Source organism: Chrysemys picta, chromosome 25 (assembly GCF_011386835.1).
Source record: "Chrysemys picta bellii isolate R12L10 chromosome 25, ASM1138683v2, whole genome shotgun sequence".
NCBI classification, from domain to species: Eukaryota; Metazoa; Chordata; order Testudines; family Emydidae; genus Chrysemys; species Chrysemys picta.
The window spans coordinates 113,163-244,249 of record NC_088815.1 but is presented as its reverse complement, the minus strand read 5'-3'; the positions used below and the strand labels follow the sequence as shown (position 1 = coordinate 244,249).

At 49.7% G+C, this 131,087-nt stretch overlaps 1 protein-coding gene and 1 long non-coding RNA gene across 5 annotated transcripts; both read left to right on the top strand.

Annotated features, from left to right (window-relative positions):
* Positions 1 to 36,055: 36,055 nt before the first annotated feature.
* Positions 36,056 to 112,676, top strand: LOC135977410 (class I histocompatibility antigen, F10 alpha chain-like). Of its 4 annotated transcripts, XM_065578260.1 has the most exons (7): positions 36,056 to 36,201; positions 36,675 to 36,806; positions 69,375 to 69,643; positions 104,134 to 104,409; positions 106,135 to 106,410; positions 108,015 to 108,116; positions 108,533 to 112,676. In XM_065578260.1, the coding sequence occupies exons 2-7, from the start codon at positions 36,730 to 36,732 to the stop codon at positions 108,556 to 108,558; spliced, it is 1,026 nt and encodes a 341-aa protein (XP_065434332.1). In that variant the 5' UTR covers positions 36,056 to 36,201; positions 36,675 to 36,729; the 3' UTR covers positions 108,559 to 112,676. The 4 variants fall into 4 exon arrangements, with proteins under 4 accessions (XP_065434332.1, XP_065434330.1, XP_065434331.1 ...); XM_065578258.1 differs by lacking the exon at positions 36,675 to 36,806 and having other exon boundaries at positions 36,129 to 36,201; positions 69,380 to 69,643; XM_065578259.1 differs by lacking the exon at positions 36,675 to 36,806 and having other exon boundaries at positions 36,160 to 36,201.
* LOC135977411 (uncharacterized) lies at positions 36,967 to 49,526 on the top strand. The gene is made up of 2 exons (XR_010594893.1): positions 36,967 to 42,023; positions 42,695 to 49,526. It is a non-coding gene; the product is annotated as an uncharacterized LOC135977411 (long non-coding RNA).
* Positions 112,677 to 131,087: the final 18,411 nt, after the last annotated feature.

Here is a 131,087-nt window from a genome sequence, read left to right as displayed (position 1 = left end):
GCAGCCCATTTTCAGGGACAGCAGGGATCCAGCATGGGAGCTGTAGTTCCTTGGTTAGCTCCCTGCCTATAGACCCAGCCCTGGAGCAGGGAAAGAACTACATTTCCCAGCATTCCCTTGGCCACTACCAACAGGAAAGGGGGAGGGAGTGAGGAAGCTGAGACCTCATGCTGCAGCCTGCTGTGAATGGAGAGCTGCACTGGGAAGGGCAGGGATACCATATTTTAACATTCAAAAAATAGGACACTCCACAGGGAGGGAGGATAGCCCCACCCTGCCCCCATCCACTCCCTCCGACTGCCCCCCACAGAAACCCCAACCCATCCAGCCCCCCTGCTCCCTGTCCCCTGATCACCCCCTCCTGGGACCCCTGCCCCAACTGCCCCCCAGGACCCCACCCCCTATCTAAGCCCCACTGGTCCTTGTCCCCTGATTGTCCCCCCCGGGACCCCACCCCCATCTAAGCCTCCTTTCTCCTTGTCCCCAACTGTCCCCTCCTGAGACCCCCCCAACTTCCCCCCTAGGATCCCATCCCCTACCTGTCCCCTGACAAACCCCTGGGACTCCCATGCCTATCCAACTGTTGCCTGTCCCCCCTGAACCCCTGACCCATCCAAACCCCTTCTCCCTGCCCCTGACTGCCCCCCCGAACCTCCTACCCCTTCTCCAACCCACCAGCCCCCTTACCGTGCCAATCAGACCATCGCGCAGCACCAGACACGCTGCTGCATACATGCTGCTGTGCTCCCCTGCGGAGCGACAGCCCCCCCCGCCCCAGCACCTGCCTTCCAGATTTGAACACCTCAAAATTCAGGAGTGCTCAAGGTCAGCTTAGGCCGCTGTTACTTCATTTCTCCGAAATCAAATATACTGATCCACTGTAACTTGCTGTAGAAAAAGTAGGATAAAATTGAGCAAGAAATGCTTCCCAGTGGTTATTAGGACTGGAATTGCTATTTTCAACAGCCATTGCCTTTTTTGTTTGTTTGTTTGTTTGTTTGTTTAAAAGGAAGACAGTGATATTACATTGGCAAATTCCCCATAGAAAGAAAGAGTGGAACAAAAGAATAATAAAGGCACCTCAACTTTTCCTCATTTATGTAGGACAGTCTTATAATATGCATCCAGATATCCTCCAGTCACACAAGCTGAAAATTGTTCCACTTTACTGCAGTTCTGTAACCAAATGGGAACCAATCCTGTCTGCGTTCTGTGCACATCTAAAATTCCTGCTGAATGACTTGCCCTGGGAGTGAGTTACCAGTGATCCAGGGCTGCAGGGGAAGGAGGGTGCAGGTTCGTGGGGGAGAGCCCAGGGCTGGGGTGGCAGGTGTGTGTGTGGGGCAATGGTGGGAGGGCAGGGGGGAGCCCAGAGCTGGGGCAGCAGGGTGTGTGTGTGGGGGGGAGAGCCCAGGGCTGGGGAGGCAGGGGGGTGCAGGTGGTGGGGGAGAGCCCGGGGTTGGGGCGGCAGGGGGGTGCATCGAGGAGCCCAGGGCTGGGACGGGGGGCAGCCAAAATTTTTTTTGCTTGGGGTCCTGCCCTCTTCTGCCGCTACCTACAGTAGCTTGATTGCCCCGGAGAGTAAATTTCTGCCCCCCGCTCAGACCCTGACAGCCCCTCCCCTCGCTGCGATTTGCCCCCCTTGATCCTTTTAAACCCCTCCAAAGAGGAGGCAGAAAATCCTAAGAAAAAGTAAGGGCAGAGAGAGGGCAGTGGTGACAGCGAAGGTTACTGGGCATGCTCATTTCGGGTGCGCATGCTCAGTGCACCCAAAGTCACGCAAAGTAGGGAATTGGGAGAGGGGGTGAGAGCGGGTCCATGGGCTAGGTCCGGCCGGGGTGAGGTGGGCGGCGATGGCCCTGGCGCTGCGCCTGCTGCTGCTGGGGGCTGTAGCCCTGCAGGGGGGCCACTCCCGTGAGTACCAGGGTGGGACCCCGCCCGGGGAAGGCAGGACGGGAAGCCGGGCCAGGGGGTACAGGGACGGGGGAGCTGGGTGTCGGGGGGCAGCTGGGCTGGGGGGTGCAGGGAGGGGGGAGCTGGGTGTTGGGGGTACGGGGAGGGGGGAGATGGGTGTCGGCGGGCAGTCGGGCCAGGGGGGTGCAGGGAGGGGGAGCTGAGTGTCAGGGGGCAGCCGGGCAGGACACGGCGGACAGCACATCTCTTGGCCAGCGCTGCGTCCCACAGCCCCCATTGGCCTGGAGCGGCGAACCGCGGCCACTGGGAGCCGTGATCAGCCGAACCTGCAGACATGGCAGGTAAACAAACAGGCCAGCCCGCCGGGGCTTTCCTTGAAGAAGCGGTGGACCACAGTTGAGAACCACTGTTCTAGACTGAGCACTGAGTCCCATTGAATAAATCAAAAGATTAACCTAAATAATCTATATAGAAGCCCCTGGAACTCCATAAGATTGGGTCCCTAATCCATGAACTATTGGAATTTATTTACAAAACTTTTCTTAAACATTACATAAATATATTGTCTCATACTATAGAGTTAGAATTTATAATCCCTATTCCATGATGAGATATCTTTGAGCTATAATGTATCTTAATTAGAACGATCTTTAGATAGGCTTTTTTCCTCAAAAAGCATGTTATGAAAAAAAAATCTGATTTAAATTAAAAAAATCATTGATTTTTTTCATCCATCTTGCCCCAGAGCGATGCATGGACCGAGGGACGACAGGTGTCCTCTGCACTTGTCTGGGGCCCCGATGTGGTGGGTGTGCTCAGACCGCTTGCTGGCTCAGAAGCACACATGCGCTCAAACAAGAGTGTGGGAGGAGTCGAGTGGTTTGGGCATCGCCTGGGGTGAGGGAGACTCCTGGTTCCAGGCCCCCTCTGCCTGCGGGGGAGACTGGATTTGAGCAGGGCTCTGCCACCTCCCAGGGTGCCCTAGTCCCTGAGCTGTGGGGCACTCTGCTGTGGGGCCCCCTCCATCATTCCTGTGGGAGCTGTTCCTTTGGGGAGAACTAGAACTGGGCCAGAGAGCAGGGGCGTGAGAACGGTTCTGTAGCCGGGTGGATGGACCCTTCACCCGGGAGGTGGGAGACCCCAGGTCCAGTCCCTCTGCTCCACTGACTCTCTAATTTGTTAGCCAGGGAGGAGCAGCGTCAGCAGCCCTGCTTGCCAGATCAGGCCATCTGATTGTGACTGAAGGGAGTGAAATGGACAGTGGCTGGTGCTGGCAGGAAGGACACAGGGCGTTTGGCAGCCAGAAGAGCTGAGGGGAAGAAAAGGGGAGAGCTCTGTCCCCGTTAGATCCGTCTGTTCTTCAGCTCATACATAAGCCAGGGCAGGGCTGTGCCTCTTGTGTGTGTCCAGCGCCCAGCACGGGTGGCCTCTGGTCTGTAACTGGCCATCAGGAACTAGCAAACAAGGCCCCGATCCTGCAAACGCTGCGTGTCATGTTACTGAGGTGAGGGAAGGCTCCAGGGGGCTCTGTGAGTGAGTGAGGGTCCACACTGAGAGTCTGCAGGATCTGAGACTAAATAACTCCCGAGACGCTGAGGCACTAACGCGACCAAACAGGCCACCAGCCTGCGTCAGCCTGAGCCCCAGACCCCAATCCCCCAGACATGTGTGTAACTCCCCTGAGCAGTGTCTGATCTCAGGGGGATGCTCACCGGAGTGAAGGGATCAGGGGTTCAGTCTCTGCAGCACCAGGCCCTTTGTCTGGGAGCCGTCGCCCTTCCCCAACCCCACTTTGAATCATAGAATCATAGAATCATAGAATATCAGAGTTGGAAGGGACCTCAAGAGGTCATCTAGTCCAACCCCCTGCTCAAAGCAGGACCAATTCCCAGCTAAATCATCCCAGCCAGGGCTTTGTCAAGCCGGGCCTTAAAAACCTCCAAGGAAGGAGACTCCACCACCTCCCTAGGTAACGCATTCCAGTGTTTCACCACCCTCCTAGTGAAATAGTTTTTCCTGATATCCAACCTAGACCTCCCCCACTGCAACTTGAGACCATTGCTCCTTGTTCTGTCGTCTGCCACCACTGAGAACAGCCGAGCTCCATCCTCTTTGGAACCCCCCTTCAGGTAGTTGAAGGCTGCTATCAAATCCCCCTTCATTCTTCTCTTCTGGAGACTAAACAATCCCAGTTCCCTCAGCCTCTCCTCATAAGTCATGTGCTTCAGACCCCTAATCATTTTTGTTGCCCTCCGCTGGACTCTTTCCAATTTTTCCACATCCTTCTTGTAGTGTGGGGCCCAAAACTGGACACAGTATTCCAGATGAGGCCTCACCAATGTCGAATAAAGGGGAACGATCACGTCCCTCGATCTGCTGGCAATGCCCCTACTTATACAGCCCAAAATGCCGTTAGCCTTCTTGGCAACAAGAGCACACTGTTGACTCATATCCAGCTTCTCGTCCACTGTGACCCCTAGGTCCTTTTCTGCAGAACTGCTGTCTAGCCATTCGGTCCCTAGTCTGTAGCAGTGCATGGGATTCTTCCGTCCTAAGTGCAGGACTCTGCACTTGTCCCTGTTGAACCTCATCAGGTTTTTTTTGGCCCAATCTTCTAATTTGTCTAGGTCCCTCTGTATCCGATCCCTACCCTCTAGTGTATCTACCACGCCTCCTAGTTTAGTGTCATCTGCAAACTTGCTGAGAGTGCAGTCCACACCATCCTCCAGATCATTAATAAAGATATTAAACAAAACCGGCCCCAGGACCGACCCTTGGGGCACTCCGCTTGAAACCGGCTGCCAACTAGACATGGAGCCATTGATCACTACCCGTTGAGCCCGACGATCTAGCCAGCTTTCTATCCACCTTACAGTCCATTCATCCAGCCCATACGTCTTTAACTTGGCGGCAAGAATATTGTGGGAGACCATATCAAAAGCTTTGCTAAAGTCAAGGAATAACACATCCACTGCTTTCCCCTCATCCACAGAGCCAGTTATCTCATCATAGAAGGCAATTAGGTTAGTCAGGCACGACTTCCCCTTCGTGAATCCATGCTGACTGTTCCTGATCACTTTCCTCTCCTCTAAATGTTTCATAATTGATTCCTTGAGGACCTGCTCCATGATTTTTCCAGGGAGTGAGGTGAGGCTGACTGGCCTGTAGTTCCCCGGATCCTCCTTCTTCCCTTTTTTAAAGATGGGCACTACATTAGCCTTTTCCCAGTCATCTGGGACCTCCCCCGATCACCATGAGTTTTCAAAAATAATGGCTAATGGCTCTGCAATCTCACCCGCCAACTCCTTTAGCACCCTTGGATGCAGCGCATCCGGCCCCATGGACTTGTGCACGTCCAGTTTTTCTAAATAGTCCCGAACCACTTCTTTCTCCACAGAGGGTTGGTCACCTTCTCCCCATGCTGTACTGCCCAGTGCAGCAGTCTGGGAGCTGACCTTGTTCGTGAAGACAGAGGCAAAAAAATCATTGAGTACATTAGCTTTTTCCACATCCTCGGTCACTAGGTTGCCTCCCTCATTCAGTAAGGGGCCCACACTTTCCTTGATTTTCTTCTTGTTACTAACATACCTGAAGAAACCCTTCTTGTTACTCTTAACATCTCTTGCTAACTGCAACTCCAAGTGTGATTTGGCCTTCCTGATTTCACTCCTGCATGCCTGAGCAATATTTTTATACTCTTCCCTGGTCATTTGTCCAATCTTCCACTTCTTGTAAGCTTCTTTTTTGCGTTTAAGATCAGCAAGGATTTCACTGTTTAGCCAAGCTGGTCGCCTGCCATATTTACTGTTCTTTCTACACATCGGGATGGTTTGTTCCTGCAACCTCAATAAGGATTCTTTAAAATACAGCCAGCTCTCCTGGACCCCTTTGCCCTTCATGTTATTCTCCCAGGGGATCCTGCCCATCTGTTCCCTGAGGGAGTCAAAGTCTGCTTTTCTGAAGTCCAGGGTCTGTATTCTGCTGCTCTCCTTTCTTCCTTGTGTCAGGATCCTGAACTCGACCATCTCATGGTCACTGCCTCCCAGGTTCCCATCCACTTTTGCTTCCCCTACTAGTTCTTCTCTGTTTGTGAGTAGCAAGTCAAGAAAAGCTTTGCCCCTAGTTGGTTCCTCCAGCACTTGCACCAGGAAATTGTCCCCTACACTGTCCAAAAATTTCCTGGATTGCCTGTGCACCGCTGTATTGCTCTCCCAGCAGATATCAGAGTGATTAAAGTCTCCCATGAGAACCAGGGCCTGCGATCTAGCAACTTCTGCTAGTTGCCAGAAGAAAGCCTCGTCCACCTCATCCCCCTGGTCTGGTGGTCTATAGCAGACTCCAACCACGACATCACCCTTGTTGCTCACACTTCTCAACTTTATCCAGAGACTCTCAGGTTTTTCTGCAGTTTCATACCGGAGCTCTGAGCAGTCATACTCCTCTCTTACATACAACGCAACTCCCCCACCTTTTCTGCCCTGCCTGTCCTTCCTGAACAGTTTATATCCATCCATGACAGTACTCCAGTCATGTGAGTTATCCCACCAAGTCTCTGTTATTCCAATCACATCATAGTTCCCTGACTGTGCCAGGACTTCCAGTTCTCCCTGCTTGTTTCCCAGGCTTCTTGCATTTGTGTATAGGCACTTAAGATAACTCATCGATCGTCCCTCTTTCTCAGCATGAGACAGGAGTCCTCCCCTCTTGAGCTCTCCTGCTTGTGCTTCCTCCCAGGATCTCATTTCCCCACTTACCTCAGGGCTTTGGTCTCCTTCCCCCAGTGAACCTAGTTTAAAGCCCTCCTCACTAGGTTAGCCAGCCTGCTGGCGAAGATGCTCTTCCCTCTCTTCGTTAGGTGGAGCCCGTCTCTGCCTAGCACTCCTTCTTCTTGGAACACCATCCCATGGTCGAAGAATCCAAAGCCTTCTCTCCGACACCACCTGCGTAGCCATTCGTTGACTTCCACGATTCGACGGTCTCTACCCCGGCCTTTTCCTTGCACAGGGAGGATGGACGAGAACACCACTTGCGCCTCAAACTCCTTTATCCTTCTTCCCAGAGCCACGTAGTCTGCAGTGATCCGCTCAAGGTCATTCTTGGCAGTATCATTGGTGCCCACGTGGAGAAGCAGGAAGGGGTAGCGATCCGAGGGCTTGATGAGTCTCGGCAGTCTCTCCGTCACGTCGTGTATCCTAGCTCCTGGCAAGCAGCAGACCTCTCGGTTTTCCCGGTCAGGGCGGCAGATAGATGACTCAGTCCCCCTGAGGAGGGAGTCCCCGACCACCACCACCCTCCTCCTCCTCATGGGAGTGGTGGTCGTGGAACCCCCATCCCTAGGACAGTGCATCTTTTGCCTTCCAATCCGTGGAGTCTCCTTCTGCTCCCTTCCCTTAGATGGGTCATCTAGTCCACTCTCCGCATTAGTACCTGCAGAGAGAACATGGAAACGATTGCTCACCTGTATTTCCATTGCTGGTGCATGGATGCTCCTCTTTCTCCTTCTGGAAGTCACATGCTGCCAAACCTCCTCACAATCCTTCTGTCCCTGCTGCGCCTGCTCTGAATCTTCAGAACATTGCGGCCGTAGAAGCATCTCCTGACGTCTGTCCAGGAAATCTTCATTTTCCCTTATGCAACGCAGAGTCGATACTCGTTTCTCCAGGCCTCGAACCTTCTCTTCCAATATGGAGACCAGCTTGCACTTTGTACAGACAAAGTCGCTTCTGTCCTGTGGAAGAAAGACAAACATGGCACAACTTGTGCAGGTTACAACAGCTGATCGCTCACCTTCCATATCACCGTCCTCTTAAGAGCTTCCTCAACTGTTGCAGGAACTACTCAGAGAAACCTGCAGATGAAAGCCTCGGTGCGCTGTCCCCACGCGAACTCCCAGGCAAACTCCCGCTGTTAGCCTCTGCTGTTCGCCGCTTTGGCCCTGATCCTGCCTGTGGATCTGTGGGGTGAACCTGACGGTAGGGACGGGGGATCAGCCTGTGAGCTCCATGGGGCAGGGCCCGTGCAGTGACTGGCACAACAGGGGCCTGGTCCCTACAGGGGACCTGGGGTGCAGCCACAGCATGAATAAGTTAAGTCCGAAGCAGACTGTGAAGAGTTACAAAGGGATCTCACAAAACTGGGTGACTGAGCAACCAAATGGCAGGTGAAATTCAATGTGAATAAATGCGAAGTAATGCACATTGGAAAACATCATTCCAACTATACATATCGAATGACAGGGTCTAAATTAGTTGTTACTACTCGAGAGAGAACTTGGAGTCATTGTGGATAGTTCTCTGAAAACATCCACTCAACATGCAGTGGCAGTCAAAAAAGTGAACAGAATGTTGGGAATCATTAAGAAAGAGATAGAAAATATCATATTGCCTCTACATACATTTTTACTCCTGTTGGAATACTGAAATTTTACTATGGCTCCAAATGAAACAATTGCAGAATTCCAACAGGAGTAATAAATCCATGGTAAATCTTGTATACTGTGTGGAGATGCGGTCGCCCTATCAGAAAAAAGACATATCAGAATTGGAAAAGGTTCAGAAAAGGGCAACAAAAATGATTAGGGGTATGGAACAGCTTTCATATGAGGAGAGATTAATAAGACTGGAACTTTTTGGCTTGGAAAAGAGACAACTAAGGGAGATAAAATAGAGGTGTATAAAATCATGACTGTTGTAGAGAAAGTAGGTTAAAAAGTGCTATTTACTCCTTTTCATAACACAAGAACTACAGGTCACCAAATGAAATTAATAGGCTGCAGGTTTAAAACAAATAATAGGAAGTATTTCTTCACACAACGCATAGTCAACCTGTGGCACTCCTTGCCAGAGGATGTTGTGAAGGTCAATACCATAACAGGGTTTGAATAATAAGTTCATGGAGGATAGGTCCATCAATGACTATTAGCCAGGATGGACAGGGATGGTGTCCCTAGTCTCTGTTTGCTAGAAGCTGGGAATGGGTGACAGGGGATGGATCACTTGATGATTCCCTGTTCTGCTCATTCCCTCTAGGGCACCTGGCATTGGCCACTGTCGAAAGACAGGAGACTGGGTTAGATAGACATTTGCTCTGACCCAGTATAGCCGCTCTTACGTTCTGAATAAATTATAGTAAATTTGTGTGCACAGCTGGGACCCTAGCTCCCACCTGCACCTTGGGCATGTACCCTTACTCTTCTCCAGCTTCAGCTCCTACATCTCCTACCCCCGAAGCCCTCCTTCGTGTCCGACCCTCCCCCATAAAATTCCCCTCCTGCTCCTCACACCCCCCTCCAGCCCTGCCCTTCCTCCTGGGCCTCCTTTCCGTCTTCACACTCCCCTTCAGTCCCCGTGCCCCCAATACACTCTCCCCATCTGCTCCCCTACTCCTCACACACACTCCAGCCCCCCGTACCTTCCCACCCCCTTCCCCTCCTCAATCCCCCTCCATCCTTGCCCCCACTTCTCCTCCTACCCCACCCTCTCTTTCTCTCTGGTCAGACCGTTGTGTGAGCCCTTCCCCAGGTCTCCCTCCCACAGGAGCACTCCTGAGGGCCAACGCTGCCTCTCGTGTATTACCAGGGGCTCCCTGGCAGGGTGGGGTCAGTCTGACCTCCCCGCCCCAATCTTCCCACCAGGCCTGCACTCCAGGCACATATTCAGCAGAGTGGTGCCAGAGCCCGGCCCAAGGCTGCCCTGGTTCAGCTGTGTTGGGTACATGGACGATAAGGTCATCTTCGATTACACGAGCTGTCATAACTATAAAGGGAAGGGTAACAGCCCTCCTGTGGACAGTGCTATAAAATCCCTCCTGGCCAGAGACTCCAAAATCCTTTTACCTGTAAAGGGTTAAGAAGCTCAGGTAACCTGGCTGACACCTGACCCAAAGGACCAATAAGGGAACAAGATACTTTCAGATCTTGGGGGGGGAGACTTTTGTTTGTGCTCTTTGTTTTGGGGGGAGTTCGCTCTTGAGACTAAGAGGGACGAGACATCAATCCATGCTCTCTAAATCTTTTTGAACAAGTCTCTCATATTTCAAACTTGTAAGTAAACAGCCAAGCAAGGCATGTTAGTTTACCTTTCTTTTCTCAACTTGTAAATGTACCTTTTACTAGGGTGTTTACCTCTGTTTGCTGTAACTTTGAACCTAAGGCTAGAGGGGGGTCCTCTGGGCTCTTTAAGTTTGATTACCCTGTAAAGTTATTTTCCATCCTGATTTTACAGAGATGATTTTTACCTTTTTCTTTAATTAAAAGCCTTCTTTTTAAGAACCTGATTGATTTTCCTTGTTTTTAGATCCAAAGGGGTTGGATCTTAATCCACCAGGAGTTGGTGGAAGGGAGGAAGGGGGATGGTTAATTTCTCCTTGTTTTAAGATCCAAGGGGTTTGGATCTGTATTCACCAGGGAATTGGTGAAGAGTCTCTCAAGGCTACCCAGGGAAGGGAATTAGCATCGAGAGTGGTGGCAGTGGACCAGATCTAAGCTGGTATTTAAGCTTAGAAGTTTTCATGCAGGCCCCCACATTTGTACCCTAAAGTTCAAAGTGGGGAAACAGCCTTGACATGGTGGCAGAGCGGTGGGATCATTTTAAACCAAAAGCCAGTAAGATTTTTTTTCTCCTTTCTAGCTGCTTGGAAAGCAGAGCTGAAGGTAGATGCATATCTTATCTCTCCTTGCCTGAAGGCAGAGGTGCTAAGTTTTTTTTAACAAGGGTCTTTGTTAAGAGAAGGGTTAAATCAGTGAGCAAACAGCTGGTAAAAGGAATTTACAAGCTGAATTGTTTTTTTTCTTTCTACCTCTCAGGGATAGCTAGTTAGACAGTCTCTGTTACCTCAGCAGCAGCCTGACCTGAGTGCATCTCAGTTTCAGTCAACTGCAGAGGGTGTGGCCCAGCACAAGAAAACAGGAAAATGACTACCAAAGAAGTAGCTAACAAACTAGAACTGGCCAGACTAGAAGCAGAAGAAAATGAAAAAAAAAACCATCAGAGACTGCTTCAATTAAAAAAACTGAAGCAAGAAGCTGAAGAGAAAGCCAAAGAGGAGGCCCACAAGAGAGCTATGGAGCTGAAAGAAAAAGAGATGGAGGAGAGGGAAAAAGAGAGGAAGCATGAACTGGAATTAGCAAGGGCTAGGCCGGATATACCAGCCAATCCTAGCAACCCCTCTCCAGGTAACCTTTCCCATCCCAGAAAATTCCCCATCTACAAGGCAGGCGATGATACTGAGGCCTTCTTAGAAAATTTTGAAAGGGCTTGCCTTGGATACAGCATCACTACAGACCAGTACATGGTAGAGCTGAGGACGCAGCTCAGTGGACCCTTAGCAGAGGTGGCGGCTGAAATGCCTAAGGAACACATGAACAGTTATGAACTTTTTAAAAACAAGGCCAGACTCAGAATGGGGCTAACACCCGAGCATGCCCGTCGGCGGTTCAGAGCCCTAAGGTGGAAATCATACATGTCATTTACCCGACATGCCTACCACATTGACAAAAATTGTGATGCCTGGGTATCAGGAGCAAATGTTAAATCTCTGTAATATCTGGTTTCCCTAGTAAAAATGGAGCAGTTTTTAGAGGGTGTTCCTGAGGAAATAGAAAGGTACATCCTAGATGGGAAGCCCAAAACTGTAACCGAGGTGGGGGAGATTGGAGCCAAATGGGTGGAGGTGGCAGAAAAGAAAAAAACTAGTAGCAGTTGGAGCGAATATCAGAAGGGGCAAGCCAGAACAAAACCTTACCACCGGGGACAACCCAAGGCCCCACCCACATCCCAAGGGAAACCCCAGATGCCTTCTCACCCCACCACACCAGTCTCCACCAACCAACATCGCCCCGGTGATACCTTAGCAGGGCGATGTTTTAAATGTAATGAACTGGGACATATAAAGGCTTACTGCCCCAAGAACCCCAACTGATTACAGTTCATTACATCACAATCACACCAAAGATCCCCAGACCCAGATGCTTCTCTCATACCCTTGGAGCAAAGGGAAACCTTGAGAGTGGGCGGAAAGAAGGTTATCGCTTGGAGGGACACTGGGGCACAAGTGTCAACTATCCATCAATCCCTAGTGGACCCCAAAGTCATGAACCCGGAGGTTCCAGTGACAATTCAACCCTTCCTGTCACAGTCTGTAACCTTGCCTACAGCCAAGTTGCATGTTCAGTGCAAGGGCTGGTCAGGAATGTGGACTTTTGCAATCTATGACAATTATCCCATTCCCATGCTGCTGGGGGAAGACTTGGCCAACCATGTGAAGCTAGCCAAGAGGGTGGGAATAGTCACCCGCAGCCAGGCTAAGCAAGCTTTCACCCCCATCCCTGTTCCTGAGCCGTCCACCAGGGCCCTGTCTGTGTTACCAGAGACCCAAACAAAGGTGGTGGAACTGGATCCCCTGCCAACGACTGCAACAGCCGTAGTGGATCCAATCCCAGAGACCCAGCCAAAGCCAGTCCCACAACCAGAACTGGCAATGCAACCAGCACCAGAACCATTACCAGCACTGAGTCCAGCGCTTGCAAACCCATCTACCACTCCAATGACGGCGGGCACAAGCGAGCCTGAACTGGCAGAAGCAGCAGATAACCCTACCCAAGAGGCTCAGCCAGAGCCTGAGATACCACATAGTGCACCAGCGGACAGCAGTTCACAGTCAATGGAAACAGCCCCAGCACCTGCATCGCTTCCAGAGGGACCAAGCCCCAGTCCACAGTCCAAGGAGGAACTGATGTCTTCAGCATCAAGGGAACAGTTCCAGGCCAAGCAGGAAGCAGATGACAGCCTTCAGAAAGCTTGGGCGGCGGCATGGAGCACCCCACTGCCTCTCAGCTCTTCTAGTGGCTGGAGATCCCGGTTTGTTGTAGAACAAGGACTTTTATACAAGGAGACTCTTTCTGGAGGGCACCAGGAAGACTGGCATCCTCAAAGACAGTTGGTAGTTTCCACTAAGTATTGGGTAAAGCTCTTGAGCTTAGCCCATGATCATCCCAGTGGCCATTCTGGGGTGAACAGAACCAAAGACCGGTTGGGGAAGTCCTTCCACTGGGAGGGAATGGGCAAGGGCGTTGCTAATTATGTCCGGTCTTGTGAGGTGTGCCAACGAGTGGGAAAGCCCCGAGACCAGGTTAAAGCCGCTCTCCAGCCCCTACCCATAATTGAGGTCCCATTTCAGCGAGTAGCTGTGGATATTCTGGGTCCTTTCCCAAAGAAGACACCCAGAGGAAAGCAGTACATACTGACTTTCATGGATTTTGCTACCCGATGGCCGGAAGCAGTACCCTTAAGCAACACCAGGGCTAAAAGTGTGTGCCAGGCATTAGCAGACATTTTTGCCAGGGTAGGGTGGCCCTCCGACATCCTTACAGATTCGGGAACTAATTTCCTGGCAGGGACCATGAAAAACCTGTGGGAAGCCCATGGGGTGAATCACTTGGTTGCCACCCCTTACCACCATGAAACCAATGGCCTGGTGGAGAGGGTTAATGGAACTTTGGGGGCCATGATAGGTAAATTCGTAAATGAACACTCCAATGATTGGGACCTAGTATTGCAGCAGTTGCTTTTGCCTACAGGGCTGTACCACATCCCAGTTTAGGATTTTCACCATTTGAACTTGTCTATTGCCGCGAGGTTAAGGGGCCACTACAGTTGGTGAAGCAGCAATGGGAGGGGTTTACGCCTTCTCCAGGAACTAACATTCTAGACTTTGTAAGCAACCTACAAAGCACCCTCCGACACTCTTTAGCCCTTGCTAAAGAAAACCTAAAGGATGCTCAGGAAGAGCAAAAGGCCTGGTATGATAAACATTCCAGAGAACGGTCCTTCAAAGTAGGAGACCAAGTCATGGTCTTAAAGGTGCTCCAGGCCCATAAAATGGAAGCATCGTGGGAAGGACCATTCACAGTCCAGGAGCGCTTAGGAGCTGTTAACTATCTCATAGCCTCCCCCACCTCCAACACTGGGCCACGCATTCAGAGGAATTCCCACCCTGGGATCCAGCATTGCATAGGGCTGATTGGTGGGGTACTGGTACCAGTCCCTCGGCTGGGTGCAAGATTCAAACTCCAACTTGGATGATGAGTCATCTTGTGGGGACCACAGTGGTGTGGTATCCGTTGGCTCCATGGGATGGTGCTGAGGATCCAGGGATTGGTGTCGAGACGGGAAAGCCTGCTTCGACATAAGCAGAGACGGTTCCCTCTAGACAGTGCCAAGGGGCCTGGTACCAAATGGGAGCTTGGGGCAACAGGCTCCCTTCTGCTTGCCCGCACTGCTGGCACCGAGTGTTGTACTGCCAGCAACGGTGGTACTGGAAGTGCCGACAAGTCCCTGGCCACAACAAATGCCTCTGGGATGGATGGTACCACAACCCTGCTGGCGCCTCACTGCCCCTCTGGTGCTGGCGGCTGGTCGGGTACTGGACTCAACAAAGCCTGTGAACAGGGCGGAGTCGATGGTTTCACCTGCGGAGCAGGGGCAGAGGAGTGGTCAGACACAGGTCACACTCCCCTGCACTCCCCATGATTGTCCATTCTTAGAGATGGGAAACTCTCAGACAGCTGCTTCTTATGTTTCTTTCTTGGCCTTGGGCATGGGGAATGGTGCCAAGAGTCTTGTATGGACTCTTTCTGCAGCAGCTGTTCGTACCAACACTGAGGTACATGGTGCCAGGTCTGAGCGCTGCTTCCATCAGGGGGGACTTCAGCCTGGCCTCCCTGTCCTTTTTCATATGTGGACTGAACTGGTGGCAGAGCTGACAGAGATCCGCAATAGGAGTCTCACTCAAGCACTTTAGACAGCTAGAGTGCAGGTCGCTCAAAGGCATGGGCTTGCCGCAGGAGGCATCACATTTGAAGCCTGGAGACCGAGGAATGCCCAGTTCCAGGAGCAGAAGAAACTCTGCTGCGAGAGTCCAACTAACTATTTATACCAATCAACTAAAGTCAAAAAGTGAGAAAACAACCAAGGGGAAAAGGGATGGAGTAATGAGAGAACCACTGAGAATCTGGAGAGGTGCGGGGCGGCTGGTCACAGAACACACAGATTCCAAGTCAGGTGCCCGAGAGGAGTGGGGTGGGTCAGGCCTCCCCACCCACCCTTCTCCTCTGTGCTGCACTCCACAGGGATGAGCAGGGTGGGGGCACCGATGGGGTCTCAGAGGGACCAGACCCCAAATTCCCCCACATGTTGGGGGCAGACACAGCTAGAGAGGGGAACACTGTTGGTTGCCAAGATGCAGGGTTCAGGACACTCTCCGGCGAGCTCGCAGCCCCAGGACTGTGAGGAGGAGGGGGTAAATGGCGGGAGGGCAGGAGGGGACAGTCAGGACAGTGGTTGGGGACGGGGCAGGAGGGACAGAACAGCAGCTCCCCAGCGCAGGATTAGGGGCAGGCGAGCGGAGCCCCTCTCTCAGAACTGAGGAGGAGGGTGTCCGTGTGAGCTGGTCAGATTGGACAGGCTAAGCAGCAAGGGACCAATGGGTGAGACTAGTCAGGAGAGGGTTAAACTAGCTACAGAGGGGGCACGCTGGGGGGCCAGACACTTGGCAACCCTCCGCCCTGTCGCTTAGTCCTGGGGCAGGGCCACCAGGAACCCAGGTGTCCAGGGCAGGACAGGAATTAGTTCTCCTCGCTGCTGTCTCAGTGCTGGGAGCCAGGAGGGATTCGAGGGGTGGGGCGGGGGGGGAAGGTACCATGAGGGGCTGGGGATACAGCACAATCCGGGGGCCTGGCCAGGTGGACAAATCGGGGACTGAGCAAGAACGGCATTTTACACATATATCGATAGTGCGCAGGGGAACCTGCCTGACCCCAGGGGCTACAACCGGGGGACATGTGCTGGGGTTTGTGGTGCCAGGAGTAAGGAAGCCCAGGAGTCTCTGCACGTTGCAGGGGCTGATTCTCTCACTAACTCTCCAGCCCAAGTCGATATCAGACCCTCGCCCTGAGGAGTGAAGAGGAATCTGACCTGAGATAAATTCACCTGGGAAATAAGACAAAACAGAAAATGAAGGAGGCTCACCATTGAGCAGCTTCTCCCCAGGGCTGGGGTGAATGCAGCACTGTCTGCTCTTGTAACTTTACTGTGCGTCTCATGAGAGCGGGTGGTTTTATTAAATCCCCAGCTCCTGGACTCACGGGATTAGAGGAGAGTCTCAGCTCTCTTTTCTTACTGCAGTAACTTCTAGTCCTTCTAGGAGCAGGGAAAACCATGGAAATTTGTCCCCTAGAAGCTCAAACCAGGGGGCAAATAAAAATAACCTCCAATATTATCCCCAAAATACTCACAACATTTAAGCCAAACTCAGGATTTTGGGGGCCTGATTCATGATGTCTGAACACTTGGGGCTGTCGATATTGGGATTCCCCATCAGTTGGTGTCTCGGAATTGAGACAAGACATCTCAGAGCCCTGTTCTAGCTCTAGGGTCTGACAGTATCACTGTCGAAGCCGGGAGGAACAAACCCCTCCATGCGGGAATCGCTGGGTGCGATTCTCTAGCCTGGGTCACCAGGAGGTCAGACTAGCCGGGTCTGATAGTAACTTCTGACTTTCGCACCTCTGCCACTCTGCCCGGGAAATAACCACACAGGAGGGGCGGGGGGTCCCCAGAAGAGTGGCAGAGGCAGCTGCAAGTGGGACTGGTAGCAGAAATTATTTGGGGAGAAGACACCATGAGTGTCCCATTCCGGGGGGTGTCAAAAAATGTCTTTCGCATGAACCCTCCAACTTGCAGCCCCCCCACATGTCCCTCTGTCCCCCATGTTCACATTGACTCCTGTGAGAAAATGCTCCTCTGCACCCCTCCATCTTCTGCCTCTGCTCACACTGACACCGCCATCCCCAAAACCGATCCCTGTGTCCCTTCTAAGTGTTTACATCAACATGCCTCCACCCAGCCTCATGTCCCTGTGTCCCTAGGTCAGGCTGTGTCCTGCACTCACCCTCGGTCTGGTTGTAGAGCTCACGCAGGGTGTTCAGACTCGCGTTGAACCAGGCCTCCCAGCACCGTGCCCAAAAGATCTGAAGGTCCCAGAACACCGGACCCTCGTTCTGCGCCATCCACACTGTGCCAGGCTCCACCCTCTGCGTCTCGCTGGTGTCAAGGCTGCTTCCCCACTTTGAACTTTAGGGTACAAATGTGGGGGCCTGCATGAAATCTTCTAAGCTTAAATACCAGCTTAGATTTGGTCCGCTGCCACCACTCTCGATGCTAATTCCCTTCCCTGGGTAGCCTTGAGAGACTCTTCACCAATTCCCTGGTGAATACAGATCCAAACCCCTTGGGTCTTAAAACAAGGAGAAATTAACCATACCCCTCCTCCCTTCCACCAACTCCTGGTGGATCAAGATCCAACCCCCTTGAATCTAAAAATAAGAAAAATCAATCAGGTTCTTAAAAAGAAGGCTTTTAATTAAAGAAAAAGGTAAAAATCATCTCTGTAAAATCAGGATGGAAAATAACTTTACAGGGTAATCAAACTTAAAGAGCCCAGAGGACCCCCCTCTAGCCTTAGGTTCAAAGTCATAGCAAACAGAGGTAAACACCCTAGTAAAAGGTACATTTACAAGTTGAGAAAACAAAGGTAAACTAACACGCCTTGCCTGGCTGTTTACTTACAAGTTTGAAATATGAGAGACTTGTTCAGAAAGATGTGGAGAGCCTGGATTGATGTCTGGTCCCTCTTAGTCCCAAGAGCGAACAACCCCCCCAAAAAAGAGCACAAACAAAAGCCTTCCCCCCCGCCCCAAGATTTGAAAGTATCTTGTCCCCTTATTGGTCCTCTGGGTCAGGTGTCAGCCAGGTTAACTGAGCTTCTTAACCCTTTACAGGTAAAAGGATTTTGGAGTCTCTGGCCAGGAGGGATTTTATAGTATGTACACAGGACAGCTGTTACCCTTCCCTTTATAGTTATGACACACCCACCAAACCACAGATAGTGTTGGACAGCCGGTTCCATACTGGCTATGATTTCTTCCTGGAGCTCTAGGAGAAAACAGAGTTAATAAGACACATGCACCTTTAGACATACTACTGATTATATAAAAGATAACAATATTTTTCACTTTTCAAGAACAATGTTTAACCAGTTGATTCTGGGAAACTTTCCCGGGAGAGTGCATCAGCCACTTTGTTCGAAGCCCCTGAAATGTGTTGTATTTCAAAATCAAAATCTTGGAGAGCTAAACTCCACCGAAGAAGTTTTTTGTTATTCCCCTTGGCGGTATGAAGCCACTGTAGCACAGCATGGTCTGTTTGTAGTTAGAAACGCTGTCCCCAAACATATGGGTGTAGCTTTTCCAGCGCGTACACAATGGCGTAGCATTCCTTTTCACTGATTGACCAGTGGCTTTCCCTCTCAGACAGTTTCTTGCTGAGAAACACAACAGGATGGAATTCTTGATCTGGACCTTCCTGCATTAAAACTGCTCCCATGCCCCGCTTGGACGCATCTGTGGTTACTAGGAACGGTTTGTCAAAGTCTGGGGCCCTTAGCACAGGGTCAGACGAGTGTCGCCTTAAGTTGGTTAAAGGCCTTTTGACACTCATCAGTCCACTGAACTGCATTTGGCTGTTTCTTTCTGGTTAGGTCTGTCAGCGGGGTGGCGATTTGGCTGTAGTGGGGTACAAATCTCCTATAATATCCGGCCAAGCCTAAGAAGGATTGGACCTGTTTCTTTGACTTTGGAACCGGCCACTTTTGGATAGCATCCACTTTGGCCTGTAGGGGATTTATAGTTCCTCGACCCACCTGGTGCCCCAGGTAAGTCACTCTGTTTTGGCCTATTTGACACTTTTTAGCCTTAACAGTTAGTCCTGCCTGCCGGATGCGCTCGAAGACTTTTTCCAGGTGCTCCAGATATTCTGTCCATGAATCAGAAAAAATGGCCACATCATCGAGGTAGGCAACTGCAGATTCTCCCAATCCCGCTAGGAGACCATCTACAAGGCTTTGGAAGGTGGCGGGTGCATTTCGCAACCCGAAAGGGAGTACATTGAATTCATACACCCTTGCCTGGGTGACAAATGCTGACCTTTCCTTAGCGGGTTCATCTAGTGGTACTTGCCAGTACCCTTTCGTTAAGTCTAAAGTAGAGATGAATTGGGCATGTCCCAATTTCTCCAATAGCTCATCTGTGCGTGGCATTGGATAGTTGTCAGGACGAGTTACAGCATTTAGCTTACGGTAGTCCACGCAAAAGTGAATTTCCCCATCTGGTTTGGGAACTAGAACCACTGGAGATGCCCATGCACTGTTAGAGGGGCGGATAATACCCATCTGAAGCATGTCCTGGATCTCCCTTTGTATAGCAGTTTGGGTATGAGGTGACTCCCGGTAGGGTGGGGTTCTAATTGGGTAAGCATTACCTGTGTCAATGGAGTGGTATGCCCGTTCGGTCCGTCCTGGAGTGGCTGAGAAAATTGGTGCAAAGCTTGTGCACAGCTCCTTGATCTGCTGTCGCTGCAGACGTCCAAGGGTCGCGGAGAGGTTCACCTCTTCCACGCCACCATCCCTTTTTCCTTCATAGTAGACACCTTCAGGCCACTCCGCGTCATCTGTTTCCTGGGCTGTAAACTGGGAAACCTTTAATTCTCTGGAATAAAAGGGCTTAAGAGAATTAACATGGTATACCTTAGGCTTTATGTTGGAGGTGGGAGATGCTATGAGATAGTTAACAGCTCCTAGGCGCTCCTAGACCGTGAATGGTCCTTCCCATGATGCTTCCATTTTATGGGCCTGGAGCGCCTTTAAGACCATGACTTGGTCTCCTACTTTGAAGGACCGTTTTCTGGAATGTTTATCATACCAGGCCTTTTGCTCTTCCTGAGCATCCTTTAGGTTTTCTTTAGCAAGAGCTAAAGAGTGTCGGAGGGTGCTTTGTAGGTTGCTTACAAAGTCTAGAATGTTAGTTCCTGGAGAAGGCGTAAACCCCTCCCATTGCTGCTTCACCAACTGTAATGGCCCCTTAACCTTGCGGCCATACACAAGTTCAAATGGTGAAAACCCTAAACTGGGATGTGGTACAGCCCTGTAGGCAAAAAGCAACTGCTGCAACACTAGGTCCCAATCATTGGATTGTTCATTTACAAATTTACGTATCATGGCCCCCAAAGTTCCATTAAACCTCTCCACCAGGCCATTGGTTTCATGGTGGTAAGGGGTGGCAACCAAGTGATTCACCCCATGAGCTTCCCACAGGGTTTTCATGGTCCCTGCCAGGAAATTAGTTCCCGAATCTGTAAGGATGTCAGAGGGCCAACCTACCCTGGCGAAAATGTCTGCTAATGCCTGGCACACACTTTTAGCCCTGGTGTTGCTTAAGGTTACTGCTTCCGGCCATCGGGTAGCAAAATCCATGAAAGTCAGTATGTACTGCTTTCCTCTGGGTGTCTTCTTTGGGAAAGGACCCAGAATATCTACAGCTACTCGCTGAAATGGGACCTCAATTATGGGTAGTGGCTGGAGATGGGCTTTGACCTGGTCTTGGGGCTTTCCCACTCGTTGGCACACCTCACAAGACCGGACATAATTAGCAACGTCCTTGCCCATTCCCTCCCAGTGGAAGGACTTCCCCAACCGGTCTTTGGTTCTGTTCACCCCAGAATGGCCATTGGGATGATCATGGGCTAAGCTCAAGAGCTTTACCCGATACTTGGTAGTTCCCACTAACTGTCTTTGAGGATGCCAGTCTTCCTGGTGCCCACCAGAAAGAGTCTCCTTGTATAAAAGTCCTTGTTCTACCACAAACCGGGATTGGTTAGAAGAGCTGAGAGGCAGTGGGGTGCTCCATGCCGCCGCCCAAGCTTTCTGAAGGCTGCTTCCTGCTCGGCCTGGAACTGTTCCCTTGATGCTGGAGACATCAGTTCCTCCTTGTACAGTGGACTTGGGCTTGGTCCCTCTGGAAGCGATGCAGGTGCTGGGGCTGTTTCCGTTGACTGTGAACCGCTGTCCGCTGGTTCACTATGTTGTATTTCAGGCTCCGGCTGAGCCTCTTGGGTAGGGTTATCTGCTGCTTCTACCAGTTCAGGCTCGCTGGTGCCCCCTGGCGTTGAAGTTGTAGATGGATTTGCAAACGCTGTACTCAGTGCTGGCAATGGTTCTGGTGCTGGTTGTGTTGCCAGTTCCAGTTCTGGGACTGGATTTGGCTGGGTCTCTGGGATTGGATCCACTATGGCTGTTGCAGTCGTTGGCAGGGGATCCGGTTCCACCACCTTTGTCTGGGTCTCTGGTAACACCGACAGGGCCCTGGTGGACGGCTCAGGAACAGGGATGGGTGTGGAAGCCTGCTTAGCCTGGCTGCGGGTGACTATTCCCACCCTCTTGGCTAGCTTCACATGGTTAGCCAAGTCTTCCCCCAGCAGCATGGGGATGGGATAATTGTCATAGACTGCAAAAGTGCACATTCCTGACCAGCCCTTGTACTGGACATGCAACTTGGCTGTAGGCAAGGTTACAGACTGTGACATGAAGGGTTGAATTGTCACTGGGACCTCCGTGTTGATGAGTTTGGGGTCCACTAGGGATTGGTGGATAGTCGACACTTGTGCCTCAGTGTCCCTCCAAGAAATAACCTTCTTTCCGCCCACTCTCAAAGTTTCCCTTCGCTCCGAGGTATGAGAGAGGCATCTGGGTCTGGGGATCTTTGATGTGATCATGGTGTAATGAACTGTAATCGGTTGGGTTTCTTGGGGCAGTGAGCCTTTATATGTCCCAGTTCATTACATTTAAAACATCACCCTGCTGAGGTATCACCGGGGCGATGTTGGTTGGTGGAGACTGCTGTGGTGGGGTGAGAAGTCGTCTGGGGTTTCACTTGGGATGTAGGTGGGGCCTTGGGTTGTCCCCGGTGGTAAGGTTTTGTTTTGGGTTGCCCCTTCTGATATTCGCTCCAACTGCTACTAGTTTTTTTCTTTTCTGCCACCTCCACCCATTTGGCTCCAATCTCCCCCGCCTCGGTTACAGTTTTGGGCTTCCCATCTGTAGTGTGCAAGGTGTTAGAGAAAATTCTGAAAGAGAAACTAGTTGAGGACCTGGAGGTTATTGGCAATTGCGATAAATTACAACATGGTTTTACGAAGGGCAGATCGTGCCAAACGAATCTGATCTCCTTCTTTGAGAAAGTAACGGATTTATTAGATAAGGGAAATGCGGTGGACCTAATATACCTGGATTTCAGTAAAGCGTTTGATACTGTACCCCATGAGGAATTATTGGTTAAACTGAAAAACATGGGGATCGATATGAAAATCCAGAGGTGGATAAGGAATTGGTTAATGGGGAGAATGCAGCGGGTAGTATTAAAGGGTGAACTGTCAGGTTGGAGGGAGGTTACTAGTGGAGTGCCTCAAGGTTCAGTTTTGGGACCCATTTTATTTAATCTATTTATAACTGACCTCGGAACCGATTGCAGGAGTGGGCTGATAAAGTTTGCGGATGATACGAAGGTGGGAGGCGTTGTAAATTCGGAGGAGGATAGGGATATCCTGCAGGGAGACTTGAATGAGCTTGTGAATTGGAGTATCAGAAATAGGATGAAATTTAATAGTGAAAAGTGTAAGGTGATGCATTTGGGGATGACTAATAACAATTTTAGTTACAAGATGGGGACGCATTGGTTAGAAGTAACGGAAGAGGAGAAGGACCTAGGGGTCCTTATAGACCGCAGGATGACTATGAGTCGACAATGCGACGTGGCGGTGAAAAAAGCCAATGCTGTCTTGGGATGCATTAGGCGAGGTATATCTAGTAGGGATAAGGAGGTCCTGCTTCCGTTGTACAAGGCGCTGGTGAGACCTCATTTGGAGTACTGTGTGTAGTTCTGGTCTCCCATGTTTAAAAAAGATGAACTCAAACTGGAACGGGTGCAGAGAAGGGCCACTAGGATGATCAGAGGAATGGAAACCCTGTCGTATGAAAAGAGACTAGAGGAGCTTGGGTTGTTTAGTCTGACAAAGCGAAGGCTGAGGGGGGATATGATTGCTATCTTTAAATATATTAGAGGGATTAATACAAGGGAGGGAGAAGAATTATTCCAGCTTAGTACTAATGTGGATACGAGAACGAATGGATATAAACTGGCCGTGGGGAAGTTCAGGCTTGAAATTAGACGAAGGTTTCTGACCGTCAGAGGGGTGAAATATTGGAACGGCCTTCCGAGGGAAACGGTGGGGGCGACGGACCTGTCTGGTTTTAAGATTAAGTTAGATAAGTTTATGGAGGGAATGGTTTAATGGTAAAGCATAGTAGTCAAGGAAAACCAAGCAATGGTAGGTAAATAGTATAATGGCTGACAGGGGTCAGGCTGGAGACTCTTGCCTACATGCTCGGGGTCTTACTGATCGCCATATTTGGGGTCGGGAAGGAATTTTCCTCCAGGGCAGATTGGCTGAGCCTCTGGAGGTTTTTCGCCTTCCTCCGCAGCATGGGGCAGGGATCTCTAGCAGGAGGGTCTCTGCTGATTGAAGTCACTTAAAACAGGATTGGGGACTTCAACAGCAGAGTCCAGGGAAGGGGTAGGGACGGTTTTATGGCCTGCAGCATGCAGGGGGTCAGACCAGATGATCATAATGGTCCCTTCTGACCTTAAAGTCTATGAGTCTATGAGTCTATGAGGTGGGGCCTTGGGTTGTCCCCGGTGGTAAGGTTTTGTTTTGGGTTGCCCCTTCTGATATTCGCTCCAACTGCTACTAGTTTTTTTCTTTTCTGCCACCTCCACCCATTTGGCTCCAATCTCCCCCGCCTCGGTTACAGTTTTGGGCTTCCCATCTAGGATGTACCTTTCTATTTCCTCAGGAACACCCTCTAAAAACTGCTCCATTTGCATTCGGAAGAGCAACTCTTCCGTAGATTTAACATTTGCTCCTGATATCCTGGCATCCCAATTTTTCCCAATGTGGTAGGCATGTTGGGTAAATGACACATCTGGTTTCCACCTTAGGGCTCTGAACTGCGAACTGGCATGCTCAGGTGTTAGCCCCATTCTGATTCTGGCCTTGTTTGTAAAAAGTTCATAACTGTTCATGTGTTCCTTAGGCATTTCAGCCGCCACCTCTGCTAAGGGTCCACTGAGCTGCGGCCTCAGCTCTACCATGTACTGGTCTGTAGTGATGCTGTACCCAAGGCAGGCCCTTTCAAAATTTTCTAAGAAGGCCTCAGTATCATCGCCTGCCTTGTAGGTAGGGAATTTTCTGGGATGGGAAGTGGTACCTGGAGAGGGGTTGCTAGGATTGGCTGGTATATCCGGCCTAGCCCGTGCTAATTCCAGTTCATGCTTCATCTCTTTTTCTCTCAGCTCCATAGCTCTCTTGTGGGCCTCCTGTTTGGCTTTTTCTTCTCTTTCGTGGGCCTACTCTTTGGCTTTCTCTTCTCTTTCTCTCTGCTCCATAGCTCTCTCATCAGCTTCTTTCTCAAGTTTTTTTAATTGGAGCAGTCTCTGATGTTTCTTTTCATTTTCTTCTGCTTCTAGTCTGACCAGTTCTAGTTTGTTAACTACGTCACTGGTACTCATTTTCCTGTTTTCTTGTGCTGGGTCACACCCCCTCTGCAGTTCACTGAAACTGGGATGCACTCAGCTCAGGCTGCTCAGGTAACAGAAACTTTCTAACTAGCTATCCCCAAGAGGTAGAAAGAAAAAAAAAACAATTCAGCTTGTAAATTCCTTTTGCCAGCTGTTTGCTCACTGCTTGACTCCTTCTCTTAACAAAGACCCGTGTTAAAAAAACGTAACACCTCTGCCTTCAGGCAAGGAGAGATAAGATATGCATCTACCTTCAGCTCTGCTTTCCAAGCAGCTAGAAAGGAGAAAAAAAATCTTACTGGCTTTTGGTTTAAAATGATCCCACCGCTCTGCCACCATGTTAAGGCTGCTTCCCCACTCTGAACTTTAGGGTACAAATGTGGGGGCCTGCATGAAAACTTCTAAGCTTAACTACCAGCTTAGATCTGGTCCACTGCCACCACTCCCAAAGTGCTAATTCCCTTCCCTGGGTAGCCTTGAGAGACTCTTCACCAATTCCCTGGTGAATACAGATCCAAAGCCCTTGGATCTTAAAACAAGAAAAATCAATCAGGTTCTTAAAAAGAAGGCTTTTAATTAAAGGAAACGGTAAAAATCATCTCTGTAAAATCAGGAGGAAAAATAACTTTACAGGGTAATCAAACTTAAAGAGCTCAGAGGACCCCCCTCTAGCCTTAGGTTCAAAGTTACAGCAAACAGAGATAAACACTCTAGCAAAAAGGTACATTTACAAGTTGAGAAAACAAAGATAAAAACTAACATGCCTTGCCTGGCTGTTTACTTACAAGTTTGAAATATGAGATACTTTTTCAGAAAGATTTGGAGAGCCTGGATTGATGTCTGGTCCCTCTCAGTCGCAAAAGTGAACCACCCCCAAAACAAAGAGCACAAACAAAAGCCTTCCCCCGACCAAGATTTGAAAGTATCTTGTCCTCTTATTGGTCCTTTGGGTGAGGTGTCAGCCAGGTTACCTGAGCTTCTTAACCCTTTACAGGTAAAAGGATTTTGGAGTCTCTGGCCAGGAGGGATTTTATAGTACTGTACACAGGAGGGCTGTTACCCTTCCCTTTACAGTTATGACAACCCCAATTCCAGAAGGGTCACAGGGTTTGGGACACCTGAGTCAGGAGTGAGGAGACTTTCTTCAACATCCAGTCACTGGGAAGAACGCAGCATTTCCTTGGACAAATGGTGACCATAATAAGCCAGCATGGAGACTAACTGAACCGGAGCCAGCCTCACAGACACTGATACCAAAATCCATATGCACAGAAACCAGACACATTTTGTTACCTTTATGTCCCTGTAATTCTGTCTCCAGAGCAATTTCCCTTCTAGGAGAGGAGCTTTTCAATTCAGATTCATGTGGCTATGTCTGAGAAGCATGATCTCCAAACCTGAACACAATAATTACTCTTAACATTAACCCTGATCTTTATCCATTAACACAACTTACTGGAGAGAGGCAGGAGGAAGGGAAGAAAGACCTTTTAAATATTGTAAAAATTATTCACATTGGGACATAAGATGTAGCAGAGGTGGTCTGGCCAAATCTTTTAATGGAAAATTGTCATTCAGACTGAAAATATGTGTTCTTTTTTGTGTGGGCAGAAATAGAACTCAATGTCAGTTGCTTCTCACTGGGTTACTGTGACTTCCCCTATAATATTAGCTTTTCCATAGAGGAGCTTAACTTTAAAGGTGTTGCTACTTCGTCAGTTACTCTCTTCAGCCTCTTATGTTCCTCCTCTCGTTCACTAGGAGAAAGGTACTTCCAGACCTCCTTCACAAGCTGGTGCAATTTGTCATAAGAGGACTCAATTACCTCCAGCTGTTCTGCTATTTTTTCCTTCAGTAAGAAAAGTTACAAAAGAAAAAAAATACATTGGTATACTGGAAGGTGTTAATGGCTGTCATCAAGTGGAACTTGGATCTCTAAACATTCACAGTGTCATTAATTGGTGTGCTTCATTCAGGATGAAGAGAAGGAACAATAAAGCCCCTTTGCATAGTGTGATAACTGGACAGAAAGAATCCATTGCCCAAAGCAATGGACCTCATGGCAAGGCCTGAAAAGAACCTAAGCCATGTGGGCTGAGGTGTTCCCTGAATGCAAAGAAGGGGAAGGGGATTGTTTGACAAGCTCTTCCTGTGAGAGAGGCAGTGAGCCTCAGTTGTTTGGTTTTTTTTACTTTCTCTGCAGCATGGGCACGACTCGTGCTGGTTTGAACTAGAATAAATGGGGGATTCTCTGTAACCTGGAGTCTTTAAATCAAGGTCTGAGAACTCCAATAACTCAGCCAGAGGTTGGGGGTCTCTTACAGGAGTGGATGGGTGAGGTTCTGTGGCCTGTGATGCATGAGTATGCATGATGTGATGTGCAGGAGGTTAGACTAGATTATCATGATGGTGGTTTCTGTCCTTAAAGTCTATGATTCTCTGAGTCAGCCACCAAACAGGGGAGAAGCCATTGTGAGTGTGATCTTGAGAGGGAGCAGAAGGACAGAGATCACTGGGACACAGGATTGGCTCGAAAAGGGGGCTTGGAAACAGTGAGCAAAGGAATGGCAGGAGGTTGTTTATTCATACTGTGTTCAGGGAAACAGGACTTTGTGTCCCTTACTTGTAAATAAACAGGACTGCACCAAAGAAACACCTGATTCGTATAATCCGTTTTTCCTCTGGATGCAACAACCCAGTGAGCCCCAAATACTGACTAACTGCTTGAGCCTAAGAGGCAGCGATGTTATCAGATGGGGTCACACTTCGTATTTCCTATTTGCATTCTGAAGCAGGAAATATTACACTTGTTTCAGTCTGGGACCTTCCTCTAGGCCCTATAATAATATCCTACAAATTAGGGCTATCAATTAACTGCTGTTAACGCATGTGACTAATGCACAGCACAATTAACGTATTATTTTTTTTAACCTGTGTTAATCGCAGACCCTCTGGGTGGGAGGGCAGCATCAGAGGCTCTGGAGAACCTACATCTGGTCAGGTGCAATAATGTAACCCGCCACCGAAGGGTGGGTGGAAAGAGAAGAGGCCAGAAAAAGACATGGTTCTCATCCTGGCTCCAGCGGAGAAATAGAGACCTTGACACACCCTCCCCCCCCACACACCCTTTCTGCTGTACAACTCATGCCCCTCTCATCTCCAGAGTACTGACTTTCTTAGATAAAAAACAATCTCACCCCTTTAATAAGCCAGAGCTCCTCTAAAGGACACATACAGAGTAGTATACAAAAGCTAACCCCGCAGCAGCGGGGGGAAAAGTTTTTTGTTATCTTTACAATTCATTTCCTGATTTTCAGAGGTTTAAATTTAGCCACTCTCCATATTCTAGAGGAGGAGGCAACCTTAACTAAACTAAATACATATTTTGCTTTGTATTAACACTTTTTTTTCCCCTTAAGAGTGAGAAGTGGGGGGAAAGAGTTTCAAACTCTTATTGTTTTCAATTATCTCATTCTGAACATGTTCCAAACCAGGCCAGACAGTCAGACTGAAACAACAGCTCCAAAGGACAAATGCAGATCCCCAATCCCTCTGGGAGCATAAAAGGCCCTAAATGCAGTGGAGCTCCCAGAGTTTGCCCAGTAGATTCATGACTATGTGATTGGAAATCTCTGCATGGGGAGCACACAAGCATCCTATCTGCTTCTAGAGCCTGTGGCCTGTAGTTGTGTCACTGGAACAACTTTACAGCTGTTCTGTGTCTAGCAACTGGTCTGTGGGGCTGGAGGGTAAGGAGTCCTTTGTCCCACCCCCTGTTATGTGCAAACCTCATTGACTTGTTCCTCAGGAAGATGTGAACCTAAGTTCCATCTAAGCTGTGTGGCCATGTGGCTGCACAGCTGCCTATTAAGCCCCAGGCTCAAGGCTGAGGTGGGGAGAGATGGATCTCCACGAGCATGGACCTGCAATGGCCGGGGGAGAGGCGCCCCTACCCTGGCCCCAACCTAGCCCTGGCACAGTCCTGCCGCAGCCAGGGGATATGCCCCCTCCCCAGCCCCCACTCAGCCTAGCCCGGTTCTGCAACAGCCATGGAGTGGTGCCCCTCACCCAGCCCGGCCCTGGTGGAGCTGCTGCCGCTATGGAGAGATGCCTCTCATCTGGCCTCAGGCTGCTGCAGTGAGAGAGGGCTGGGGATATTCCTCTCTCCCTGGGGCAGCCTGCACCCCAAACTCCTCATCCCAGGCTCAACCCCACAGCCCACACCCCAACCCTCTGCCCCAGCCCTGAGCCCCCTCCTGCACCCCAAACCCCTCATCCCTCACCCCACCCCAGAGTCCGCACCCCCAGCCAGAGCCCTCACCACACCCACACACCACAACCCTCTGCCCCTGCCCTGAGCCGCCTCCCACACTCCAAACCTCTTGGCCCCACTCCTGCCACACATCACCTCCATATTGTTGCACATAACAAAATTCACTCAGCACTTAGAGGGAACAGTGGTGTGAACTTTCCCCATGCATTTGAACAGTTAAATCTGAAACAGAATGATGACGAAGTCACCAATAACTAGTTCAGGGTGGATCATTTCAGAAGACACATCCAGCTTCTTGTGTAGAGGAGCTGCCAGACTACTGCACTGGGCAGAACAGTATGGGGAGGAGGTGACCAGCCCTCTGTGGAGAAAGAAGTGGTTCGGGACCATTTAGAAAAACTGGATGAGCACTAATCCATGGGGCCAGATGCGCTGCATCCGAGGGTACTAAAGGAGTTGGCGGATGTGATTGCAGAGCCATTGGCCATTATCTTTGAAAACTCCTGGCAATTGGGGGAGGTCCCAGATGACTGGAAAAAGGCTAATGTAGTGCCCATCTTAAAAAAGGGAAGAAGGAGGATCCGGGGAACTACAGGCCAGTCAGCCTCACCTCAGTCCCTGGAAAAATCATGGAGCAGGTCCTCAAGGAATCAATTATGAAGCACTTAGAGGAGAGGAAAGTGATCAAGGACAGTCAGCATGGATTCACCAAGGGCAAGTCATGTCTGACTAACTTAATTGCCTTCTATGAGGAGATAACTGGCTCTGTGGATGAGTGGAAAGCAGTGGATGTGTTATTCCTTTACTTTAGCAAAGCTTTTGATATGGTCTACCACAGTATTCTTGCCAGCAAGTTAAAGAAGTATGGGCTGGATGAATAGATTATAAGGTGGATAGAAAGCTGGCTAGATCGTCGGGCTCGACGGGTCATGATCAATGGCTCCATGTCTAGTTGGCAGCCGGTATCAAGCGGAGTGCCCTAAGGGTCGGTCCTGGGGCAGGTTTTGTTCAATATCTTCATTAATGATCTGGAGAATGGCGTGGACTGCACTTTCAGCAAGTTTGCAGATGACACTAAACTGGGAGGCGTGGTAGATACGCTGGAGGGTAGGGATTGGATACAGAGGGACCTAGACAAATTAGAGGACTGGGCCAAAAGAAATCTGATGAGGTTCAACAAGAACAAGTGCAGAGTCCTGCACTTAGGACGGAAGAATCCCATGCACTGTTACAGACTAGGGACCGAATGGCTAGGCAGCAGTTCTGCAGAAAAGGACCTAGGGGTCACAGTGGACGAGAAGCTGGATATGAGTCAACAGTGTGCCCTTGTTGCCAAGAAGGCTAATGGCATTTTGGGCTGTATAAGTAGGAGCATTGCCAGCAGATCAAGGGACATGATTATTCCACTCTGTTCGGCATTGGTGAGGCCTCATCTGGAGTACTGTGTCCGTTTTGGGCCCCACACTACAAGAAGGATGTGGAAAAATTGGAAAGATTAGGGGGCTGGAACACATGACTTATGAGGAGAGGCTGAGGAAACTGGGATTGTTTAGTCTGCAGAAGAGAAGACAGGGGGGATTTGATAGTGGCCTTCAAGCTACCTGAACGGGGGTTCCAAAGAGGATGGATCTAGATTGTTCTCAGTGGTAGAAGATGACAGAACAAGGAGTAATGGTCTCAAGTTGCAGTGGGGGAGGTTTAGGTTGGATATTAGGAAAACTTTTTCACTAGGAGGATGGTGAAGTACTGGAATGGGTTACCTAGGGAGGTGGTGGAATCTCCTTCTTTAGAGGTTTTTAAGGTCAGGCTTGACAAAGCCCTGGCTGGGATGATTTAGTGGGGGATTGGTCCTGCTTTGAGCAGGGGGTTGGACTAGATGACCTCCTGAGGTCCCTTCCAACCCTGATATTCTATGATTCTATGATAACAACCACTCCCTCCTATCTGCTTCCTTCTACCCCTTCTTACCCCGATGCCTGAGTAGAGTAATAAGTGCTTTTAAAATTTTTTTTTAACAAAATGTAAGATAAGGAAATTTATGAACATCTAGAAATGGTTTGTGGTGCATGGATAGAAGGAGAGGATGTCACTGCTTTTAAGCAATGACTGACAGGAATGGTCTGAGCATACATGTGTGGATACTTAGCTGCACAGGGAAATTTTGAATTAACTGAACTGCTCTAAACACACACAAAGTCTTCAAGAATTAACTGTCTTTTCTCTTGCTTTCCCTCTACGGGCACATGGCCAAGGGAATGATCACCCAGCTGTGTGTCAGAAGAATCCTAAATTATAGCCCTGTCACTGACTGTGCTAACAACACTTTATACTGACAATGCACTTTACAGACATTTTAACCTCACAGCCCATGTGACATAGGTAAATCTCACCGCCTCCAACTTATGGACAAGAAAACAAAAGCTCAGTGCAAGTTCCCCAAGGTCAAAGAGCAGGTCAGTCGAAGAGCCAGCACAGAACACAGGAGTCCTGAATCACACTCACATGCTGAATTTACTAGGTCACATCACTTCTCTAGTAAATCACGTACCTTTTCTGGGCATGCACAACTTTATTTGATCATTTAAATGGCTCGGCAGCTAAATTACCATTAATGCATGTGAATATTTAGTGTGCCCATGTATTTATGGTAATTGCATGTAAAAATGAGGACATGCAGTCCTGCATGTGTTTGTGCACATGGACCGCCAGCCTCCCTTTCTGGAAACATAACCCTTTATATTAGTAGGGAAAACATGTTTTCCTCTGAAGTTTAATAAACAAAGAAAATGAATGTTCCCTACCTAGTAGTCCTCGACAGCCTCCTCCATGGGAACCACAATGTGATGGCGGTGAGCCACGGACTGTGTGCAGATCACACAGATGGGGGTTTGGTCATTTTTGCAGAAGACTTTCAGAGCCTCCTTGTGTTTCTTTCCCTTGCTTCGTCCTCCAGATTCTTCCTCTCTTTGTAATCCTAATACAGTTCATTGATTCCACAATATTCTTCAGCTCCGTTTGCCCTTAAGTTGCTCTTTCGGATCCTCTTTCTGCACTGAGGACAGACAATGTCGTACTCTTTTTCCTCGCAGAGCCGAGTGATACGTTGTTTGCAGAAGCTGTGTCCACACTCAGTAGTCACAGGGTCTTTAAATAAATCTGAACAGATGGAACAAGTAACTTCACCTTTAATGTTCTTTAAAAGCTCTTCAGCTGCCATGGTTCTTTCTATGGGAGGACAAACAAGTTCCTTGTCACCTTCACATACCCTGCAACGTGTTCATCTCATGGCAGAAAGGTGCCTCGCTCCTCAGAAAATGTCAGTCCAAATGTCTTTGCTGTATTTGCATGTATCCTGTTCCATAGCGCTATACCCTAGACACTAAACAAATACCTTTGCTCTCTTGGTAACATAGATAAGCTTATCCCCACATCACTGAGAGCAACTTCCCTCCGGCAAAATGGGAGGGACCCAGTGGCCCTGACCATTCTAGGAAAATTACCCATTTTTGACAATAGTTGTCATATCCATCTTATCCCTGAACTGGTGTTGAAAACGACCTGGCTGTCCATGTAAACAAGGTATGAACCATTTCCAGCAACACTCCAGACAATGTGATACGGTCCATCCACAGTAGACAAGGGAACTGCTTCAAGGTCACAGGGCTGCCAAGTTTGCCAAAAGTGCTTTTCTCTACCATGCTTTTCTATGTTTACACTAAGGAGGCTAGTTAGTATTAGGGTGACCAGATGTCCCATTTTTAGGGACTTTTTCTTATATAGGCGCCTATTACCCTCTACCCCCTGTGGCGATTTTTCACAGTAAGCTGAAGGGGAGAAGGTCTTTGAAGCTGGGCAGAGGCAAAAAACTAGAACACAAAAAAACCCTGACAAAAGCACATGGAAACACACAGAATATTCAGCTAAAAAAAAAAAAAATTGGTGAAGGTGAAGTTAAGGCAGCTTCTGCACAGCAGGGGTTTCTGCTTCCTACATCTCTGTGGCATGTGGGATTCAGCACCTCAGACACAACCCTTAGAAAGCAGGAAATGCTCAGTGAAAGGTTTCTCCACATTGACCCACAATTAATGTTCATGTGATGAGAAAAGCAAACCACAGACTCATGAACACCAGAAAATGCAGTTACAGGTGCTGCTTCACACCCAGCACAAACAGCAGTACTGAGCTCTGACCTTAGGTCAGCCCTTCTCTCCCCTCACCACCCTCAGTGAGCCCCACCAGAGTTTCTTTCTCATCTGGAATCTCCCAAGCCCACTGGTATCTCCTCAAACCACTTTGGTCTCCTTCCCCAGAGGGACCTTTTCTCTCTTTCTGAGGTCTTCCCAGGCCTTGGACTTCTCACTAGAGTTGGTCAGAAAATGTTTTTTTCGCCATTGACATTTTCAATTAAAACTAAGGAAAATGTTTTTGTCAACATTTTTAGTGGAAAACTGACTTTTCACTGAAAACAATGCATACCACCAAACCAAATTTTTGGTTAAAAAAACCCTAAAAATCCTGCTGAAAATTAAAAAAATCAATGACGAACTAAAGTCAGCGTATGTCCAAAATATTTAAGTTTTCAGCTTCTTGATATTCTGATAAGAAATTGGGTATTTTTGAGGAAAACAGACACTTTCCATGAAAAGTTTCATTTTATTGAAAACTCAATTTCCCATTGAAAAAATGTTCACTGGAAAGCTTTTGACCAGCCCTGCTTCTCACTTCATAGAATCATAGAATATAAGGGTTGGAAGGGACCTCAAGAGGTCATCTAGTCCAACCCCCTGCTCAAAGCAGGACCAACCCCAACTAAATCATCCCAGCCAGGGCTTTGTCAAGCCTGACCTCAAAAACCTCTAAGGAAGGAGATTCCACCACCTCCCTAGGTAACCCATTCCAGTGCTTCACCACCCTCCCAGTGAAAAAGTTTTTCCTAATATCCAACCTAAACCTCCCCCACTGCAACTTGAGACCATTACTCCTTGTTCTGTCATCTGCTACCACTGAGAACAGTCTAGCTCAGGCCTGCACAACTCGTAAAGCGGCAAGGGCCATATTACTCCAAAGAAAACAGCTGAGGGCCGAAACCCCCTGGCCCCGCTGAACCCCCACCCCAAGCACCGCCCAGCCCCCCCCCGAAACACAACACCACCACCCCAGCACTGCCTGCCCCATGGAACCCCCCCAGTGCCACCCAGCCCCCTCAAAACAACCCCCCCAACAACCCCTCCCCCAGCGCCACCTGCCTCGCGGAAACAAACCCTCCTTCCCCAGCGCTGCCCCACCGAAACAGCGGTATTGTACCTTGGTAATATGTTATAGCAGGCCCCTAAGGTAGTATAATTAAGGTAAAAGAAAAATGTCTTTTTGCTAGAAGTAGAATAAAATCTTCCCCCCACTTTATAATTAATTGCCCTGTTGAATGAATGAGGTGTGAATGAGGAAGGCATGGAAAGCAGGCACCTTCACACAGCTGCAACCTTTGGAGAGGGGATGGGAGCCAGAGCAGATCAGTAGAACAGGTCAGCCACCGACTCACCGCTCACCTCCTCAGCCCCCCTCCCACGGCTCGCCAACTCACCCTGCCCACCCGCTTGACTTCTCAGTCCCCCTCCCTTGCCGCTGGCTCACCTGCCCACCTGCCCGCCTCCTCAGCCCTCCACACCCCCGACTCGCCTACTCACTGCCCGCCCGCTCACCTCCTCAGCCCCCCTCCCTCACCCGTCACTTGCCTACTCATCCCCCACGGGCCACACAGTAAGCCCACGCGGGCCGCATGCGGCCCCCAGGCCGCATGTTGTGCAGGCCTGGTCTAGATCCATCCTCTTTGGAACCCCCTTTCAGGTAGTTGAAAGCAGCTATCAAATCCCCCCTTGTTCTTCTCTTCTGCAGACTAAACAATCCCAGTTCCCTCAGCCTCTCCTCATAACTCATGTGCTCCAGACCCCTAATCATTTTTGTTGCCCTCTGCTGGACTCTTTCCAATTTTTCCACATCCTTCTTGTAGTGTGGGGCCCAAAACTGGACACAGTACTCCAGATGAGGCCTCACCAATGTCAAATAGAGGGGAATGATCACGTCCCTCGATCTGCTGGCAATGCCCCTACTTATACAGCCCAAAATGCTGTTAGCCTTCTTGGCAACAAGGGCACACACACAACAAGGGTTCCCCAAGAGTTATCAGTGGTTCACAGTCTGGCTGAAAGGGCATAATGAATGGGGTTCCACAGGGATCAGTTCTGGGTCTGGTTCTGTTTAATATCTTCATCAATGATTTAGATAATGGCAGAGAGTACACTTATAAAGTTTGAGGATGATACCAAGCTGTGAGGGGTTCCAAGTTCTTTGGAGGATGGGATGAAAATTTAAAATGATCTAGCCAAACTGGAGAAATGGTCTGAGGTAAATAGGATGAAATTCAATAAGGACAAATGCAAAGTACACCACTTAGGAAGGAACAATCAGTTGCAACATACAGAATGGGAAATGACTGCCTAGGAAGGAGTACTGTGGAAAGGGATCTAGGGATCATAGTGGACCACAAGCTAAATATGAGTCAGCAGTGTAACGCTGTTGCAAAAAAAGCAAACATCATTCTGGGATGTATTAGCTGGAGTGTTGTAAGCAAGACACGAGAAGTAATTCTTCCACTCCACTCCACGCTGATTAGGCCTCAACTGGAGTCAGGGCCGGCTCTAGCGTATTTGCTGCCCCCCCAAGCAGCAATTAAAAAAAAAAAAAAAGCTGCGATCGGTGTTAGCTCTACCGCTGCTTCATTCTACGGTGGCAATTTGGCGGCAGGTCCTTTGCTCCCAGAGGGAGTGACAACCCCGCTACCGAATTGCCACCCTCCGAATTGCCGGATGTGCCGCCCCCCTCTTCATTGGCCGCCCCAGGCACCTGCTTGCTACGCTGGTGCCTGGAGCCGGCCCTGGCTCTGACTCCAGTGAAGCCACCAACAGCCTTTGAGGCTCCCTGCAGATCAAAGCCCCTGCAGGCTCTCAGCAGCTTCCTAACAGCAGCTGGCCTGACCAGACAGGAAGTGTGAAAAATTGGGACAGGGGGTGGGTGGTAATAGGTGTCTATATTAGACAAAGCCCCAAATATTGGGACTGTCCCTATAAAATCAGGATATCTGGCCAGCCTAGCAGCAGCTCCTGGTACAAACAGAGCTCCACACCAGCTCCTCTCCCCAAAACAGAGCCCACTGCCCCCTCTCCCATACTCCTCCCCCAGGGTATCATGGGAGTTGTAGTCTCTAGGGATAGATTGTAGCACAGGATATCCCCCACTTGGACACTCAGGGCTGGCTTTAGGCCGATTCAGCCGATTCGGCTGAATTGGGCCCCGCGCCAAGAGGGCCCTGCGCTGCATCTCTCCACCTCGCCTCCCCTGCACGCTCCGCCCCCTGCTCCTCCCCCGCCCCTGCTTCCCGCAAATCAGAGATTCACGGGAAGTCTGAAAAGAAGCAGGGGCGGGCAGGCAGTACAAGGTAAGCTGGGGTGGTGGGGGCGTGAGAAGGGCTCCGGGGAGGCGCCGCCCGTTCCCGCCGAGCACGCAGGCCCCAGCGGCTCTGGCCTGGGTCTGGTCCGGCCCGGCCCGGCCTCTGCGACGCAGCCCTGCTCCGGCTCGGCCCGGCTCGGGTCCAGCCCGGCCCCCGCGGCGCTGCTCGGGTCCAGCCCGGCTCCCGCGGCGCGGCTCCGGGTTGGACCCAAGCCCGGCAACCCCGGCCGGAGCGCGGCTCGATTCCTGGGGGTGGGGCTTGCTGCAAGCCCCGCCCCCAGGAATCGGGCTCCGCTCTTGCTAAAGCCGGCCCTGAGGACACTCTCCCAATTAAGCTCAGAGGCCACTCTAACAAGGGTGGGGCTACATTAGTTAATTGCTGCTCTGGTAATTAAAGCCCCAAGAGTCAAGTTCTCCTGGGCGCTAAATCCCCCCCCCCCCCCCATTTCCCCCGCTGCTCAGACTTTCGCTTCCCCTTCGCCCCGCCTGTCCAGCCGGTTCTGCCCAGCGACCGGGGATGGAGGCGGGTCCGTGCGTCGCTATTGGTGGGATGTTCCCCTCTCAGCCAATCACTGCAGCGCAGAGGTTCCCACGGTGAGTAGCGGGGACTCGGGATCTAGCGGTGACCGGCCGAGAGCGGGTCCATGGGCCGAGTCCTGCCCGCTGAGGGGGCGGCGATGGCCCTGGCGCTGCGCCTGCTGCTGCTGGGGGCTGTAGCCCTGCGGGGGGGCCACTCCCGTGAGTACCGGGGTGAGACCCCGGGGGGGGGGGGGAGCTGGGTGTCGGGGGGCAGCCGGGCCGGGGGGGATGCAGGGAGTGGGGAGCTGCGTGTCGGGGGCAGTTCTGGGCTCTGCATTCAGAGGTGTCAGGGAAACCATACTGTGCTGACCGCACTGAGCGGTCACTGACATCGAACAGTGACGTTGTTATAGTGACTGGGGGGGTCCTGGCCCCCTTGTGCCAGGTGCTGCCAGGGTCGCTGCTGGGACACTGTGTGTAGTGGGGGGAGGGGTGTTGAGAGCCACTGAACTGTAACCCCTTCATATAATGCCAACGACTCCCAGCCAGGGGGTGCGGCACATGCTGACAATCCTGTCACAGCCCCCTGAGGCTCTCAGGCTGCAGGGAAATTCCCAGTGCCAGGCGCTGCCCAGCTGTTTCATTCCCAGCCTATCAGGTCAGGGCGGGGCTTTCAGACACTTCCTGTTTGCGGAGCTCAGGCTGACGGTTAGTGAGAGGGAGTAAATTACCTCCCCAGATAGATCAGGGTTAAATGAAGGATCTCTCTGACCTTTAATGGCTCCCAGAAGGTGCTTCAGTTTTAACCCCCAGTGCCTGGAACTCCTGAGTGGCTTACCTTTGACTACGAAGGGCTGAGCTATGACAGCCCCAGTCTAGCTGCACCCACAGTAAGAAATGGGCCTGGGCGGCGGGTGGAGCCCCCTTCTTAGGGGAGGCTAGCCCCCAGGTCTGCCCCTTCTGCTTTTGCCCCTCCCCCAGCGGCCGTGGCCACGAGTCCCCCCTCAACTGGAGGAGTCCTGGGCCAGCCCAATCCCTGAGTCTCTGCCTTGTCCCCACACCCCACCTGCCCGGAGCTGCCCCGGGCCAGCCAAGTAGGAACTCCCCTCCCCAAACCCCAACCCCTTAGGCCTCTCACTCTCCTCTGGAAGAAGCTTTTGCTGTGCCCCATGCGGGCTCCTGGGCAGCTGAGGAGGTAGTGTTTGCTACTCAGCTTCCTGGAGTCCAGGGAGGTTACTGATGAACACAGGAAGCTGAAGAGCACATTCAGCCTCCTCAGCCACCCCGGAATTGCATGGGGCATAATAAAGCCAAAAACTTCCCTCCAAAATCCTGCAACTGGGGGTCTGGCGGCAGCGCTAGGGGATGGCAGAGCCTCCCCTGGCCTATTATGCCCGCCATGCCTGCCCATGGCAATGGGTTGTATCTGTAGTGGATGCAAGTCTTTAGAGGTGTCATCCTAGGGAGGAGATCTTAACCCCCTTGTGAAGGGTTGGATCACAGAAACCCCTTTGGGGTTGCCAACTGATGTGCCAAGACTACTTCTGCCCCTTCTTTCCCTGCCAGCTTGGGACTCCAGCACCCTGTCTTGCTGAGCCAGACACGCCCGTCTGCTCCAACACAGACCCAGGATCTGAACCACGTGCCCCAAAGCTGCAGACTTAACTGAAAGCAAATTAAGATGTGTTCCTGTCTTTAGCACTCAGATGCTCAACTCCCAATGGAGTCCAAACCCCAAATAAATCCGTTTTACCCTGTATAAGCTTTATACAGGGTAAACTCATAAATCGTTCACCCTCTATAACACTGATAGAGAGAGATGCACAGCTGTTTCCCGCCCCCCCCGTATTAATACATATTCTGGGTTAATTAATAAGTGAAAGTGATTTTATTAAATACAGAAAGTAGGATTTAAGTGGTTCCAAGTAGTAACAGACAGAACAAAGTGAATTACCAAGTAAAATAAAATAAAACACGCAAGTCTGAGTCTAATACAGTAAGAAAACTGAATACAGACAAAATCTTACCCTCAGTGGTGTTCCAGTAAGCTTCCTTTTACAGACTAGTCTCCTTCTAGTCTGGGTCCAGCAATCACTCACACCCTCTGTAGTTACTGTCCTTTGTTCCAGTGTTTTTCAGGTATCCTTGGGGGGTGGAGAGGCTATCTCTTGAGCCAGCTGAAGACAAAATGGAGGGGTCTCCCAGGGTTTAAATAGACTTTCTCTTGTGGGTGGAGACCCCCTCCTCACTCCTATGCAAAGTCCAGCTCCAAGATGGAGTTTTGGAGTCACATGGGCAAATTCCATGTCCATGCATGACTCAGTTTTTACAGGCAGCAGCCATTGTTTACATGCTACCCTGAACATCCTCAGGTAGACTTATGTTGTTTGGAGCCTTCCAAGATTCATTGTCCTTTAAGTGTTTCTTGATTGGGCACTTCATTTGCACTTTCCTTTCTCAAGAAGCTGACCAAATGCTTTACTAAGGCTACTTAGAAATCAAGCAAGTACACAGCCAATATTCATAACTTTGAATACAACAATGACACATGCATACAAATAGGATAAATATATTCAGTAGATCATAACCTTTACATAGATATGTTACATGGCATATGTAGCATAAAACATATTCCAGTTATATCATATATACGCATATTTCCATGAAGCCTTATGGGGTGCAACGTCACACAACTTCACACCCCTCTCTGTCTCTGGCGGTGTGTTGGTGCCCCAGAGCTGGGGGAGAGTTTGGAGCCCCTGGATATGTGCATTAATCAGGTCTCAGTTTGGGTGCGAGCTCATGTTGCAGAGCACAGAACAGCTGCAGCGTTTGTGCTGTTAGGATCTCCTGTAACTGCCGGATAAAGAACTTCCAGATCCCAATGAAGATGGGGGTGAGGAGAGAGGAAGGCACATCCTGCTTTTCCTAGAGTGGACTTGAGTCTTCCTTGTTCCCCATGAGGCTGCAGCTCAGACCCTGGGGAGCTCAGCAGCCTGTATTGAGCTGGGTGAGGCTGTGGGGTGGGTTTGGGGTTTGTCTGAAGTGGTTTAAGGCAGATTGGTGCCCTTGTGTCACCTCAGTAACAGGCTAGGTTTGACCTAAACAGGGTTAGGCCCCAGTGCAGCCTGGCCCTACGGGGTTGAGCAGAGAAGTGTGTGTGTATATGTGTGTGTGTGGGGGGGGTCGGCTTATCCCTGCAGCAATGAGACAGGAGGCCGTCCTGTCATGGGGTCATACTCAGTACTGGTGTAACTCCAGTGGTGCAGAGCTTTGGCCTGGGGCCTGCAGGGCTGGGCGTGTGTGCATGGACAGAGGAGGACATTGATGATGATCAGAGAGGGTCTTGGCCAAGCTCACATTCTCACTGGCTGGTTTGGCTTTTTTAATGCGTTACATCCAGCACCAGCTCCCATTGATGCCTGGCTGGGCCTTCGTTGAAAGAAAAATCCTCTGTGCCCATCACATAACAGGTGAACTGACAAGGGGGAAATAGGGTGTCCATTTCTGTTGCTTCCTAATGGATAGCAAAGGCCCGAAAGGGTTTTTTCCCCTCCTTGTTTTATTCTGTCTCATCTGCCCTGTTTTGTTGGAGGTCTCCTTGGAGCAGCAGAGACCTGGGGTGGGAATTCTCAGTCCTCATATGAAGGGCCACAGGGTGTAGAACCTTTACCAAGGACAGCTTTTCTTTCTACTGCTTCACAGGTGCTTTGGTTAAGTAGGGCCTTTTCTACACTTCAAACTTGCTCTGGTTTAATTAAACCGGTGTAGATAAATCAGTGCAAACCCCATTTGTGGACCCTCTTATTTTGGCATAACCATGGCCTTTTCTTAGTTTAGCTTAAACTGATTCCCAGCAACTTAACCTGAACTGAAAAAAGCTTCTTTTACATCAGAATACGAGTGTCTACATGGGGCTTTGTACCAGATTAGCAGAATCAGTTATGTTTAGTTATACTGGTGCAACTCTGCATGTGGATAAGGCCTAACTGACTTAAGGCACAAAAAAAGCCACTTTTAGGCTAAGTCTACACTAGATGGCTCAAAGTGCTGCCGTAGGAGCACTCCCACAGCCGCGCTTTGAACTGTCAGTGTGGTCACCCACGAGCGCTGGGGAGAGAGCTCTCCCAGCCCTCCTGGTAAACCTGCTCTATGAGGGGAATAGCTCCAAATGCTGGGAGCCTGTCTACATTGGCGCTTTACAGCGCTCAAACTTGCTGCGCTTGGGGGGCGGGGAGGGATGATTTTTCACATCCCCGAGCCAGCAAGTTAGAGCACTGTGAATTGCCAGTGTAGACAAGCCCTTAAACTGGAAAAGGAGTGTTCACAGAGCCTCTTGTCCAGGTTTAACTAAACCAGTTTAAATCACACTTAAGGGCATGGCTACACTTACGAGTTAGAGTGCATTAAAGCAGCCCAGTGCGCTCTAACTCACGACCCGTCCACACTGGCAAGGCACGTAGAGCGCTCTGACTCCACGGCTAGAGCGCTCCTGGTAATTCACCTCAGCGAGTGGAATAATGTTTGATGCGCCCCCGCTGGAGCGCCGCCATGCCAGTGTGGACGCCCTGGTCTGTTAATGTGCTCTGATTGGCCTCCAGAAGTGTCCCACAATGCCTGTTCTACCCACTCTGGTCATCACTTTGAACTCTACTGCCCTGTCCTCAGGTGACCAACTGTCAGACCTGCCCTTTAAATTCTCTGGGAATTTTGAAAATCTCCTTCCTGTTTGCTCAGCAAGACGTGGAGTGCTCGCAGCGCATCTTTCCAGGTGTCCATGCCTCCACGTGCCAGGCAATCCCCAGTATGGAGCAATGGCGAGGTGCTGAACCTCATCAGTGTTTGAGGGAAGGAAGCTGTTCAGTCCCAGCTGCGCTCCATCCGTAGGAATTATGATACCTTCAGGCAGATATCAAGGGACATGATGGAAAAGGGCCATGACCGGGATGCACAGCAGTGCAGGGTTAGAGTGAAGGAGCTGTGGAATGCCTACCGCAAAGCCTGTGAGGCAAACAGCCGCTGCCCCTGCAACCTGCCATTTTTACAAAGAGCTGGACGCGATACTTGGGGGTGACTCCACCTGCACTCTGAAGATCACCATGGACACTTCAGAGCCCAGTTCAACAAGGGAGGAGGAGGCGGAGCAAAGCAGGAGCGAGGGTGCTGAGGAGGAGGAAGACACCCCGGCATCCCTAGATGCATGCAGCCAGGAGCTGCTCTCAAGCCAGGAGGAAGGTAGCTAGTTGCGGCGGCCGGTGCTTGGGGAAGGACAAACACCAGAGGAGGTTCCCGGTAAGAGGCTTTTATTCTGGGAAGGAAGTTATTGGGTGCGGGCTCTTGGGGCGAGGAGGGTTAGGGCTGCATGCATGCCTAGATGCGGAATAGGGCGTTGATGTGCTCTCTCACATCATGGTAATCGGCCTCAGTGATCTCTTCAAAGGTCACAGCCACAACCTGGGCAATGTGCTTGCGCAGGCTTTGTGGGAGAGCCACTGTGGTCCTTGTCCCAGTCAGGCTAATATGTCCGCGCCACTGTGCCGTGAGGGGACGGGGGGACCATTGCTGCATACAGGCAAGCTGCATATGGGCCAGGGCGGAAGCCGCATTGCGGTAGAAGACCCTCACTTGCTTCCCAGGTCACCCTCAGCAGCGAGATATCATCCAGGATTAACTCCTGTGGAAAATGTGGGGACAGTGTTCAGTATAGGGGCCCTCTGCAGCTGTTGGCTCTCCTTAAGGCACAGAAACCCAGAGGACAGTACAGCCATGAAAGAATCAGTCCCCCTTGACCCTTTGCTTTCTCACCATTTTGGGGCTCCCGGGGGTTATGTGCGCTCGCTTTAGAACGGGCAAATTATGCTATTGTGTAGACTGTGCTTGCCCTCCTTAAGTACGGGGGAATCATTGCTCTGTCTGGTGTGAACAATGCTGCCTCTGTTAAGCGTTGCAATTTGCCTTTACAGATACAATCTTGAGATCTCAGCCGTCCGTGTTATCACCAGCCAAGAGGCTGCAAAGAATCAGGAAGAGGCCACGTAGAAGCAAAGAGGACATGCTCAAAAAGTGCAGGCATGGCATGAGAGTGAAAGGAGGGTCAGACAGCACAATGCGGATCGCCACCAGCTGTCTCCAACACCTGTAGCTTCACCATCCAGCCCTGAAAACTACTACCCTTACCCACTACACTCAGCCCCCATCACAATACAGTATAGCCACCCTGAAGTGCAGCACTCATTGCACAGCACTCCAAACAGGAAGACTGAGTATGATAACAGGACATATGCAAATCTGTGATTGTACCGTTACTCACCCCACCCCCTTGCCCTTTCTGTTTCCCAACCAGTTGTTTCTTTTCAATAAATGGATTTTTTTGCTTTGAAAACATTCTTTATTATTTCATAAAGTAAAAGATACCTTAGCCCAGGAGAGCAACAGGCACTGCAAGTCAGTGTATTATACGTAGCAAACCCATATTCCTACTAACCTTGGAACCTCTGCACTTCACTCCCGTGCAGGACACCAGACATTACTGGTGGCTTTCAGCCTCAAATTGCTCCCTCAAGGCATTCCTAATCCTTGCAGCCCTGTGCTGGGCCCCTCTAATACCCCTGTTCTCTGGCTGTTCAAATTCAGCCTCCAGGTGTTGAACCTCCGAGTTCCATGCCTGAGTTAATCTTTCACCCTTCCCTTCACAAATGTTATGGAGAGTACAGCATGCAGATATAACCGCGGGGATGCTGTTATCGGCCAGGTCCAGCTTCCCATACAGAGAGCGCCAGCAGCCCTTTAAACGGCCTAAAGCACACTCCAGAGTCATTCTGCACCGGCTCAGCCTGTTGTTGAACCGCTTCTTGCTGCTGTCAAGGCTCCCTGTGTAGGGTTTCATGAGCCACCGCATTAAAGCATAAGCGGGGTCTCCAAGGATCACAATGGGCATTTCAACTTCCCCTTCAACTTTCTTCTGGTCTGGGTGATCCACAAATGCCTGGAGAACCATAGAGAAATAGCCCTTCCGATTAACGTACTTGGAGACTAGGTGGGCTGGTGCCAGAATTAGAATATCCGTGCCATCTATCTCCCCTCCGCAGTTAGGGAAACCTATTTGTGCAAAGCCAGCCACAATGTCATGCACATTACCCAGAGTCATGGTTCTTCTGAGCAGGATGTGATTAATGGCCCTGCAAACTTGCATCAACATGATTCCAACGGTCAACTTTCCCACTCCTAACAGGTTAGCGACTGATCAGTAGCTGTCTGGAGTTGCCAGCTTCCAGATTGCAATAGCCACCCGCTTCTCCACTGTCAGGGCAGCTTTCAATCTCATGTCCTTGCACCGCAGGATGGTGCGAGCTCCTCACACAGTCCCATGAAAGTGGCTTTTCTCATCCGAAAGTTCTGCAACCACTGCTCATCATCCCAGACTTGCATGACGTGATCCCACCACTCAGTGCTTGTTTCCTGAGCCCAAAAGCAGCATTCCGTGGTGGTGAGCATGTCCGTGAATGCCACAAGCAAACTTGTGTCATATGCGTTACTTGAGTCGATATCATCAGCGGAGCTCTCACTGTCACTTTGGATCATAAGGAATAACTCGACTGCCAAACGTGACATGCTGGCGAGACTTGTCAGCATACTCCTCAGCAGTTCGGGCTCCATTCCCGCAGACCGAAAGGGAAGACAGAGCACGTAGTACAAAAAACGTTGAAAGATGGCACCAAATGTGGATGGAAGCAAAGGAAATGCTGGGATGTGAACTGATGCATCACCGGGTGTTGGGACAGGACCCAGAATGTCCCGCACTCCACACCCCCTTCCCACAAGCCACAGTGCCAGAATGGGAAGAGCTCTGTGGGATAGCTGCCCAAAATGCACCGCTGCAAGTGCCACAAATGTGGCCAGGCCAGTGCGCTTGCAGCTGTCAGTGTGGACAGACTGCAGCACTTTCCCTACTGTGCTCTCCGAAGGCGGGTTTAACTCTTAGCGCTCTACCTCTGCAAGTGTAGCCATGCCCTTAGACATAACCTGGATGTGAGGACCTAGAGAGAGGTCCGAGTCAAAGATGACACCCAGGTTACGATCCTGAGTGACAGGCAGGATGGTGGCGTTGTCCACAGTGACTGACAAAGGAGGAAGTAGGGAGGTCTTGGGAGGAAGATTAGGAACTCTGTTTTAACCACATTGAGCTTGAGTTGATGACTAGACAGCCACAAGGAGATGTCAGAGAGACAGGCCAAGATTGTAGTTTGGGCAGAAAGAGACAAGTCTGGAGTGGATAGGTAAATCTGTGAGTCATTAGCACAGAGATGGTGGTTGAATTTGTGTTTGCAGATGACTTTGCCCGGAGATAAAGTGTAGACAGAGAAGAGATAAGGTGTTGAGGGGACCAAGGACAGAGCCCTGGGGGGACAGAACCCCATAGAAAGCTGGAGTGGGGATGAGGAAGATCCTCTGACAGAGATGGTGAAGGAGTGATTAGAGAGGTCAGAGGAGACCCAGGAGGGGGACAGAGATGATGAAGTCAAGGGGGACAAGATATCAAGAACAGCATGGTGAATGGTGTCAGAGGCGGCTGGCAAGCCAAGGAGGGTGAGGATGGAGCACTGAGTCTGAGTGTTAGCTGGGAAGAGTCATTAGAGACTTTGGCAGGAGCGATTTCCCTGGAGTGCAAGGGGTGGAAGCCGTGGTGGGGAGGGTCTAGGAGGGAACTGGAGGACAGGAACTCCAGACAGCGATTGCAGAGGCACATTCAATGAGCTGAGAGATGAAAGGGAGAAGGGGCTGTAGCTGGAGAGGCAAACAGCGTCAAGGGTCTTTACAATGGAAGATGCTGAAGTGTGTTCATATTGTGAGGTGGAAAGAGCCAGAGGTGAGTGAGAGGTTAAAGAGAAGAGTATGGGAGGGAGTAGAGCTGGTGTGAGGGAGATCAGGAGATGGGATGGGGTCTGTGGGGTGAGTGGAGGGGTTAGGAGGAGAGCAGATGAAAAATGTTCACATCTGCGAGGGAGAGGGAGGTAAGAATTGGAGGAAGGAAAGGAGAGGGGAGGAGGACTGTCATGTTTCATTGTCACGGATCCACATGACGAGTGTTGTCATACATAAGAACGGCCATACTGAGTCAGACCAAAGGTCCATCTAGCCCAGTACACTGTCTTCCGACGGTAGCCAATGCCCGGTGCCCCAGAGAGGATGAACAGAGCATGTAATCATTAAGTGATCCATTCCCTGTCGCTCATAGGGACACCATTCCTGCTAATAGCCATCGATGGACCATGAATTTATCCAGTTCTCTTTTGAACCCTGTAAAACCTTGTTTAAATCATTGGTCTTCATGACATCCTCTGGCAAGGAGTTCCACAGGTTGACTGTGCATTGTGTGAAGAAATACTTCCTTTCGTTTGTTTTAAACCTGCTGCCTGTTAATTTCATTTGGTGACCACTAGTTCCTATGTTATGAGAAGGAGTAAATAACACTTATTTACTTTCTCCTTGCTAGTCATGATTTTATAGATCTTTATTATATCCCCCCTTAATTGTCTCTTTTCCAAGCTGAAAAGTTCTAGTCGTATTAATCTCTCCTCATACAGAAGCTGTTCCATACCCCTAATTATTTTTGTTGCCCTTTTCTGAAACTTTTCCAGTTCTGATATATCTTTTTTGAGATGGGGCGACCACATCTACATGCAGTATATAAAATTTACCATGGATTTATTACTCCTGTTGACTTCTGCAATTGTTGCATTTGGAGCAATAGTAAAATTGCAGAATTCCAACAGGAGTAAAAATTTATGTAGCGGCAATATGATAGTTTCTGTTTTATTATCTATTCCTTTCTTAATGATTCCCAACATTCTGTTTGCTTTTTTGATTGTCGCTGCACATCGAGTGCATGTTTTCAGAGAACTATCCACAATGACTCCCAAAATCTTCCTTGAGTGGTAACAGCTAATTTAGACCCTGTCATTCGATATGTATATTTGGGATTATGTTTTCCAATGTGCATTACTTTGCAGTTGTCAACACTGAACTTCATCTGCCATTTTGTTGCCCAGTCACCCAGTTTTGAGAGATCCTTTTGTAGCTCTTTGCAGTCTGCCTGGGACTTAACTTCCTTGAGTAGTTTTGTATCATCTGCAAATTTTGCCATCTCACTGTTTACTCCTTTTTCCAGATCATTTATTAATATGTTGAATAGGACTAGTCCCAGTACAGACCCCTGGGGGACACCACTGTTTACCTCTCTCCATTCTGAAAATGGACAATTTATTCCTGCCTTTTGTTTGCTATCTTTTAAGCAGTTACCAGTTGGTGAGAGGATCTTCCCTCTTATCCCATGACAGCTTACTTTGCTTAAGAACCTTTGGTGAGGGACCTTGTCAAAGACTTTCTGAAAATCCAAGTACACTATATTCACTGGATCCCCCTTATCCACATGCTTGTTGACTCCCTCAAAGAATTATAGTAGATTGGTGAGGCATGATTTCCCTTTACAGAAACCATGTTGACTCTTTCCCAACAAATTATGTTCATCTATGCGTTTTACAATTTTGTTCTTTACTATAGTTTCAACCAATTTGCCCGGTACTGAAGTCAGGCTTACTGGCCTGTAATTGCCAGGATCACCTCTGGAGCCCTTTTTGAAAATTGGTGTCACGTTAGTTATCCTCCAGTCATTTGGTACACAAGCTGATTTAAATGATAGGTTACAGACTATGGTTATTAGTTCTGCAATTTCACAGTTGAGTTCCTTCAGAACTCTTGGGTGAATATTAAGTCACCAGGACCACATGGTACTGTTTAGTTTATCAATTTGTTCCAAAACCTCCTCTAGTGACACCTCAATCTGGGACAGTTCCTCAGATTTGTCACCTAAAAAGAATGGCTCAAGTTTGGGAATCTCCCTCACATCCTCAGCCGTGAAGACCGATGGAAAGAATTCATTTAGTTTCTCCGCAATGGTCTTATCGTCTTTGAGTACTCCTTTAGCATCTCGATTGTCCAGTGGCCCCACTGATTGTTTAGCAGTGTCAAGGCTGGATCCCCACTTTGAACTTTAGGGTACAAATGTAGGAAAACTTGAAAACTTCTAAGCTTAACTACCAGCTTAGCTCTGGTTCCGCTGCCACCATCCCAAGGCTAATTTCCTTCCCTGGGTAGCCTTGAGAAACCTTTCACCAATTCCCTGATGAATACAGATCCAAACCCCTTGGATCTTAAAACAAGGAGAAATCAATCAGGTTCTTAAAAAGAAGGCTTTTAATTAAAGAAAAAGGTAAAAATCATCTCTGTAAAATCAGTATGGAAATTAACCTTACAGGGTAATCAAACTTAAAGAGCTCAGAGGACTCCCCTCTAATCTCAGGTTCAAAGTACAGCAAACAAAGATAAACACTCTAGTAAAAGGTACATTTACAAGTTGAGAAAACAAAGGAAAACTAACACGCCTTGCCTGGCTATTTACTTACAAGTTTGAAATAGGAGAGACTTGTTTAGAAAGATGTGGAGAACCTGGATTGATGTCTGGTCCCTCTCAGTCCCAAGAACGAACACACTCCCAAACAAAGAACACAAACAAAAACCTTCCCCCCCCCCCAAGATTTGAAAGTATTTTGTCCCCTTATTGGTCCTTTAGGTCAGATGCCAGCCAGGTTACCTGAGCTTCTTAACCCTTTACAGGGAAAAGGATTTTGGAGTCTCTGGCCAGGAGGGATTTTATAGTACTGTACACAGGACAGCTGTTACCCTTCCCTTTATAGTTATGACAAGCAGGCTTCCTGCTTCTGTGTAAATTCTGTTATTACCTTTTGAGTTTTTGGCAAGCTGTTTTTCAAATTCTTTTTTAGCCTTCCTAATTATATTTTTACACTTAATTTGCCAGAGTTTATGCTCCTTTCTATTTTCTTCACTAGGATTTAACTTCCACTTTTTAAAGGATGCCTTTTTGCCTCTCACTGCTTCTTTTACTCTGTTGTTTAGCCACGGTGGTACTATTTGGTTCTCTTACTATGTTTTTTAATTAATTTGGGGTATACATTTAAGTGGAGCTTCTATTATGGTGTCTTTAAAAAGATTCCATGCAGCTTGCAGGGATTTTACTTTTGGCGCTGTCTTTTAATTTCTGTTTAACTAACACCGCTCTGGAACAGTTCCTGGGGGGACCCATCAGGGTGGATTTGATTTAAATCAAATTGATTTAAATGATGATTTAAAACACTAGTCAGGAAGACTCGGTTTAATCACGGTTTTCTACATAAAAGTGCATTCTTGTTGGTTGTTATAACCTTGATACATATTCTACACAACTCAGAGATAGATGTAGGTTTCATTTTTAGAAAGTAAATTTTTAAACAGTGATTTATTTTGAAAACTTTTCAGATTAGTTTTACAGCTATATCAGAAAATGAATGATTGTTTGTTTATTTCATTTACCAAAGGTAATTGAAGCAGATATTTATGAAGTCATTGGGAGGTGAACTATCTCCAATTCAACAGGTTAATCATTAATATTTGGAGGATTTTCTTGCCATGCTATATTAGAAGGAGAACATCACCAGACAGACATTTAAATTGTTTCATTTAACTAAAACAACAATGTATTCTAGATTTTTTTCTTCAACAGCAAACATAATATTTTAACAAAACAAGCATATGAATTTTTGATTTAGTTAAACATTCAAGTTTTTTAAAACCAGGTTTGTTTTTGTTAAAATTGTTTTTAACTAAAATAGTTAATTGAAATATTAAAAAAAAAAAATTAAATTGACTGTCAGCCAAATCAACATGAGAAACTTCAGATATTGGCTTCTGCAGCTAACTCAATTGTCTTCACCTTCATGTTCCTGTTTGTTCATAATCTGGAAAAGAAAAACAAGCTTTCCTGCTTTTTCAGGTCCCAAACAATTTCTCAATTTGGAATGAATTAGTCCAAAGGAAGAAAATAAAATTTCTACACTGGCAGAAGAAGCTACTGCTGTTAAAAGTGAGATTATCACTTCACCAGTTTCTGAATCCAAGTGCTTAAGTGACTCACCAGTACACTGGTCTGACTTTCTTAAAGCATCATCAGCAAACATATTTCTTGAATGGTTCACCCTTAGCTCTGAAGTTTATTATAGTTGGCATTATGGATTGATGATTGCTGGATGCTAATGTCATAGCCAACTCCTCTTCTTCAGCAGTTAAGGTTTGACCCTGGTACAGAGTATTGAGAATATTTGCAAGAAAATGAGCTGGAGATAGAACAAGCACTATTTGTTTTTTTAATGCTTGTAATTTAACTCTGTCATTGCATATTTTTCTTTTTAAGATCTTACTAAGTTCCTTCCAAATTTCAACAGCAATCAGCAATAAAACAGCTATTTCCCTGCATTTTGTTCAAGACTACAGAAATAGGCCTCAGGGTACTCAGCATATGTTCAACATTTCTCTTAAGCCCAATGTTGAGAATTTTGGCTGTGACAGTGCCATCTATTTTTTCACGATTTTGTTCGCAAACTGTCATCAGATTAGGCCAGTTCTTGATATACAGTCCACTACTGAGTTCCATCGCACGTCCTGTGGGAGAGTTAGCTTGGTTCCTCACACATTTTTCAGAGCAGCTGCTGCAGAGTGGTTGTTGCGGAAGTATTTTGCAATTTCAACAACATTAGCCTTTATTTCTGGAACACTGAAGTGTGTGCCTAGAAGGTGCATCAAATGAGCACTGTGACTATATGTTATTAGCTTGGGACTCTCTTCACACTTTTCTAAATTTCTTCTTATCTTGGATACATTTGCAGCATTGTCTGCGACCAAGCTGCGTACTAGACATTAGAATTTTTTTCCAGTTTGTTATAGCTTTTACTGCTACATCTTGTAAGTATTCTGCTGTTTGTGCATTTCCTGATGTATCAATTGTTTCTGTAAGGAAGACATTCCCTTCTTCTGTTGTCACACAAGCACATACAACAGGATCATTGTGGACATTGCTCCACCCATCAAGATTCAGGTAAACAATTTTACCCTCTAGACCTTTTGCACACTGCTCAATTTTTCTTTCATACACTTTATCCAGCAATTTGCCTGCAACATCTGCTCTGTTGGGTGGACTGTATCCTGGTCTTAATGACTGAACCATGTTAATGAAGTGTGGGTTCTCAATCCTATGGAAAGGAGAGGTTGTTGCATAAACAAACCGGGCAATTTTTTCATCAATTACCTCTTTTTGTAATCTGCTGGTTCTTATCACAAACTTATCTATGGTTGTTTCTGGATGATGGAGATTTTTCTTTTTCTTTTTGCTACAGTACTGTGGCTATGTGACATATGATGTGACTGAAACACTATCATTGGAAGATAACGCTGAAACTATAGAAAATGATTGTGATCTTGAAGGTGGTTAGTCTTCAGAATCCTGTATGTTGAGGCTGGAGAAACCATCTAGGGGCCATGCTCCTCTTGACCTGCTGCTTACAAACAGGGAAGAATTGGTAGGGGAAGTAGAAGTGGGTGCCAACCTAGGGAACAGTGACCATGAAATGGTTGAGTTCAGGATCCTGACAAAAGGAAGAAAGGAGAGCAGCAGAATACGGACCCTGGACTTCAGAAAAACAGACTTAGACTCCCTCCGGGAACTGATGGACAGGATCCCCTGGGAGACTAATATAAGGGAGAAAGGAGTCCAGGAGAGCTGGCTGTATTTTAAAGAAGCCTTATTGAGGGTGCAGGAACAAACCACCCGATGTGCAGACAGAATAGCAAATATGGCAGACAACCAGCTTGGCTTAACAGTGAAATCTTCGGTGAGCTTAAACACAAAAAGGAAGCTTACAAGAAGTGGAAACTTGGACAGATGACTAGGGAGGAGTATAAAATATTGCTCAAGCATTCGGGGTGTAATCAGGAAGGCCAAGGCACAATTGGAGTTGCAGCTAGCAAGGGATGTGAAGAAAACAAGAAGGGTTTCTGCAGGTATGTTAGCAACAAGAAGGTGGTCAGGGAAAGTGTGGGACCCTTACTGAATGGGGGAGGCAACATAGTGACCGAGGATGTAGAAAAAACTGAAGTACTCAATGCTTCTTTTGCCTCGGTCTTCACAGACAAGGTCAGCTCCCAGACTGCTACACTGGGCAACACAGTATGGGGAGCAGCCCTCAGTGGTGAAAGAACAGGTTAAGGACTATTTAGAAAGGCTGGACATGCACAAGTCCATGGGTCCAGATCTAATGCATCCAAGAGTGCTGAGGGAGTTGGCGGATGGGATTGCAGAGCCATTGGCCATTATCTTTGAAAACTCATGGCAATCAGAGGAGGTTCTGGATGACTGGAAAAAGGCAAATATAGTGCCCATATTTTAAAAAGGGAAGAAGGAGAACCCGGGGAACTACAGACAGGTCAGCCTCACCTCAGTCTCCGGAAAAATCATGGAGCAGGTCCTCAAGGAATCCATTTTGAAGCACCTGGAGGAGAGGAAGGTGATCGGGAACAGTCAGCATGGATTCACGAAGGGCAAGTCATGCCTGACCAACCTGATTGCCTTCTGTGATGAGAAAACTGGCTCTGTGGATATGGGGAAAGCGGTGCACGTGATATATCTTGACTTTAGCAAAGCTTTTGATACGGTCTCCCACAATATTCTTGCCAGCAAGTTAAAGAGGAATGGATTGGATGAATGGACTAAAAGGTAGTGTGACAAAGTTCCTCCTCTGCCTTGGTGGGTCCTGTACTTATTGGCGGATTTGCTTGCCTCAGAGATTCACGGCAGCCCTCAGTTTGGACACTTTTGCTAGTGGCTCAAACCTGCCATTCACTCAGCTAACCTCATCACTGGCCAGCATGGGGAAAGGGAGGAGAACAATCCCCACAGTCTGCTGACCCATCTAGTGGGTCAGGGGACTGGCCAGGGACCTTCCCCTCTGGTGGGACCCACAGTCCAGGTCAACTCTTCTTGTATCAAATAGGGAGTTGGGAATCTGGGGAGAACCTTGGCCTGCCCTCTACTCTGGGTTCCAGCCCAGAGCCCTGTGGATCGCAGCTGTCTACAGTGTTTCCTGTAACAGCTGCGTGACAGCTACAACTCCCTGGGCTACTTGGCCTCCTCCCAACACTTTCTTTATCCTCACCACAGGACCTTCCTCCTGATGACGCTTGTACTCCTCAGTCCTCCAGCAGGACACCTTCTCACTCTCAGCTCCTTGCGCACCTCTTGCTCCCTGCTCCTCACATGCACCTCACTAACTGAAGTGAGGTCCTTTTTAAACCAGGTGCCCTGATTAGCCTGCCTGTCCTAATTGATTCCAGCATTTTCCTGATTGTTCTGGAACAGCCCATTATCTTACTCAGGGAAAAGGGACCTGCTTAATCTGGGGCTAATGTATCTACCTTCTATTACTCTCCTGTAGCAATCTGGCCTGACCCTGTCACATATTCCCCCCTCCCACCCCCGTTCAACACCACAGGGTTGGGCAACTTGGGACGTCAGGCAGTGTACCCGCGACAAGCCATCTGCGTTACCATGGTGGCTTCCGGCCCGGTGTTGTATGGTGAATTGGGAAGGTTGTAGGGACAGGAACCATCTGGTCACCCTTGCGTTCTTCTCTTTATTTCGCTGCATCCACCGGAGGGGTGCATGATCGGTCACAAGGGTAAACTGTCGTCCCAGTAGGTAATAACAAAGTGTTTCCGTGGCCCCTTTCACAGCAAGGCACTCTCTCTCAACTACTGCATACTTCTGCTCCCTTGGGAGGAGTTTCCTGCGGAGATAGAGGATCGGGCGTTCTTTGTCTCCGACCATCTGCGATAGGGCAGCTCCCAATCCTACTTCAGATGCATCTGTTTGTAAAATGAACTCTTTGAAGTCCAGGGCTATAAGCATGGGGTTACTGCAGAGGGCTGTCTGTAGATATGTGAATGCTTTCTCTGCAGCGTCTGTCCACTTCACCATGTCCGGACCCAGGGCTTTTATCAGGTCCATCAGGGGACATGCTCTGGTGGCGAAATGGGGAATAAATCGCTGGTAGTACCCCACCACACCCGGACTTGCTTTTTCTGATTCTGCCGGGGCCAATTTTGGATAGCCTCCAGTTCGTTCAGTTGGGGCTTGCCTATGCCCCTTCCTACAATGTAGCCAAGGTATTTAGCCTTAGCTAGCCCTATAGCACACTTGGCTGGGTTGGCTGCGAGGCCGGCCCGTCTTAGTGTGTCCAGAACCGCTTCCACCTTTTCCAAATGGGTCTCCCAGTCGGGGGTATGAATAGTCACTTCGTCCAGGAACGCAGCTGCATAATGAGTATGGGGCCACAAGAGCTTGTCCATAAGATGCTGGAAGGTGGTGGTGCCCCATGCAGTCCAAAAGGAAGACCAGTATATTGAAACAGAACCTCTGGCTTAGAGAATGCCGTCTTTTCTTTCACATCTTTGGCCAGGGGAATCTGCCAGTATCCCTTTGTTAAATCAAGGGTGGTCAAAAATCGGGCATTGCCCAGGCAGTCAACTAAATCATCAATACGGGGTACGCATCAAATTTGGATATATCGTTCAGCCAGCGAAAGTCATTACAAAACCTAGTGGTGCCATCAGGTTTGGGCACCAACTTAATCGGGCTTGACCATTGACTGTGAGACTCTTTGATGACTCCCAGCTCCAAAATCCTTTTTACCTCTGCCTTGATCTCCTCACTTTTTTGCTGCTGGGACCTGGTAGGGCCTTAAAGTTACCTTTGCCCCAGGGTCTGTGATAATGTGGTGATATGCTTCGGTGGTCCGGCCTGGTTTGGTTGAAAACATGTCCTGGTACTGGTTGATCATCTCAGTTACCTCCTCCTTCTGGTTTGGTGTCAGATCAGTGGATATCCTGATCTGCTCCTGCAGGTTATTTCCCTGGATCGGGGTCTCTTGGACCACTACACCTGCCTCTCGCTGGTGCCAAGGCTTTAAGAGGTTAATGTGATAAATCTGTTCCTGTTTCCGGCATCCTGGCTGCCACACCTTGTAGGTTACTTCCCCCACGGGTTCAACCACCTCATAGGGTCCCTGCCATTGGGCCAAAAGCTTGCTTTCTGCCCTGGGTACCAGCACCCGATCCCCTGGTTGGAACTGTCGGACTTTTGCCTGGCGATTGTAATGGGTTCGCTAGGCCTCCTCCTGCCTTTTCCAAATGTTCCTGTACAATAGGGGTGACCCGGGCGATCTGGTCTCGCATCTGCAATATATGTTCAATTATACTTCTCCCCTCATTGGATCTCTTTGGCGATATTTAGTATGCCATGGGGGTGGCGCCCGTATAATAATTCAAAGGGGGAAAACCCAGTTGAGGCCTGAGTTACCTCCCGGATGGCGAACATAAGGTAGGGTAGTAGGGTGTCCCAATTCTTCCCGTCCCGGCTTACCACCTTCCTTATCATAGCCTTGAGGGTTCGGTTAAACCTTTCTACCAGCCCATCGGTCTGCGGATGTTAGACTGAAGTTCTCAAGGTATGTATATGGAGCAGGGTACAGAAGTCCTTCATTAGCTTTGACGTAAAAGGGGTTCCTTGGTCTGTCAATATCTCCTTCGGTAGCTCCACTCGGGCAAAGATCCCCACCAGCTCTTTGGCTATCATTTTAGAGGCCGTGTTTCGCAGGGGGACGGCTTCTGGGGTAGCAAGTAGCATAGTCCAGAACGACAGGTATATATTGGTGGCCCCGGGCTGTCTTCTCCAGGGGTCCCACTAGGTCCATCGCTGTTCGCTCGAAGGGGACCTCTATGATGGGAAGGGGTACTAAAGGTGCCCTCAAGTGACGACAGGGACTGTGCAGCTGACACTCTGGGCAGGACGCATAGTACCTCCGCACTTCTTCATGTACCCCGGGCCAGAAGAACAGTTGTAGAACCCGTGCCAGGGCCTTTTCTACCTCCAAATGCCCCCCCAAAAGATGACTATAGGCAAGGCTTAATACAGCGTTCTGGTGTTTTTGAGGTACTAGAAGTTGCTGTGCCTTCTGCCCCTGTACTGGTGCAACCCGGTACAAGAAATTCTTTTTAATTATGAAGTATAGTCCTGTTCCCTGGGTTTTTCCTTCCATGGGGACCCCATCTATTTCAGTCACCTCCTTCCTAATGTTGTCATAACTTGGGTCTTCTGCCTGGTTCCGTCCAAAATTTCCTCTCCCGGGGCTAATCTGCCCAAGATCTAGGGGCCCAGTCTCTGTTGCCTCTACTGGTTCAGAGACATTAGGGTGGGGATCAGGCTCGGGTGCTTCCTCCTCCCGAGCAACCTCCTTTCCAGCTACCCTGGTTCACCTGCCCACAAGGGCAATCCTCTGTCCCTGGGTCAGGATCCGGGTCCCCAAGGCCTTAGCTGCCCTTCTTTCCCTTTTCGTCTTTCTGCCCTGCCTGGGAGTGTAGAACAAATCTGGGGATATTTCAGAGAAGATTGGGGTTTGACAGTCCACTGTGGATGCCTCACTAACTTCAAGGTTTCCGCTTTCTCCAATCCCCCTACTGGGACGAAGTCTCCAAATCCTGGGAAGTCCCTCCCTGTGAGAACTGGGTATGGGAGTTTAGGGACTACACCTGCTGCTATCTCAGTAGTGTTCCCCTGAATTTCAATTTTTACTGGGATGGTCAGGTAGTAACTAACTGTCCCATGGACGCATGTTACCCCTGTGCGCTTTGCCTGCAGCAGCTGACTACGCTTCACAAGCTTCCCTGAAATAAGCGAGATAGCACTCCCTGAATCAACCAGTACCGTGGTCTCTACCCCATTTAGTTTCACTGGTCTGGTGTACATATGCGGGGTTAGTGCAACTCCCACCAGGTGGATTAGGGAGCATGGGTCTGCCCAGTTCCCCAGGTTACACTACATAGGCTCCTCGGCATTGGGACACTGTGCAACTATGTGTCCCCACTCCTCGCAGGTGTAACGTCTGTATGGGGCTCTAGGCATTCCTCTGTCTCTTGGTTTGGGCAGTCTAACATCACGATCCTCTTCTCCCTCAGTGCTCTGACTATTTGTGGCCTCCGATGGACCTTCAGCCTCTCTCTTTTTCCACCTGGGCCCTCCTAGGGGCCCAGTCACCTGAGCTCTGGGGCTTGGTGCTGCTAGTTTAACCCGGGGTGCCTCTTCCTTAAGTGGTCGGGTCAGCTCCCTTGCCGTCCTTCACCTCTCTACCAGTGCGACAACCTCGTCGTAGGTGGAAAGTTCGTTCTGGCTTACCCAGACACGAAGGTCTGGCGGTAGTCCTCTCATGTATCGGTCGATGACCAGAACCTCTAGTATCTCTTCTAGACTCCAGGACTCAGTTCGCAACCACTTTCGTGCGAGATGGATGAGGTCATATAATTGGGACTATGGGGTTTTGTTTTCCTGGTACCTCCACTCATGATATCGCTGGGCCTGCACTGATCTGGCCAGGATCTCTGCTTTCAGCTGGGGGTAGTCTGCTGCAGCCTCTTCAGACATATTATAGTAGGCCTTCTGGGCCTCCCCACACAGGAAGGGGGAGAGGATGCCAGACCACTGATCTCAAGGCCAAGCCTCCCATAGGGCTGTCCTCTCAAAGGCCAGGAGGTATACCTCTATGTCATCTTCCCACATCATTTTCTGCAGGCAATTGCTGGTCCGTATGATCCGCGTCCCATCATGGCTGTGGTTCAGCTCTGAAAGGGCCTTCACCTGGTTTCCCAGTTCCTGCAACATAGCATGGTCTTGAGGGGCCTGGTCCATCAACAGGCGATGTGTCTCCTGCTGCAGCCGCACTGCCTCCTGTTGGGCGGCTGCCTGGACACAGGTAGCCTCCTGCTGGGCAGCCGTGGCTTGTATCAATGCCTGCACTACATCATCCATTGTGGTGAGGAGAAAAAAAAATTTTTTTAATAACACCCTCCTCCTTCCATCACGCTGTGCACACCAAATCCCACTTCACATACCAGTTGTGATCAAGTTCCTCCTCTGCCTTAGAACATAATGGCCATACTGGATCCAACCAAAGGTCCATCCAGTCCAGTATCCTGTCTGCCCACAGTGACCAATGCCAGGTGTCCCAGTAGGAGTGAACCTAACAGGTAATGATCAAGTGATCTCTCTCCTGCCATCCATCACCACCCTCTGACAAACAGAGGCTAGGGACACCATTCCTTACCCATCCTGGCTAATAGCCATTAATGGACTTAACCTCCATGAATTTATCCAGTTCTCTTTTAAACCCTGTTATAGTCTTAGCCTTCACAACCTCCTCAGGCAAGGAGTTCTACAAGTTGACTGTGCGCTGTGTGAAGAAGAACTTCCTTTTATTTGTTTTAAACCTGCTGCCCATTAATTTCATTTGGTGGTCCCTAGTTCTTATATTATGGGAACAAGTAAATATCTTTTCCTTATTCACTTTCTCCACATCACTCATGATTTTATAGACCTCTATCATATCCCCCCTTAGTCTCCTCTTTTCCAAGCTGAAAAGTCCTAGCCTCTTTAATCTCTCCTCATATGAGACCCATTCCAAACACCTAATCATTTTAGTTGCCCTTCTCTGAACCTTTTCTAATGCCAGTATATCTTTTTTGAGATGAGGAGACCACATCTATACGCAGTATTCAATATGTGGGCGTACCATGGATTTATATAAGGGCAATAAGATATTCTCCGTCTTATTCTCTATCCCCTTTGTAATGATTCCTAACATCCTGTTTGCTTTTTTGACTGCCGCTGCACACTGCATGGACGTCTTCAGACAACTATCCACGCTGACTCCAAGATCTTTTTCCTGATTAGTTGTAGCTAAATTAGCCCCCATCATATTGTATGTATAGTTGGGGTTATTTTTCCAAATGTGCATTACTTTACATTTATCCACATTAAATTTAATTTGCCATTTTGTTGCCCAATCACTTAATTTTGTGAGATCTTTTTGAAGTTCTTCACAGTCTGCTTTGGTCTTAACTATCTTGAGCAGTTTAGTATCATCTGCAAACTTTGCCACCTCACTTTTTACCCCTTTCTCCAGATCATTTATGAATAAGTTGAATAGGATTGGTCCTAGGACTGACCCTTGGGGAACACCACTAGTTACCCCTCTCCATTCTGAAAATTTACCATTTATTCCTACCCTTTGTTCCCTGTCTTTTAACCAGTTCTCAATCCATGAAAGGACCTTCCCTCTTATCCCATGACAACTTAATTTACGTAAGAGCCTTTGGTGAGGGACCTTGTCAAAGGCTTTCTGGAAATCTAAGTATTTTATTCTTTACTATTGTTTCAACTAATTTGTCTGGTACTGACCTTAGACTTACCGGTCTGTAATTGCCAGGATCACCTCTAGAGCCCTTTTTAAATATTGGAGTTTCATTAGCTATCTTCCAGTCATTGGGTACAGAAGCCGATTTAAAGGACAGGTTACAAACCATAGTTAGTAGTTCCGCCATTTGAGTTCTTTCAGAACTCTTGGGTGAATGCCATCTGGTTCTGGTGACTTATTATTGTTAAGTTTATCAATTAATTCCAAAACGTCCTCTAGTGACACCTCAATCTGTGACAATTTCTCAGATTTGTCACCTATAAAAGCCAGCTCAGGTTTGGGATTTTTCCTAACGTCCTCAGCTGTGAAGACTGAAGCAAAGAATTCATTTAGTTTCTCCGCAATGACTTTATCATCTTTAAGTGCTCCTTTTGTATCTCGATCGTCCAGGGGCCCCACTGGTTGTTTATCAGGCTTCCTGCTTCTGATGTACTTAAACATTTTGTTATTAGCCAAAAACTCAAAAGGTATCTGTTCTTCAAACTCCTTTTTGGCTTTTTTTATTACATTTTTACACTTAATTTGGCAGTGTTTTTGCTCCTTTCTATTTACCTCACTAGGATTTGACTTCCACATTTTAAAAGATGCCTTTTTATCTCTGTCAGGGTTCCCTCCCCACTCTGAACTCTGGGATACAGATGTGGGGACCCGCATGAAACCCCCCCTAAGCTTATTTCTACCAGCTTAGGATTAAAACTTCCCCAAGGCACAAATTCCTTCCTTGCCCTTGGTATTGCTGCCACCACCAAGTGATTTAAACAAACATTCAGGGAGGGCCACTTGGAGCCCTACCTCCCCCAAAATATCCCCCCCAAACCCCTACATCCCCTTTCCTGGGGAAGCTTGAGAATAATATCCTAACCAATTGGTTAAAAAGTGAGCACAGATCAACCCCCCCTAGGTCTTTAGGACACTGAAAAACAATCAGGTTCTTAAAAGAAGTTTATTTAAGAGAAAAGAGAAAAGAATCACCTCTGTAAAACCAGGATGGAAGATAACTTTACAGGGTAACAAAAAGATTCAAAACAGAGGATTTCCCCTCTAGGCAAAACTTTAAAGTTACAAAAACACGGATAAACTCCCTCTTAGCACAGGGAAAATTCACAAGCTAAAACAAAAGATACTCTAACGCATTTCCTTGCTATTACTTACTATTTCTGTAATATTAGATGTATCATTTCAGTAAGAGCTGGATTACTTGCTTGGTCTCTCTCTTTGTCTCCCAAGAGAACACCCACAGAGCACAAAACAAAGCCTTCCCCCTCCCAGATTTGAAAGTATCTTCTTTCACCATTGGTCCTTCTGGTCAGGTGCCAACCAGGTTATCTGAGCTTCTTACAGGTAAAGGAGGGATTTTATGCTACCCTTAGCTGTATGTTTATGACAATCTCCCACTACTCACATGGTTGTTAAGCCACGGTGGCTCTTTTTTTGTTTTTTAATTTGGGATATACATTTAAGTTGGGCCTCTATTATGGTGTCTTTGAAAAGTGTCCATGCAGTTTGCAGGGATTTCACTCTAATCACTGTACCTTTTAATTTGTTTAACTAACCCCCTCATTTTTGCATAGTTCCCCTTTCTGAAGTTAAATGCCACAGTATTGAGCTGTTGATGTGTTCTTCCCACCATAGAAATGTTAAAAGTTATTATATTATGGTCACTATTTCCAAGCAGTCCTGTTATAGTTACCTCTTGGACCAGATCCTGCACTCTACTCAGGACTAAATCGAGAACTGCCTCTCCCCTTGTGGGTTCCTGTACCAGCTGCTCCGAGAAGCAATTATTTAAAGTATCGAGAAATTTTGTCTCTGCATTTGGTCCTGAGGTGACATGTTCCCAGTCAATATGGGGATAATTGAAATCCCCCACTATTATTGAGTTCTTAATTTTGATAGCCTCTCTAATTTCCCTTAGCATTTCATCATCACTATCACTGTCCTGGTCAGGTGGTCAATAATAGATCCCTAATGTTAAATTCTTATTAGAGCATGAAATTTCTATCCATAGAGATTCTATGGAACATGTGGATTCACTTAAGATTTTTACTTCATTTGATTCTACATTTTCTTTCACATATAGTGCCACTCCCGCCCTGCACGACCTGTTCTGTCCTTCCAATATATTTTGTACCCCGGAATGATTGTGTCCCATTGATTGTCCTCACTCCACTAGGTTTCTGTGATGCCTATTATATCAATATCCTCCTTTAACACAAGGCACTCTAGTTCACCCGTCTTATTATTTAGACTTCTAGCATTTCTGTACAAGCACTTTAAAAAGTTGTCACTGTTTATTTGTCTGCCCTTTCCTGACGCTTCGGATTCTTTTTTATGTGAATGTTTCTTGTCTGATCTGGCCCCTACTTTATCCTCTTCCATCCTCTCCTGCTGACTAAAACCTAGAGAATCTCTATCAATAGACTCTCCTCTAAGAGAAGTCTCTGTCCGATCCACATGCTCCTCTGCAGCAATTGGCTTTCCCCCATCTCTTAGTTTAAAAACTGCTTTACAACCTTTTTAATGTTAAGTGCCAGGAGTCTAGTTCCACTTTGGTTTAGGTGGAGCCCATCCCTCCTGTATAGGCTCCCCCATCCCAAAAGTTTCCCAAGTTCCTAATAAATCTAAACCCCTCCTCTCTACACCATCGTCTCATCCACGCATTGAGACTCTGAAGCTCTGCCTGCCTGTCTGACCCTGTGCGCAGAACTGGAAGCATTTCTGAGAATGCCACCATAGATGTCCTGGATTTCAGTCTCTTCCCTAGCAGCCTAAATTTGGCCTCCAGAATGTCTCTCCTCCCCTCCCCTATGTATTGGTACGTACATGTACCACGACCACCAGCTCCTCCCCAGCACTACACATAAGTCTATCCAGATGCCTCGAGAGATCCGCAACCTTCGCACCAGGCAGGCAAGTCACCATATGGTTCTCCCGGTCATCGCAAACCCAGCTATTTATGTTTCTAATGATCAAATCTCCCATTACTAACACCTTCCTTTTCCTAGTGACTGGAGTTCCCTCCCCTGGTGAGGTAACCTCAGTGTGAGAGGACACCCCAACAACATCTGGAAGGAGGGTCCCAACTATGGGAAGTTTTCCCTCTGCTCCCGTTGACTGCTCTGCTTCCCTGGGCCTTTCATCCTCCTCAACAGTGCAGGGGCTGTCTGACCGGAGGTGGGACAATTCTACGGTGTCCCGGAAAGCCTCATCAACATACCTCTCTGCTTCCCTTAGCTCCTCCAGTTCTGCCACCCTGGTCTTCAAAGCCCGTACACGGTCACTGAGGGCCAGGAGCTCCTTGCACCGAGTGCACACATACACCACCCGCCCACAGGGCAGGTAGTCATACATGCTGCACTGAGTGCAATAAACTGGGTAGCCCCCAATCTGCTGCTGGGCTTCTGCCTTCATTGTCTCCTACAGCTACCTAGGTTAATGAAAGGGTTTTGTTTAAATCAAAAAATTTTGAATATAGTTTAGTTTACAGGTTTAAAAGGACTGCAAGGGAACCTTGCCCCCTTCCCACTCCCCAACTCCTTTGCGGAATTCCCTGTTAGCCCTGGTCGCAAAGCTCCCTGGTCACTTGCTCACTGCTTTATAAAGCCCTGGCCTTCTTGATAGCCCTGCCTGCTAAGGCTCAGCCAATTAACAGAGGCTTCTAGCTTTCAAACCTTACTTTGAAGCTCACAGCTTCCAACTGCCAGCCACAGCACACGGTCCTTCAAACAAACAGACAAACACAAGCTCAGCACACAGCAAGTAACTCCCAAACACAAACACACAATACAGACAACCACTTACCCCAAGGGTCCTGTATTTGCTCCTCCTTCACCTGGAGAACTCCCTTGAAAAACTCCCTGTTAGCAGCCCTGTTGCCTTGGTGGGTCCTGTACTTATTGGCGGATTTGCTTGCCTCAGAGATTCACGGCAGCCCTCAGTTTGGACACTTTTGCTAGTGGCTCAAACCTGCCATTCACTCAGCTAACCTCATCACTGGCCAGCATGGGGAAAGGGAGGAGAACAATCCCCACAGTCTCTGCTGACCCACCTAGTGGGTCAGGGGACAAGCCAGGGACCTTCCCCTCTGGTGGGACCCACAGTCCAGGTCAACTCCTCTTGTATCAAATTGGGAGTTGGGAGGATGGGGGGGAACCCGGGTCCACCCTCTATTCTGGGTTCCAGCCCAGGGCCCTGTGGATCACAGGTGTCTACAGTGTTTCCTGTAACAGCTGCGTGACAGCTACAACTCCCTGGGCTACTTCCCCATGGCCTCCTCCCAACACCTTCTTTATCCTCACTGCAGGACCTTCCTCCTGATGCCTAATGACGCTTGTACTACTTAGTTCTCCGGCAGTACACCTTCTCACTCTCAGCTCCTTGCGCACTTCTTGCTCCCTGTTCCTCACACGCACCTCACTAACTGAAGTGAGGTCCTATTTAAACCAGGTGCCCTGATTAGCCTGCCTGTCCTAATTGGTTCCAGCATTTTCCTGATTGTTCTGGAACAGCCCATTATCTTACTCAGGGAAAAGAAACCTGCTTAATCTGGGGCTAATGTATCTACCTTCTATCACTCTCCTGTAGCAATCTGGCTTGACCCTGTCACAGTGATAGAAAGCTGGCTAGATTGTCGGGCTCAACGGGTAGTGATCTATGGCTTGATGTCTAGTTGGCCGCCGGTATCAAGTGGAGTGCCCCACGGGTCGGTCCTGGGGCCAGTTTTGTTCAATATCTTTATTAATGATCTGGTTGATGGGATGGATTGCACCCTCAGCAAGTTCACAGATGACACTAAGCTGGTGGGAGAGGTAGATACACTGGAGGGTAGGGATAGGGTCCAGAGTGACCTAGACAAATTGGAGGATTGGGCCAAAAGAAATCTGATGAGGTTCAACAAGGACAAGTGCAGAGTTCTGCACTTAGGACGGAAGAATCTCATGCACCGCTACAGGCTGGGGACCGACTGGCTAAGCAGCAGTTCTGCAGAAAAGGACCTGGGGATTACAGTGGATGAGAAACTGGATATGAGTCAGCAGTGTGCCCTTGTTGCCAAGAAGGATAATGGCATATTGGGCTGTATTAATTGCCAGCAAATCAATGGAAGTGATTATTCCTTTCTGTTCGGCACTGGTGAGCCACACCTGGAATATTGCATCCAGTTTTGTCCCTCCCTCTACAGAAAGGATGGGGACAAATTGGAGAGAGTCCAGCAGAGGGCAACAAAAATGATCAGGGGGCTGGGGCACATGGCTTATGAGGAGAGGCTGAGGGAACTGGGTTTATTTAGTCTGCAGCAGAGAAGAGTGAGGGGGGATTTGATAGCAGCCTTCAACTACCTGAAGGGGGGGTTCCAAAGAGGATGGAGCTTGGCTGTTCTCAGTGGTGGCAGATGACAGAACAAGAAGCAATGATCTCAGGTTGCAGTGGGGGAGGTCTACGTTGGATATTAGAAACACAATTTCACTAGGAGGGTGGTGAAGCACTGGAATGGGTTACCTAGGGAGATGGTGGACTCTCCATCCTTAGAGGTTTTTAAGCCCGGTTTGACAAAGCCCTGGCTAGGATGATTTAGTTGGGGATTGGTCCTGCTTTGAACAGGGGGTTGGACTAGATGACCTCCTGAGGTCTCTTCCAGAATTCTATGATTCTATGATGGGTTCTCCTAAAGAAAATAAGTCAATGTAGTTATTTAATTATTACCATAGTGCTCATTTAGTATTACTCATTGCATTCACTGACACGCAGTACTACTTTAAAGGTGAAATTGTAAAAGGAAGATTTGCCTATTTCAGCTATTTATTTTTTATCACAACTGAATCAAACATGATAGTACCATAGAGTAACAACTATGTATTTTGCTCAAACATCAGAATTCAAGAATAATCCAGAAGGAAGACAGGCAGTCCTTAAGAAAGAAGTATGAAATAAAAAAGTTTTCCAACCTGAAAATCCTGCACGTTCAGACATGTTCCTTTCATCATCTTCAATGCAGCTTCCTCCTGAGAAGGAATACTTCTCATGATGTTATTTCATTCAGGCAACCAGGCCTTGCATTTCTTTGTTGCACTGTTTGCATTTTGTACGCATGCCTGTCTTATCCACAGAAAGAGGAACTTCATTAAAATATGCCCAAACTGGGTCTCTTTTATGGCCTGCTGCCATTATAGGTTTTCCCTTCTAGTGAGAGAATGGTATGGTAGATCTCCAATCAGTGAAGGGTACACTCAGAAAGAATTCAAGACTTCTGGGATATGCTGCTCAAACAGTTTCACTTTTGTTTCTACTGTCACATTTATCTCCAGACTTCTTCTTGTCCAGATCTATTCCACCCCCAAAAATCTTCTATTCATTGAACTTTTTGAAACTTTGCACTTTTAGAGAGAGGTAAGGGATTGACTCTGTGTACACAAATTTGCAGAGGGACAATAGGGTTGAGGTCTGTTATTTCTCACCTCTATATATTATTTATTTATTTTAAAACATTTTTGCTGTTAACAAGCATGTTATCCCTGGAGACACAAATCCACAGTTTGAGAACTGCAAAACTAAGCATCTTTGATGGTATCTTCTAGACTGAGCACTGAGTCCCATTGGGTAAATAGAAAGCTTAACCTAAATAATCTATACAGAAGCCCCTGGAACCCCATAAGATTGGGTCCCTAATCCATGAATGATTGGAACTCATTTACAAAACTTTTCTTAAACATTACATGAATATATTGTCTCATACAATAGAATTAGAATGTATAATCCCTATTCCATGATGAGATATCTTTGAGGTATAACGTATCTTAATTAAAACGATCTTTAGATAGTTTTTTTCCTCAAAAAGCATTTTATGAAAAAAATCTGATTTAAATTTAAAAAATGGATTTTTAATTATTATTTTTTTAATCATTGATTTTTATCCAGCCTGCCCCAGAGCAATGCATGCACCAAGGGACGACAGGTGTCCTCTGCACTCGTCTGTGGGCCTGGGTGTGCTCAGGCTGCTTGCTGGTTCAGACCCACACATGAGCTCACACAACAGTGTAGGAGGAGCCGAGTGGTTTGGGCATCGCCTAGGGGTGGGAGAATCCTGGTTCCAGGCCCCCTTTGCCTGTGAGGAGACAGGATTTGAGCAGGGCTCCGCCCCTCACAGGGGAGTGCTCTAGTCCCTGAGCTGTGGGGCACTCTGCTGTGGGGCCCCCTCCATCGCTCCTGTGGGAATTGTTCCACTGGGGAGAACTAGACGTGGGCCAGAGAGCAGGGGCGTGAGAACGGCTCTGTAGCCGGGTGTTTGGAGCCCTCATCTGGGAAGTGGGAGACCCCAGGTCCAGTCCCTCTGCTCCACTGACTCTTTAATTAGTTAGCCAGGGAGGAGCAGCATCAGCAGCCCTGCTTGCTGGGTTGGGCCCTCTGATTGTGACTGAAGGGGAGTGAAATGGACAGGGGCTGGTGCTGGCAGGAGGAACCCAGGGTGATCAGCAGCTGGAGGAGCTGAGGGGAAGAAAATGGGGAGCTCTGACTCCTGTTAGATCCGTCTGTTTTTCAGCTTATACATAAGCCAGGGCAGGGCTGTGTCTGTTGTGTGTGTCCAGCACTCAGCACGGGGGGCTCTGGTCTGTAACTGGCAATTAGGAACTAGGGAACAAAGCCCGATCCTGTAAACACTGTGCATAACATTACTCAGGTGAGTGAAGCCTCCTAGGGATGCAGAGAAACTAATAGGACCAAACAAGCCATCAGCCTGTGTCAGCCTGGTCCCCAGACCCTAATCCCCCAGACGTGTGTGTAACTCCCCTGAGCAGTGTCTGATGTTAGTGGGACACTCAACGGAGTGAAGGGATCGGGTTCAGTCTCTGCAGCACCAGGCCCTTTGTCTGGGAGCTGTCGCCCTTCCCCACCCCCAACTTTGGCCCTGATCCTGCCTGTGGATCTGTGGGGTGAACCTGATGGTAGGGACGGGTGATCAGCCTGTGAGCTCTGTGGGCAGGGCCCGTGCAGTCACTGGCACAACAGGGGGCCAGATCCCTACTGGGGACCCGGGGTGCAGCCATGGCATGAAAAAGTTAAATCCAAAGCAGACTGTGAAGAGTTACAAAGGGATCTCATAAAACTGGGTGTCAAGGCTCCTTCCCCACTCTGAACTTTAGGGTACAGATGTGGGGGCCTGCATGAAAACTTCTAAGCTTAACTACCAGCTTAGATCTGGTCCGCTGCCACTACTCCCAATGGGCTAACTCCCTTCCCTGGGTAGCCTTGAGAGACTCTTCCACCAACTCCCTGGTGAACACAGATTCAACCCCTTGGATCTTAAAACAAGGAGAAATTAACCATCCCCCCTCCTTTCTCCCACCAACTCCTGGTGGATCCAGATCCAATCCCCTTGGATCTAAAAACAAGGAAAAATCAATCAGGTTATTAAAAAAGGCTTCTAGTTAAAGAAAAAGGTCAAAATCATCTCTGTAAAATCAGGAGGAAAAATAACTTTACAGGGTAATCAAACTTAAAGAGCCCAGAGGAACCCGCTCTAGCCTTAGGTTCAAAGTTACAGCAAACAGAGGTAAACACTCTAGCAAAAAGTACATTTACAAGTTGAGAAAACAAAGTTAAAACTCACATGCCTTGCCTGGCTGTACTTACAAGTTTGAAACATGAGAGACTTGTTCAGAAAGATTTGGAGAGCATGGATTGATGTCTGGTCCCTCTTAGTCTCAAGAGCGAACTCCCCCCAAAACAAAGAGCACAAACAAAAGCCTTCCCCCCACCAAGATTTGAAAGTATCTTGTCCCCTTATTGGTCCTTTGGGTCAGGTGTCAGCCAGGTTACCTGAGCTTCTTAACCCTTTACAGGTAAAAGGATTTTGGAGTCTCTGGCCAGGAGGGATTTTATAGTATTGTACACAGGAGGGCTGTTACCCTTCCCTTTATAGTTATGACACTGGGTGACTGGGTAACAAAATGGCAGGTGAAATTCAGTGTGGATAAATGCAAAATAATGCACATTGGAAAACATAATCCCAACTATTCTTATAAAATGATGGGGTCTAAATTAGCTGTTACCACTCAAGAGAGATCTTGGAATCATTGTGGATAGTTCTCTGAAAACATCCACTCAACATGCAGTGGCAGTCAAAAATGCGAACAGAATGTTGGGAATCATTAAGAAAGAGATAGAAAATATCATATTGCCTCTACATAAATTTTTACTCCTGTTGGAATTCTGCTATTTTACTATGGCACCAAATGCAACAATTGCAGAATTCGAACAGGAGTAATAAATCCATGGTAAATCTTGTATACTGTGTGGAGATATGGTCGCCCCATCAGAAAAAAGATATACTGGAATTGGAAACGGTTCAGAAAAGGCCAACAAAAATGATTAGGGGTATGGAACAGCTTTCATATGAGGAGAGATTAATAAGACTGGATCTTTTCAGCTTGGAAAAGAGACAACTAAGGGAGATAGGATAGAGGTCTATAAAATCATGACTGGTGTAGAGAAAGTAGATAAGGAAGTGCTATTTACTCCTCATAACACAAGAACTAGGGGTCACCAAATGAAATTAATAGGCAGCAGGTTTAAAACAAATAAAAGGAGCTGTGGAACTCTTTGCCAGAGGATGTTGTGAAGGCCAAGACTATAAAAGGGTTCGAAAAAGAACTAGATAAGTCCATGAAGGATAGGTCTATCAATGGCTGTTAGCCAGGATGGGCAGGGATGGTGTCCCTAGTCTCTGTTTGCCAGAAGCTGGGAATGGGTGACGGGATGGATCACTTGATGATTCCCTGTTCTGCTCATTCCCTCTGGGGCACCTGGCACTGGCCACTACCAGAAGACAGGATACTGGGCTAGATGGACTTTTGGTCTGACCCAGTATGGCCGCTCTTATGTTCTTAATAAATTACGGTAAATTGTGTGTACAGCTGGGGCCCTGGCTCCCACCTGCAGCTTGGACACATCCCCCTGCCCACCTTGCCTTCCCCAGCTTCAGCTCCTGCATCTCCTACAGCCCCAGCCCTTCTCCTGCTCCACCCTCCCCCATAACCCTCTCCTGCTCCTCACATCCCCCTCCAGCTCTGCCCTTCCTCCAGGGGCCCCTTTCCTTCTTGACACTCCCCTTCAGCCCCCGTACTCCCAATACACTTTCCCTGTCTGCTCTCCTTCTCCTCACACATGCTCCTGCCCCCCCCATACCTCCCCACCCCCTTCCCCTCCTCACCCCCCCTTCAGCCCTGTCCCCCTTCTCCTCCTACCCAAACCTCTCTTTCTCTCCTGTCAGGCCATTGTGTGGGTCCTTCTCCATGTCTCCCTTTCACAGGAGCATTCCTGAGGGCTGGCACCATCTCTTGCATATTGCCAGGGGCTCCCTGGCAGGGTTGAGTCAGTCTGACCTCCTTTCCCCCAATCTCCCTAGCTCAGGCCTGCACTCCAGGCGCATATTCAGCACAGTGGTGTCAGAGCCCGGCCCGGGACTGCCCTGGTTCAGCGTTGTTGGGTACGTGGATGGTCAGGTCATCTTCGAATACACCAGCGAGAAGCAGAGGATGGAGCCCCGCACAGTGTGGATGGCGCAGAATGAGGGCCCGGAGTTTTGGGACGAGCTGACCTGGCGTGCACGGCGCTTCCAGGTATGGTTCAGAGCGAGTCTGAACGCCCTGCATGAGCTCTACAACCACAGCAAGGGTGAGTGCAGGACACAACCGGACCCACGGCCATGGGGACACAGGGATATGGGGGGGAAGGGCATTGATGTAAACAGGTGGAAGGGAGACAGGGATCCGTGTTGGGGATGTGGGGGAGGGGACAGAGGGGCCTGCAGGAACATTTTCTCACGGGAGTCAGTGTGAATGTGGGGGACAAATGGACACGGGGGAGGGTTCACGTGAAAGACATTTTTTGACACCCTCCAAAATGGGACTCTCATGCCATCCTCTCCCAAAACACCCCAGATTTCTGCTACCAGTCCCACTTGCAGCTGCCTCTGCTGCCCTTCAGGGGACCCCCCCCACCCCTCTTGTGTGGTCATTTCCCAGGCAGAGCAGCAGAAATGATGCAGAGCAGCAGAGGTGCAAAGGCCAGCTTCCCCAGCCTCCTGGTCACCCAGGGGCTTGTTCCTCCTGGCTACGACAGTGATGCTGTCAGTCCCTAGAGCGAGAGCAGGGCTCTGAGACGTCCTGTCTCAATTCCCAGACACCGAGTGATGGGGAATCCCAATATCAACAGCCCCAAGTGTTCAGACATCATGAGTCAGGCCCCACAAATCCTGAGTTTGGCTTAAATGTTGTGAGTATTTTGGGGATAATATTGGAGATTGTTTTTATTTGCCCTCTGGTTTGAGCCTTTAGGGGACAATTTCCAGGTTTTCCGTGCTGCTAGAAAGGCTAGAAGTTACTGCTGTAAGAAAAGAGAACTGAGACTCTCTCCTAATCCCATGAGTCCAGGAGCTTGGGCTTTAACAAAACCCCCTGCTATCATGAGACGCACAGTAAAGTCAGAAGAGCGGGCAGTGCTGCTTTCACCCAGCCCTGGGGAGAAGCTGCTCACCAGTGAGCCTCCTTTATTGTCCGTTTTGTCTTATTTCCTGAGTGAATTTATCTAAGGTCAGATTCCTCTTCACACCTCAGGACAAGGGTCTGACATTGACTTGGGCTGGAGAGTTAGTTAGATAATCAGCCCCTGTAATGTGCAGAGACTCCCGGGCTTCCTTACTCCTGGGAACACAAACCCCAGCACGTGTCCTCCGGTTGGAGCCCCCGGCATCAGGCAGGTTCCCCTGCGCACTATCCATAGATGTGTAAAGAGATGTTCTTCCTGCTCAGTCCCTGATGTGTGGGGCTGTAGCCACCTGGCCAGGCCCCCGATTGTGCTGTGTCCCCAGTCCCTCGTGGCACCTTTCCCCTCCGCCCCACCCCTCGAATCCCTCCTGGCTCCCAGCACTGAGACAGCAGCAATGAAAACTAATTCCCATCCTACCCTGGACACCTGGGTTCCTGGTGGTCCTACCCCAGGACTAAGCGACAGGGCGGAGGGTTGCCAAGTGTCTGGCCCCCCAGCCCGCCCGCTCTATAGCTAGTTTAACCCTCTCCTGACTAGTCTCACCCATTGGCCTCCTGCTCCTGAGCCTGTCCAACCTGACCTGCTCACACGGACACCGGCCTCCCCCGTGCTGAGAGAGGGGCTCCGCTCACCTGCCCCCAACCCTGCGCTGGGGAGCTGCTGTTCTGTCCCCACCACCACCTCCCCAACCACTGTCCTGACTGCCCCGACTGCCCTCCTCTCCCCATTTACCCTCTCCTCGCAGTCCTGGGGCTTCCAGCTTGCCGGAGACTGTCCTGAGTCCTGCATCTTGGCCACCAACAGTGTTCCCCTCTCTAGCTGTGTCTGCCCCCAACATGTGGGGGAATTTGGGGTGTGGTCCCTCTGAGACCCCATCGGTGCCCCCACCCTGCTCATCCCTGTGGAGTGCAGCACGGAGGAAAAGAGGGATGGGTGGGGAGGCCTGTCCAACCCCACTCCTCTCGGGCACCTGGCTGGGGATCTCTGCGTGTTCTGTGACCAGCCGCCCTGCATGTCTCAGCAGAACCGGCCGGGGCAGGGACCATCATGGAGCCCCTCTCCTGAGCCAGGAGGCACAGGCTGGGCAGCTTGTCCCACTTGCCCCATTCATACATGTCCAGGGCTGGGGGAGACTCAGGAGAAGACATCAAGGAGCCAGCAGCACAGAGACCCCAGGGGTTCCCCCAGCTGCCTGCTTTTGGTTCCCTCCCTTGCTGGGCTGGAGCCCAATCCCCGGGGGAGGTTTCCGCTCCCTGCCAGTCTCTGTCCAGCATGGGTCAGAGATGGGTTGAACCCTGGGATTTCCCATCATGGCCCTGGCTCCGCCATAGCGACCATTCCCTGGGGTTTCTGCTCTGTGCAGACTTGGTCAGAGCCTCCCGCTCAGGAGACGCAGGCAAGGGACTCACTGCTGGGCAAACAGTGGGGTCAGGGACGGAATGGGAATCTCCCACTCCATTATGGCATCCTATGAACTCTCCCAGCAGATGTCCCTGTCACCGTTAAAATCTGATGCTGAGCATCCACTGGGCACATGGACCAGTCCCCACAGCCATCAGGCTCCTTCTCCTCCCCAAGGCCACAGGAAAAGCAGGGCAGCTCTGGGGAGCTAAATATAGGCACAGGATCCTTCAGCTATGTCTGGGTCAGAGTCTGCTGCTTCCCCAGGGAGGGGCAGCTCTGAGAGAAGGAAGCACAAATCCAGATCTGGCAGGCAGAGAAGCCCTGAGTGTCCCCCTAGGAGGAGGGACAGCTCTTTGATTCCAGCTGGGATCCTACGAATCCATGTGTAAGAGGGCAGTTTCCAGTTTAGAGTGACTGCCCAAGGAAACATCTAAGACAGACAGATCAGACTAGCAGTGATACCACTCAGCAGTATTATCTCTGAGTATCCCAAACCAAACCGCATATTTTTCTCAACATGGCCGAGGAATGGGCAGTCCCAGGAGACACTGAGAGACGGAGCAAGGCAGCTAAGAGATGGTACAGTGTGCACTAGTCCTGAATTTCCCTTCCTAAGGCTGATGCAGCAGGGACATCCCTAGCTGAGGACACAGCAATGCCTTCAGAGGCAGATTTAAATCTAAGGCCTGCTCCCAGAGGGGAGGATGGGCACAACATTGTGAGCCATCCTCTGCATCCCAGAGAGCTCCCGCTGCATCCCATGCTCAGTCCAGCAGGACTGGCTGGCCATTCTATATGAATCTGGCCCTTTCAAATACAGGAAGCACTTTGGTCTGGGGGCCTCTCAGAACGATTTCCCTGGCAGCAGCCATCACTTCTGACTCCCATCTGGATGCCTTCTGGTTCTCAGCTGGAACCAGGGGCTGCAATGCTGTTACCTTTCAGCATATGCAGCTTGTACCTGGAATACAGCTGTCCAGGCTGCAGTGACCTTAGCATCATCCAAGTGTTCGGGAGGGGAAATTAGCTGGGAATCGTGGGGGTAAGGCAGCAGCCAACTCCTCAGACACTCTTGGCTCCTGCCAAGGCGCACAGGAGGGGATATAGATCCTGTTCCAAACCCAGACCATCCTTCCCAGGCTTCTGGACCAGCTGTTTAGCAGATGAGACATTCCTGGCTTCTTCAGGAGAAAATGTCTACAAACAGAGATGCCTGATCCAGGGGTGACACGCCGACAAGGCTCACTGCTCATCCTCACCTCCAGAGCAGACCGGGATGGAGCAGCACACAGGTGGTCATCTTCTCCAGGATGTGGATCCTTGTTCTTTGATCACCTCCACCAAGTGGCAAGTATCAGGGGGTAGCCGTGTTGCATCCGAAGAAGTGAGGTTTTTACCCACGAAAGCTTATGCCCAAATAAATCTGTTAGTCTTTAAGGTGCCACCAGACTCCTTGTTGTTTCCACCAAGTGGGTTCAGCAGACTGTCCAGAAAGGCTGTGTGCTGGATATGCCTAAATCACTTTCTTCCGTATTGATCCATTTTCTCCCCAGGGCCCTCAGAAGAGGGGGTAATGCAGTTGGTTGTCCTCATCTCTGGCAGATTTGGGCTGTAGAAGCAGTCCCAGTCCCATAAAGGGGACAGGGCATGCACTCCAACCTGTCCCTGGTCAAGAAGAAATCGGCACAGTAGGACCATGCTTGGTCTGAAACATCTCAGTGAGATCCTGAGGAAGCCCAGATTTAAAACAAATGTTGAAGTCTCACCTTGGCGGTGATCAGCAAAGAGCCTGTCTGTCCTCAGTAAAGGTGAAAGATGCAGCCGTCCCCGTCTCCGATCGTCAGCGTCACCACAGACTTATGTGTCACCTCTGGATCCCAGTGTATCCAGTACAGCTCGTCACCCTTCAGCCTTGCCACAGCCCCAGGGTAACTGCGAAGGATTCATTGTCATGGTTGCTGCCCTCAGGCAGGAAGGAGTCACCTCTGGCCATCCTCAGTGATGCTCCCTCCAGAGGGCGAGTGGCACAAAACACTTCCCAGGTAATCCGGATCCTGGGATAGCAGTTTCATTCTAAAACAGGAAGAGCCACCCAGGCCCCATCATGCAGATAGCTCACCTGGGGGTAGGAATGGCCCACTGTCTCACAGGGGGTGGGGGAATCATTCCTCAAGAGAAGTGGGACAAATTCCCTGCTTTGCTCAGTCAGCAGCCTCCAGGATATCTCAACCTGCCCCAGTGTCACTGCTGGGGTGTTTGCTGTGTGTGGACACACTGCAGTGAGTTTGAGTGCTCAGGAGAGCTCTCCAGTCCTTTCTGTGGTCTCTGCCTCCTCACACCTCGGTGTGTCTGACCAGGAGAGTTCAACTTCCCCGGAGTCTCATAACCTCTCAGATGGCAGTTCATGGCCTGTTGTTTCCTATAGCCAGGCCGGACAGGATAGTGCTACATGTAATGCCAGTTTGGAGGGGTGGGGCGCTCACATGGAGATGAGTTCAGTTCAGGTAACCTGTACAGACCAGGAGAGGAAACAGAATAAATTGGGTAGAGCTCAGGATAATTCGCTATGGACTCGGGCTCTGGCCCCATGGATGAGCAGCTCCCTCTTCCTACTCAGAATAGACACCAGTGCAATGGCCTGCATCAGTGAACAAGGCGGGATGAAGTCGTATTTTAAAGAATCCTTATTGCGGTTGCAGGAACAAACCATCCCGACATATAGAAAGAACAGTAAATATGGCAGGTAACCAGCTTGGCTTAACAGTGAAATCCTTGCTGATCTTAAACGCAAAAAAGAAGCTTACAAGAAGTAGAAGATTGAACAAATGACCAGGGAGGAATATAAAAATATTGCTTCGGCATGCAGGCGTGAAATCAGGAAGGCCAAATCACACTTGGAGTTGCAGCTAGCAAGGGATGTTAAGAGTAACAAGAAGGGTTTCTTCAGGTATGTTAGCAACAAGAAGAAAGTCAAGGAAAGTGTGGGCCCCTTACTGAATGGGGGAGGCAACCTAGTGACCGAGGATGTGGAAAAAGCTAATGTACTCAATGTATGTTAGCAACAAGAAGAAAGTCAAGGAAAGTGTGGGCCCCCTTACTGAATGGGGGAGGCAACCTAGTGACCGAGGATGTGGAAAAAGCTAATGTACTCAATGATTTTTTTGCCTCTGTCTTCACGAACAAGGTCAGTTCCAAGACTACTGCACTGGGCAGCACAGTATGGGGAGGAGGTGACCAGCCCTCTGTGGAGAAAGAAGTGTTTCAGGACTATTTAGAAAAGCTGGACGAGCACAAGTCCATGGGGCCGAATGTGCTGCATCCGAGGGTGCTAAAGGAGTTGGCGGATGTGATTGCAGAGCCATTGGCCATTATCTCTGAAAACTCATGGCGATCGAGGGAGGTCCTGGATGACTGGAAAAAGGCTAATGTAGTGCCCATCTTTTAAAAAGGGAAGAAGGAGGATCCGGGGAACTACAAGCCAGTCAGCCTCACCTCAGTCCCTGGAAAAATCATGCAGCAGGTCCTCAAGGAATCAATTCTGAAGCACTTAGAGGAGAGGAAAGTGATCAGGAACAGTCAGCATGGCTTCACCAAGGGCAAATCATGCCTGACTAACCTAATTTCCTTCTATGACGAGATAACTGGCTCTGTGGATGAGCGGAAAGCAGTGGACGAGTTATTCCTTGACTTTAGCAAAGCATTTGATACAATCTCCCACAGTATTCTTGCTGGCAAGTTAAAGAAGTATGGGCTGGATGAATGGACTATAAGGTGGATAGAAAGCTGTTTAGATCATCAGGCTCAACAGGAAGTGATCAATGGCTCCATGTCTAGTTGGCAGCTGGTATCAAGCGGAGTGCCCCAAGGGTCGGTCCTGGGGCCGGTTTTGTTCAATATCTTCATTAATGATCTGGAGGATGGCCTGTACTGCCCCCTCAGCAAGTTAGCAGACGACACTAAACTGTGAGGAGTGGTAGATACGCTGGAGGGTAGGGACCTAAACAAATTAGAGGAATGTGCCAAAAGAAATCTGATGAGGTTCAACAAGGACAAGTGCAGAGTCCTGCATTTAGGATTGAAGAATCCCATGAATTGCTACGGACTAGGGACCGAGTGGCTAGGCAGCAGTTCTGCAGAAAAGGACGTAGGGGTTACAGTGGACAAGAAGCTGTGCCCTTGTTGCCAAGAAGGCTAATGGCATTTTGGTCTGTATAAGTAGGAGCATTGCCAGCAGATCTAGGGACGTGATCATTCCCCTTTATTCGGCATTTGTGAGGTCTCATCTGGAGTACTGTGTCCAGTTTTGGGCCCCACACTACAAGAAGGATGTGGAAAAATTGGAAAGAGTCCAGCGGAGGGCAACAAAAATGATTAGGGGGCTGGAGCACATGACTTATGAGGAGAGGCTCAGGGAACTGGGATTATTTAGTCTACGGAAGAGAAGAACGAGGGGCGATTTGATAGCTGCTTTCAACTACCTGAAAGGGGGTTCCAAAGAGGATGGATCTAGACTGTTCTCAGTGGTACCAGATGACAGAACAAGGAGCAATGGTCTCAAGTTGCAGTGGGTGAGGTTTAGGTTGGATATTAGGAAAACCTTTTTCACTAGGAGGGCGGTGAAGCACTGGAATGGGTTACCTAGGGAGGTGGTGGAATCTCCTTCTTTAGAGGTTCTTAAGGTCAGGCTTGACAAAGCCCTGGCTGGGATGATTTAGTTGGGGTTGGTCCTGCTTTGAGCAGGAGGTTGGACTTGAGGACCTCCTGAGGTCCCTTCCAACCCTGATATTCTATGATTCTATGATCACCTGTAGCCTGGTGGTCACCCACTCCTGCCCTGAGGGGCTTAGAACAGCCCAGCAAAGGGCTGTGGCTGGGGCAAGCAGCTCCCAGGCTGATTGGGGAAGTAGGCACAGCTGGGAGCCACGCCCAAAACAGACCAGAGCCGGCCCCTATAAAAAGGCTTTGAGGCAGAAGCACAGACACACTCTGTTTGTAGAGGGAGAAGGGCCTGGCTGCTAGGGAGTTGAGAAGGTAGCTGGAGCAGGGCTGGGGGAAGGCCCAGGGAGCTGGGGAGCTCTGGCCTGGAAACTCCCCAGGCTGCGGCCTAGTGGAAGGTCAATTAGGTACTGGAGTTGCAGGGGGTAGCCCATAAGTAGGCAGAGGCAGCAGGTCCAAATCCCCCTTGCCAGTGATGAGTGGCTTATACTGCAGTCTGCCCCAGGGAACGGGGGCTAGATGATGACTGGCAGTAGCCCATGATTGAGGCAAGGTGGGGATAGAGGGTTAGGGTCTCCCCTCCCCAGGGAACCCCCGAGAGTGAGGGGTTACTGCCAGGGGGCAGAACCCCAGATAACAGGGCACTGGGTCCGGGAGGGACGCGGGGGCCAAGTGGCAGTGGGACACCAGCCTGCAGAGGGTGCTCCAGAGGCTGGACGAGCTAATTCCAAGAGACAACCAGCAGGAGGCCCCGCAGGGATGAGTCCTGCATCACTACATCGCCCCAGAAGGAAGATGACCTTCAGATGTCCTGGGTGGAGGAAAAAAACTCCCAAGTCCCCATCCGAGCTCAGTGTGTTCAAGGAGAGAAAACCTAGCGGCTGACGGGCTATGCAGGGAAGTGCTGGCTCAGGTGCAGTGGAGTCTGTGCCCAGAGGTGTTCCAATTCCTAATGAGGAAATTTTGGTCTCACTGAAAGACCCGTTTGCCTGTCACACAAACTGCAGTGTTCCTGGCTTCCCTCCCGAAACGGGGTGTGGCGGGCCTGGCACCGCAGCGCCCCCTTGTGGCGGGGGTAGGATGGGGTGTCGGCACCTCACCACTCTCCAGTCCTTGTGGCCGCCCCTCTGCGGGCGGCCTGTTACGGCCTCTCGGCCTTCTTCTCTACTGTCCCCCTGCCTGGAGCAGTAGCGCGACCTAGCGGTCGGAGTCTATAGAACCTCCCTTACGAGCGGAATAGCGTGGCCTAGCGGCCAGAGTCCATATAAACCCCCTTTCGAGCGGGGTAGTGCGGCCTAGCAGCCAGAGTCCATATAAGATCCTTCACGGTTTGGGGGTGAGGGGGTAGGCGGACTCGGGCCATCCCTCTCCACTGAGCCCCAACCCAGGGCCCTGGTAGCAGCAAGCTTTCCTTGCCACTTGCTTGGCGGGGATCCGCCCGCAACACGCTGAGCATCAATACAGCTTTAACGCCGTTTATCTCTATAGTTCCCCTGGGTCACTTCCTACCGTGAATACCAGTTCCTCTGCGGCAGGGGGTCCTCTGGTCTGTTCCTCCCCGGTGACGCCCTCTGTCGGGGTCTCCGATAGTGCCTCGGCTTGGCTGCCTCCCGGATCCTGGCTCGCAGGCCCTCCCTCTGCAGGAGCTAGCGGCGTGTGTCCTTCTCCTCCAGCAGTCAGCCCAGACTGAGCTGATCTGCAGGCTTTTATATCTGATCTCCAGTTGGAGCATGCCCAGCAGAGCTTCCGGGGCATGGCTTCCTCTGCCAGGAGAGAAGAGTTAACCCCTGCTGTACCAGTGTGGGGCCGCTCTGCCCCGTCTGTTGCGGAGTGTGGGGGAGTCAGGGCCCTGCACCCCTCTTCCCGAGATTTACTGCCACTCTCAACCAGCCAGTAAAGCAGAAGGTTTATTTAAGGACAGGAACACAGTCTTAAGCAGAGCGTGTAGGTACGACCAGACCCCCTCAATTAGGTCCCTCTGGGAGGTTCAGGGAGCTTAGACCCCAGCTTGGGGTTCCCTGCGTTGCACCACCCAGCCCCAACCGAAACTAAACTCAAAACTCCTCCCGCTGCTCCTTTTCTTTGTTCCGTTTCCCGGGCAGAAGGTGTTAATTCTCCCCACCCCCGTTTCTGGCTCAGGTTACAGCTCAGGTAGCTTCCTTCAAGGGAAGTCCCCCCTCCTCACTGCAATCCCCCTGCAACATTCCCAGGTCAAATCTGCCCTGCTCCCTGCTCCGTCACATCTCTTTTCCCTTTGAGACTGAATTGAGCGGGGTTACTTTGACCAGTGACCTGGGGAAGTTTAGGGCTTCCTTTTCGGGACAATGCGTTTGCTATTAGGTTGTTACGTTTCTTTACATGGACCACGTCCATGTCATAATCCTGCAGGAGCAGGCTTCATTTTAGGAGCTTGGCGTTGGCTTTTTTTATTTGGTGCAGCCAGGTTAGGGGAGAGTGGTTGGTGTGCACGGTGAAGTGACGCCCAAAGAGATATGGCTCTAGTTTTTTGAGGGCCCACACCATGGCCAGGCATTTTTTTTGATGGCCGCGTAGTTTTGCTTCCGGGGTAGCAACTTTTTGCTTAGGTACACGATGGGGTGTCTTTTTTTCTTTTTATTTTTTTGCATTAACACCGCCCCCAGTCCTGTGTTTGAGGCATCGGTGAACACCATAAAGGGCTTGTTAAAGTTTGGGTTTGCCAGAAATGGGCCACTGACCAGAGCCTTCTTTAGCGCCCGGAGAGCCTTTTGGCACTTCTCGGTTCAGACCACTTTGTTTGGCTTTCCCTTTTTGCACAGCTTAGTGATGGGGGCGGCTATGGCGCTAAAGTGGGGCACGAACCTCCGATAGTACCCTGCCATTTCAATAAAAGCTTGGACCTGCTTTTTGGTTTGAGGAGTGGGCCAGTTTCTGATTACCTTTACTTTGGCTGGTTTTGGCTTTAGGCAGCTGCTTTTTACCCGGTGGCCTAGGTAGGATACCTTAGCCATTTCCACCTTGCACTTTTCCGGTTTTACGGTTAGCCCAGCCTTCTGGAGTTGGTCCAGAACTTGTTTAACCTGGGATATGTGGTTCTTCCAGGTCTGGCTAAAGACACAGATGTTATTGATATACGCCACGGCAAAACTTTTCATTTCCCTCAGTAGCTGATTCACCAGGCGCTGGAAGGTGGCCGGCGCTCCCTTGAGGCCGAAGGACAGGGTTAGGAACTCATAGAGCCCCAGAGGGGTGACAAAGGCCGATTTTAGCCTGGCATTTGCATTTAGCGGCACTTGCCAATAGCCCTTTGTAAGATTTATGGTGGTAAGGTACCGAGCACCTCCCAGCTTGTCTAGGAGCTTGTCCGGCCTGGGCATGGGGTAGGCATTGGCTACAGTAATGGCATTGAGCTTCCGATAGTCTACACAGAACCGGATTGACCCGTCCTTTTTGGGGACCAGCACCACCGGCGAGGCCCAAGGGCTGGAAGACGGCTGGATCACCCCCAAAGCCAGCATGTTATTGACCTTTCTTTTTAGGTTCTGAGCAGTTTTTCCTGTGGCTTGGAAGGGGGAGCATTTTATAGGCGGGTGCGATTCTGTTTGCACCCGGTGGACAGTCAGATTAGTGCGTCCAGGCTGGTTGGAAAACAGCTGTTGGTACAGATGCAGCACCCCTTCAATCTTAGCTTGCTGGGCAGGGGTTAGCCGATCAGAGAGGGGAATTGCTTTCAGGGGGAAGCCAACTCTTGTTCCAGGGAATAGATTTACTAAAGGGTCATTTCCCTGCCCCTTCCAATGTTTACACACGGCCAACACCATATTTTCCCTGTTATAATATGGCTTTATCATATTCACATGGTACACCCGGTGGTGGTGTGCCCGGTTTGACAGCTTTACCACATAGTTTACCTCGTTTAGTTGCTTGACAACCTTGAAGGGCCCTTTCCAGGCGGCCTGGAGTTTGTTTTTTCTCACGGGGATGAGGACCATTACCTGATTCCCAGTGGCGAAGGCGCGGGCCCGTGCTGTGCGGTTATACCAGACCTTTTGCTTCCTCTGGGCTCTGGCCAGATTTTTCCTGGCCAGGCCCATGAGCTTGGCAAGTTGTTTTCGGAACGTCAGGACATACTTCACCACCGACTTTTCGTTAGGAGTGGCCTTCCCCTTCCATTCGTCTCTTATCAGGTTTAGGGGCCCCCTTACCCGCCTTCCATATAGCAGTTCGAAAGGCGAAAACCCGGTAGACTTCTGGGGTACCTTTCTGTACGCAAACAGCAGGTGAGGTAAGTACTTGTCCCAGTCCTGCGGGTGCTGATTCATAAATGTTTTTAGCATTATTTTTAGCGTTCCATTGAACCTCTCCACCAGCCCGTTGGATTGGGGGTGATATGCTGAGGCCCAGTTGTGCCGGACCCCACATTTCTCCCACAAGCACCGGAGTAGGGCCGACATGAAGTTGGACCCTTGGTTCGTCAAGACTTTCTTGGGGAACCCCACTTGGCTGAAAATGGTCAGCAGCGCATTCGCCACAGTGTCTGCTTCGATGGACGATAAGGGCACTGCCTTGGGGTAGCGGGTGGCGAAATCTACCACCACCAGGATGTATTTTTTTCCAGACCGGGTCGTCTTGCTGAGAGGTTCCACTATGTCCATGGCCACCTTCTGGAAAGGCTCCTCTATGATGGGCAAAGGTCTTAATGCTGCCTTTCCCTTGTTCCGGGCCTTCCCCACCCTCTGGCAGGGGTCACAGGATCGGCAGTACTGCCGGACGTTGGTGAAGACCCCGGGCCAGTAAAAGTTCTGTAGCAGCCTTTGCCTGGTGCGCCGGATTCCCTGGTGCCCTGCGAGAGGGATGTTATGGGCCAGGTACAGTAGCTTGTGGCGAAACTTTTGGGGAACCACCAGCTGCCTCCTGATCCCCCACGACTTCACTTCCCCTGGGGGAGCCCACTCTCGGTACAGGAACCCCTTCTCCCACAGGAACCTCTCCTTGCATCCTCTCCTCATGGTCTGTACCACACTGAGGTCAGCCAGGCCCCTTAGCTTCCGCAGGGAGGGGTCCTTCTGCAACTCGGTCTGGAACTCGGCGGCTGGGGAAGGGATGGGGACCTGCTCCCTTTTGTCGGCTGGGTCGGAAGCCCCAGCCACCCCGAGGCCTGTTTTTGGGTGTTCCGTCCCCACCCGGGAAGGGTTTGGTGCCTCCGGTGGGACATCCTTCCCAAGGTCAGGGCGTAGTGCCCCTCGCCGGCTCTGGCTACGGGTTACGACTAAGGCGGTCTGGGGGCTGCTTGGCCAGTCCTCTAGGTCCCCCCCCATTAACACCTCAGTGGGCAAATGGTGGTGCACTCCCACGTTCTTGGGGCCCTCCTTGGCCCCCCATTTCAGGTGTACCCTCGCTACGGGAACCTTGAATGGGGTCCCGCCCACCCCGGTCAGGGTCAGGAAGGTGTTGGGCACCACCCGATCTGGGGCCACCACCTCGGGCCGGGCCAGTGTTACCTTTGCGCCCGTGTCCCAGTATCCATAAACTTTCTTTCCATCCACCTCCAGGGGAACAAGGCACTTGCTCCGCAGGGACAGCCCCGCGCCAACCCTGTAAATGGAGAACTTTGAATCCGGAGCATCTGGCCCCCCAGAGAAGCTGGCCTGGGGCCCTTCTCTCTCTTGAGCAGTTGATAAGCTGCCAGCCCCTTTTGCGTGAGAAGCCTGCCCCTCGTTTGTCTGGGCCTCTACCAAGTTAACCCGGTGCGGGTTCGGTCTGCTTAGTTTGTTCTTGAGCTTGGGGCACTGGGCCCGAACGTGGCCTTTTTGGCCGCAGTAATAGCAGCTCATGTCCCGTGGGTCCCCTCGAGCCGGTCGGTTGTTCCTGATGCTGGGCATTCCCCGTGGGAGGGGATTCCCCATATTCCCCCTTTGGGAGGTCCCAGGTGACTCTTTTTTTGCATCGCGGCGGGCCTGTTCCTTTGGGGCTCCTCCCTGCCACCCCCTGACCGGCTCTTTACAAACTCATCAGCCAGCTGCCCTGCGTGTCGCGGGTTCTCTGGCTTTTTGTCCACCAACCACAGCCTCAGGTCGGATGGGCACCGCTCATACAGTTGCTCCAGTACCAGCAGTTTAATCAGGTCCTCCTTCGTCTGGGCCCCACCAGCCCACTTGCTGGCGTATCTTTCCATGCGGACGGCTAGTTGCAGATATGAGATCTCAGGGGTTTTATCTTGACTCCGGAACCTTTCCCGGTACATCTCAGGAGTCAGCCCAAACTTACGTAGCAGGGCCTTTTTGAATAGTTTGTAGTCCCCTTTCTCTGCCTTTCCCAGTTGGCGGTACAATGCCACGGCTTTGGGGTCCAGTAAGGGGGTAAGGACCCGGAGTCTGTCCGCGGGATCAACCCGGTGCAGCTCGCAGGCCGTCTTAAAGGCCTCCAGGAAGTCATCCATGTCCTCCCCCTCCTTGCGTGGGGCCAGGATGCACTTATCAAAGCTCCGTGCAGTCCTGGGTCCCCCCTCACTCACCGCAGCCGGGGGTTCGCTGCCCTTTAATCTCGCCAGTTCCAGGTCATGCTGACGCTGTCTCTTATTCTCCTGTTTTTGTCTTTTATTCTCCTCCCTTTTATGCTGACGCTGTCTCTCTTCACGCTGATGCTGTCTCTCTTCATGCTGTCTCTGTTGTTCACGATCCTTCAGCTCTCTCAGTTTTAGCTCTTTCTTCCATTCCAGCCAATTCCGCTCCACAGATGCCGAACGTCGCTGGGAGGATTCTCTGCTGGCCGGCGAGCTTCGCCGGGAGGGTCCCCTGCTGGCCGGGGGGGGCCACGGCGCCTTCGGTATTTGCTGGGCTCCTCCCCACCCTTCCCCTAGGCATAGGAAGGAGGGGTCTCGGGAAGCCCTCAGCAGCCGGCTGACCACTCCCAGCTGGGACAGACACTGGTGCCTGCGCTGCATTTGCCAGGCTGCTTCCCTGAGACACAGGGATTAGTTTATTCGCGCGATCTTCCGCCTCCAGCCGGGCAATGAGCTGTTCTTTGGTGAGCCTCCCAATGCACAGCCCCCTCTGCTTGCACAGCTCCACCAGGTCGCTCTTAAGCCGCTTGGCATACATTTTTCTGCTGGCCACTCACTGGCCTGTGTGCTCACAGCTTCCCACAGTTCCCAGGGGGCCCCCTAGTGTGCCAGCCCTTCTCGAGGTCACCACCTCTCTGCCAGGGTCGAGCTGCAGACTCCTCCGCCCCTGGGACCACTTGCTGCGATCCCCCCGGGGGACCCTGTTACTGCAAAAGTTCTTCTCGCTGGTCACACACTCCCAGGGGTAATAACCGTCTCTCTCTCACTCTTCAGCACGCCTGGTCCCCGTCAATCCCCCTTCGTTTTACTGCTCCCCAGTCACTTACTGCAGGAAGCGCCGTCCATGGGGTGCAGTAGATCCCACCGCTGCCACCAGTTGTTGCGGAGTGTGGGGGAGTCAGGGCCCTGCACCCCTCTTCCCGAGATTTACTGCGACTCTCAACCAGCCAGTAAAGCAGAAGGTTTATTTAAGGACAGGAACACAGTCTTAAGCAGAGCGTGTAGGTACGACCAGACCCCCTCAATTAGGTCCCTCTGGGAGGTTCAGGGAGCTTAGACCCCAGCTTGGGGTTCCCTGCGTTGCACCACCCAGCCCCAACTGAAACTAAACTCAAAACTCCTCCCGCTGCTCCTTTTCTTTGTTCCGTTTCCCGGGCAGAAGGTGTTAATTCTCCCCACCCCCGTTTCTGGCTCAGGTTACAGCTCAGGTAGCTTCCTTCAAGGGAAGTCCCCCCTCCTCACTGCAATCCCCCTGCAACATTCCCAGGTCAAATCTGCCCTGCTCCCTGCTCCGTCACACCGTCACACACCCTCCCCCTTAAGACAGCCACCTGGGCTGGCTGACCCTTGGCCGTCTCCTCCTCCTCCTCTTCCCCGACTCGGGAAAAGAAGTCTGCATTCCCATGAGCCTTTTCCGGCCGGTGTAACACGCGGAAGGAATAGGGTTGGAGGGACGAGTACCACCGCATGATCCTTGTGTTTGAGTCCTTCATGCTGTTAATCCACCTGAAGGGTGCGTGGTCTGTTACCAAAGAGAAGGGGTTCCCTAATAGATAGTACCTCAGCGCAGTGCCCATTTCACTGCCAGGGCCTCCCACTCTATGGTGGAATACCGGGTCTCTTGGGGGAACAACTTGCGGCTCAGGTACAAGATGGGTTTTCTTCTTCCCCCACCTCTTGCGACAGTACGGCCCCCAAACCTACCTCTGAAGTGTCAGTCTGGAGGAGAAAGGGCCTTGTGAAGTCAGGCTGGATCAGTATCGGCTCCCATGTCAATCGTTCCCGCAGGGCGCAAAAGGCCTTCTCGCAGTCGTCCATCCACTGGACCTTCCGTGGCTGGGAGCTTCATGTCAAATCCATCAGGGGGGCGGCGGGCGTGGCAAAGTTAGGCACAAACCAACGATAGTATCCGGCCAGCCCTAAGAACTGTTGTACTTGCCTTTTGGTTGTGGGCGTTGGATAGTTCTTCAAGGCTTCCACCTAATCTACCAAAGGGCGGATTTTCCCTTGACCCACCGTATAACCCAGGTAGGTCACTTCTCTTTGGCCCAAGTGACATTTGGCTGGGTTTGCAGTGAGCCCTGCTTTGCCCAATGCTCGTAACACCTCGATGAGATGCTGGAGATGTTCCTCCCAGTTGGCACTGTAGATGACGATGTCGTCGATGTATGCCATGGCGTACGCGCTGTGGGGGCTCAACACTTGATTCATGAGCCGCTGGAAGGTAGCCGCAGCCCCATGCAACCCAAAAGGCATCATTGTAAACTGGTAGAGGCCGAATGACGATGGGAATGCTGTCTTTTCTCGGGAGGCTGGTGTCTACGGGATCTGCCAATATCCCTTGGTCAAGTCTAGGGTGGAGATGAATTCTGCCTTGCCTAGTAGCTGCAGCAGCTCGTCCACCCGAGGCATGGGGTAGGCATCGAAATGCGAAATCGCGTTCACCTTGCGGAAGTCGATACAGAAAGTGACTGTTCCATCTGTCTTGGGAACAAGTACTATGGGGCTCCGCCATTCGCTTTGCGACTCTTCGACCACCCCCAGGGCCAACATCATGTCGAGCTCTCTACTCACCGTCTCCCACATCTTTCTGGGGAGTGGGCCTCCCTCACTTTGTGGCCAGGGACGGTGGCGATATGGTGGCTGGTCAGCGTGGTCTTCCCGGGCTGTGTCAACAGGACTGTGGGGAAAGCTGAAATCAGTTGTCGTACCTGCTCTTGCTGGACCGGGTCGAGTTCCGGTCCTATGGCCGCTGCCCCTGGTTCCTCTGGTTCCCCTGCCAACGGCCCTAACTCGGGTTCTGGAGGGTATGGGGCAATCATCAGGCCCTCCCGATCTCTCCAGGCCTTGAGAAGGGTTACATGGTAGACCTGAGTGTCCTTCCTTCGCCCTGACGTCCGCACTTCATAATCGACAGGCCCGAGGCGTCTGATCACCTCGAAGGGGCCCTGCCTCTTGGCTAGCAGCTTAGACTTGGAGGAAGGAAGCAACAAGAGGACACGGTCCCCGGGCTCAAAACTTCTCATCTTGGTCCCTTTGTTATATTGAGTCTCTTGGTTACTTTGGGCTTTCACCAGGTTCTCTCGTGCTAAGGCTCCCAACTCTCGGAGACGCTCCCGCAGGTGGAGGATGTACTGGACGGATCCTTGGACGTGGGTCTCCTGCTCTTCCCAGGTTTCTTTTAGGAGGTCTAGAATTCCCCTGGACTTCCTCCCATAGAGGAGTTCAAAAAGGGAGAACCCTGTGAAAGCCTGTGGCACCTCTCGCACGGCAAAGAGGAGTGCTGGGAGCAATTTATGCCAGTGTTGGAGGTCGTCATCCACGAACTTCCTTAGCATGGCTTTCAAGGTGCCATTAAATTTCTCTACCAACCCATCGGTCTGAGGGTGGTAGACTGAGGTCTTGAGCGCCCGGATATTCAGCAGATGGCACAACTCCACCATGAATCTAGAAGTCACATTGGTCCCTTGGTCCGTTAGCATCTCCCACGGCAGGCCGACCCGAGCAAAGATCTGCAAGAGCTCGTTGGCAATGACCGGAGCTGTGGCGGTCCGTAGTGGTACCGCCTCTGGGTACCGCGTTGTGTAGTTGACCAGGATGTACTTGTGGCCCGAGCTACTCTTCTCCAGAGGTCCCACCAAGTCCAAGCCTATCCGCTCAAAGGGTGTCCCAATCACCAGCCAGGGCACAAGGGGGGCTTTTGCTTTGCCTTTTGGGCCAGTCTTCTGGCATTTGGGGCAGGAGGCGCAGTAATCCTGCACCTCCCTATGGATGCCTGGCCAGAAGAACCTCCGGGCCACCCGTTGCAGCGTTTTCTCCCTCCCCAGGTGCCCAGCCCACGGCACTGAGTGAGCTAAGTGGAGCAAGTTCTGCCGGAACCGCCGCGGGACCAACAGCTGGCGCAGGTCTTCCTTCGGCTGCGGCTCCTGGACCCAATAGAGTAAATCGTGATGGATCTCAAATCAGGGTCCTTGCTGCCGGCGTTGGGGCAACTCTTCCTCCCCGGGGGGTCCCGTCGCCTGCTCCCAGGCCCGACTAAGGGTGGTATTCCCCCGTTGCTCTTCCAGGAAGTCGGCGTCTACATCTAGCCATCCATGGCCCTCTCCCGTCGGGGCCTCGGTAGGGGTTCGACTCCATTCCCCTATCTCTGGATTCTCTGAGGGCCCCTCCAGGGGGTCGTCCACCGCTGGTTGTCCTAATAATCCAGGCCTTCTAGCACGCCTCCCACTATTCCTCCCAGGCAGTGTACCTCACTCTCGCAAAAGATCAGCAAAGCCCGACCAGTCATGTCCCAGGATCACTGGGTAAGCCAACTTTGGGGCCACCCCAACCAGACACCGCACTCGGTGCTGAGCCACCTCGAGCTGCACCCAGATGGTGGGATATGGCTTCACGTCCCCGTGAATACATTGTAGGCTGATGGGAGCCCCGGTGGGGCTGGTGGGCTCTATCAGCCTGGCCCGGATGACCGTCTGGCTACACCCCGAGTCCACCAAGGCCCAGGTAGATGTCCCGTCTACTTTCACCGGTATGACTATCTTCCCTGGCTCCCATGTCCGGGCCCGGTGACCAGCAGCCCAAACCTGCCCATAATTGCAATCCATGTTTGGGCGCTCCCTCCGGAAGTGCCCTATCTGTCTGCACTCATAACACCGGTCCCGCTTCCCTTCTTCGGTCGGGGTATGGCGGGGGCTGCTCTGCCTCCCCGGCGCGTCATCTTGGCTTCGTACGAGATCTGCACCGGGTGGGTCCTTGGCACTGCGGGTCGTATGTGTCCCTGAAGTCTGGGTGTACCGAAGGGGGCCTCCCCCGTCCACCTTACGGACCCCCCGGGCCGGGTTCAGGTTCTGTTCGCCCAAGCCCACCCCTCCTCCCCCCCATTGGGACTAGTCTTCAGTTCTCCCTCTGCTGCCAGATAATCCTCCATCAGGGAGGTCGCCTCCGCAAGGGTCCTTGGGTGATGTCTCTGCACCCACTCTTTCCCGCCAGTGGGAAGGGTCTGCAGGAACTGTTCTAATGCCACAGCCTCGGCTACTTGAACACTCGTCCGTCGTTCAGGTTCTAGCCACCTCCAACAGAGGTCGCGGATTCGCTGGGCGACGGCACGTGGTCTGGCTCCCGGCGTGTACCTTTCTCTGCAGAGTTGCTGGCGGTAAGTCTCGGGGCTAACGCTGGTTTGATCTAAGCTGGCGACCTTGACCTTCGAATAGTCCAGTGAGTCCTGAGGATCGAGGTTACGGTATGCAGCTTGAGCTGGGCCTGTCAGGTAGGGGGCTAGAATAGTGGCCCAATGTGTGGGAGGCCATTGTATGGCAGTTGCCACCTGCTCAAAAGTCACCATGAATGCTTCGGGGTCATCCACCGGCCCCATCTTTGTTAGGCGCACTGGTAGTCCTCCAAGCTCCTCACTGGCGCTGCCCCCTGCCGCGCCTAGGGGAGGACTTGGTGCCTGTCCTATCAGCGTTGCCACCTGCTGCACCAGACGCTCCTGGTTAGCCTGTTGTTGGGCCATCAGCTCCCAAATCAGCTGATGCTGTTGCTCTTGTTGCTGTGCTGCTCGCAACTGCTGTTGTGCGGCTAACTGCTGGAGCAACTGGGCTTGCTGCTGTTGCGCCACCTGCTGCTGTTGATTCTCCAGCAGCCATTTCAAAAGCTTCTCAGGGTCCATTTTGGGCGTCTGGGTCCTTGTCTCAGGTCCTGATCGATGCTCACATTCTCCACCAGTTGTGGCAGGCCTGGCACCGCAGCGCCCCCTTGTGGCAGGGGTAGGATGGGGTGTTGGCACCTCACCACTCTCCAGTCCTTGTGGCTGCCCTTCTGCGGGCGGCCTGTTACGGATTCTCGGCCTTCTTCTCTACTGTCCCCCTGCCTGGAGCAGTAGCGCGACCTAGCGGTCGTAGTCTATATAACTTCCCTTATGAGCGGAATAGCGTGGCCTAGCGGCCAGGGTCCATACAAACCCCCTTTCGAGTGGGGTAGCGCGGCCTAGCAGCCAGAGTCCATATAAGATCCCTGCTGTACCAGTGCGGGGCCGCTCTGCCCCGTCACAAGGGGTCTAAGGGCTGTAGGCATAGATGCTGTTTCGCTATGGTGACCAGTTGGCCTCCTGTATGCCTTCCCCCTACTACTCAGCTAACCACAATAAGTTTATCAATGGGATCTCATAATGGGGCTGTCTTTGACAGCAAGGACATGACTCAATGACTTGAGAAGGTCTCCACCAGTTCTGTATTCTAATTATCCAGGAGTTCAGGAGGGGATTATCTTCAGAAACTCATGGAAGATGGGAGAGATTCCAGAGGACTGGAAAAGGGAAAATATAGTGTCGATCTATAAAAAGGGAAATAAGGACAACCCAGGGAATTACAGACCAGTCAGCTTAACTTCAGTACCTGGAAAGATAATAGAGCAAATAATTATGCAATCAATTTGCAAACATCCAGAAGATATTAAGGTGACATGTAACAGCATAGATTTGTCAAGAACAAATCTTGTCAAACCAACCTGATAGTTTTCTTTGCCAGGGTAACAAGCCTTGTGGATAGAGGGGAAGTGGCTTTTTATACTGTCTTACATGAACTTCTCACGAACAAACTAGGGAAATACAACCTAGATGCAGCTACTATAAGGTGGGTGCCGAACTGGTTGGAAAACCGTTCCCAGAGAGTAGTTATCAATGGTTCTCAGGCAAGCTGGAAAGGCATATCGAGTGGGATCCCATGGGGATCAGTCCTAGGTCTGGTTCTGTTCAATATCTTCATTAATGATTTAGATTATGGCATAGAGAGTACACTTATAAAGTTTGTGGATGATACCAAATTAGGAGGGGTTGCAAATGCTTTGGAGGATAGGATGAAAATTCAAATGGATCTGGACAAACTGGAGAAATGGTCTGAGGTAAATAGGATGAAATTCAATAAGGACAGATGCAAGGTACTCCACTTAGGAAAGAACATTCAGTCACACATATACAGAATGGGAAATGGGAAATGACAAAATGGGACATGACTGCCTATGAACAAGTACTGCGGAAAGGGATCTCAAGGTCATAAACTAAATATGAGTCAGCAGTGTAACACTGATGCAAAAAAAGCAAAGAACATTCAGGGAGGTATTAGCAGTCATGTTGTAAGCAAGATGGGAGAAGTAATTTTTCCGCTCTACTCTGTGCTGATGAGGCCTTAGCTGGAATATTGTGTCCAGTTCTGCTCACCGCATTTTAGGAAGGATGTGGACAAATTGGAGAGAGTCCAGAGAAGAGCAACAAAAATGATTAAAGGTCTAGAAAACATGAGCTATGAGGGAAGATTGAAAGAATTGGGTTTGTTTAGTCTGCAGAAGAGAAAACTGAGGGAAGACATGATAACAGTTTTCAAGTACACCTCTACCCTGATATAACGCGACCCAATATAACACGAATTCGGATATAACGCGGTAAAGCAGTGCTCTGGGGGCGGGGGGGGGGGGGGGCTGCGCACTCCAGTGGATCAAAGCAAGTTCAATATAACGTGGTTTCACCTATAACGCGGTAAGATTTTTTGGCTCCCGAGGACAGCATTATATCGAGGTAGAGATGTACATAAAAGATTGTTACAAGGAGGAGAGAGGAAGGAGCAGAATTGTTCTTGTTAATCTCTAAGGGTAGGACATGAAGCAATGGGTTTAAATTGCAGCAAAGGAGGTTTAGGTTGGACAGCAGGAAAAACTTCCTAACTGTCAGGGTGGTTAAGCACTGGAATAAATTGCCTAGGGAGATTGTGAAATCTCTGTCATTGGAGGTTTTTAAGAGCAGGTTAGACAAACACCTGTCAGGGATGGTCTAGAGATAATACTTAGTCCTGCCCTGAGTGCAGGGGACTGGACCAGAAAACCTATTGAGGTCTCTTCCAGTCCTACAATTCTATGAATCTCTGAAAGGTTTAAAGGGTAATATTAGCAGTTCCATATTGGCCAAGGAGGCCCTAGTTCTCTGATCTAAGCATGGCTCAGTCTGACCCCACAGTCCTCTTTTAAGATTGGATCTGCTCTTCCACGGAACAATGTGTCTCCCAGAGCCAGGATACCCCAAACTGACAGCCTGGTCTTTGAGCAGCATCATGTGATACTCCAATGACATCTGCTGGCATCCACAAAAGTTTTCATACGTTCTTCCTGATCTAGAACCTGGTGATGATTGAAACAGTACTGCAAGAAACATAGCTTCTGTCCTTCTTCACCGTCTCTATCACCAACCTTGGGATGCTTACAGGAGGGTCAGATCCAGGGCTTGACAGTTTCAATGTCATAATGTCAAGTGGCTGCTCTATATAGGGCATTTTCCTGCACAGCAGGCAGAGGATTTCTTCACACCGGGGTATCAGACATTTCCCCACAGCTGCATCCTTACTTAGTCCTTCTAAGGCCCTTGAGCGCTGCCATGGCACCTTAGTTTGGTTCTTAACACCTGACTTGGCCCTTCAGGAAGGTATCCAGGTATTTTCACTCCATCAAGGTGACGTTCCTGGTAGCCATCCACTCATCACAGATGGTGTCCGAGCTGGCAACCTATCCACTGAGGATCAGTCCTGCATGTTCCCCTATGATAAGGGGGTTCTTCAAACAGATCTGGCTTTTATCCCAAAAATTAACCCTCTTTTTCACAGAGCCTAAGAAATTGTGCTCCCCTCTTTATGGCCTACACCATCTCACCCCAGATGTCTGACTGGGTGTCCAATGCTCTATTTGTGCTCTACCATCTGGCATCTAAAGGGAAGACAGCATGAAAATCTACCATGTTGAGATTTGTTTTATGGTGCATCCAGGCAACCTACAAGTCAGAGTATCTACAGCAACCAGCATCCATGGCCTCTCACTGAGACCAGCAGCGACCTCTGGGGCCAAGGGATCATATGCACTCTACAGTGAGATCAGCCTGGCCACCTGTTCAGACCTTCCCACAGTGTTTCAAGCTGGACATTCAGGCACCAGCCCAGGTTGCCTTTGTAGGAGGGTGCCCTGTGCTGTGGTCTGCCATAGCAGAGAAGGAGTTCAGCACCCTAGCTTTTGTTCTGTTGGACCCTTCCCTGAAGGCTCCCTGGTGTGGAAATCCCCTGGGTTACGAGTCTGTGGGCCTTGTAGCTGGGAAAGAAAAGGAAATTTATCTTGACTTAGTGAACATTTCCTTCCTCCAAGTACCAAGTAATCCAACTTCCCCTTGTTTGGAGCATTTCTTTGGTCAGTAGGCTAAAAAGGTCTGGCTGATGCATCCCTATTGGTTCCTCTGCACAGGAATTCACTGTTTATTGGTATAGTGCATAGAGGCTTATTCCTCACTCTTGTGGATGTTGTCCTGTGCTATCATAGAATCATAGAATATCAGGGTTGGAAGGGACCTCAGGAGGTCATCTAGTCCAACCCCCTGCTCAAAGCAGGACCAATTCCCAACTAAATCATCCCAGCCAGGGCTTTGTCAAGCCTGACCTTAAAAACCTCTAAGGAAGGAGATTCCACCACCTCCCTAGGTAACCCATTCCAGTGCTTCATCACCCTCCTAGTGAAAAGGGTTTTCCTAATATCCAACCTAAACCTCCCGCACTGCAACTTGAGACCATTACTCCTTGTTCTGTCGTCTGGTACCACTGAGAACAGTCTAGATCCATCCTCTTTGGAACACCCTTTCAGGTAGTTGAAAACAGCTATCAAATTCCCCCTCATTCTTCTCTTCTGCAGACTAAATAATCCCAGTTCCCTCAGCCTCTCCTCATAAGTCATGTGCTCCAGCCCCCTGATCATTTTTGTTGCCCTCCGCTGGGCTCTTTCCAATTTTTCCACATCCTTTTTGTAGTGTGGGGCCCAAAACTGGACACAGTACTCCAGATGAGGCCTCACCAATGTCGACTAGAGGGGAATGATCACGTCCCTCGATCTGCTGGCAATGCCCCTACTTATCCAGACCAAAATGCCATTAGCCTTCTTGGCAACAAGGGCACGCTGTTGACTCATATCCAGCTTCTCGTCCACTGTAACCCCTAGGTCCTTTTCTGCAGAACTGCTTCCTAGCCATTTGGTCCTTAGTCTGTAACAGTGCATGGGATTCTTCCGTCCTAAGTGCAGGACTCTGCACTTGTCCTTGTTGAACCTCATCAGGTTGTTTTTGGCCCAGTCCTCTAATTTGTCCAGGTCCCTCTGTATTCTATCCCAACCCTCCAGCGTATCTACCACACCTCCCAGTTTAGTGTCATCTGCAAACTTGCTGAGAGTGCAGTCCATGCCATTCTCCAGATCATTAATGAAGATATTGAACAAAACCGGCCCCAGGACTGACCCTTGGGGCACTCTACTTGAAACCAGCTGCCAACTAGACATGGAGCCATTGATCACTACCCGTTGAACCCGACGATCTAGCCAGCTTTCTATCCACCTTATAGTCCATTCATCCAGCCCATACTTCTTTAACTTGCCGGCAAGAATATTGTGGGAGACCGTATGAAAAGCTTTGCTAAAGTCAAGGAATAACACATCCACTGCTTTCCCCTCATCCACAGAGCCAGTTATCTCCTCATAGAAAGCAATTAGGTTAGTCAGGCATGACTTGCCCTTGGTGAATCCATGCTGACTGTTCCTGATCACTTTCCTCTCCTCTAAGTGCTTCAGTATTGATTCCTTGAGGACCTGTTCCATGATTATTCCAGGGACTGAGGTGAGGCTGACTGGCCTGTAGTTCCCCGGATCCTCCTTCTTCCCTTTTTTAAAGATGGGCACTACATTAGCCTTTTTCCAGTCATCCGGGACCTCCCCCGATCGCCATGAGTTTTCAAAGATAATGGCCAATGGCTCTGCAATCACATCCGCCAACTCCTTTAGCAACCTCAGATGCAGCGCATCCAGCCCCATGGACTTGTGCTTGTCCAGTTTTTCTAAATAGTCCCGAACCACTTCTTTCTCCACAGAGGGCTGGTCACCTCCTCCCCATACTGTTCTGCCCAGTGCAGCAGTCTGCGAGCTGACCTTGTTCGTGAAGACAGAGGCAAAAAAAGCATTGAGTACATTAGCTTTTTCCACATCCTCTATCACTAGGTTGCCTCGCTCATTCAGCAAGGGGCCCACACTTTCCTTGACTTTCTTCTTGTTGCTAACATACCTGAAGAAAACCTTCTTGTTACTCTTAACATGGCTTGCCAGCTGCAACTCCAAGTGTGATTTGGCCTTCCTGATTTCACTCCTGCATGCATGAGCAATACTTTTATACTCCTCCCTGGTCATTTGTCCAAGCTTCCACTTCTTGTAAGCTTCTTTTTTGCGTTTAAGATCAGCAAGGATTTCACTGTTAAGCCAAGCTGGTCGCCTGCCGTATTTATTAATCTTTCTACACATCGAGATGTTTTTTTCCTGCAACCTCAATAAGGATTCTTTAAAATACAGCCAGCTCTCCTGGATTCCTTTCCCCCTCATGTTATTCTCCCAGGGGATCCTGCCCATCAGTTCCCTGAGGGAGTCAAAGTCTGCTTTTCTGAAGTCCAGGGTCCGTATTCTGCTGTTCTCCTTTTTTCCTTGTGTCAGGATCCTGAACTCAACCATCTCATGGTCACTGCCTCCCAGGGTATATCTACACTATGAAATTAGGTCGAATTTATAGAAGCCGGTTTTATAGAAATCGGTTGTATACAGCCGATTGTGTGTGTCCCCACATAAAATGCTCTAAGTGCATTAACTCGGCGGACCGCGTCCACAGAACCGAGGCTAGCGTCGACTTCCGGAGCATTGCACTATGGGTAGCTATCCCACAGTTCCCGCAGTCTCTGCCGCCCATTGGAATTCTGGGTTGAGATCCCAATGCCTGAATGATGCAAAACAGTGTCGCGGGGGGTTCTGGGTTAGAAGGAGAGCTTTCTGGAGATGTCCCTGGAGGATTTCTGCTCCTTCCCCATACACGTTAACAGACTTTTCCAGTAGCTGTACTGGCCGCGATTGCCAGAGCAAATTAATCATTAATCATTAAACACGCTTGCTTTTAAACCATGTGTAATATTTACAAAGGTACACTCACCAGAGGACCCCTGTGTGCCCTCAGGGTCTGGGAGCACGCCTTGGGTGAGTTCGGGGGTTACTGGTTCCAGGTCCAGGGTGATAAACATATCCTGGCTGTTGGGGAAACCGGTTTCTCCGCTTCCTTGCTGCTGTGAGCTATCTACATTATCTTCATCCTCATCTTCCTCATACCCCGAACCCGCTTCCCTGTGTGTTTCTCCATTGAAGGAGTCAAAGCACACGGTTGGGGTAGTGGTGGCTGCACCCCCTAGAATGGCATGCAGCTCCGCGTAGAAGCGGCATGTTGCGGCTCTGCCCCAGACCTTCTGTTTGCCTCTCTGGCTTTGTGGTAGGCTTGCCTTAGCTCCTTAATTTTCACGTGGCACTCCTGTGCGTCCCTGTTATGGCCTCTGTCCTTCATGGCCTTGGAGACCTTTTCTAATATTTTGCCATTTCGTTTACTGCTATGGAGTTCAGCTAGCACTGATTCATCTCCCCATATGGCGAGCAGATCCCGTACCTCCCGTTCGGTCCATGATGGAGCTCTTTTGCGATCCTGGGACTCCATCACGGTTACCTGTGCTGATGAGCTCTGCGTGGACACCTGTGCTCTCCACGCTGGGCAAACAGGAAATGAAATTCAAAAGTTCGCGGGGCTTTTCCTGTCTACCTGGTCAGTGCATCTGAGTTGAGACTGCTGTCCAGAGCGGTCACAATGAAGCACTGTGGGATAGCTCCCGGAGGCTAATAACGTTGAATTCCGTCCACACTACCCCAATTCCGACCCGCTAAGGCCGATTTTATCGCTAATCTCCTCGTCGGAGGTGGAGTAAAGAAACTGGTTTAAAGGGCCCTTTAAGTCGAAAGAAAGGGCTTCGTCGTGTGAACGTGTCCAGGCTTAATTCGATTTAATGCTGCTAAAGTCGACCTAAACTCGTAACGTAGACCAGGCCCCAGGTTCCCATCCACTTTTGCTTCCTCTACTAATTCTTCCTGGTTTGTGAGCAGCAGGTCTAGAAGAGCTCTGCCTCTAGTTGGTTCCTCCAGCACTTGCACCAGGAAATTGTCCCCTACACTTTCCAAAAACTTCCTGGATTGTCTGTGCACCGCTGTATTGCTCTCCCAGCAGATATCAGGGTGATTAAAGTCTCCCATGAGAACCAGGGTCTGCGATCTAGTAACTTCTGCTAGTTGCCAGAAGAAAGCCTCGTCCATCTCATCCCCCTGGTCTGGTGGTCTATAGCAGACTCCCACCATGACATCACCCTTGTTGCTCACACTTCTAAACTTAATCCAGAGACTCTCAGGTTTTTCTGCAGTTTCATACCGGAGCTCTGAGCAGTCATACTCCTCTCTTACATACAATGCAACTCCCCCACCTTTTCTGCCCTGCCTGTCCTTCCTGAACAGTTTATATCCATCCATGACAGTACTCCAGTCATGTGAGTTATCCCACCAAGTCTCTGTTATTCCAATCACATCATAGTTCCTTGACTGTGCCAGGACTTCCAGTTCTCCTGGCTTGTTTCCCAGGCTTCTTGCATTTGTGTATAGGCACTTAAGATAACTCGCTGATCATCCTGCTTTCTCAGTCTGAGACAGGAGTCCTCCCCTCTTGCACTCTCCTGCTCGTGCTTCCTCCCGGTATCCCATTTCCCCACTTACCTCAGGGCTTTGGTCTCCTTCCCCGGAGAACCTAGTTTAAAGCCCTCCTCACTAGGTTAGCCAGCCTGCTTGCGAAGATGCTCTTCCCTGTCTTCATTAGGTGGAGCCCATCTCTGCCTAGCACTCCTCCTTCTTGGAACACCATCCCATGGTCGAAGAATCCAAAGCCTTCTCTCCGACACCACCTGCGTAGCCATTCATTGACTTCCACAATTCGATGGTCTCTACCCAGGCCTTTTCCCTGCACAGGGAGGATGGACGAGAACACCCCTTGCGCCTCAAACACCTTTATCCTTCTTCCCAGAGCCACGTAGTCTGCAGTGATCCGCTCAAGGTCATTCTTGGCAGTATCATTGGTGCCCACATGGAGAAGCAGGAAGGGGTATCGATCAGAGGGCTTGATGAGTCTCGGCAGTCTCTCCGTCACATCATGAATCCTAGCTCCTGGCAAGCAGCAGACCTCTCGGTTTTCCCAATTGGGACGGCAGATAGATGACTCAGTCCCCCTGAGGAGGGAGTCCCCAACCACCACTGCCCTCCTCCTTCTCTTGGGAGCAGTGGTCGTGGAACCCCCATCCCTAGGACAGTGCATCACATGCCTTCCAATCGGTGGAGTCTCCTTCTGCTCCCTTCCCTCAGATGGATCATCTAGTCCACTCTCCGCATTAGTACCTGTGTAGAGAACATGGAAATGGTTGCTCACCTGTATGTGCATTGCTGGTACATGTACGCTCCTCTTTCTTCTTCTGAAGGTCACATGCTGCCAAATTTCTTCACCGTCCCGCTGTCCCCTGTAAATCGTCTGTAATACCCGGCTAAGCCCAAGAAGGATCAGACCTGCTTCTTTGACTTAGGGACAGGCCAATTTTGGATAGGCTTTACTTTGGCCTGTAGGGGGTTGATAGTTCCTTGACCCACCTGGTGTCGAAGTTAAGTTACCCTGTTTAGACCTGTCTGACACTTTTTGGCTTTAACGGTTAATCCTGCCTCCCTTATGTGCTGGAAGACAGCTTGGAGGTGTTCCACGTGTTCTGCTCATGAATCTGAGAATATGGTCACATCGTCAAGGTAGACGACTGCAAATTCCCCAGATCCAGCCAGAAGGTTATCGACCAGTCACTGGAAGGTGACAGTTGTATTTTGCAGTCTGAAAGGGAGCACATTAAATTCGTACAGCCCTACATGTGTGGTGAAGGCTGACCTTTCCTTGGCTGAGTCATCTAGTGGCACTTGCCAGTACCCCTTAGTTAAGTCTAAGGTAGAGATGAACTGGGCACCAGCTGTTGCCACCAGTTTCTCCAATAGCTCTTCTGTGCGTGGCATTGGATAGTTCTCTGGGCGAGTTACAGCATCTAGCTTATGGTAGTCCATGCAAAAGTGGATTTCCCCATCTGGTTTGGGAACCAGAACCACTGCAGAGGCCCATGCACTCTCAGAGGGGTGGATTACACCTACCTGTAGCATGTCCTTGATCTCCCTTTCTATTGCGATTTTGGCTTGAGCCATCCGGTAGGGTTGGGCACTAATTGGGCGAGCATCACCTGTGTCAATGGAGTAGTACGCCCGTTCTATCCGTCCTGGGGTAGCTAAAAACATCAGCACCACGCTGGTACACAGCTCCTGGATCTGCTGCCGCTGCTTACATCCAAGTGTCATGGAAAGGCTCAGGTCTTCTGCCACCTCTGCCACCATGTCAAAGGCTGATTCCACACTCTTGCACTTCAAGTGCAGAATGTGGGGGCCCGCAAGAACTTTCAAAATTAATACTTGCCACTCCAGGCTTGTATTAAACTCCCAAGGTTACAGCTTTTCTCTGACCTTGGATGCTGCTACCACCCAAGTGCAGAACCCCTTTGAGAGCCCAGGAAGGCGCACTTAGGAATTCTTTCCTGTGGGGTACCCTTAAGCCCTTTCACCCTCCCCCCCCCAATCCAGGGAAGAGCGGAGAAAGGAAAAGAAAAAAAGAAATCAGCTGTTGCCACCAGCTAACTAAAAAACATGTGCACAAACCTCTTAAGACACAGAAATCCAATCAGGTTCTTAAAAAAGGTAAATTTTATTGGAAAAAGAAAGAAAACATCTGAAAATTCAGGCTGTTAGAGATTAAACACTAAACATTACTTTCTTGGGGTCCAGCGTAAAGCTTACAAGTAAACAGAAACAAAACAAAGGCACCTGGGGTTAGCACAGGGGAATCCACAAACCCAAAATAAAGAATTAAATTTAATTGCATTTAATTAGACATTCCTCATCTACTTACATATCTGTGGTTCCAAATGAGTAGTTTCTAGGTATGATGCTGATGATTTGTATACCTGGCTCAAACTTTTCAGCCTGGTTGTTGTCCTGTCTCTCTCTCCCCCTAGAGAACAAAAGACCCACACACCCAGCAGTTCCCCCAATTTGAAAGGGTGCAGCTTCCTATTGGTTCCCCTGGTCAGGTGCCAACTCATGTTAAGTTTACCTCTTAACCCTTTACAGGTAAGTCAGTTAGGGTGCAGCTGCTAAGGAGGATTCTATAGCTCAGTAGTCAGTACTGGTTGGGGAGTTACACAAGGGTGCTACCCACCCTCACACTCCCTCTTGCTCCTCATGCCTCCTCAGTGTCCCATCCAGTCCTCTAAACATAGAGAGGTGTCCATATAAGTACCAAATACCATGAAATCACCAGAGTTGGCAACAGGAAAAGGGGTGGTAGGAAATGAGGAGGAGGAGCTGGGGAGGCATCGTCCTCAGAGGGAAGGGGATTTGCAGTGTTGATGGGAGTGGTGTGTTGTTTCTTCGAGTGCTTGCACATGTCCATTCCATGTTAGGCGTGTGCACACACAGTTTTTCCCTTAGTTGTATCCGTCGGGTTGGCTCTAACACCCTCTGGTGCCGCTTGCTCATGGTGTGGTATAAGGGGTCCAACCAACTCCGCATCCTCTCAGTTCCTTCTTACTGTCCGTGGTGGTCACTGGAACTGCTCCTCTTGCTTCGGCACTCAAGATTCTCAGTGACCACTCAAGATTCTCTCATTGTTACTCCATCTCTTTTCCCCTTCGTTGTTTTCTCAGTTTTGGACTTTAGTTGATTGGTGTAAATAGTTATTTGGACTCTCATAGCAGAGTGTCCTCCGCTCCTGGAGCTGGGCCTGCCTTGGTCTCCGGACTTCAAACCCTGTGCCTCCTGCGGCAAGCCCATGCCTTTGAGCGACCTGCACTCTAGGTGTCTAAAGTGCTTGGGTGAGACTCCTATTGCGGATCGCTGTCAGCTCTGCCACCGGTTCAGTCCACATATGAAAAAGGACAGGGAGGCCAGGCTGAAGTCCCTCCAGATGGATGCGACACTCAGACCTGCTTCTGAGTGGAGCCAGTCAAACTTAGCACCGAGTACCTCAGTTCCCCATGCCCAGTGCCAAGAAAGAAACATAAAAAGCAGCTGTCTGACAGGTTGCACTCCCCTGCACTCCCAATCTCTAAGACTGGACAAGCATGGTGAGTGCAGGGGAGTGCAACTTGTGTCTGGCCACTCCTTTGCCCCTGCAAGTGTGGGGAGTGTGCAGGCACTGAAACTGTGGTTCTGCTTCTTCCCCTGAAGCCCCACCCCCACTCCACCTTTTCTTCTGAGGCTTCCACTCCCCTGGCTCTCGCCCGCTGCTAAAGTGGCAGGGCCTTGGCCCCCCTGTTCCAGAGCCCCTGCCTCTCACCCACTGAGTCATCTCTCCAGACTGTTCTGGAGTATCTGCTTCATCTGAACTAGCCAGGTCTAGCGATTTCATCTGTTACAGTACACCTAGAGTGATCTCAGCGTTCCACCCACTGCTGGGTGGTCGATCAGTTTTTTCACACAAAATGTCCATTCACTTCCTCAAGGGCTTTGAAAGGCTGTACCTGCAAATCTAGGAACCCATCCCCTTGGGGGACTTAAATTTGGTCGTATCAGAGCTCACGGGGCCTCCCTTTGAGCCACTGGCATTGTGCCCTCTGTTGTACCTTTCCTGGAAGGTCGCCTTTCTGGAAGCAATTACCTCAGTCAGGAGGGTGTCGGAGATTAGAGCTCTTATGTCAAAACCTCCGTATGCAGTGTTCTTTAACGACAAGGTACAACTTCGCCCCCAACCTGTGTTCCTCCCAAAGGTAGTCTCACCATTTCATAGTAATCAGGCTATTTTCCTGCCCATTTTCTTCCCGAAGCCGCACAAGAATAGGAAGGAATGACATCTCCATACTCTGGATGTTAGGCAGGGCGTCCTAGTGTTCTATATAGAAAGTCGATCTGTAAATCCACGCAGCTCTTTGTGGCAGTAGCTGATAGGATGAAAGCCTTACCCATTTCGGCTCAGACAATTTCATTGTGCATCACATTGTGCACTCATATGTGCTACGAGCAGGCAGGTATCCCACCACCTGCCTTCCTGACAGCCCATTCTATGAGAGCACAAGCTTCCTCAGTGGTTTTCGTGGCCCAGGCCTGATCCAGGACATTTGTAGAGCAGCGACCTGGGCGTCGGGACATACTTTTTCTTCCAACTACACCATCACTCAGCAAGCTAGAGATGACACTGGGTTTGATTGGGCAATGTTGCAATCCACGTGTCCATGAACTCCAAGCCCACCTCTTACGGTACTGCTTGGGAGTCGCTGAACGTGGAATGGATATGTGCAAGCATTTGAAGGAGAAAAAATGGTTACTAACCTTTCTGTAACTGTTGTTTTTTGAGACGTGTTGCACGTGTCCATTTAACGACCCACCGTCCTACCCCTCTGTCAGAGTTGCCAGCAAGAAGGAACTGAGAAGGTGCGGGGTTGACCATGCCCCTAGTATTGCGCCGTGAGCGCATGGTACCAGCAGGCATGAGGGCCAGCCTGACAGGAGGCATTGAGGGGAAAATTTCCAGCGACTGCGCGTGGGGCACACACACCTAGCGTGGAATGGACGTGTGCAACACATCTCTAAGAACAACCGTTACAGGAAGGTTAGTAACTGTTTTTTGTCCAAATCTGGGGCATAGTTCAGGGATAATGGGATAGATTGCATCCTCAGCAAGTTTGCAGATGACACTAAGCAGGGGAGAGAGGTAGATACGCTGGAGGGTAGGGATAGGGTCCAAAGTGATGTAGACAAATTGGAGGATTGGGCCAAAAGAAATCTGATGAGGTTCAACAAGGACAAGTGCAGAGTCCTGCACTTAGGACGGAAATGATTATTCCCCTCTTTTCAGCACTGGTGAGGCCACACCTGGAGTACTGCATCCAGTTTTGGGCCCCCCACTACAAAAGGGTTGTGGACAAATTGGAGAGAGTCCAGCGGAGGGCAATGAAAATTATTAGGGGGGCTGGGGCACATGACTTACGAGGAGAGGCTGAGGGAGTCTTATTTAGTCTGCAGAAGAGAAGAATGACGGGGGATTTGATAGCAGTCTTCAATTACCTGAAGGGGGGTTCCACAGAGGATGGAGCTAGACTGTTCTCAGTGGTGGCAGATGACAGAACAAGGAGCAATGGTCTCAAGTTGCAATGGGGGAGGACTAGGTTGGATATTAGGAAACACTATTTCACTAAGAGGATGGTGAAGCACTGGAATGGGTTACCTAGGGAGGTGGTGGAGTCTCCTTCCTTGGAGGTTTTTAAGGCCCGGCTTGACATCCCCTGGCTGGGATAATAAATTAATAAATAAATAAATGGAGATATCCCATCTCCTAGAACTGGAAGGGACCTTGAAAGGTCATCGAGTCCAGCCCCCTGCCTTCACTAGCAGGACCAAGTACTGATTTTGCCCCAGATCCCCAAGTGGCCCCCTCAAGGATTGAACTCACAACCCTGGGTTTAGCAGGCCAACGCTCGACCCACTGAGCTATCCCTTTAGTTAGTGTTGGTCCTGCTTTGAGCAGGGGGTTGGACTAGATGACCACCTGAGGTCTCTTCCAACCCTGATATTCTATGATTCTGTGACACAGCTTAGTGCACTTAGCTCTCACCTATGGCTGTGACACCAAATTGTATTTTAATCCCTTGGCCTACATTTTTCCAAAAGTGATTAGTGATTTTGGGGTGTCTGATATGCAGAGGCCAGGTGCTACCACTTTCTGATCAGGCCCCTTTAAAAGGTCTCTGTTGGGCACCCATAATCATTAGTCATTGCTGAAAATCAAGGCATTTACCTCGATGTATCTAATGCGGGGTGTGTGTGGGGGGGAGGGTGAAAATATTTGGGACCCTGTGTGGGTTATTTTTGTGCAACCACATTCTGCCCTATTTGCCAGGCTAGGGGTCTGATCAGTTCCCTACATGTTTCAGTCTTCCTCATGATCCCCATAGTGTTCTCTGTTCCCCACAGCCTTCCTGTCCCCTAAATTCTCCTTCCTGTCCCCATCCCAACATCCCTCCTGCCCCCAGTCTCCCTCCCTGCCTCCTGGCTGTATTAACTAAGCGTGGTCTTGGTTGTGTGCAAGATGGTGACGTTGTGAAGATTAGCCTGGCTGTAGGAAAATGGAGGCCAGCTTAATAAGGGCCGTCAATGACCTGATCCTTACAGGGAATCACCTTGAGACAATGGTCATGAGAAAAAGAGGCCAAGCATCCGAAACTGGTTCTTTGCAGTTCCTAGATTGAGCTGGGGGCACAGGGAAGATGGGGCAGGGAAACAGAGTGACCCGGGGATTCTGTGAGGTCATTAAAACTAGTGTAGAAGTTAGTGGGGGGGACAGACCTGTACCCCTCCCCATGGAACCATGAGGGTACTGTGAATGGAGGAGGTGGGGGACCAAGTGACCCTGGAGACCTGGCAAAATTAATACAACGAGAGCAGGAGAGAGTGGGGTACAGACCTCCTGCACTCCCTCTCTTCTCCAGAATGATCCTGACTACCAGAATTGGGGGGATCCTCAGAGAGCAGAAGAGAGCTGGAGGGGACAGACCCCTGCAATATCCAGAGTACTCCCTTTGGGGTTGTGCCACCCTGCACCCCCTGCAGGGAGCATACAAGAACAAGCAGCAGTGAGGTACTCCTTAAAGTTCTCTGCGGTTGGGGTCTTTAGTGTACAAAATCCAACTGTATTGAGGGGGAGCCCCCTGCGGGTTTGGGTTCCCTCCGGAAAGGAGCTGGGAGGGTATAGGGCCTAAAGGCATAAAGGGGAACCCAGTTTCTCAGGGGTGGGAGGGCTCGAGGGAGGGCCCGGTAGCAAGGGGAGGACCCACTAGGCTACCTGCAGTGGGGTCTTGGTGAGATTTTCAGAGAGGCTGCTGCTGACCCTCAGCTGCTCTGATCTTGACCCAGCCCCCTGGATCCTGCCTGTGTGTTTCAGGGTTTCACATTATCCAGATGATACAAGGCTGTGATCTCCGGGAAGATAACGTCATTCAGGGGTTTCACCAGGATTCATATGATGGACGAGACTTTCTTACCTTCGATAGAGAGACCATGACTTGGGTAGCAGCAGATATTGGGGCTCAGATCACCAAGAGGAGATGGGATGCTGAGATATGTGACAACCAGCAGTGGAAATACTACCTGGAGAAGGAATGTATTCCCTGGCTAAGGAGTTCTCTAGAGTACGGGAAGGAGACTCTGCAGAGGAAAGGTAAGTCAGGGGAACAAGCCCCACTCAAGAGGTCACTACTAGTTACATCTCCATTCCCCAGCCCCAGTTCCAAAATGGAGCAGGGGATTTGGGGGCCGTTCAGCTAACCTTGCACCAGGGATGGGTGGGGAAACAAAATCTTCCCCACCCCCCAGCTCTGCTGGAAAAAAAAGTAAGAAATTGAAAGTATTAAAAGCAGCTCACTGTAGAGAAGCTGCATCTCCAGAGCCACTTGACCAAATGAGCCCAAATTCACACCACAAATTCTACCTCTTCCCCTGGTGTGATGCAGTGTTATCAAGGTAATCTGCCTGTGTGTATGCATGTTAGAGCACTCTGAAAAACAGACTCTGTAGAGAAAGCTCCACTCAAGCTTAATTATGGAAGTGACACCATTTCTATGGACACCAGCTTCATTCACCATGTAATTCTTCCGCATTCACTGTCTGTACCATCATATTTCTTGTGTTACACCCAGCCCCTGTGTTCCACCAATGATGGTAGTTTTGTCCTTGTTGCCTCTTTGTCCAAACTTCTCCCACAGTCATCTATGTGCTTCCTTCCATGCCATCCCCTACATGTGGAATTGCCCTCCCCATACTAATGTGGAAGAAGGCTCCCCTTGTCCTCCTTAAAGCTTTCCCCCTCAAGACCTACCTTTGCTGCAATGATTTCATGCTTATTACTTGATTCTTTTATCTATAAGACATCAGATAATCACACTCAGTCAAATTTATTACCAAAGCTTTTTAGTTAAAAATTAATTATCACAAACATAGAAGGGAAGAGGTTAAATGCTTTAACACACCATCTCAGGAGGACAGTTGCAGCGTAGTCTGCTTCAAAATGTTCACTCACTGTTACCCCTGTATGTACCTTATCTGTTACCATGGACACAAATTTCCCAAATTAGTTAGCATCATTACACACTCTAATCTTTCCCTTCCCAAACAGTTTGTGTTTGCTGTTCAAGGTTACTTGAAATTGGTACCCAGTTTTTTGCAACAATTATACTAGTTGCTTATTTCTCTCACAAACCTCAGCAGAACATTATCTTGTCCTTGTCCCTCTTTACAAATGCCAAGATGAAAAACCCATACACAGCAATGTAATGTATATTTCAGTACCAAGAGGCTGGGAAACTGATTTTCAACATAAGTTTAAATCCCTTTGAAATCCATAATATTGGGGTAAATAGTTTTGGTAACAACCTATGAGAAATTAGCCAATTAATATTAACTAGTTTGAGGGGCAGTTTAGCACTGTGTGTCACTTTTTGTTAAATGGGTCCTTTCCATCTTTAATTGGCCAGTTTATCTAGTTCAGTTTTTGCTCCATGGCTAGGGCAAGATTATTTCCTCTTTCATATCCAGGGACTGAGAGGAGATGGGCACAAACCTAGCATATGATTGACACCTGTATCTGGAGCTTAGTGAAGCCTTTCAAGGTACTTGTGTCACTGTGGCTGGGAGCAAAAGCTTCTGCTTACCACATTAATAGAATTTGGTCAGGGACCTGGATTCAGGATTCACCATTGCTGATGCTGTGACTTTGGCACAGAAATCCTCTAACATGATGGTTCTATCTCATCAGAGGGTTTCCGTCTCATCGACTCTTATCCTCTCCCACTGCTGGGGTCTCAGAATTTCATGTTGCAAAGCTCCAGCAAAGACTGCCTGGATTAGAGCTTGAAAACAACTAACTTCAGTTTCCTCTTTTTCCTAGTGCGCCCAACAGCTAGAGTGAGTGACAGGGCATCTCATGACGGCCTCACCACCCTCTCCTGTAAGGTCAGTGGGTTCTACCCACGGGACATCACTGTGACCTGGCTGAGAAATGGGGAGAGCAGACAGCAAGAGACCTACTCTGAAGGCATCCTACCCAGTGGGGATGGGACCTACCAGACCTGGGTGACAATGGAGATCGATCCCAAGATCAAAGCCCATTATTCATGTCACGTGGAGCATGAAAGCCTGTTAGAGCCACTCTCTGTCTCCTGGGGTAAGAAGTTTGTGTGTTTGTCTGTGTTCCTGTGGGGGGGGGGGGGGGAATCCGTTAAACTCAACCCCTGAAAAATTCTCATTTGGATTTATAGGCTGAAGCCAGAATTTCCTTAGGGTCTGTGAGGCCCTGTCCTCTTTGGCCCTGTCCCTCTGCAGTCAAGTTTCTGTGCTAGAGTTGGGACCTGCAGTGCCTGGGACTCATGTCTTGCTCCCCAGTTTGCTGCCTCTGGGGCTGTTGGATACATCTCAGCAATACAGTGTAGTGTCTCTGAAGGGAGAAGATTAACAATGAGACATTATGGCTGGAAGAGAGCAGTCAGAGCTCCTGCATAGCCCAGGGCAGGGAATCAGACCAGGGACCAACCTGGTAGCCTGTGGGCAAACTAGAGCTGATCCTTCAGAAAGAGATGCCCATTCCAGATGTAAAGTCTCCAAGGGATGGAGAATTTACCACATTCCAAGGGAAGCTCAAATCTGCCCCTTATTTGCAGTCAGAATTTGTCTTGCTTCAGCTTCCAGCCTGTTGTCAACTTCAGCAGGTTCTCAAAAACACAGGTCTGGGGGCCCTTCATTCTTGCCCATGTGGCCAGAGGTAGAGATTTAATTTTGGGAGCAGCTTGTTTTTGTGCGCAGTGATGCTGGAAGAGGGGGTATGGCCTTGGAATGGAGCGAGGAGGCAGTTTAGAGCCCTGCATCAGGGGGAGAGTCTCTTATGCCCCTAGCACAAGAAAGTCGAGGAAGAATTTATTACACATGGAGCTGCCTACCAGCCATCTTTTTGCTTGGTTAATTGGAAGTGCAAACAATTTCTAAAAGGGCAGCCTTCACTGGAAATCTAGTCAACAGATGGTTTCACATCAGAATCCTGCTACCACATCCCCTGCCAATTTTTGTGTCATAAACCACATTTCCTTATTCTCTTATAAATATTTTTCTTTTTTCAGTATTATGTGCCTCTTTCAGACAACAGGAGAAGCTGATTAGTGAAACTGAATGTGTATAGAGAACTCGGGGTTTAACAGGTTTATATAAATCAAGAACAGTATTAAAATATCTCTATCCTCTCCTGTTCAATTCCTGCCTCCTCTAAAAACATGCATTGTGTCTGTAATTCCATTCATGGCAGGGAAATCCAGAGCTTTGAGGTCAGTTTCCAGTTTGTCACCAGAATCGCACAATGCGACTGTGTTCCATTAGTCATGAAAGCCAGCGTGGTCAAGATGGGATTAGGGGCTGGGAGCCAGGACTCCTGGGTTCTGTCCTTGGCTCTTGCACTGACTCACTGTGTGACCTTCAGGAAGTCTTTCCCCCTCCGATTTAGGGATGATACTGACATCCATCCTCCCACACACTGAGGATTGATTAATGTTATAAATGTCATATATTTTAAGTGCTAAATATTTATTATTATTGAACTAATAGAGGTTGTGTCCAGGACTTTCCATGATGGGATGTAGTGCAGGGTGGCTGCACTGGAAGGGGTAGAGGATTGCAGGACTCAGCCCTTATCTGGGGAGCTGACTGACTGATCCCTGCAGAGGGATGAAAGAGGGTTTTAATGGGGATTTTTCCCCACTGATCATTCTCTCCATTCACTTTCAGAACCAAATAACAATCTGATTCCCATTGTGGCTGGAGTTATCACTGCAGTTGTCCTGTTTGGTGTAATAATCGGAGTAGTCGTCTGGAAAAAGAAATGCCCAGGTAAAGAGTTGGAATGGTTGGATTCCCTGAACTTGCTGGGCCCTGCACACACCCCTAAGGACAATAGCAATACAGGAGCCAGTGTCAGTATGGTGTGACTGACCCACAGTGCGAGTGAGCCAGTGACGCCCAATGGGAGCTGCTGGAGGGCCAGACCTAGAAACTGGATGCGGGTTACAGTTTATATGAGTCTAGGTTTTCCAAAGAGCTCAGCACCCAGTGCACCGAGGTCTTTGGAAACCGTCTCATTGTGTCTTTCTCTCCTGCCGATAATGAGCGCCTCAGACCTTGAGTCCATTACTGAGCGCCAGGGGTCTGTGCTGGGCCAGGGGCCCTGTTTCTGAGCTGCGGACGCAGATCGGAGTCAGTTCTTGCCTTGGGAGCTGCATTCACTGAAATTTACTTTCTCTCTGCAGGGAGAAAGGGAACGGCTACGCTCTAGCTCAGGGTAAGTGACAAGAGACCCATCACCTCTTTTCAAGTGGCCACCTCTGAACAGCCATCAGTATTTGCTTGTGGATTTTTGCCTGGAGCCACTGAGAGGAGATCCTTGCTCCCACTCATAGGCCTTGTCTACACTGAGAATTTTAAGGAAATCTCCAACTATTGCTCTAGTACCATAGAATCGTAGGACTGGAAGGGATCTAGAGAGGTCATCTAGTCCAGTCCCCTGCACTCATGGCAGGACTAATTTTCATTTCTCGACCATCCCTGACAGGTGTTTGTCTAACCTGCTCTTAAAAACCTCCAGTGATGGAGATTCCACAACCTCCCTAGGCAATTTATTCCATTGCTTAACCACCCTGACAGGAAGTTTTTCCTAATGTCCAACATAAATCTCCCTTGCTGCAATTTAAGCCCATTGCTTCTTGTCCTGTCCTCAAAGGTTGATGAAAACAATTTTTCTCCCTGCTCCTTGTAGCAACTTTTTAGGCACTTGAAAACTGTTAGCATATCCCCTCTCAGTCTTCTCTTCTTCATACTAAACAAATCCAGTTATTTCAATCTTCCCTCATAGCTCATGTTTTGTACACCGTTAATCATTTTTGTTGCTCTTCTCTGGACTTTCTCCAATTTGTCCACTATCCTTCCTGAAATGTGGTGTCCAGAACTGTACACAATACTCCAGCTAAGGCCTTATCAGCATAGAGTAGAGTGAAAGAATTACTTCTTGTGTCTTGCTTTCAACACTCCTGCTAATACGTCCCAGAAGGATGTTTGCTTTTTTTGCAACAGTGTTACACTGTTGACTCATATTTAGCTTGTGGTCCACTATGACCACTAGATCCCTTTCCACAGTACTCCTTCCTGGGTAGTCATTTCCCATTTTGTATGTGTGCATCAGATTGTTCCTTCCTAAGTGGAGTAGTTTGCATTTGTCCTTATTGAATTTCATTCTATTTACTTCAGACCTTTTCTCCAGTTTATTTAAATAATTTTGAATTAGAATCCTGTCCTCCAAAGCACTTGCAAAACCTTCCTGCTTAGTATCTCCACAAACTTTATAAGTGTACTCTCTATGCCATCATCTAAATCATTGATGAAGATATTGAATAGAACTGGACCCAGAACTGATCTCTGTGGGATCACACTCATTATGCCCTTCCAGCCTGACTGCAAACCACTGATAACTACTCTCTGGGAGCGGTTTTCCAACCAGTTCTGCAACCACTGTGACGTTGTGCAGTCTATATGGTTTTATAAAAACTTGATAATAAGTTAATATAATGTAACTGAGATAGTTTTAAAGAAAATACGGTAATAAGTGAATGTAAGTAACTGGAATATGCCTCATGCAAAAGGTCTCTTGTAAGGTATTATTACAAAGCTTATAATTTACTGAGTGTGATTATCTGATTTGTATAAATGTACCACTCTTGTATCTAAAACTAGAAATATAAAATGTAACTCTGAGGGCCTATTGTAATTGTGTAAAGTGTGGACCATTAATGATGGTTTGGAATTTTGATGACTCCCATTGTCTGCAGATGGCTGTATTTACCTGTGAGTCTTCCTGTATATGTGTGTGCTGGCAAGTGAGTAATGAAGTCTTGCAGTGACATGTGATCATGTCACCTAAACTGAAATCCATCTTTAACCTGGTGCTTTTCCAGTGAGGGGGGGTGGAAAACCAGAGAGACAAAGAGTTCCCGCCTTATGCAAAAGATATATAAAGGGGGGAAGAGAACAGAGAGGGAGAGGAGCCATCATGAAGAATCCCCTAGCTACCACCTGAGCTGCAACAAGAGCTGTACCAGGGGAAAGGATTGTGCCCAGGCCTGGAAGATGTCCAGTCTGAGAAAAACTTACTGAAGCCTCTCTGAGGGTGAGATTATCTGTATTTAGTTTGATTAGGCATAGATTTGCGCATTTTATTTTATTTTGCTTGGTAACTTACTTTGTTCTGTCTGTTACTACTTTGAACCACTTAAATCCTACTGTCTGTATTTAATAAAATCACTTTTTATTTAGTAATTTACTCAGAGTATGTATTAATACCTGGGGGAGCAAACAACTGTGCATATCTCTCTATCAGTGTTATAGAGGGCGAACAATTTATGAGTTTGCCCTGCATAAGCTTTATGCAGGGTAAAACGGATTTATCTGGGTTTAAACCCCATTGGGAGTTGGGCATCTGAGTGCTAAAAACAAGCACGCTACTGCGAGCTGTTTTCAGGTAAACTTGCAGCTTTGGGACAAGTGATTCAGACCCTGGGTCTGTGTCTGAAGCCAGATGGGAGTGTCTGGCTCAGCAAGACAGGGTGCTGGAGTCCTGAGCTGGCAGAAAAAACAGAAGCAGGGGTAGTCTTTGCACATCTGGTGGCAGCTCCCAAGGGGGTTTCTGTGATCCAACCCGTCACAGTGGCGTAGTCGGCAGGATCTGTGCACAGCTGTTTGCTTTGAGATACTGGTAGTGATTTTAAGTAAGTTTTAAGTGTGGTGGCTGGAAAACAGACAAAGTGGTTACTGGTTTGTTATTTTCTGTTTGCTTATTTCGGGAAAGGGAAGTAGGGACAGAAAAGGAAGCAAAATAAGTAAAAATGAAGATCAAAAGAAGTTAAAACTACACAAGTTGCAAATTGCCCAGAAAAACTGAACAATGGGCGCTGGAAATGTCTCTGTTAACTAAGAAGCCCCTGAGCTGAGTGCATCTCAGTTTCAGTGAACTGCAGATGGGTGTGGCCCAACCTCTGTCTGTGCTGAAGCTGACTGGGGTGTCTAATTTAGCAAGACAGGAGTGGAGGGGTGCCTGTTCTGGCAGGAGGGTGTTCTCTGTGGTATCCCAGCTCATCAAGTGATAGTCTCAAGGAAAGACAAATGGAAATTAATGTACAATTTGCCTGGGGAAAGCCTGACCTGGAAAAAGAAAAGGCTGCCCACCAGCCTGGACTTAAGAAACAAAGCAATTAAGACCCAGAAGCATAACCTGGCTGTAATGGAGTGGAAGAGGTGCACAGAGACATGTATCCTGGAGCTGGAAGTTGGGGTCCTGGTGACTGCTTCGGTGGGAACAAACCCCAAGGACTCTAGCTGGAAGCAAACCCAAACTGAGTGAAAGGGGGGGGATTTTGCTGGCCAGCGAAAGGTCCCTCATAGCTGGAAGCTGTGAGCCTACAGCTGGGTCAGGGTCTCTTTCCCTTTTGGGGGACACAGGAGTGTCTGCCCCATAGGGGAGCCCAAAAACGAATTTTAGGTATACTGCCTCCGCCATGGTCAGTGTCCAAGTCTCTGGCAGTAAGTTCAGGAGGAGGGTGTGACGTTGTGCAGTCTATATGGTTTTATAAAAACTTGATAATAAGTCAATATAATGTAACTGAGATAGTTTTAAAGAAAATACGGTAATAAGTGAATGTAAGTAACTGGAATATGCCTCATGCAAAAGGTCTCTTGTAAGGTATCATTACAAAGCTTATAAACTACTGAGTGTGATCATCTGATTTGTATAAATGTACCACTCTTGTATCTAAAACTAGAAATATAAAATGTAACTCTGAGGGCCTATTGTAATTGTGTAAAGTGTGGACCATTAATGATGGTTTGGAATCTTGATGACTCCCATTGTCTGCAGATGGCTGTATTTACCTGTGAGTCTTCCTGTATATGTGTGTGCTGGCAAGTGAGTAATGAAGTCTTGCAGTGACATGTGATCATGTCACCTAAACTGAAATCCATCTTTAACCTGGTGCTTTTCCAGTGAGGGGGGGTGGAAAACCAGAGAGACAAAGAGTTCCCGCCTTATGCAAAAGATATATAAAGGGGGGAAGAGAACAGAGAGGGAGAGGAGCCATCATGAAGAATCCCCTAGCTACCACCTGAGCTGCAACAAGAGCTGTACCAGGGGAAAGGATTGTGCCCAGGCCTGGAAGATGTCCAGTCTGAGAAAAACTTACTGAAGCCTCTCTGAGGGTGAGATTATCTGTATTTAGTTTGATTAGGCATAGATTTGCGCATTTTATTTTATTTTGCTTGGTAACTTACTTTGTTCTGTCTGTTACTACTTTGAACCACTTAAATCCTACTGTCTGTATTTAATAAAATCACTTTTTATTTAGTAATTTACTCAGAGTATGTATTAATACCTGGGGGAGCAAACAACTGTGCATATCTCTCTATCAGTGTTATAGAGGGCGAACAATTTATGAGTTTGCCCTGCATAAGCTTTATGCAGGGTAAAACGGATTTATCTGGGTTTAAACCCCATTGGGAGTTGGGCATCTGAGTGCTAAAGACAAGCACGCTACTGCGAGCTGTTTTCAGGTAAACTTGCAGCTTTGGGACAAGTGATTCAGACCCTGGGTCTGTGTCTGAAGCCAGACGGGAGTGTCTGGCTCAGCAAGACAGGGTGCTGGAGTCCTGAGCTGGCAGAAAAAACAGAAGCAGGGGTAGTCTTTGCACATCTGGTGGCAGCTCCCAAGGGGGTTTCTGTGATCCAACCCGTCACAACCACCTTATAGTAGATCCATCTAGGCTGTATTTCCCTAGTTAATGAGACTGTGATGTGAGACAGTATCAAAAGTCTTAGGCTTTGTCTACATTAGCAATGGTAAAGCTCTGCCGCGGCACCAGTGTGTAATCGTGGCACCAGCACTAGGAGAGAGATCTCCCAGCGCTCTAAAAAAGCCACCCCCATGAGGGGTGTCGCTAACAGCACTGGTGATGTGACTACACTGAAATTTTAGAGCGCTGAAACTTGCATTACTCAGGGGGGTGTTTTTTCCAACCTCTGAGCGAGAAAATTTCAGCGCTCTAAAGTGCCAGTGTAGACAAGGCCATACGAAAGTCAAGATATACCACATCTACCGCTTCTCCCCCATCCGCAAGGAGTGTTACTCTGTCAAAGAAAGCTATCAGGTTGGTTTGACACAATTTGATCTTGACAAATCCATGCTGACTGTTACTTATCACCTTATTATCTTCTAGGTGTTTGCAAACTGATTGCTTAATTATTTGCTCCATTATCTTTCTGGGAACTGAAGTTAAGCTGATTCACCTGTAATTCCCCAGGTTGTCCTTATCCCCTCTTCTATAGACTTGCATTATATTTGCCCTCTAAAAGTCCTCTGGAATCTCCCCTGTCTTCCATGACTTTTCGAAGATAATAGCTAATGGCACAGATATCTCCACAATCAGCTCTTTGAGTATTCTAGATTGTATTTCATCAGGTCCTGGCAAGTTGAAGAGATCTAACTTGTCTAAATCATGTTAACTTGTTCTTTCCCTATCTAAGCCCCAGATTCTACCTCATTTTAACAGGCATTCACTACATTAGACATTCAATCACTATGAAACTTTTTGGTGAAAACCGAATCAGAAAAGTCATTTAGCACTTCTGCCATTTCCACATTTTCTGTTATTGTCTTTCTCTCCTCCTTGAGTAACGGGTCTAACCTGTCCTTGCTTTTACTGTATTTATAGAATGACTTTTTGTTACCCTTTATGTCTCTAGATAATTTAATCTCATTTTGTGCCATGGCCTTTCTAATTTTGTCCCTACCTGCTTGTGTTATTTGTTTTTAGTTATCCTTTGTAATTTGACCTAATTTCCACTTTTTGTAGGAGTCTTGAGTTTCAGATCCTTGAAGATCTCCTGGTTAAGCCAGGGTGGTCTCTTGCCATCCTTCCTCTCTTTTCTATGCAGTGGGATAGGTTACACTTGTGCCCTTGATAATGTCTCCTTGAGTAATTTCCAACTCTCTCGAATTGTCTTCCCCTTTAGACTTGCTTCCCATGCAGAGCCGAGCCATCCATTGGACAGTTTGGGATGGTCGCCCGCTCCTGGCATCACTCGGGAGAGGAGAGGATGGGGGTTTGGGGGAAGGGGCGGAATGGGGGCAGGGTAGAGCAGGGGCAGGAAGAGGCAGGGCAGAATGGGGGTGGGGGTTGGAAGGGGCAGGGTTGGGTGGGGCCTGGAGTGGAGGGGGGGTTGTCCCAGGCCCTGCACCTCCCTAAGGACAGCCCTGTTGCCATGGGATCTTAACTGCCAACTTCCCGAGTTTTCTAAAGTCTGCCTTCTTGATATCCAGTGTCTTTATTGTGCTGTTCTTCCTCCTACTATTCCTTGGAATCATGAACTCTATGATTTCATGATCACTTTCACCCAAGCTGCCTTCCACTTTCAAATTCTCAACCAGTTCCTCCCTATTTGTCAAAATCAAATCTAGAACAGCCTCTCCCCTAGTAGCTTTCTCCACCTTCTGGAATAAAAATTGTCCCTAATAGAGTCCCAGAATTTCTTGGATGATCTGTGCCATGCTGTGTTATTTTCCCAACAGATGTCTTCTTCAGTAGTGTAGAGTGCTGTTGACACGTTGTCTAACGTTGCTCAGAGCAACTCTAGATGATACAGTGATTAAAGCCACCTGAACCCCATCTCCTCAATTGCTCCACCTTTGCTATCACTGGTGGAATTGCATTGCTTGCGGGTATGGGTCCAAATTTTGCTAGTGTAGACAAGGCGATAGTCAGGAATGTATACAGTGGTGTTGGGCTGAGTTATTATCCCCCTAGAGATGTGCTGTGTGTGGCTGACCTGCTTTTAATGTTATACTTCTATTGACTTACCTGAAAGTTGGGTTTTGGTGCTTGTGAAATCTGGGCCTGATCCAAAGCCTGTTGAAGCCAATGGGAGTCTTTCCATTGACGTAGCTCAGCACCACTCTGTCCCCTCATAGACTCATAGGGTATGTCTACACCCAGCCGCTAATTCGGCAGCTGGCAATCGAAGTTCTGGGTTCGACTTATCGCGTCTTGTCTGGATGCGATAAGTCGAACCAGGAAGTGCTCGCCGTCGACTGCGGTACTCCAGCTAGACGAGAGGAGTACCGCAGAGTCGACGGGGGAGCCTGCCTGCCACGTGTGGACCGAGGTAAGTTCGAACTAAGGTACTTCGAACTTCAGCTACGTTATTCACGTAGCTGAAGTTGCGTACCTTAGTTCGATTTGGGGGTTTAGTGTAGACCAAGCCATAGACTTTAAGGTCAGAAGGGACCATTATGATCATCTAGTCTGACCTCCTGCACAATGCAAGCCACAGAATCTCTCTCACCCAGTCCTGTAACAAACCCCTAACCTATGCCTGAGTTATTGAAGTCCTCAAATCGTGGTTTAAAGACCTCAAGGTGCAGAGAATCCTCCAGCAAGTGACCCGTGCCCCACGGTGCAGAGGAAGGCGAAAAACCTCCAGGGCCTCTGCCAATCTGCCCTGGAGGAAAATTCCTTCCCGACTCCAAATATGGCGATCAGTTAAATCCTGAGCATGTGGGCAAGACTCACCAGCCAGCACCCAGGAAAGAATTCTCTGTAGTAACTCAGATCCCACCCCATCTAACATCCCATCACAGACCATTGGGCATATTTACCTGCTAATAATCAAGGATCAATTAATTGCCAAAATTAGGCTATCCCATCATACCATCCCCTCCATAAACTTATCAAGCTTAGTCTTGAAGCCAGATATGTCTTTTGCCCCCACTGCTCCCCTTGGAAGGCTGTTCCAGAACTTCACTCCTCTAATGGTTAGAAATCTTCGTCTAATTTCAAGTCTAAACTTCCTAATGTCCAGTTTATATCCATTTGTTCTTGTGTCCACATTGGTACTAAGCTTGAATAATTCCTCTCCCTCCCTAATATTTAGCCCTCTGATATATTTATAAAGAGCAATCGTATCTCCCCTCAGCATTCTTTTGGTTAGGCTAAACAAGCCAAGCTCTTTGAGTCTCCCTCGATGACCATGAGTTCAAATCCCCTCCTTTTGTCTCTTTTAGGAACAAGACCAAGAGTAACAACTATGGGAAATATTTACATAAATGATGGACTGTGTCTGAGGCCATCTAATGCCTGGCACCAAGAGCTGGTATAAAATGCGCAGATCTGCCAGGCCCTGCTAGGGTGTAGTAGTCCAACTGTCTCTTTACCCTCTCAGGGGTGCTTCCAGCGGGTAACTGATGGGGTTTGAGAAGTGCCAACACAACCTCCTCAGAGCATCACCCTTCCTCCTACAGCTGGCCCTCCGTTGTGCCTCCCTCCCTCCTCGTTACTCCAGAACAACGGAAATTCACATGCAAGAACTTTGTTAATGTGGAGTTAAGGTTGCGGGTGCTCAACCCTGCCCTGGGTTCCCTGTGTCCTTTCAGAATGGGAGTGTGTAAGCGTGTATGTGGGTGTGGCCCTCCCTTGATGTCAGTCTCCGAGGGAGGCCACGCCCCTTTGCTGACACACTCCTGGAAGAACAATCTAAGCCAGGGCACTTAGCAGTCTAAGGCTCCAACCCTCACGCAGGGTAGAGCAGGGAACAGATTAGGGCTCAGGCAGGGGCTATTGACTTGCTCAGGCCTCCTGGCCTAAGGTGGGGAGGCTGCTGACCCCGGGGTTAGGGTGGCAGAGCGACACGTACCCACCCGACTCCACCATGTCCTAGCCCAGGGCTCTAACAACGGCAGAGCGGTCTGCCACTGGGTCAGTGGGGATCCAGCCGCAACACACTGACCTGGTGTCAGCCAGCAACATAGCTGGACAGTAGTCGGCTGCCCCTGGGCTACTTCCTCCCCTCCCCTCCCCTCCGGGTTTACCTGAACCCTGGGTTCATCCTCCATCTCCCCTCAGTGCAGACTGCCAGTGGCAATCCCAGCAGCTCCTCAGCGTCGGGTGTCTGGCAGTTCTGCTGTCCCAAGGACGCACCCAAGATACCAGAAGTCTTCCAAGGGCTCTCCAGCAGTGGGCTGGAAGTGTGTGACTTCCTCGGCAACTCTTGCTCAACTGAACTGCAGGGCTCGCCTCTTATACTGTTCTTGTCCTGCCCTTCCACTTCCAGCATGGCAGCCGAGGTCTGGCCCTCCCTCACTCTCAGTCTCTGAGGGAGGCCATGCCCCTTTGCTACAGAGTGTTTAATTCCCAGAAGTCAAAGGTTGGCAAAGCAGGATATGCAGAGGTAGAATGATGCCTCCCACACAACTTGAACTCTGCCCCAGTGGGTCTGGGAATAGGAACAGGAAGTAGAACAGCACCAGGCCAAACCAAACTTGCCCTTGTCTGTGTGCCCAGCACCACCCCAAATCAGCGTTCCTCTTCATACCGTCCACACTATTCTGTGCAGCGCATTGATTCAGGTGAGAATTGCTGTTCATTGGCAGGGGTTGAGGGTGAAGTCTATGGTCTGCTTGAGGGACCCCTCTGGGCACAGACCAAAGGGGGCAGAGTTGAGGTTGTTTTGCAGGAGTATCCTTAACCCAGCATTTCCTACTTTGCCAGCCTTCGAATGTTGAGTATTCAGTGCTCCCGTTCTGCAGAGGCACAAAGAGCACAAAGCAGTGCTGACCCCCTACAATGGTAACATTTTTTGCATGTGAATAATGGAAATCCAGGGCAGCTGCACTATAGACTGATCTGTGCACCAACCACCTCACTGCTAGGGAAGAGTAAGGTGATGACTGTTCCCTTTGGAGAAGAGTCCCTGTATCTACTAACTACGCTGAAACCCTGCCTTGTGAGAGATGCTAATATACTCTCTCTTCTCCTCCTCCTCTGCACAGCAAGTGACCAAGGATCTAGTGGCTCTGACAGATCTGCCAAGGGTAAGTGATGGGGCTCTAACTTAGGGGTTCACTGAGGCCTCTGGAGAGAGACACCTAGTCCAAGTCATTGGCAGGGGCGGCTCCAGGCACCAGCGCACGAAGCGCGTGCCTGGGGCGGCAAGCCGCGGGGGGCGGCCTGCCTGTCGCTGTGAGGGCGGCAGTCAGGTAGCCTTCGGCGGCATGCCTGCAGGAGGTCCGCCGGTCCCACGGCTTCGGCAGCAATTCGGCGGCGGGTATGCCTGACTGCCGTGCTTGGGGCGGCAAAATACATAGAGCTGCCCCGGTCATTAAACCCTGAGTCTCACTGGCCCATCCCCTCTAGCAAACCAGCCCCAAGGAGCGGAACAAGGGAGTTCTGGATCTCTTATTTCCCTTTTATTCACACTGGGGGTGCAGGAACAGGTTTGCAGCCAAATCCCCCTTGTTTTCTCTGCGATGAATTTAGGTGTGAAAGACTCTAGTGAGAGGGATTTCGCTGCAGCTGCTGATACAGCATTGCCTGAGATTTGTAATGATAAATCCAACTGCTTCAGAGAACAGTCTCCAGTGAAACTGCAGGGAGGAAGCAGGAGAGACAGAGCCCAGCACCTCAAGCTCCAGGAACACGGGTCTCTGACACTTGAGCTAAAAGCTTTGTCCGCAGGCTTAGAGATTTTGTCCACTGAACACTATAGCCACCAGGGTGACCGTCCCACAGCAGTGTGCACTGTCATTGCAAAACATTATGGCAGGTTCTCTTTAATAGACGTTGCCTGTGTTTAACTTCTGCAGCTTAACAGAGCCTGCTGGAGTCTGTGCCACAACCTGAGGGGATCCCAGAGAGGAAGATTGATGAGCTTTGCTCTGTCTCCAGACAAGAACCAATCAACCTCTCCCTGGCTTTTCTCTGGCACTTGGAGTGTCCTGTGTGGGATTTCTGGCCTCATCTATCTACTCACCAAACCACTTTTTGCTTTTCAGATGTAATAGTTTTCTATAATTATGTTTTATTTCCACAAAATAATTTCCAAAATTTTAATGGATAAAAACTTTTTCAGTAAGATTTTAGTATTTGCTACATTTACTGTGTGCACTCAGTGCTCTGTTCTGTGCAGTGCTGTTTGCACACCCTATATGGTACGCTAGATATGTGAGCAGTAACTGCTTGTGTGTATATGGTAGGGGACACATTTTTTTTTCTGTAGAATTTCATGATTATAACATGGTAAATTGCCTGGTCTACTCACAGCTGGTAGTGCTGTTGCCATCATCAGCTGAGAAAGTCTGTTGGACAGGAATAAGTGTCTGCGTTTAGTTTATAAGTGCCTCTAATGTCCTTTTCACCATTCATAGAGCCATAGAAATGCTGGGCTAGTAGGGCCCTCAGGAGGTCATCAAGTCCAGCCCCTGATCTCAGGCAGCACCAAGTAAACCTAGACCATTCCTGACAGGTGTTTGTCCAGCCTGTTCTTAAAAACCTCCAATGATGGGGACTCCACATCCTCTCTAGGTAACCTGTGTGACGAAGTGGGGTATTTTCCTAACGTTGCGTATGTATACTGTGTGTGCCTCAGTTTCCCCTATGTGGGGCATGTCTAACCAAGGTGTGGAGGGGGTGTTTATTGCTGCTGAGGACCAGGTGTGACCATAGGTGCTGACTTCCAGATTTCCCGGACGGTGTTCGACCCCCTGCTCCGTCCTAGGCCCCGCCCCTACTCCACTCCTTCCCCCAATACCCCGCCCCCTCCCCTGGTATCAAGCGGAATGCCCCAAGGGTCAGTCCTGGAGCTGGTTTTGTTTAGTATCTTCATTAATTATCTGGAGGATGGCGTGGATTGCACCCTCAACAAGGACAAGTGCAGAGTCCTGCACTTAGGACGGAAGAATCCCATTCACTGTTACACACTAGGGACCAAATGGCTAGGAAGTAGTTCTGCAGAAAAGGACCTAGGGGTTACAGTGGATATGAGTCAACAGCGTGCCCTTGTTGCCAAGAAGGCTAATGGCATTTTGGGCTGTATAAGTAGGAGCATTGCCAGCAGATCATAGAATCATAGAATCATAGAATATCAGAGTTGGAAGGGACCTCAAGAGGTCATCTAGTCCAACCCCCTGCTCGAAGCAGGACCAATTCCCAGCTAAATCATCCCAGCCAGGGCTTTGTCAAGCCGGGCCTTAAAAACCTCCAAGGAAGGAGACTCCACCACCTTCCTAGGTAACGCATTCCAGTGTTTCACCACCCTCCTAGTGAAATAGTTTTTCCTGATATCCAACCTGGACCTCCCCCACTGCAACTTGAGACCATTGCTCCTTGTTCTGTCATCTGCCACCACTGAGAACAGCCGAGCTCCATCCTCTTTGGAACCCCCCTTCAGGTAGTTGAAGGCTGCTATCAAATCCCCCCTCATTCTTCTCTTCTGGAGACTAAACAATCCCAGTTCCCTCAGCCTCTCCTCATAAGTCATGTGCTCCAGACCCCTAATCATTTTTGTTGCCCTCCGCTGGACTCTTTCCAATTTTTCCACATCCTTCTTGTAGTGTGGGGACCAAAACTGGACACAGTATTCCAGATGAGGCCTCACCAATGTCGAATAAAGGGGAACGATCACATTCCTCGATCTGCTGGCAATGCCCCTACTTATACAGCCCAAAATGCCGTTAGCCTTCTTGGCAACAAGAGCACACTGTTGACTCATATCCAGCTTCTCGTCCACTGTGACCCCTAGGTCCTTTTCTGCAGAACTGCTACCTAGCCATTCGGTCCCTAGTCTGTAGCACTGCATGGGATTCTTCCGTCCTAAGTGCAAGACTCTGCACTTGTCCTTGTTAAACCTCATCAGGTTTTTTTCGGCCCAATCCTCTAATTTGTCTAGGTCCCTCTGTATCCAATCCCTACCTTCTAGTGTATCTACCACGCCTCCTAGTTTAGTGTCATCTGCAAACTTGCTGAGAGTGCAGTCCACACCATCCTCCAGATCATTAATAAAGATATTAAACAAAACTGGCCCCAGGACCGACCCTTGGGGCACTCCGCTTGAAACCGGCTGCCAACTAGACATGGAGCCATTGATCACTACCCGTTGAGCCCGATGATCTAGCCAGCTTTCTATCCACCTTACAGTCCATTCATCCAGCCCATACTTCTTTAACTTGGCGGCAAGAATACTGTGGGAGACCGTATCAAAAGCTTTTCTAAAGTCAAGGAATAACACATCCACTGCTTTCCCCTCATCCACAGAGCCAGTTATCTCATCATAGAAGGCAATTAGGTTAGTCAGGCACGACTTCCCCTTCGTGAATCCATGCTGACTGTTCCTGATCACTTTCCTCTCCTCTAAATGTTTCATAATTGATTCCTTGAGGACCTGCTCCATGATTTTTCCAGGGACTGAGGTGAGGCTGACTGGCCTGTAGTTCCCCGGATCCTCCTTCTTCCCTTTTTTAAAGATGGGCACTACATTAGCCTTTTTCCAGTCATCTGGGACCTCCCCCGATCGCCATGAGTTTTCAAAAATAATGGCTAATGGCTCTGCAATCTCACCCGCCAACTCCTTTAGCACCCTCGGATGCAGCGCATCCGGCCCCATGGACTTGTGCACGTCCATTTTTTCTAAATAGTCCCGAACCACTTCTTTCTCCACAGAGGGCTGGTCACCTTCTCCCCATGCTGTACTGCCCAGTGCAGCAATCTGGGAGCTGACCTTGTGCGTGAAGACAGAGGCAAAAATATCATTGAGTACATTAGCTTTTTCCACATCCTCGGTCACTAGGTTGCTTCCCTCATTCAGTAAGGGGCCCACACTTTCCTTGATTTTTTTCTTCTTGCTAACATACCTGTAGAAACCCTTCTTGTTACTCTTAACATCTCTTGCTAACTGCAACTCCAAGTGTGATTTGGCCTTCCTGATTTCACTCCTGCAAGCCTGAGCAATATTTTTATACTCCTCCCTGGTCATTTGTCCAATCTTCCACTTCTTGTAAGCTTCTTTTTTGCGTTTAAGATCAGCAAAGATTTCACTGTTTAGCCAAGCTGGTCGCCTGCCATATTTACTGTTCTTTCTACACATTGGGATGGTTTGTTCCTTCTACCTCAATAAGGATTCTTTAAAATACAGCCAGCTCTCCTGGACCCCTTTGCCCTTCATGTTATTCTCCCAGGGGATCCTGCCCATCTGTTCCCTGAGGGAGTCAAAATCTGCTTTTCTGAAGTCCAGGGTCCGTATTCTGCTGCTCTCCTTTCTTCCTTGTGTCAGGATCCTGAACTCGACCATCTCATGGTCACTGCCTCCCAGGTTCCCATCCACTTTTGCTTCCCCTACTAATTCTTCCCTGTTTGTGAGTAGCAGGTCAAGAAAAGCTCTCCCCCTAGTTGGTTCCTCCAGCACTTGCACCAGGAAATTGTCCCCTACACTTTCCAAAAATTTCCTGGATTGTCTATGCACCGCTGTATTGCTCTCCCAGCAGATATCAGGGTGATTAAAGTCTCCCATGAGAACCAGGGCCTGCGATCTAGCAACTTCTGCTAGTTGCCAGAAGAAAGCCTCGTCCACCTCATCCCCCTGGTCTGGTGATCTATAGCAGACTCCAACCACGACATCACCCTTGTTGCTCACACTTCTCAACTTTATCCAGAGACTCACAGGTTTTTCTGCAGTTTCATACCGGAGCTCTGAGCAGTCATACTCCTCTCTTACATACAACGCAACTCCCCCACCTTTTCTGCCCTGCCTGTCCTTCCTGAACAGTTTATATCCATCCATGACAGTACTCCAGTCATGTGAGTTATCCCACCAAGTCTCTGTTATTCCAATCACATCATAGTTCCCTGACTGTGCCAGGACTTCCAGTTCTCCCTGCTTGTTTCCCAGGCTTCTTGCATTTGTGTATAGGCACTTAAGATACCTCATCGATCGTCCCTCTTTCTCAGCATGAGACAGGAGTCCTCCCCCCTTGCACTCTCCTGCTTGTGCTTCCTCCCAGGATCCCATTTCCTCACTTACCTCAGGGCTTTGGTCTCCTTCCCCCGGTGAACCTAGTTTAAAGCCCTCCTCACTAGGTTAGCCAGCCTGCTGGCGAAGATGCTCTTCCCTCTCTTCGTTAGGTGGAGCCCATCTCTGCCTAGCACTCCTCCTTCTTGGAACAACATCCCATGGTCGAAGAATCCAAAGCCTTCTCTCCGACACCACGTGCGTAGCCATTCGTTGACTTCCACGATTCGACGGTCTCTACCCCGGCCTTTTCCTTGCACAGGGAGGATGGACGAGAACACCCCTTGCGCCTCAAACTCCTTTATCCTTCTTCCCAGAGCCACGTAGTCTGCAGTGATCCGCTCAAGGTCATTCTTGGCAGTATCATTGGTGCCCACGTGGAGAAGCAGGAAGGGGTAGCGATCCGAGGGCTTGATGAGTCTCGGCAGTCTCTCCGTCACATCGTGTATCCTAGCTCCTGGCAAGCAGCAGACCTCTCGGTTTTTCCGGTCGGGGCGGCAGATAGATGACTCAGTCCCCCTGAGGAGGGAGTCCCCGACCACCACCACCCTCCTCCTCCTCTTGGGAGTGGTGGTCGTGGAACCCCCATCCCTAGGACAGTGCATCTTTTGCCTTCCAATCGGTGGAGTCTCCTTCTGCTCCCTTCCCTCAGATGGGTCATCTAGTCCACTCTCCGCATTAGTACCTGTAGAGAGAACATGGAAACGATTGCTCACCTGTATCTCCATTGCTGGTGCATGGACGCTCCTCTTTCAAAGGGACGTGATTGTTCCTCTCTATTCGGCATTGGTGAGGCCTCATCTGGAGTACTGTATCCAATTTTGGGCCCCAGACTACAAGAAGGATGTGGAAAAATTGGAAAGAGTCCAGCGGAGGGTAACAAAAATGATTAGGGGGCTGGAGCACATGACTTATGAGGAGAGGCTGAGGGAACTGGGATTATTTAGTCTACAGAAGAGAAGAATGGAGGGGGGGATTTGATAGCTGCTTTCAACTACCTGAAAGGGGGTTCCAAGAGGATGGATCTAGACTGTTCTCAGTGGTACCAGATGATAGAACAAGGAGTAATGGTCTCAAGTTGCAGTGGGAGAGGTTTAGGTTGGATATTAGGAAAAATCTTTTTCACTAGGAGGGTGGTGAAGCACTGGAATGGGTTACCTAAGGAGGTGGTGGAATCTCCTTCCTTAGAGGTTTTTAAGGTCAGGCTTGACAAAGCCCTGGCTGGGATGATTTGGTTGGGGATTGATCCTGCTTTGAGCAGGGGGTTGGACTAGATGACCTCCTGAGGTCCCTCCCAACCCTGATATTATATGATTCTTACATACCTGAAGAAACCCTTCTTGTTACTCTTAATATCCCTTGCTAGCTGCAACTCCAAGTGTGATTTGGCCTTCCTGTTTTCACTCCTGCATGCCTGAGCAATATTTTTATACTCCTCCCTGGTAATTTGTCCAAGCTTCCACTTCTTGTAAGCTTCTTTTTTGTGATTAAGATTAGTAAGTATTTCAATGGTTTGTTCCTGCAATCTCAATAAGGGTTCTTTAAAATACAGCCAGCTCTCCTTTCCCCGTCATGTTATTCTCCCAAAGGATCCTGCCCATCAGTTCCCTGAGGGAGTCAAAGTCTGCTTTTCTGAAGTCCAGGGTACGTATTCTGCTGCTCTTCTTTCTTCCTTGTGTCAGGATCCTGAACTCGACCATCTCATAGTCACTGCCTCCCAGGTTCCCATCCACTTTTGTTTCCCCTACTAATTCTTCCTGGTTTGTGAGCAGCAGGTCTAGATGAGCTCTGCCTCTAGTTGGTTCCTCCAGCACTTGCACAGGAAATTGTCCCCTACACTTTCCAAAAACTTCCTGGATTGTCTGTGCACCGCTATATTGCTCTCCCAGCAGATATCAGGGTGATTAAAGTCTCCCATGAGAACCAGGGCCTGCGATCTAGTAACTTCTGTTAGTTGACGGAGGAAAGCCTCGTCCACCTCATCCCCCGGTCTGGTGGTCTATAGCAGTCTCCCACCATGACATCACCCTTTTTGCTCACACTTCTAAACTTAATCCAGAGACTCTCAGGTTTTTCTGCAGTTTCATACTGGAGCTCCGAGCAGTCATACTGCTCTCTTACATACAATGCAACTCCCCCACCTTTTCTGCCCTACATATCTATAACTCACACTACAAAGGTGATACAAACATATAAATAAGATCTTCATACTTGGCAAATCATAACATTTTCACAGATACCTCACATGACATATCTAGCACAATTCATCACAATTTTATAATATTGGTATCAAAAATATGATAAAGTGTGTCTCACATTCCACAGCATCACAGTGCCCTCCACCCACCAGGTTAGCTCTAAAGGAGGTAATCTCATTATAGGCTTTGGTGGACAGGCCTGGGTTCCTCTGGATCCCGCCTCCAGCTCAGCAGGGTATAACTTCCTTATTTTCTTCCCATATGAATTTATTTGGCGGTGCCTCCACACCCCATGCCCCTTCCTGGCAGCATCATCAGGGCAGCTTAGGAGGGAAATTCTAACAGCAGTTTAACCCCCACTTACCTGCCAGATATTGGGAGGCTCCCAAGAAATAACACACACACACACAATTCAACACAGTCATTATATTAAATGGGAGGTAAATATAATGTAACAAGTTAAAACACTATTCTCACGGTCATCAGTGCCCATGCTGATAATACACATGAATTTCCCCAGGCACTTGACCTGATATAGCAAATGTAAAATTAGTGTCCTGTTGGTACATGTACTTTGTAGGGTATCTTCTGTGCAGCTGTTAGCAATATAGCTGAGTGGGCTCAGTGCTGCCCAAGTGACTCACACGTGGGATAGGGTGGTAAGTCCCTTCACAGATTTATAGGCGGCAGCAGGTAATAAAATCCGCAACCCCTGATGCCCTGGCTTGAGGACACAGTTCAGGGAGCAGGGGTGTCTCCCAAACAAACAATCTCCCTGACTAGCTAACTAAAGGATAAAGGATGGTGACACCTCAGGTCAGGGATGGCTCTGGATGCCTCAGTCTCTGCAGAGGGGCTGATGATCGCTGCTGGCTGGGATCCTCTTCACGCAGGAGTCAGGCTGCTTCTGGCCCCAGGATTTCCCCTCACTCAAAGGGGTGCAGGGCTGTGGGTGCAGGTTACAATAACTCTACTAAACACCTAACTTTAGTCTCTCCGCCAGCATTCAGACACACTCCCAGCCGGCAGCAACCCTTTCCCAGCAGCCAGAGCAATGGGGCCATGTGGTGACTGATCTCACCTGGGGAGCGGGGGGGCTAACTGAGCCGGGCTGGATGGGGAGTTTTTGCAACAAAACTCTAAACTGGGCATCACCTTGGAGGGGGAAAGGGCCAGGCTAATGGGTGTTGCTGTTCTAGGAGGGATCCTGCATTCCGGCCTGGGCCTCACCAGTCCCCACAGCCAACCCTGCCCTTTCTGTGGCCAGCTCCAGACTCCTCCAAAATGGCTTCTCAGGCGAGGGGCATCTCACTCCCTATGGGTCAGGTTAGCTCTTCTTCCTGGGCTGTCCCTTGTCAATCATTTGACTCTGCCCCCTCCTCTGAGCAGGCACCTGCCACCCTCCCCCACGCCAATGGGGCCCCTGACATGCTACACAGTGTCTCTCCCCCCTCCAGCCCCCCAAGGTCACCCAGTGACTCTGAGCCTGCCCTCGGCCCCCCTCCTGCCAGAGCAGTGAGCCTCTCCCTTGCACACACAGCCCAGGGACCTAGGCATAGCGGTAGTTGAGGGCTCTATTTACAGGGGCTGTGCACACCAAAGTCAGTTCCCTTGGCTCACTAACTCTTTCCGACAGCCCGGAGAGGTACCTGGGCTGCCAGTGCTGGGGGGAATGCACTGGCTTAACAGGTGTTACCCTACATGCTATTTCCTCTTTGGTGAACCTGCTTTCTCCATCCAGACAGGTTTTCAAACAACAGGCAATGTCCTGGATTTTTGTAGCGCAGATGCTGCCGTGCAGAAAGAGACGTGAATGGTCCACTTCCTGATCGGCTCCTCCCCTTCCTCTACTGGTGATTGGTCCATTGTTCCCTTGCAGCCACAGCTGCCAGATCCTGCCCAGCCAGACCCCGGCTCCCAGCCCTGGGGAGGGGGTCACACAGGGAGGCACTGACTGAAGGACTGGCATCAGGTCCTGGGTTTGTGCCAGCTGCCCTGCCACCATGACAGGGAGCGACACTACCCCCCAGCCACAGGTACTGCTTCAGTGCTCCCAATTGTACCCCCTGCTTCCCCTCCCCCACCAGTTCCCCACTCTACCCTCCACCCCAGGTCCCCCTCCAGTTCCCCAATTACACTCCAGCTGTACCCCCAGCTCCTCTGTACCCTCCAAAACCCCCAACTGACACCCCCCCCCCCACATTTCCCCATCCTCCTCCTCCCCCTCCTGCTCCCCCCATCTCCTTTTTTGGGGAACCTGAAATACAGTAACCCTAAGCCCCCTTCCTCTCCTCATGCCCCCCATCTCCCCTTCCCCTTCTCTTCACCCTGTCCTATCCCATCCCCCTTCCTTCCCCACTGCCTCTTCCCCTCACTTCACCCTACCCCCTTCTCCCCTCCCCATTGTATAGGGAAAGGATGTGACCATGGAGGGCACCCAGCACACTAGAGGGCAATGAAAACAGGCACCAGGATCTGGGAGGTGGCATCCAGCTGCAGAGTTGTGGGAGGGGCAGTGCAGCGTGAGGACAGAGCCCCCCTCCCCAGTGCTTGCAGAAATGGGGAGGGGGGCAGTGGTATGTGGCTCCTTGTGCCCCTACCCCTCACCTCCCTTGGAGGGGGGGGTAATGGTTCCCTGTCTCCCCAAACTGTGCCCATGGCTAGGTCAGCTCCGTGGGGGTTACATGTTATCACTCCCCACAAAGGGTGTGTGGCCTGGGAGGCCTAATTCATAAAGTGCTTGGAGATCCCCGCATGACAGACAAGTCACTGAGCTCCATAAAGGCATCACTGGAAGTTCTCAGGCCTGCGTTCAGCAGGAGCTCAGAGTAGATGAGATAATGGTATCAGGGGTGCTGGGCATGGGCGGTGAGTGAACAGCTGGCCTGGCCTCAGCCCCACCCCTTCCAGCCAAGGCCCCACACCTTCCATGCCACCCGGAGCGCAGCCCCAGTTGTGGCTACTGGCCTCTGTCCTGTGCCCCCTGGTCTCCCTGCATTATGGCCACTGGCACCTGCCCAAGGCTAGTGCCTCCCCCCCAGTGCAGGATAGCCGCGTGGCCCCAGCTCCCCCCAACCCCGTTCCCAGAGCACCAGGCAACCCCACCCAGCTTCCCCCTGGCCCTCTCCAGCCACGCTGCAGCGCCGGCCCCCCAGCCTTCCTGGAACGGAGCCACACGGCTGCCTGGCTTCTCTGGCGGAGCTGGGGCTGTGCGGCTGCCCCAGGGGCCGGAGTGGGGCCAAGTGGCTGCTCCGGGGGCCAGAGTGGGGCTGGGGGAGGATCTGGGACTGCCCAGCTGCTCTGGGGATGGGGGCAACAGGCTCTGCTCTGACTGCAGTGAAGCCACCAACAGTAGGATTACCATTCGTCCGGATTCTGCCGGACATGTCCGGCTTTTTTGAGTTAAAAATAGCGTCCGGGGGTGTCATAACTATAAAGGGAAGGGTAACAGCTGTCCTGTGTACAGTACTATAAAATCCCTCCTGGCCAGAGACTCCAAAATCCTTTTCCCTGTAAAGGGTTAAGAAGCTCAGGTAACCTGGCTGGCATCTGACCTAAAGGACCAATAAGGGGACAAGATACTTTCAAATCTTGGGGGGGGGGGGGGGGAAGGCTTTTGTTTGTGTTCTTTGGGAGTGTGTTCGTTCTCGGGACTGAGAGGGACCAGACATCAATCCAGGTTCTCCACATCTTTCTAAACAAGTCTCTCCTATTTCAAACTTGTAAGTAAATAGCCAGGCAAGGCGTGTTAGTTTTCCTTTGTTTTCTCAACTTGTAAATGTACCTTTTACTAGAGTGTTTATCGTTGTTTGCTGTACTTTGAACCTGAGACTAGAGGGGAGTCCTCTGAGCTCTTTAAGTTTGATTACCCTGTAAGGTTAATTTCCATACTGATTTTACAGAGATGATTTTTACCTTTTTCTTTAATTAAAAGCTTTCTTTTTAGAACCTGATTGATTTTTCCTTGTTTTAAGATCCAAGGGGTTTGGATCTTGATTCACCAGGAGTTGGTGGGAGGAAGGAGGGGGGATGGTTAATTTCTCCCTGTTGTAGATCCCAGGGGGGTTGGAACTGTATTCACCAGGAGTTGGTGGGAGGAAGGAGGGGGAATGGTTAATTTCTCCTTGTTTTAAAATCCAAGGGGTTTGGATCTGTATTCACCAGGGAATTGGTGAAGGTTTTTCAAGGCTTCTCAGGGAGGGAAAAATTGAAATGGTGGCAGCGGAACCAGAGCTAAGCTGGTATTTAAGCTTAGAAGTTTTCATGCAGGCCCCTACATTTGTACCCTAAAGTTCAAAGTGGGGATCCAGCCTTGACAAATTTGTAAATGTCCGGATTTCCCCCCCCATGCAGAGCATGCACAGCTTACAGGGCAGCCGGCCGGATCCTGCCACTCGCACGGGGCTCCGGCAGCCAAAGCCCTTCCTCCACTTCCCCCTCCTCTCCCCTGCAACTTGAGACCAGTCCCCTCCTCTCCCTCCCCCCACTCCCTGTATTCGCAGATCGCCAGCCGGCCGTTCGCCTCAGGCTTCCGGCAGTCTTGAGCTCCGACCCTGCTCCCCTCCCCCTGCTGCCGAGCACGCCGCTCCGCAGCACGGTAAGGAGGTCAGGGGGTCAGAGAAGTGGCAGGGAGGTTCTGGGGGGGGGTAGTCAAGAGACAGGGAGCAGGGGGGAGGGTTGGATGGGTCAGGAGTTCGGGGGGGGCTGTCTGGGGGTTGGGGGTGTAAGGTTTTGGGCAGAGTACAGGTGGGGGGGATCTCAGGAGGGGGCAGTTAGGGGACAAGGCACAGGGAGGCTTAGGTAGGGGGTGGGGTTCTGGAGGGCAGTTAGGAGCAGGGGTCCCAGGAGGGGGCAGTCAGGGGACAGGTAGGGGGTAGAGTCCTAGGGGGTCAGTTAGGATGTGGGGAAGGTCTCAGGAGGGGGCAGTCAGGGGACAAGGAGCAGGGAGGCTTAGGGAGGGGGTGGAGTCCTGGGGGGCAGTTAGGGGCAGGGGTCCCAGGAGGGGGCAGTCAGGGGACAAGGAGTGGGGGGGGAGGGTTGGGGGTTCTGAGGGGGCTGGAAGTGGGAGGGAGTGGAAGGGGCAGGGACGGGGCTAGGGCAGGACAGGGCGGGGCTCCTCCTGTCCTCTTTTTTGATTGTTGAAATATGGTAACCCTAACCAACAGCCTTTGAGGCTCCCTGCAGCTCAAAGCCCTGGCAGGCTCCAGCAGCTTCCTAGCAGCAGCTGGCCTGACCAGACAGGAAGTGTGAAAAATTGGGATGGGTGGGGGTAATAGGTGCCTATATTAGACAAAGCCCCAAATATCGGAACTGTCCCTATATAATCAGGATATCTGGTCACCCTAGCACAGGGGTTCTCAAAATGGGGGTTGGGACCCGTCAGGGGGGTCACGAGGTTATTACATGGGGGGTCGTGAGCTGTCAGCCTCCACCTCAAACCCCGCTTTGCCTCCAGCATTTATAATGGTGTTAAATATACAAAAAAGTGTTTTTAATTTATAAAGGGGTGGCATACAGCGGCTTGCTATGTGAAAGGGGTCACCAGTACAAAGGTTTGAGAACCCCTGCCCTAGCAGCAGCGCCTGGTATGGAGAGAGCTCCACCCCAGCAGCCTGGCTCCCCAACGCAGAGCCACTGCACCCTTCCCCCCCGGGGCATCATGGGAGTTGTAGTCTCTAGGGCTAGATTGCAGCACAGGATATCCCCAACTGGGAAACTCCCGATAAAGGTCAGAGG

Excerpts from the sequence above, each read along its gene's own strand:
- LOC135977410 (XM_065578257.1), top strand. The coding sequence starts at position 36,857 with ATGGGCCGAGTCCTGCCCGCTGAGGGGGCGGCGATGGCCCTGGCGCTG. Across the intron at positions 36,951-69,379 it reads CCTGCGGGGGGGCCACTCCC|GCCTGCACTCCAGGCGCATA; the intron begins GTGAGTACCGGG and ends TCCCTAGCTCAG. Across the intron at positions 108,117-108,532 it reads CTGGAAAAAGAAATGCCCAG|GGAGAAAGGGAACGGCTACG; the intron begins GTAAAGAGTTGG and ends TTCTCTCTGCAG.